At 28.4% G+C, this 144179-nt stretch overlaps 5 protein-coding genes, 1 long non-coding RNA gene, 1 other non-coding gene and 1 pseudogene across 12 annotated transcripts in view; 2 read left to right on the top strand and 6 right to left on the bottom strand.

Moving 5' to 3' along the window:
- Window positions 1-23080: 23080 nt before the first annotated feature.
- Window positions 23081-56643, bottom strand: LOC112594035 (hexosaminidase D). The gene is made up of 6 exons (XM_025338631.1): window positions 56282-56643; window positions 25367-26102; window positions 25041-25289; window positions 24717-24958; window positions 24347-24592; window positions 23081-24256 (listed from the first exon to the last, which is right to left on the bottom strand). The coding sequence occupies exons 1-6, from the start codon at window positions 56287-56289 to the stop codon at window positions 23848-23850; spliced, it is 1890 nt and encodes a 629-aa protein (XP_025194416.1). The 5' UTR covers window positions 56290-56643; the 3' UTR covers window positions 23081-23847.
- A 10317-nt stretch (window positions 56644-66960) lies between these two features.
- Window positions 66961-77451, top strand: LOC112594003 (annotated as a pseudogene).
- A 290-nt stretch (window positions 77452-77741) lies between these two features.
- Window positions 77742-88532, bottom strand: LOC112594055. 2 transcript variants are annotated; one of them, XM_025338665.1, is made up of 3 exons: window positions 88364-88532; window positions 78229-78353; window positions 77742-78122 (listed from the first exon to the last, which is right to left on the bottom strand). In XM_025338665.1, the coding sequence occupies exons 2-3, from the start codon at window positions 78244-78246 to the stop codon at window positions 77784-77786; spliced, it is 357 nt and encodes a 118-aa protein (XP_025194450.1). In that variant the 5' UTR covers window positions 78247-78353; window positions 88364-88532; the 3' UTR covers window positions 77742-77783. The 2 variants fall into 2 exon arrangements, with proteins under 2 accessions (XP_025194450.1, XP_025194451.1); XM_025338666.1 differs by having other exon boundaries at window positions 78229-78329.
- A 1611-nt stretch (window positions 88533-90143) lies between these two features.
- Window positions 90144-90215, bottom strand: Trnah-gug. The gene has a single exon. It is a non-coding gene; the product is annotated as a tRNA-His (tRNA).
- A 4762-nt stretch (window positions 90216-94977) lies between these two features.
- LOC112594042 (hypertrehalosaemic prohormone-like) lies at window positions 94978-98162 on the bottom strand. The gene is made up of 2 exons (XM_025338644.1): window positions 97609-98162; window positions 94978-95332 (listed from the first exon to the last, which is right to left on the bottom strand). Exons 1-2 carry the CDS (start codon window positions 97768-97770, stop codon window positions 95282-95284), a joined length of 213 nt encoding a protein of 70 aa, XP_025194429.1. The 5' UTR covers window positions 97771-98162; the 3' UTR covers window positions 94978-95281.
- A 1190-nt stretch (window positions 98163-99352) lies between these two features.
- On the top strand, window positions 99353-102906 carry LOC112594033 (E3 SUMO-protein ligase KIAA1586-like). Of its 4 annotated transcripts, none has more exons than XM_025338630.1 (5): window positions 99353-99719; window positions 99851-99972; window positions 100241-100322; window positions 100374-100496; window positions 100577-102906. In XM_025338630.1, exons 3-5 carry the CDS (start codon window positions 100277-100279, stop codon window positions 102715-102717), a joined length of 2310 nt encoding a protein of 769 aa, XP_025194415.1. In that variant the 5' UTR covers window positions 99353-99719; window positions 99851-99972; window positions 100241-100276; the 3' UTR covers window positions 102718-102906. The 4 variants fall into 4 exon arrangements, with proteins under 4 accessions (XP_025194415.1, XP_025194414.1, XP_025194412.1 ...); XM_025338629.1 differs by having other exon boundaries at window positions 99851-99984; window positions 100386-100496; XM_025338627.1 differs by having other exon boundaries at window positions 99851-99984; window positions 100383-100496.
- A 4525-nt stretch (window positions 102907-107431) lies between these two features.
- Window positions 107432-111253, bottom strand: LOC112594034. Its single transcript, XR_003114628.1, has 3 exons — window positions 111001-111253; window positions 107825-107908; window positions 107432-107749 (listed from the first exon to the last, which is right to left on the bottom strand). It is a non-coding gene; the product is annotated as an uncharacterized LOC112594034 (long non-coding RNA).
- A 9325-nt stretch (window positions 111254-120578) lies between these two features.
- Window positions 120579-144179, bottom strand: part of LOC112594088 (DE-cadherin) — a 94641-nt gene continuing 71040 nt past the window's right edge. The window contains exons 2-23 of one of the 2 annotated variants that reach the window (XM_025338709.1): window positions 140916-141028; window positions 134193-134327; window positions 130993-131118; window positions 130275-130424; window positions 129941-129964; window positions 129307-129495; window positions 128996-129201; window positions 128678-128852; window positions 127075-127423; window positions 126071-126333; window positions 125820-125978; window positions 125443-125721; window positions 124928-125081; window positions 124336-124856; window positions 124046-124249; window positions 123729-123970; window positions 123429-123637; window positions 123226-123365; window positions 122800-123151; window positions 122517-122729; window positions 121841-121993; window positions 120579-121757 (exon numbers count right to left, since the gene is read on the bottom strand). In XM_025338709.1, coding sequence (XP_025194494.1) covers window positions 121615-121757; window positions 121841-121993; window positions 122517-122729; window positions 122800-123151; window positions 123226-123365; window positions 123429-123637; window positions 123729-123970; window positions 124046-124249; window positions 124336-124856; window positions 124928-125081; window positions 125443-125721; window positions 125820-125978; window positions 126071-126333; window positions 127075-127423; window positions 128678-128852; window positions 128996-129201; window positions 129307-129495; window positions 129941-129964; window positions 130275-130424; window positions 130993-131118; window positions 134193-134327; window positions 140916-141028 — 4499 coding nt within the window. In that variant the 3' untranslated portion in view covers window positions 120579-121614. The remainder of the gene's footprint in view (window positions 121758-121840; window positions 121994-122516; window positions 122730-122799; window positions 123152-123225; window positions 123366-123428; window positions 123638-123728; window positions 123971-124045; window positions 124250-124335; window positions 124857-124927; window positions 125082-125442; window positions 125722-125819; window positions 125979-126070; window positions 126334-127074; window positions 127424-128677; window positions 128853-128995; window positions 129202-129306; window positions 129496-129940; window positions 129965-130274; window positions 130425-130992; window positions 131119-134192; window positions 134328-140915; window positions 141029-144179) is intronic. The other variant, XM_025338710.1, reaches the window with a different exon arrangement.

Here is a 144179-nt window from a genome sequence, read left to right as displayed (position 1 = left end):
CAAGTTTCTGGACTTCTGGTATCAATTCCCTATAGAATAAGCACCTGATATTTAACCATTCTTGTACATATTTTGCAAGAAAAAGATTGTATCATTAATTTCAAGTGCTACTTTATTTTTTATGACGAAAACTTTATCACTGGGAACAGGTAAATTGTGTATGTATTATTGACTTTAAATATTCAGTATACTTGTGTGATTACTGAATTAAATATTTGTCTTATATTTCTTAGTTTACGTTTGTCTATTTTTTTTGTTTTTTTTTTATTGCAACGATTTGTTTATACCTTGTTTATACACAATTCCAAAACCAAAATGATAAGAAGTCATAACGTCTCTAAATCATAAGAATTTGGCCATTAATTAAGGCATGAATTACAAACAAATGTGGAGCTCATGCTTGTAACTAAGTGTTTTAATAAGACTGTTTAGATAGGACAAGCAAACTTTAGTCTTTAAGCAAAGTTGACTTCGATTCGCCAAAAGGCACGTTCACCGAAATAAAAACTCGAAATTCGCTATCATAATCACAAAGTGATCACAATTTTTAAAATTTGTTAAAAAACGATTAGAAGTGATCAATACAATTCAGACGTATGTTATTAGTTATACATATATATCTTATTATTATATTCTGAACCTGAGTAAAAGCTTACAATATTCTTTATTTTTTCTTAATATAATAGTTAGTATGGTGGACGAAAAGACATAATATATATTCTAAAGATATTTTTTAAATTGTAGGTGGAGAGGGTACTTTAAGAAGACAATATAAATAAAATGTAATAATATTAAAAAAACAAATGCATTATTAGCATAGAATAACAAATGTATTTGCAAGGATGGGCAATTTATAATTTAAAAATTAGGTACTCAAAATATCAGTATTTAATTAAAAATTACTAATTACATGATTTTTTTGATATTTTTAAAAAAGTACTATTCATGGTATTTTTAACTTTTATTATACATGTACACTATTAATAATACAAAAAATCGTTTATTTTATATTAAATACATTTTTTAGGAGTATGTTTGATAATTGTATATTTATGGTATACCTGTTTAAAAAAATGGGTCCAAGAGATCATACGTAGTAGCAGCATAATTATTTTTCTGTTGGGTTGTAACGCAGGATTAACTATTTCCAATTCACAAATCGGTCTTGAAAATCGGATTGTTGAATCGATACAATTAAAGTTTTCTAAGTTATATTTTACAGGTCCTAGAAACTTATAACCTCTGTTCATATACTAACACAATAGAACCGATATAGCAATGTGTGCAAGGTTTATTATATGATTAAATATTAATTATGTTATACCGTACACTATCACCTGAGTAGCCTTAAGGTATTATATTAAAATATATCACAGGTTTAATGGAGTACGAGTTGAAGCAATTGAAATATTATGTTTTATCTATAAGGTAGGTTATTATACGTATAATATATCAATTTAATAAATGTTACTTAAAAAAAATATAGATATGACTGTTATCTTTACTTTGCGATTTGAACTCGACTGATTGGCTAAAACAATAATTTATATTGTCATACTCTACGTTCCTGTGTTCTTCTTCCATAAGCAAATTCGCAAAGCACGACATAAATGACCCGTCAGTAATCAGTAAATCGTTAAAAACTATAACTTAGCTACCATCTTCGCATAAGGCATATGAATTTATAGGCATCAGATCTAAAATTCTGATAAATATAATTTGATTTAACAAAAAAAAATAAATAATATTATTTATAACTTAGATTGTTAATTGATATCATCAGAATGTAATGAAAATATACACTGTATTATCTTATTATAATTTAGATCTATTACCAAGCGAAAAGTGAACAAAACTTTTTCTAATGAAAAATTAATAACTTTAATCTTCTTCTCCTTATCATTTATATATATATCTAAAGCTATTGTTCGGTATCCTAGAATATTCTAATATCAGGAAGAGACCACTGTACTGTTTCTATAAGTATGTACCAATAGAAATATTTATAGCTAATAATAATTTTTAAACGACGTGGGATTTTTATAAACAGTTACATTTTCAAAATATTTAGATTAAATCAAAAACATATATACCATGAATATAATATTATACATCACATCGTTCAACGTCATTATTGGCATAAAATCATTTATGAACTAGTTATATCAGAATAATTTATAATTTATACATAATTATAAATATAAATATGTATTTAGTTTTTAGGAAAAGTCAGTTAGGCCTACTGTATTTTTAACAATGATATATAACTATGTATTATAAAAATCTTTAGAAATATGCGTTTTTATACTGTTCTGTTAAAAGTCTTTGTTTCTGGGTAGAATTTTTTAATATTGGATTCAAATTCAACCAATGAAATGACCAACTAAATAACGATAGATACATTTAACACGACGAGCATTATATATATATGTAATTCTCATACTGAATACTCTCTCAATATTTGAATCCGCCATTTTAGCATTAACTAAATTTTTATCTGAACCGTATAAAAAATAATCAAGTTCTTAGGTATTTAAAATAAAATAATTGCTATAATATATATTATTTTAAAAATGAAAAACAATGAAAATAGAATAAATATGGCGTAGGACCAATACCAGTGAACTTAATTATTAATCATTATTTTATAGTTGAAGAAGGTGTAAATAATTTGCTTTTCGCGTATTCACACCACAGTAAGTATTTATTATGTGTTTAATGTTTAATGTCAATTTTAGAGTTAAATAATGTTATGGTTTATTTTAAAACAGCTATTTTTTGATAATCTCTTATGATAAATATTTGTAGCAATAATAAGTGCATTGTATTTTAAATATTTAAAAAGTGTATATTTTATAATTGTATCCTTTACTTTATTATTTTTATGAAGTTTTTCATAAATTTCTAGATATACTGAAATATTTTGAATTTAATCATATGAGTTAATCCATTAATGTACATAGATGAAAATATAATAATTGTTACTAGGTCATGAAAGGTGAATCACCATATACGAGTAGATAAACAATGGAATAAGTGATACAATTTTCAACTTGACTGATATTTATACCACAGCAATTTATACTTAGTCTATACTTGTTCTATTAAAATAAATCTTAAAAGTTTTTAATTAAGTATACCTGTGAATCCCTTCCTTCGTAGCACATCTATAAAATATTAAATAAAGTTTTGTTAATACATAACGAATGGACACAATCCAATTCGAATAACATTTTATAATATTATGTTTTTTTTATTTTTACACTAAAAACAAATTAAAAAATTATTATTTTGTATTACATTTTTATTAATAATTGTAAAAACTTAAAAATGTAGATTTGAATATTATCTATATTAATGTTACTAGTTAAAATTTGATTTTGCTAGTTTAAAATTATTGTTAAATATATAGTTTACTTTATTATGTTTATTATCTACGACCTATATTGTAAGTTCCTAATTTTTTTTTAAGTATTTTCATTAGCATTTAAAATTTGTTTTTAAAAATATTATTTTTTAGCTATTTTTATGTTTACATCTAGCTTTCTCTATTTTTATACATATTTTGTAGATAATTGTATTTAGATTTACCTAAAAACTAAAACTTAAAAAGAAATTGTGAAATTTTGCTGTTTGGACGGGCACTTATTAAAGTAGTATTATTTAAGTAAATTACTTAAATGTTATGAGGTATTATTTATATAATCATACAAATTATGAAAAACATTATTGTAAATAGGAAACTTTAGTGACTTAATTACAAAAAATTAAATTTACTTAAACGTGTTTAATATTGTAGAAACAACATACATCATTAAGAATAAAATATAAAATAAAAAATGAAATCATTTTGAAATACTATTGAAATATTATTATCATATTTGACCAATCATTATCCCTATTAAAGTATTTTATATACAATTTTAAAATTTAACCATATAAAAGACAAGTATATGAAATTCTACAACACATAAAAAAATTTTGTATAAAAATCTTTTGTGTCTAATGATATCATTAAAATTTTCTACTAAATAGAATTAATTTCTACCAATTAGAAAGTAGAACAGAATATAATTTAAATATCATAATTCAAACTTAACGTTTAACTTATATTAAAAATATTATATCCAATCAAATTGTATAATAGAATAAACTGTAACAAATTAAATAAAATATTTTGAATAATACTATAAAAAACCCAACAGTCATATAAATACTTACCGTTACAAACTAAAATTTAAAAATAATTGATAATGAAATAGAATATACTGTTAATTTTTCAGATGTTAATAAATATTATTAAACAGCTTAATTTACGCTCAAAAACAATACTAAAATTTAAATTTTAATGCGAAACAATTTGAATTGAATAAAAATAATTAATGAAATACTTTGATCATCATCTATTAGGATGGTTTGGGGTAAAAAATTAGATCTAGATTATATTTTAGGGGTTCAAAATTAAAAATATTCTCTATTTTTTACATTAACTGAGATCAACAAATATAGTTGAAGATACAAAACTTAATTTTAAAAATGTTTCTAATCTTTTTAACTATTTTTGGGCAGTAAGATTTCCTAATTTTCTTGAAATTTCTTGTTTATGAATACTGATAAAAACTGTTTTGAAATAAAATATTTTGGAAAACATAAATCCTCTGCCATTTAGGTGAACAGGAAAAATGTCCCATCTTGTTCATGCTTAACGTTAAAATGATTTATACGTTAAAAAAATCTTTATTTATATTTTTAAATACGATGAAATTAACACTCACTTTTAATAAGCTTGTTTTCAATATGACGTTTACGATCATCTGGTAAAGCTAAATAAAATTGTGATCAAGTTAACGTTGATAAATTTAGAATAGAATTAAAATAGAGATAAGATATAATAAGCATACACCTAATAGGTATCGATGAATTATTAAGTTTCTTCAAATCTACGTTTATTACTTATGATTGATATAGTATTTAAATAAAAAATTTTAATTTTTGATTGAATGACGTAAATTTAATAAGGTACTTTAATATTTTACTATTTTACTAAGGTACAACTAAATTTTTGAGATTTGTAATAAATTCTTGAACTGAGAATAGAATAAAATGTAAAGAATAAAAAAATGTTCATATATTTTCAAATATATCAACAAAATGAAATCTTTCTTACTTACTTTCAGAAAATGTAACACTGGTATTTTTTTATTTTTTTTCAATGAATCTGGATTAATATGAATTAAGTTAATGATAATTGAATCGTAATAAGATTAGATAAATATTAGATATTGATATAAACTATTAAATTTCCAAATGTATTACTTCGGATCTTATTGAAGTATTAATATATTAAATAAATTTTAACATAAAAAAATATCAAATTACATAACCTACAATTATTGGCGAATTCATAAAATATAAATATTGGTGACATTGTCAATCGTACTTTTTTGGTCAAGATAAAATAATTTTCTATTCCAGTGACTCCACAGTCATTATTAATTTAACCTGATACATGATTCTTCCTTTATATTTTCTTTGTTGATTAATATTCTTCGTAAATTTACGAGAAATTTCAAAAAAAATATTACCTAATTAACCTATAGAAAATATAAGCATAAATCGTTTAAAAAAAAAAATCTTTACTATATTCGAGTGAGTAAACACCAAAGTTTTGTTTTAAACTCATGAACATACAACTTTGTTCAATTTATTTGATCTGTCTAACTTTTTTTTAATTAAATGATCTTCAACACAACTAAATTCAGATGAAGTATTCCAATAATCATGAACGTAATGAAAAATATTTAGGCTAATCGACATTTATTTCGGAAAAATAATTTTGAAAAACTTCAAATGACTATATCATGTTTAATGTTTATATCGAAAATATATCATAAGATTTTAGTTTAAAATGTTAATATTTATTAAAATTAAATATAAATGTTTATTAATCATCTATTCATGTTGCAAATTATAAATATAAAAATCTTAGCATGCATAGTATAATATTCAACATTTTAATCTTATTGTATTTTCATACCTAAATAACTGTGTATAATACTTAAATATTATAAATTTAGCAATATCAGTATTATAGGTGTATTATTTTATATTACATATATTATTTTTCATAATATTTATAGGTGGCCTTCTTATGATAATATTTTAAAATATATATGCTATTCCTTTTTTTCAGTTTATTTACCCAAATATGAAAAATATCTTGAGGACACCGTTAAAAAAGGTATGTTTTAGTTTCACGAAAGTGTTAAACCTAAATTTAAAATTCAAGATCAGCTCTTTCATTCAGTTAATTCTTATTTAGTTATCATGCACTAGTGAGAATTTAAAATATGTACAATATTACTAGGAGAGGATGGAGAATTAAAACAACAATCTCATCTAATTTTTTTCAGCTCATCGGTAGAATATAATAACATTTTTAAGAGATTTAGTGCGAGTCATTTTGTCGAATTTTTATCTTGATTTAATTATTTAGCATAATAACCATTCCATCATATCTTAGTTCTAGGTACAAACAATTTTATATTATATTAATTTTCATCAATGGTATATTGGTCTATGACCTATGATATAGTTAGTAAACAATTTGAATAAAATTACAAAAACACTTACACTATGTCATGGAAATAAATAATCAGAGTTTGAATTTAATTATTGTTTATTATCAGAAGATCAATTTCAAAAAGTATATTTTGACATCAAAAATAAGTTTCATCAGTCATATACACTTTATAGGCGCACTTTCACGATATAAGTACTTTTAATTTTCCAAAATTCTGGTATTAAGTACCTAAAGAATAATTTGAGCTTTTTTTTTTTTAGTGAAAAAAACTTTACCACAGGGCACAGTGGATTTCTGTATGTATACTTATCATTGACTATAAAGCACAATAAATAAATGTATGCGATATATAGAACATTCAACATAGTACTTAATTATAGGCTTACCTTAAGTTATAAAATATAATTTATTATTTTTATTTAAAATAAGAGATTAAGCATTTAAACTTGTATGGTTTTTGTAAGACGCGTATGTTCACACGTGTGCACGGCGGATTTATACGTATCTAGAGGACGACAATATGACTAAACCGAGTAGGAACGACAGACGACCCCAATACATCCAATATTTGAATAGATTATAAAATTATTATAACAATGAATAAGTAATATTAATACAAATAATTACACACGAAAAGATCAATACAAATAATATCCTTAAGAGGTCGACGTTCTCTATAATAATACAATAGTGATCTTACATACTAAATATTAATCTGTATACAATAACATAAGAAGCTACCTACGCAATAAATATATATGTCTGACCTGATCACCAACAGGAAAGGTCCACTGCAATATGGATTAATTTGAAGTACTATTTAACCGACGAACATGTGAAAAAAAAATGATAATAATAATAACGCAAGCCCGAATACGTTAAGGCTACACACCGCGTGTAATAATATAACACTGAACCGTAAAATAGTATCAACCGACTACCGAAACCATGTTTTACATTAAAAAATATTAACATACAGTACACACCGTTTGTACCTAAAAATAATAAAAAACGTTAAACACCAAAAAGAAAATAATGCACACCACATGCAATACTATAAAAAAAGGCATTGCTCCGACGACAATGACAATGCAAGACGGAATCACCGATGACCCACACATGAATCGGAATATAATGGCAGGTGGATGGCGACGGCACTAGACAGATGCCGATACCACTGTCCCATTACAATTAAATGATAACGCATTATGATAACTAGTATCAAATAGTTTTTTTTTCTTTGAGTTTTCATTTTTTGATCTTAATATGATATATACCATGAACGAAAATACGTAATATCACTAATATCTATGTTCTAAATTTTTTTTTAATTTTAGGTGAACACAATGTTTAATGGTGATAATACAAAATACCTAAATAACAATTAATATAATAAAATTACAAACATAGATATTATAAGCATAGAAGAATAATTATATCTGTGTGCATGTTTTTACAGAATAGCAATACAATAAACCATCAGATTATAAAATATTAATTCTATAAAATTCTTCAATTTATATAAATAACCTTCCTTTTCTTTATGTTTTATAATAATATTATTTATTACAATGGTATGTAATAATATTTATTGTTTATATTTAATTTAAAGTATATATTTTTGATAAGTCAATGTTTAAAACAACAAATAAAAATTCAATAAAATTATTTAACATGAATCGTTGTGATAATTTTTTTTCTTCCTATCCTTTTGGCATATAATCCAGAATTTCAACTATTTAAATATTGATAATTAAAAACAACAAAAGAAACTACATCTATAACAATTTATATTTCTGTAGTTATTACTTGTTACTTTGTATGAAAAATAAAAAAAAAATATTCCCTTACTTGACGTTTGAATAATTTTTAATTTTTGTGTGAAATATTAATTTTTTGGATAAATCATGTTATGCAGTGAGATGTCATAACTACAGAAATAGAAAAAAAAATTATATGTTTATAACGTATAAATTGTAGATATGACTGACAAATAAATAATTTTTAATAGAAAAAAATAACGTAACTTTGATCTTTTGGCATATTTGGTTGTAGAGGAATCACAAATACCAGGTTAAAAATTAACAAGATTTGAACACTAAATATTTAGACAAATCTCAAAAAATAGTAAATAGTGTAGAATAACGTACATGTTATAAGTACATTTTTTTAAAATTAAATTTGACTTTTTTTAAAATATTACGTCAATGAAAACTGCATATGTGTGTAAATAAAATTGTGGAGGTGGTTTTAAATCACCAGGAATAAAAATCACGACATCGAAGGTTATATTAGTATAACAACTAGCGTTGAAGTTAATTTTTCTTGTAGCGTTGCAAATATCCAATCGATAAAAGTTCTTTCAATTTTTCGGACAACTTTTAAAATATTTTCTTTGTGTAAAACCCTAATATGGAGTATTACGAACACTAAATAAAATAAAATGAGCCCCATCGGTAAATCATTTTTTCAATTATTCGCCATAAACACACACACACATATATATATATTTCAAAACTTTAGAGTTTAGTGCAAAATAATTGTTTTATGTACTTTTAAGGTTTGTCTAATGTTCGTAGACAAATTTTAGTTAAAATATTTTGATTTTTTGAGCTATACATAAATAATATAAAGTATAGGTAATTATTTGGAAATTTTGATAATTTAGTTTTTTTTTTGTATAAATTTTAGTAAACAATATATTTCTTTTTTTATAGTTAACTTGTAAATTAAATACAAGTTTTATCAGACTGTTTAATATAATTATTCAAAAATATCAATAACACATAGACATGGTTTATTTTTATAAGCATTTGAAGATCATATTCGAAATGTTCGAACCTAACCTGAAGACTGGCCGTGTTCAGAATTGTTTTCCATCGTGTAGAATGATTCAATGTTAAATTGAAAAATTAATAATTTTGTGTGACCTATTCAATACACAATAATAAGATGCATTCTATATAATATTATTCTATTTAACATGACGAAATAAATATGGTGCTGTATTATTGTAATTGAAGGATCCTTTATCCGTTTTAAGTTAGCAGTTAAATATGTACAGCAGAGTGAGTTTTCTATGGTTTTAAATATTATATATTTTAAAATAGTTAAATTTAAACACAACGCATACATTCATTTCACAGCTGAGTAAACTTGTTTTGTCTTAAATCTTAATATATAATAATGTACAGAATATTATTAACGTATATTATTAGGACAAAACAAGTTTAATCAGTTGTTTTTTGAACGAATACAAATATAAAATGGTAACAGTGCAGTTATCTACAACCTACTACGAGTCATAAAAACTCATATTATAACTTAATTTTCTAATTGGTAGTAATTTTTAGTAACATACCTCTATTAAAATTTAAGAGCCTATATAACATTAGAATATTGATATGAATTTGTATAAAATTAGATTAATACTAATAACAATAAGCGTTTTGGTAAATCTAGAAAATAACCATGCTAGTAAATATACTTATACTTACATTAAATTTATTAATAAATATTACATTATTAAATGTTTTTATGTAAATTGTGCCATTATTATTATTTTAGTTATTTTTCAATATAATGTTATAAATTATTTCTTTACAGAATCCCCCCAAAAAAGTACGTATTATACTGTTTATACATTTGTTAATTAATATTTTATTTGATAATTTTATTAAGTGGTTATCAAAATAAAAATTTTAAATCATGAACATGTAAAAACTTTACAAGCATAAATTTTTATGATATATAATAGCAATTACTGTATCCATTTCATAATTTATTCATTTATCATCAAAACAATTTTCAAACATGAAAATGCAACGAATGCATTGTATGATAATGTACTTCTTATTTTTTATTTTTTTTTTTTGTGGATAAGTACATGATGAGTTGTTGATAATAAGATGAGCGTGGTTTTGCTTATCAATTTGAAACAGGTTTATTCTTTAAAAAGGCCAAAATTAAAAATTCCTAAAAAGTTCTAAAATACAATAATCAAAATTATACAGCTAAAAATGAATTAAGTGTTTATTTGAAGAAAAAAAAGATGTATTAAATAAATAAATTATAAGCGATTTCCCTTCAAAATTTCAAAATGTTAAAATCATAAATGTTTTTTACAGCTTAGAGAAGATTTTTGATACTTTCCTCTCGTTAACGTTTAGACTTTTCAAACTTTTATGGAAATCTGTTTTGATTAAACTGTAATCACGATTATCCGATATATTTGGAGTCATTAAAATGAAGATTACAAACACACACACACACACACACACACACACACACACACACACACACACACAAATATAAATATAGGATGTTGGAGCAAAAAATACCACAATTGAGATAAGTGTAACTTTGGGAGGGTATATTGCTCAATATATCTAAACCTCCTGTCACTTACTAAACGATGAGAAATTCAGCAATAATGTGCGATATTCCTTCCCAAAGTTACCAAAGTTAAGTACGCTTATCTCAAATGTGGTCGTATTTGCTACGCCAATTTGTACATTTATATATAACTAGTTAATCAAGCGATCATAAAAGTATATATATTTCGATTATCTGATATTGAATACTTGTAATCATGTTCAAATAGAAAAATATAATACTAATTGAAAACAAGTCCATTCGATCAGATTTCTTTGAACACACTACATTCGAAAACTACTCATTCAAACACTAAATTAGTGCCCCTCCTTTTTTAGCGATTTACTCAACACCCAATGTTAAATAGAGCAGTAACCATACTTACCTAACTTTTCTTTATTTCAGAATATGCGGGTAAGGATTATGTTAAAATTTATAAATAATTAACGACTACCTGTTATACACGCTATAATTTAATTTATGAGATCATACAAATTTATGATACTATTTTAGTGTGATAGACATTAGAATACATATTACAAACTATCATAATCAAATTTATACAACTAAATATGAATTAAGTGTTTATTTCTTGTTGTTGTTTGGACTTTTCGAACTTTTTTGGAAATCTGTTTTGAATGAACTGTAATCTAGATTATCCGATATCTTTGGATTCTTTGAAATGATAATTACACTCACACATATTTATATTTATTCAGTAGAACATTAACCATTCTTACCTAACTGTTTTTTGTTTCAGAATGAATAAGTAAGGTTTATGTTAAACTTTTTAAATCATTAGCGACTATCTGCCGTAATACATATGCAATTTTTTCACAGAAAGTCTAAACACAATGGGATACGACGGTAAGTAGTTTTAGATTATATTCAATATTGCTACAACTAGTTTAAGATTTAAAATCTATACTTTACTAAAAAGGCTGCTTTAATAGCCGTTCATAGATTTATAATTTGACATATGTATTTAAATTTATGATAAAAATAAACAATGATTTTATTTTGATAAAAAAAATAAATGTTTAAAATTTAAATACCCAAAGTTAAAGCTTTTTTATTCATATAAATGCAAAATAATAAGAGTTTTTTAAATTCAGGTATAATTAAAATAAAAAAAAAATGTATGTAATTGTTCAAATTTTTTTTATTCTAGCTGAATATTATGTTTTAGTGAATGTTTATGAATTTGTAGGTAGAATTAGTAAGTATAACATAACTACAAAATAAAATTACTTAAATTTAAAAAAATATATAATTCACAGTTCTTTCAGAATACATTATTATTTGATTGCCAGCCGTAAACCAATTTTTTGAATTCCTAAATAATTTTTTTTTTCATTTGATAAATTAAATACATTCTTTAGACGTATGAACTCACTCCACCAGATTTAAGTATAAAACTATAGGTTGCGGAGTCCATAGATTATTTTTAGATTACATGTACTGACTACTGGGAAAATGGAAAGGTCTAATCCACTATACATCCTACTTGTTCAATAAATGGTTAACATTCACATTATAAAAATCGTTCTTTTTAACATTGAAAGCTCTTTTTTTATTAATCTCTAATGAAACTGTGTCTTTATATGGGCATTAAAAACTGTGTGCTACGTTTTCCTTGGTTTTCAAATATTTTTCAACAAATTTTACCATAACAATCATTTTTTGAATTCTTTGTAACATGAGTAGCTATGTATAAAATTCAAGATGTGTGAGATATATTATCGAGTATAATTTTATTATTTAGTAGGTATATAAAGGTTTAGGATTCTAGTAACAGAATATACAAGATTTCTAAATTATTTTAAAATAAAATTTAAAATAATTGTATTTATTTTTTTTTTAGCATATTTAAATGATGGTTTCGACAATTTTGAAAGTATAATTAATGAAAAACGTAAGTAAATTATTCTTTAAATTCAATAAACAATTCAATACCCTAAAGTCACAACCATTTTGTAAATCAAACGATTTAAATAAAGATTTTATTGAATTTACGTGATGTGTAAAACATTTATATTGAGGTTATTTGATTGAGTTAGATTTCGTGATCTGTTAGTATGTTAAAATAGTATTAAAAGTTGATAATATTTTTAATATTCTGTGTGATTCATGTGTCCGTTATAATTGCAATCCATCTCATAATTTTAATTATATTCTTTTCTAGGAAATTATTGTTCATCTAATCAATTAACAGATAAATGTAAGATTTTTTTTTTTCTGAAAATAATACAGTATGTTGAATTAATTTTTGCTTAAATATATTAATGATGTTAATTAATTTTAAAATTAATACGCGATTTTATTTATTAACTGAGTAGAATTAAGTCTTGTAAGATGTATAAAATAAAATAAATAAACAATTGCTATCTTCTGGAAAGGCAGTTGTAGTCCTCGGTTCTGATAAGTAACTAAGCTTATATTATGAAGAATATACCTGAATGATGTACAACTATTTCTACGCAAAACTACAAACAACGTAAAATTTAAGTGCACAACTGTAGTTTAGGGACTATGTGTAGAAAATTATTATTTAAATCAGTTTTAGTGGAATATTTATAGTCTTTTTGATTTGTATTTTTTTTAAATGCTTTCAAAACAAGAAATATAAGAAAATGTATGTAATATGTTAATCAAATTATGTATGTTGAAATATCATTAATTGGGTTAAATTTTGAAACCTAATACTTCACTTGAATCTGATTTCAAATTTTATAATTATTTTTAATATCTATTCTCGCTTTTTATCAGCTCGAGCATTGTCAGGAATTGAAAGCAAGTTATTTTATTTTTTATTAATAATTAACTAAGTTAATTTTACTATTGCCATAAAATTACATAAAATGTATTAAATAAAAATGATTAACATATAATAAAATTTATGTCATATTACATGACATAAGTATATAAGTAATTTAATTGTTCTATTATAGTTTTAATACTATTGACTCTACTGTAAAATTCGTACCAAAATCGATTCAATATAGAAAACACTTCAATTGGTTTAAATGGTGTGCCTGGAATATTTAGGTTTTATATTATTATTTTTTTTTTTAATTACAAAAAAATAATTAATAAGTTAATTTATTTATTATATTAGATTAGCATTGGTACATTTACTACAAGTTATATCGTCAAAGTTGTTTTAATTGGGTTTGCTTTTAAAAAAAAAATAAATTGGTTTAGATTTATAATTTGATAATTTTTTTGAAAATAATCAATATTAATGATACGTTATTATATTATATTAATTTTTCTCGTTTTTTCCAGTGCAAAGAGGTTTATTTTTTGAATTAAATAACAGTAAGTTTATTTATTTTTCTATTAATAATACAGTAAGTTTAACAATAGTGGAAAGTTTTAAATATACAATTAATATTATTTTCAATTGCAATTATATCTTAGATTATGCATACAAGTACGAGTGTTCCTTTTTAACATCATTATATGAAAGTAAGTTTTTTATTAAAAGTAAAAACAATAAATTAGTTGAATATTATCCTGGTTATTCGTGGAGTCATTGTTCAATAATTTGCCGATATAACTGCTTACTCTTTTTATTTAAAGAAAATTACGTTTAATGAATATTTTCAATAAATAATATCGATAGGTTAAAAACATGAAAAATTGATAGTGATACAGTTGTGAAGAAAAGATCTCTCAATAAACAGCCTGTACAAGATTTTAGAAAAATAAAAACAATCATAAAGTGTTGAGAAGATCTCTTGATCAGTTCGAGTCAATACTTCTGGTTGAGTTAACTATCTATATACTTCTGGTAAATGAGTGATTATTGAAGAAGAGTTACTTTCTTTCTTTTTTATAGTTAGTTACTTGTTCATAGGCATACTTAGGGACGGCTATATACCAATAATACTTTTGCATAGGATAAAAATCTGTTACATAAACTAAAAAAACCTTAATTCCTCGTATCCAACACACTTTAATGTTCGATATGTATCTACGTTCTTTCATATAATTAATTTAAATATAAAATGCTCATTATAAAATATTGAGAATTTTAAATATTTTTTTTTTTCAGGGAGAAACGGATATGAAAATGTAAACATTGCTTACAAAAAGTTCTGTAAGCATAATTATTCACTACTCGTATTAGATACAAAACCGTGATTTTAGATATAATAATAATCTCGCTGTCTTTTACACTTCCCCGATCTACATTTATTCGAGGAAAATAAATATACAAATATTTCAAATAACTATATTATAATATATGGTGTTTAATGTTTATATATCATAATGTGCTTATTGGAAATATGTCAAGAATAATTAAAACTAAATACTTAATGTGAATTAATAATTGATTAAATATTCCAATTTAAAATTATAACATAAAAATCTTAATATACATAGTGTAATTTAACTTAGAATCGTTTGTATTTCTATGCCAAAATAAGCGTAAAAAATACTTAAATTATATAAATGTATCAATGTCAAGGTAATAAATGTATTTTTATATCACATAATTTTAGTTATTATAATTTGTACAGTTGGTTTTTTGTCTCCTTATGATAATATAAATTATAAATTATATATGCTATTTTTTTTTCAGATTATGTGTCCTATTATGAAAAGTATTTTTCCTACAAAAAGCATCATAATGGTAAATTTTAGTGCCATAAGTGTTAAAATTTATGATCAGCTTTTCATGAAATTTATTCACTTTTACTTACCTCGCATTCACGATAATTAAAATATGTACAATATTACAGGAGGAGATGGAAATTAAACGACAATCTTCGATTATTTTTTCTAATTTATATCTAGATTTAAATATTTAGTATAGGTAGGTAGTAGTTCATCATATCATAGTTCTTTATACAAAAATTATCAAGTCATATTAATTTTTATCATAGTTTTATTGGTATTTGACATAATTAACGAACGATTAATTATAATTTTGTACCAGGAGATCAATTCCAAAATGAATATTTTGACATCATAAATTATTTTCTTCAGTCATTTTCACGTTCTAAATACGATTTTTTTAAAATTAATTTAAAAATAGGTAGTGTTAAAATTTATAAACACTTGATCATCTGGCATCTATTTTTCTGGATTTTCGGTATCAAGTACTTATAGTATAAGTATTTGTCAACTTACAATATTTTTATATATTTATTAATAAAAAAATTGTATTATTTATTAAATTTACTTCTTTATTTTTTAGTGACAGACGCTTTACCACCGGGTATAGATCAATGGTGTATGTATTGGTACTTATCATTGACTGTAATGCACTATTAATATATAAACATATATAGATAATATGTGATATATAAAATATATAGGCTTGTATGATTATTGAATTCATTATTCATCACAGACTTTTTATTTTATGTATTTTAATAACTATTTTCGATTGCAATGCTTTTTATATATCATGTTTATATACAATATCAAAATTGGAGTGATAAGAAGTCTTAGTGTCTCTATATAATAATTATTTGGTCATTTACAACACTATTGCATAAGGAAAAAGAAGATATAGAGCTCATGTTGATTACTAAATGTGTTTATTTTGAATAAAAAAGCGGCGTTGGACAGAAGACGCAAATAAGATTATTAAGGCAGGCCAATCGTACTTTAAGCAAAGGTGAACTCGGCCATCAAAACACAAGTCTATCTGAATTACAACTCGAAATAGCTAACAAAGTCACAACTTCATCGCAGTTTTTAATAATTGATAATATAATTTGTAGGAGTATGTCGCAGAAAATGGTTTACTTTCTTGTAGAAGATGGTTAACCTAAATTATGATTAACGATATTACGACTCATATTGGATAGCGATTTAACCTGATTTATAAATACAATTATTTGTATAGCTATTTGTTTCTATTTTAAATATTTGTTTTTAATATAGTACATATAATTATAGACAAAAATACTTAATATCTATGCCCTAATGATATTTTTTTAATTTTAGGCGAACATTTAATTTAAAGGTGATAAAATAAAATAAATATAATAATATTACATAAAAACCTAGCATGTAATAATAATAAAAATTGGTGTACAGGTGTATGCAGAACAGCAATACAATAAACCATCAAATTTCATTCAATATGTCATTTCTACCTCAGTGTGATATGAAATATAAAAGATAAATATATATACTAAATATATACTTGTCTTAGTCAAAAATTATCTAAATATCTTTAACATTATATAAAACGTATACTTGTACAGTTGTACAATAAATATCTACCTTTTCTTTATATTTTATAATAATATTAATTGTTACAATGGTATGTAATAGTATATATATTATATATACTATATAGCATATATTAAACATATTTATTAGTATTTTGATGTAATATATATGCAAATAAAGTTACAAATAAGTCATACGTATATCAGACTTTGTACAACTGATAGTGGTATCAACTCTATTGTTATTTTATGTGATAACAGCCTATTCAAATAATTCAAATATTTAACGATGTGCTTTTATTTACATGAATTAATTTTTACTTAAGTATATGTTGGTAATAACTGATGCTAGACGTCACCAACATGTACTTTTCATATACTATCATTTTAAGGAACTTACTTCTTAAGATCATATAATATATGATTACAAACATACACAAAGTACTAACATGCGAGCAAATAAAAACAAGACTTCTGTCTTTATGATAACAATCACCTATCAGCCTAATTACCTTAAAATAGCATTTATTTTTTAATACTCGAAAAAAGCTCCACCAGGTTTACACTCGTTTTAAAGAAAATGTTATAAAAAACACAGTTGGCTAATCACCTTAAACGCATAAGGTACACGAATTCATGTGCGTTAGTTCTGATTTTCTGATAAATATAATTTGATTTAACAGAAAAAATTTAATATTACTCATCAATTGATATCATCAGAAAGTATACACTATAATAATACTTATGTGTATTTTATTATAATTTAGATCTGTTTGCCAAACGAAAATAGAACAACACTTTTTGTATAGAAAAATTAATAAGTCTATCCCCTCCCCATAATTATATGTACATCTTAAATTTTTGGTCGGTACCCTACAATATTGTAATATCAGCGAAATTCCAAAAATAATTATTGAAATTTAAGTTACTATTTCTTTGAATATGTATAGCAATATAATAGAAGTTTTTAAACGACATGGAATAATTAGTATTCATAGCGTAGTTAAATTTTCAAATTAACCACATTTATACATCTATAACGATATAATAATACAATTTAAATAAAATATTAACATTTCACTTAAATTTTTTTTAATTCATCATTGTTAACGTGTTAGAAAATAATAAATCGCTTTTAAATATGTCACTACATTAGATTAATTAAATTTGAATTCCATAATAAATCATTAGATACGGAAAACAGATTTGAATCCTGAGCAAAGACAGTTATTTATCAGTTTACTTCTTATAATATCGACGCACTCCAGATCTTTATGGACAGGTATACGTGGTATAATTAGCTTAATAATATTAATATTTCAATATAGCAAACAATAATTTACTCACTGGTGAAAGTTTTAGGAATGTACGTATAATATTTTACGAATTACAACAAGATTGCTAACATTTTAAAATAATTTTGTAATTAAAAATTTGTTAAATTTATAAATTTTATTATAACCAAGGCCTAAAAATGTAGTAGGACTTTCTTTCTAAATTTTCCTTACAGAAACCTAACAAATTCAAAAATGTGTATGCGCAATTTCTTATAAAATTTTAAAATAAAAATATTGACGAAATTGAGTATTTAATCAAAAATAACAATTTTAGTGATTTTGAGGTACTAAAGTACACTCATAAATAAGTATAAGAACTTGAAATTATGTACATATTATTTTTATACACCGTTAACTTTTCAAAATAATTAGATTAAATCATAAACATGTATACTACAAATATATTATAGGTACATCACTCCGTCCAACATTGTTATTGGCATAAGTTAATGTATGAAGTAGTCGTATTAGATTAATTTATAATTTATACATAAGAGTATAAAACGTAGATGGGTAACTTATATTTATACTAATTTTTTTTTTTTTAATTTTTAGTCAAGATAATATTTAAAATTTAAGTTGAGTTGACAGTTAACGAACATGAATATAACAATATTACTAAGTATAGTACGTTGTAAACCCATACATTTTTAGTGTGTTAGGTAATGTTAAAAAATTAATTATTATTAAATTAAATTGCTTTTCTTAAATCGTTTTATTATTCATTTGTTTACTTGAATTTTAATAATAACACCATACACTGTTACTTAAATAAACTTTAATTATATTGTGCGCTTGTTCCTTAATAAAATATATGTAAGTATACTAACAAAAGGACAAATAAGTCGTTTTGACATAGCATTAAATTATAAGTAATAAGGAACTAATCAATAAAGGATGCAAGTTCATGTACTTATATCTAATAAAATAAACATTCAAGTTGAAAATATAGATTGAAATGCTTTATAAATTGAAAATAACTTGTATTAGTTTGTACTGTTTGTAGTATTATTTTAAAAGACATTGAATATTAAAAGGGTACTTTTTATTTTATTTTTAGTTTAAAGTTATATTTTTTTTATTCCATTGCCCAAGTAAATTGACTTATCCGTTTTTTTTCTACATAATAAAAAAAATTCTGTTAAAACGATACATTTTCAGATAAGTAGGTAACATAAGTTTTACTCGTTATATTTATATTTCATACCAAATCTACCAAAAATTTAGGTATACATGTTGATAAACCTTAATGAATTTTAGACTTCAAAATACCATATAATAATAACACAATGAAATATTATTTGAGTATAAATGATTCATATAACTAAATTTTACGAAATATAATATTATTTCAAATGTATTAATTTGATGTGTTGATAGAAATATTTATGGTATAAGAGTATTCAGTAAAAGCTTAATAATAAGCCAATAATTATGTATGATATAATATTGTACATTTAAAAAAAAAAAAATACACGTTGTCTTGAATATTAACTAAGTTGGTAATAAAATAATTAATAAACAATCATATGTTTACATGTCTATAATATTAGGGTGATATAAGATTGCGAATGGAACGATTGCGAAAGGACCTTTTCGCGTAGTCAATTACAAGTTTTTAAACAATAATTTTTAAAATAATCCAATAATACAAGGGTTTTTGCTATTACGCCGGGTAATTGGAATACAAGATAGGTAGGTACGATGTAGAATAGATTCAAATATATTATTTATCTATAATACTATATCTATATTAATTCGACGGAAAACCAGCTCTATCGTATAGTATCGTATTTGTTTCAGTTTATAACGTATTATATATTATACAGTAAAACTTGTCTTATACGGACTCTTGATAAAACAAAACCCGTCTAACGTAAAATGGAAAGCTTTTTTTGGTTCCTTAAGTAGTCATATATACCTTTAAAAAACGGAAAAACATTTCATGAAATGAACAAAAATATTTTTGATACCCAACTCCATTTTGTTATTAAACAATTATTAAGATTAACAATATTAATACGTGTCGATAGATAACTACATTTTATCTTGAATTTATGTCATCAGTGCTCATTATTATCACGCCGTATAGTCGTAGTTTTCCTGTTTTTCGTCTCGTCTTACTTGTTATCACAGTGTCTTTAAAGATCTGTTTAAGTTTAAATAAAAAAAATGAAAGTTATTGAAGAATGTTGTTAATTGTTAAAGAAAAAACTGGACAAAAACTTTACACGAATTTTTGAATTTTTGGTTGTATTTTAATCTGCTAACTTAATTTTATTAAATTATTATTTGATCAATAGGTACCTACTAAATATTATGTTCTTCAAATTTTGGAATTGAAAATTATCATTACTTTGAAATATCTAATTAATACATATTATGTAATTATTTACTAAAAATTAAAATTTATTATAGCTTATGATATTTATTAATTTTCAACATTTTAATTTTTTAAATTGGACAAAAAATGTTATAACCTTAAATCTTTATCATGCAAAATATTGTAATATTGTAACTTTATAGTATGGAATTTTGCTTTTTATTCAGTTGCATGGAAACCTGCTTAAAACGGAAATTTTTATTAGTCCCGCGGAATTCCGCACAGGATAAGTTTTACTGTAACAATATTATTAATATTTATATGCCAAAAACTTTTTTAATTAATCAGTATTTTAAACATTAAGTATTATTTTGTATAATTTTATTTTAGTTTGTAATGTAGTTATAATGTAACATTCATAGGCGTTGTTAGGGGGAACTTAGAGGGAGCTTAGCCCCCTTCCCCCCAAATGCAAATGCAAACCTTCACAAATCGATACATGCCCTCCAAACAATTTTACAATCCTACGCCTATGCTAACATTGTATTATAAATATCGAATAGTTTTTATTTAAAAAAAAATATTTTAATTGAATTCCTGAACGAAATATATTAGGAAATTATAAACTTGGCAACGTAGTCTGTAAAAATGTTCACAATCGTTCGTTTTTCGGGTAAAAAAAAAACAAATTCTTTGATAAGCGACATTCGCTTGCAATCGTGTTAAAAAAAGGTAAAATGTTTGCAATCGTGTTACACCCAAAATACTTATGCTATTAATTTACGATAAAATTAATGGATAAAATAAAATTATAGAGAAGTTAAGGTAAGTACCAACTGTTAAAAAATATAATGCTATTATATAATAGGTACTTTACTGAAGGTAGTTAATAATTTTTTAATTTTAAATTATTAAATGTCATTTATGTTTTAAAAGCATTTGAGGTTTGAATGGGTAATGGGTATTATAAATTAGATGTATAATTTAATTTAATTTTCAAAATTAAATTCACTACTTTCTGGAGACTTAAATTTCTACATAATTATTATTCACAACTTGGTGAATATTAATTTACCATTTAAATTTTACAACAAATTACTCAACATTAATATAATATATTATTTTAATATTACAATAATTATTACAAAATTGATACAATTTCATAATTTTAATATCTTGTTAAGACTTAAATCAACAAATTTCTATAGTTATAATTATGTAAAACAAATAGTAATACTTAATTAAAATTTATTTTTATTATTGTTAAAAGTAAATATATAATACTAATAGGTGGTAAAAAATAATTTAATTAAGTCACTCAATATTTTTTAAACTTTAAATTAACATACTTTAAATAAAATTTTATGAATATTAAATATGTGAATAAGTATATAAATTAATTAATTGATGAATATTACAAAGTTTGAATAGGCTTTTTTTTTATAACACAATTGTCCGCTATATAATTACATAATCGATCTTATCATCTAAAAACATAATTAATTTAAAAATATTTGTGTGAAAACATAACAGAAATGTATGTACATAATATATTAATTACCTATGTTTTTTTCATTAGAAATATTTTTAAAAAGGAAAAATTATAATTATTATCACATTAAATACAATATTATCTCAGTTATTAACTATTTCATAAATATTTATAATTTCAATAGCAATAAATATTTTACAATGGACAAATATGTATATATTTAAAAATGAAAAACTGACAGAAATAGTGATTTTTAGTCTTTTAAAACAAAAACTTAAAGGAGTGTTGAACACAAATTATTTTGGCGTGATATTTTAGTTAAATTAATTTCATTTTAGTATTTTAACAATAAAAAATAAGATTTTTTTATTAAGTTAAAAAATTTTGTTTTAACTGATATTCATATAAGTACAGATTAGCTAGTTCAAATTCAGTCATTGTGTTATAAACTCCGCACAACCCATTTATTTTAAAAGAAACAACAATACAAAATAAATAAAACACAGCCTATGATTATGTACAAATCTTTAAATGACAAAACATAATATTTAGTATAATTATTTTCTTACGCATTATATTTAGTTAACAAAATATAAAAATAATTGATAAAGCAACCAGAACACTATAAACAATTTACACAATAGGTAATTTAATAAGAAAAAAACATTCAAGTAATACAATTATTTATTATTTAAATGTAAAATTTGAAAAATCAATAAGTATTTATAATATAAAAATTTTTAATACAGTAACACAAAAAAATTATTCAAGCTAATTTTAAAAGATCAAAATATTCAACAAGTTTTTTACCTAATAAAAATTGTAATTACATTTTTTATAAACTTAATGATTGAATAAGTATTCAGTAGATAAGTAAAAACTTTTGCATGGCACAAGATTATTGTGTAAGTTCTTGTATCAATAGAGTTATGTTTGACATAATCACATTTCTAAAAGCCATATGCACAATTCATCTATCTAACTATAAGAGTGAATTGTGATAAGATTTATTAGACCATTGTGACCCGTGGCACTCTGTGGTTTTGAGTATCACTGAGTAAAGTCTCATGGAATTAAATCCCTAACCAAGCATTAAAGCTTCATTTAATTCCCAAAGCATTTTCCTAAACTATCTGCTATCTCTAGCTTTGCGTACTCTGACCAAAGGCTAACTAGAAGCAGGTCCGGTTGTGTCATGTTTTATACATTAAGTTTATACATTTTGGTCAGTATATATTTACATAGTAGGTTTTTTTATTGGTATATTTTGTTATTTAAATAAATTGCACATATCCTACAAAGACCAAAATCCAACGCTTGGTGGCACAAACTTAATCAATCATTTTATTAAGAATCATAAGAATCACTTATATTATGATAATACCCTTTTGAAATGCAGTTCACACATAACCCTGAAACTTTGTCAACTTATACCATGTCTTAAGGTCTCAAATACACTTGTAGAAATAATTAGTTTTATCTACAAAATATATTTTTGACACTTAGTTCATAATAAACATAGTCAAATAAAAATTAAATGTTTACGTTCCGTCATTGGATGGTGTAGAAAGTTCACGTTCAGTAACTCCAATCCTTAATAATTCTTTCAACATAGGAAGTGGTCTTTTAGGCCATGTCTTTTTTGACTTAAGCTCACGTGCCTCATTGTGTATTTTTTCCATTTCTCTAATCATTGGATAAATTCTTTGTTCTATCCATTCGGATATGGTGTATTTATCAAATATCCCAGTCATCGATTCCTGAAAAGGTCTAACCAAAGATAAAAGCGATCTATAAATACGAGAATGATCATTCATTAGTTCGTCGACACGAAGCGGAGATGAAAATTCATGTTCTACGTTGTAACTAGTCATCCATCCACGATTCTTTTTGGTCACCAATATAAATTCATTGTAGTCCAATTCAATGTTGTGTAGTCTATATAGCAACCTAAAAGTTAAAATTACAAACTTTAACATTTATTATTTACGAGATTTACTAGGTTATTTAATGAACTAAACAGGTGATATTTATTATTACCGAAAAAATGTATTCCCGGGAAATGTGCATCTCGAGAACTGTTCCCAAAGATGAGGATCATTATTTAAGTTCAAAAAATCTCCGTCATATTCGTTGTTGTGGCCAAAAATACCACAATTAAGTCCTTCGTTCAAATCGGTTTGCAGCGACTGATTCATGTAGCCATTTGTAGTTGCCAAAAGATTAACGACCATCGATGGTATGGATGACGGTAATACCTCGCATAGAACAGCAAAATGATCATACCTGTTAAGTTAAAAAATCAAATAAGAATTATGAAACTATGAAAATGTATAATATAACAGGTCACTAAAAAAAAAAAGTTTCCTTCGATTAATTAATAAAATTATACATATTACAAATAATATACCTCTGCCAACCAGTGATGACAATTCCTTTAAAACCACCTGTAAACCGACTATTTTCGTTGGACATCAATTGTAACCAATTTAAATTGTTTTCCAAATGTCTCTTAACGTTTGGAACGTATAAAGTTTCACCGAATGCCCCTTTGAAAGCGCTAGCAGTCCACACATTCGGGAATACAATTTGATATTTTTCCCAAACATTCTGCATAACAAATCTATACACATCCTCGGCGTACACCCACACCTGAATATTACATTTAATTAAAATGTATTGAATAATGTTCAATTAATGTGATTTTAAAAAATAAAGATCCAAAACTGCTTACCATTGGTTCCACTAATTTTCCAATATCGTATAACTGCATTGTGGCTAAGGGCAAATGTCTCAACATGTCATCCCATATAATTGGAATTGTATTTGGAGATTTAGTGCGTACATATGTGGCCACTTGCTTGACATGCGATAAGAATAAATCTTCTCTGGCTTTCGACCTGCACCTGAAACATTCTCCCATGTGGAACACTTCGTCACAGCCAATATGTAAGTAGTTAACATTCCCATGAATCTCGAGGATCTAAAAAATCGAATAAATTTGTGTTAGGTTTTAACACAATAATCTAGAATGAATGCAATTATTAATAAAAATATTACTTGGTCAACCATTTGTTCGACAAACTTCATAGAAGCGTTAAACGATGGACAGAGTGCTTGTGGTGACTCTTGGACTTCTCTTAAATGTGCAAAATCATGTAGTTTCAATGCAAATTCCACGTGACCGAACGTTTGTATTAGCGGGATTACTTCCAATCCATTAATCGCGGCCATTTTCAATATTTCTCTAATATCTGCTTTGGAATACGCGTTACTGGCTGCTATCGGGGACAGATTTCCACTCCAAGGAAACATGTCTTCCCATTCAAGCAAAAGACCTGTCCCACCGAATCTTTTTATCAACGGGAAAAGTTGTTGAAGGTAAAGCAACTTGGGCGGCGCTCCTTTGAAATCGATGTGTACTAGTCGTTGGGGAGGCACGTAAGGTAGTGATTGTTGTAGTTCGGAATTGATCTGAATACGTCGGCTTTTACGAGCCGGCTGCTGCAGTTCTTCAATGAAATTGACGTCTTCTTCATTTTTCATTTTTCTAACTGTACCCGAAATTGGCGCAGGTGATTGGTATTTATTTGAAGGTTGTTCATCACCATCAAACTCAGACATCACTATAGTGTTTTGAATGCTTTGAATACCTATATCATTTGATGTATTGTACTGTATACACACTACAAAAAGAAGTATGCTGAGTATGAGTCCAAATAATATTGATCTTCGTCGACGTAATGAGTTAGTAAACCACCCGGCATATGAAGTTATTGTATTCTTCCATAATGTTCTGAAACATTAATTAAATAATTAAATAGTGAAACATTTAAAATATTTTTTTTTAAGTTAATAGACTATTCGTATTTGGCTATGTTATTAAATTCAACCAACGAAGATAATATAATTCAGAAATAAAAATTTAATGAGAAATTTAAATTAGGTATTTATATTAATACGAATAATATACCAGACAGACGTTATAATGATATATTTTGAGTTTAACCCAAGTTATTATGTCCCATACTGAAGTTATCAGTTCTATATTACTATTAATAGATTAACGATATTGCTTATTTGGATAAAAAACTGTTCAGCACATATTATTAAGTTTAATGAATGGATTAAGTTTACGGGCATAAATATTAGGTATTCTAACAAACACGGAGAAAAAATAAATGAAATATGCGAGATTTTTCACAACACATACTTCAATGTAGTAAATTCTACTTGTAATTTCTTATCTCACTATATAATAAATTGGCTGAATCATATCTGTCGTAGAAATATTAACGCAAGGTGAAAAGGGAGAGTAGTAAGTTACATTATGGGGCCCATCGTTAGCCAAAAAAACAATGTAGGTCCAATTGTTTTACAATATAGGAATAGATACTATATATCATACTTGTACAATTTCTAATTTCCATATTAAGTACTAGAATAAGGGCAAGAAAAAAAATTGTATATAATTGTTTATGTACCTACATTATTATTTTTAATATAGCACAATCATATACGAATAGAAGTTGACAAAATTCAACTAAGCCACTGTGATGTACACGAATTTTCACACGCCTACTTATTTACTGGTTTTATAACGTCACCTATGAAATAACGGTTAGATGAAAACCAGACAATTATACTGTAATATTACCACGTAAATAAAATAAATATAAACTCGTTGACACCAATACATTACGTTATACACGCATACATATATTTCATATGGAGGAAAGGTATTTTTTTTTTTATTACTATCGTAGACACATCGCCCACATCAACAATCATTATCAGTTTTTGAAAATTAGAAATTATTACACGGAGAACGTATATTATATTATGTTTTACATTATGAACAGATACAAAAGAAAAGGGCAGGGAAAAATACTTGGAGTAGGTACATTAGTATACGACGTCTAGATAAAAATATCATTACATTAGATTGTACTATTTTAATAATTTAAGAATTGTTTTATATTGTCTAGATCTAATGCCTATGATTCGACTTGAAGGATAAAGAGACGAAACATGCCGAAATCTAATTTACCGACACTTTCAAGTTGTTGGGATGATCAACCTACATTAGACATAAGAATAATATTATTAACGCCCCCGTTTATCGCGTTACCGCAATGTTAATAGGAGTTCGCCAAGTAAGTGGAACTGAATACATTACATTTGAACTACTTCTGCAGTAATGTATTCGTAAAACATTCTACCATTTCAATAACAATTAGCAAAGTTTGGGTTCATCCTTTTGCGGACGATTCCGTCGGCCACGCAATGCGAATAATTAGTACTTACGCACGCGATTTCCAGTCAAGTATTACCACCCATTATAATATCGATATTATTATTATTATTATTATTATTATTATTATTATTATTATAACAATCTAAACGCAAAGACAATAATGATTAAAGTTTTGAAGCATTTCTTCGATTTTTTTTTTTGTTTTTGTTTTTTAACGTAGCTACTACAATAATAAATGTGTTTTAGTCACTCAGTATTACTACTAATGAAAATTATACCTATTCTTTTGACAATTTTTTCATTCAAATTCTTCGAGTGCGGCTGTTTTCATATTCGAACAAATAACTATTGCATTATTACTAAAAATTGAAGTTAGAAAACCCAACTAACATATTATATTATAATTATTGAATCGTTAATGTTTTAAATGTTTTTTTTTTTTTTAATTTTTAAGTAATTTATCCAACGTTTTTTTGAAAGTCATTCCGATCAATGCGTGTGTGATGTACTCATGTTTATTACAGATCAATAAAGAAAATACTTATATATAACTAATAATGTACCATCTAGTCAAAAGCAAAGCCACCGGGAGGTCTTTTCATTGTGTGTATAATATGGACCATTCGAAAGGAATTCAACAATAATATTGTCATAATGGATTTTTATTATTTTTTTTATCTTATTATTACTATTATTATTTTGTTTGCAGACGCAAAAGTACAAAGATTGGAGAATTAAATAAATAAATAAACAGTTCATAGAATAATGTCCGAAATAAATAGATACATACGACAACAAACACTACTATACACTATTAGAACGCTGACGTCCTATGATGGCGGACGTATTGCTATTATAATGTATAATATCAAATTATTATCGTATGTTTAATTGACCGTGTAATTCAACGACGCGATAAAGGGATAACAACGAAATTGGAATAAATAAACAAACCTATTATCCAGGCGGCCAATGCTATTACGGGTAAATAAGTATCTACCAGGTAATTTATGACTATAATAAATCCTATAAGTTATAATGGAAAAAAAATTGACGCCATCAAATCGAAAGGAAACAAAGTCACTGCAAACACACTTTGACATACACACACACACACACACACACATTCATTCGATCACTCACGAACACGCGCACTACACACACGTATTGAACATTGTGACACGCCCGTTGGGTATATCTGTAAAGTCAAATCGGTGACACTTTTCGATTTCACCACGCTCCAAAAACTGTTATAATAATATTGATGTGTACCCCGCGTCGTTCGTATCCAATAACGATTTGTTACGAAAAATTACACTGTCTCGACATCGGCCGGTTCAGAAAAATAGGTTTTAATTCTTCCCAATGCCCGTAACTCGGTATGAAGGTAACCAAAGTAAATATCGCTACCTTCTATACTAATATGTGGATACAAATACTTCACAAAATGTAGGTACAACAGGTACATAGTTCCACTGAAGTATGTCTTATTGTCCTGTACACACTGATTGGCCGACTACAATGAGTAGTAATTAAAAAAATGTCAACTGTAGATTAAAAATTAATTAATGTTTTTTTTTTTTTTTTTTTTTTTAATTGTCGTTTTAATTTTGCATTCAACAGAATCCATTTTATACTATTATAGCTTTAATACTATAGTAAATTGCTCTATTATTTAACTTAAAATTAAGTATTTTATCAAAGCTATATCATAGGCATTTAATAATATTATAATTTTAAAGTGAGCTATGAGTATTTTAACGTTGATATAATTCACTTTAAAATAATAACATCAATAAAAGCCAATGAGATGGCCTAGATAATAGTCTCAGCTTAAAGTTTAACGATAAGTAAATTTATTTTAATATTAAAGCTAACAACATAAAATTAATTCTGCTGAACGTAAATTTGCTATGTCGTATGCAGGGCTTGAAATCATTATAGTGACGTTATGATTACAACGTTATATTTAACAAAAAACGATTGAGATTTGTAAACATAATTATAACGGAAAACAATAAGCAAAAATAATTAAATAACACAAATAAAACATAACGATTAACAAAATATATGATATACCATAAAGCAAAACGTTATATATTGTATACCATTGAAAGAAATAATTAATTTCCAATTATTTAATAGCTATAATTTATAAAATATATTAAAAATTTTAATTACGGTAAACGCAAATATTCGTATAACGTTTTAATTGTAAATAACGTAAAACAAAATTGTTTTTTTCAAATGTAAGCCCTGGTTGTACGTAAATAAGAAGAAGACGTCACGTGTGGGAGTGGCGTCCTCTTAGCGTATAATTTTTATAGGAAGTGTGTTTAAACAAGAGGAAAAAAGTATCGCTGCTTGTATACTACGGAAAAATAGTAACACAACTGTAGAACAAGTATGTACAGTTATGTACACAAAAATAGCATTGGACGGGTTTATAAAAAAATAAAGTGTGGACGCGATAATGGGCCTGTTTTTAACGATAGTTTACGAAAACTATGACGCAGTGGCGCTGAGATGGAAATCATCGTAAAATAAAACGCTATTACTTCTCGTATGATGTGAATATCTGATTTCAGATGTTTCAAAATTAGTTTTTCTCAGTATGATATTTACAGTACGTTTACGATGCTTCTAAATCGAACTAATCCAACGATACATTTTTCACCACGACCATTAACAGACATGTATTCTGGCATCAAAAAAAAAAAAAAAATAAAAAATTACAAATGAAACACAACTGGCGATATATGTAATGGACTATTATAATTTAAAAAAAAAAAAAACTATTTACAAATGTTTCATAAACAACATTAATAAGCGACGCTCGATACATGGAACGTGTTTTTATTGAAAACAAAAAAAATCCAATTCTTGTCGAATAAAATAATACAAAATTATTGAATATAATAATAACATGCTTCAATAAAAATGAACAACAGACAATTTTTTAATTTTATAAAACATAATTTTTAAACAGTAATGGAAATTGTTCGATTGATTGTTAAGCAAAAAAAAAAAAAACTTTGCTTGGTATTGTTTTAGTCAGAATTCATGGTATAGTGCATTTTAGCCACATGAACCGTTTATACTTCATTGTACGATGAATCCTGAAACGGTATGTGAACGCAGTAATCGCTTAATAAGACGAATCAACCATTGCTCAATCATTGCTGGTTAAATTTTAATCGACACAAATAATAAGGAAATAAAACTCAAACTGATGAATGTATTCATTTTTATGTGATTAAGTTAAATACAGTAATTTTGCCCGGACGGCCATGAGCAATAAGTAATAACCATCTTAACATTCTGATGTTTACAAAATAATTTTAAAACGTGTTTATAGTTATTTAGAGGATAGATTTTGATGATTTGAATAAAAATCACGGCGTTTTTTTTTTTTTTAAATATCGTTTTTTATTTCATATTTAAAATTAGATCTTCTATAGTGCATAAAACCGTGTGTAAAGTCTCGTGAAACATTTAATTTAGTATAGACATCAGGTGAGCTGTATAATTCTTTTATACGTTAATCCCCTAAATGACTATGCTAAACACAAAAATCTATTGTTGTTGGCGTTTGTTGTAGGAACAAGTCATGGTCGTAATAATACCGTCTATAAAAAAATATTATCAAACTTTGACCCCAAATCACTGTTAGGAGATTTTAATTACACGACAATAAGATATAATCTAAAACGTAAATTATCGTACAGGTTTAAATAGTATTATAAAAAATTACAATCATTTACTAAAATAATTAACTTAACCGACATACGAGTATATATTATTTCATGAAGAGTTTTCGTACCATGAAAATTAAATGGTGTTTATACGTATCAGGATTTCACAACTGTTTTTAATATTTATTACAAAATAATGTGTATACGCAGTGCCTACTACCTATTCAAGGTTCGTTACAGCCCATGCTTAAATTATCATAGTTTTTAGAATTTGTTAAATAATAATATTGATTATTAACTGCCTCTATTTCAATGATGCTTATAAAAACACGAATTATCCCGTACAGAGTTAGAGCTGGCCATGATAAACTAAGTATATTATTAAAATTTAAAACGGTGATGTATTTTAATAATAATATGACGTGTTTCATACCCACGTTATTGTTAGGAACGCAACTATTACATTGGCTTGTGCTATAACGATATTAATAATGTAGTACAGACCACCGCCAGGATATGTCCTGACTGAGAAACGATTACAATTTATCAGAAACGAGAAAATATCTAAGCATTCCGAGAAAATTTATCCGCACGATAAACACAATATTATTACTCTCGTCACCACGCATAAATATTATATTGTTAGCCAAAATGATTAACTATAATTAATATGCAAAATGATTTCATATATTGTACACAATACAGACAAATTTCACGAAAATGGTTATTATTTTATGAAACAATCAAGTGCGTTTTGGATATTTTCATTGCTACTTAATACGTACTTACAATATTATTATAACAGTACTTTATCTTACAATTTACTTGTGGTTTGATTAACATATTATTATGTTTTGGCCAAATAAACACATAATTATTATAACTGTTTACGAAAATCATCGGTTTCACCTACAAATGACAAGTTATTATACTTATTACAACTGCGAATCAGGTCGTATCTATTGAGTATCTCAACAGTTAAATAACTTCAAGTGCACAATAAACGTAAATGAATATAAATATACGATACCAGTTTTATAGATCGAGAGATGTTCAAACATTTTTCTTTTTCTACTATAATATTTTTTTTTAGTAATTGTTTATTATCATTTTTTTTTTAAACTAAACCTCATAATATGGCACTTTATCTCGTAAAATATAATGTAATGATAACCGCTAATCTTTGTAATCAATGGCTAAAAATTGTGTCATCATCAAAATCTTACTATATATGCATCTTATTGTGTATAAAGTCATACAAATTCATATATATTGTAATATAGACAAATATGGTTATATATTGTTGTTCCCTTATGTAAACAAACTATTCTATTGATTCGGATGATATCCATCGACCATCGCCGGAACTCAACAACAAACTTCTCCTTGCGTATGCCTCTGGTTTTGATCATGTGTAATAAGTTGCGTAACTCATAAATTGAGTGTAATATTTTTTATTCTTAAATAATAAAAATATTCTCTCGAGTACTTTCAATGTCTTAATTGGGTTCTTGGTTAATATTAAATCATACATATTCTTCCTCTGTAAGCCTGCAGTTGAATTAGAGTAAGTTAATTTATCATATAATTAAATCCTCATAGGTACATACAACAAGGTAGTAAACTTAAGTGCGCACATAATATATATGATGAAAAAGATAAATACATATAATATGTTCACGCTATACGAAGTTTTAAGTTTTTGAATATGAGTTAATATAAAAATGTTTAATTTCAGTAATTAGGTACTAAAATTGTTTTGTTTTTTTTATCTATAATACATTACCTAGTTTAATATTTATACTAAATATAATGAACATTATGGGGAATACTCGTTATATTCGTTTCACGATTTCATTCTTCAAATTGTTAATAATAAATAATAATACATAAATCATTAACGCAAACTTATTCGAAAGTTTCGATTGCTATTGCAAAAATTAATTTCATAACACAACTTGTCATATTATTTCTATACAATAGGTAAACTACTCGTGTATATCTGAGTGAATTCCTAAACAGAAAACCTACTCAAACTTATAAATTATTTCTCAACTTGCTGCAAGTTTAAGGAAGGCCGAGACCGCATTTTAAATTAAATTTCTTGTACATGGTTTACTTACTGTATGTCATCATGTCAAAAGCTAAATCATAATTAATTCAATACGCGTTCCTCGTAATTCATATGAGAAAAGACAAATTGGTTTATAAATATAAGCCAAAAGCGTCATAACCGCGGGAGCTATGGGGACAGCTACCGCCCACACCAAGATAATTAAGGCATAATTGATATTAGGTAATACAATGAATATTATATTTCAGTGGTATATTCAGGGGGACTAAAAGGGCTATGGCCTGTGAGAGGAAGTATGACATTGACTTGTTTTTATTGAACATAGGTATTATTCAAAACTTTATTTCCTGTTAGGATACATTAAACCTTAATTATATGTAGGTAGGTATACATAAAAGTTTGCAACGAAGTTTAAACTCTTCTACAATGTAAAATTTCTGGTTACATCTAAGTAGATTTTAAACTGTATTAAAGTATAAAATTATAATTAATATTTAATTCATAAATCTTATTTATGATTTCACTTTCACAATAATAGTTTTAACTTAATCGTACTTCTATAAAAATAAAAATAAATTAATTTAATTTAAAATATTATTTATTTTAAAAATTGATTTCTAATAATAATTATAGATTTGGTGTAATTTATTAAAGATAACATTTTAATATTTAATTACATCGATTTTATTTTTAATATTTCATATCTAATAAAGGAGCTTTTTAATAGTGAGATTAAGTTATTATACACGTTTAATTGTATTATATTTCTAAAAATATACCTACGCATTTAAGATATCAAAATAACTAGTTATTTAGATATATAGTCGTTTAGTTTTTTGTTAAAGCTAGAGTGATATCAAAATATACAATATTATGTATAGCTATAAATTAAGTGTATGGTATCATAGTATATGTTGCTGAGGCACCAGACACATAAAGAAAGACGGTATTATGATTTAAAATTATTGTTATTAACAAGTCATACCTGACCTAACCAGCCTTGAGACGAAGTATTATGGTAATATAAAATAATGACTGGTCACGAATTTAAACTACATAGAAAACAATCGTGACATAAGCCTAAAAATGTATATATATTTTTACAGACAGAAATAAAGAATACAGATATATAGGTTATATGACCACATGAGTTTTGCTTCACTACTCACCCCAGCGCAAACCAGTACTGTAACTAGAATTATTATTATACGTTTAAACACAATTAATTTCAATTCTACAGTTATCGATAAATAATCTTAGGTTTTTAAAATTTTAATAGAAAGTTTTCTCGAATTTTTAAGATCATAAAAAAATGTGAGTTAATGATTTTTAGTTATTATAAAATTCATCAAGATATTTTAAATCTTAGAATCTTATAAAATATCAATTTTATAAAAGTAACCCAACCTAAATATAAAATATTACCTTAATAATAATTTTGTAATAACATAAAAATGCATGTATACTTTAAACTTCATACTTGAAATAATTAGAGAAACATCGCATGTATTACATTGAGAAGTTTTTTAACTATATATATTTTTTTTAAACATATTTTGAAATAAGAAATGAGAATAATAAGGAAAAATTGTATTCATATATGTATTGATAATAAAATCTAAGAAAAATATAACTATATAAGTACTAAATAGAAGTAATTTTTGTCTTTTTCAAGAGTTAGTCTGAGCTGAACGAAAAACTAACAACAATCGTGATCAACAATTGTTTGAGAAATTTCAACCATTGTTCAACAATTTTTAAACTGTGTTTGTGGAACTACTCGTAATCATTTTTTGAATATGATTATTGCATTCAAATTTAACTTCACAACAATAAACACTGTTCAGCTGTACCGAGGCGTACGAAGCGAAACAAGTACCAATATGCACCAAAATCTATTTTTATTTCAGCCAATTATTTAACTTAAATTTAATTAATTGAACAATCTACGAAATTAAAAAAAAAAAATTAAAAAAAATAGTAATAATATAATTGTTACAATACTTTATAAAATAAAATATTATCTCCCCCTACAGTATATTTACATTTAATATTTATAGACACGCATAATTAATTATTACATATTATATACCGTATAATATAATACCAGGAAGTCGATATCGCATGCTTGTAGTTTATCCTAGCTTATTTCCAAATCCATTTTAATACGATTTACATTTTCTACACAAATTTTTTTTTTTTTTTATTCGTTTAGATATTACACAATACAAATTTTAATATCAGAAACATACAATTACGAATGGCCAAGAAAAAAAAAAATGAATATTTTTTCAATATTCTGTATTTGTCTATACTCAGGAAGTTACATTATAAATATTAAAACCAACCGCTATCGGGGAAAACGCAATAATGTATATCACGATGGGGTTTTTCAATATTTGAGTATATAATGTGAACTAGTAGGTAGGTATATTACACGTATTTCCGGGGCCTTTTTGCGCAGATGATACTAAATAAAACGTGATATAAAATGAAAACCGACAGAACACCGTGTGGACGGAGAAAACGAACAATAGATATATTATAATTAATGTACTTGATAGAGTGCAAAGTTGAACACACGACCGGATTTTGAAAACGTCACGTTTCTTTTGTTGAAAAAAAAAAACCACTCGGTCTGGATTTTTTAACGCTCGATGGTTACTCAAAAGAATGACGCATAACACTCGAGACTCTGCTTCGATTAAGCCCGCAGTGAAGTCAATGTCAATGTTGCAGCGCTGCAGCAAATAATATTTTACACCGTGCACAGCAATAATAATAATAATAATAATATGTTCACGTGTTATTGCTATTATATTATTATCCCGCGACTGAAATGTGCAAGTTACACGGCAAGGATCGGGTTTTTGAAAGAAAAAACAAATATGAAAATGCCGCATTCGATGTGAACACGCGGGCGATGCGTGTTTATTGTCTAAGGCGCACTGCAATAATAATAATAAAAAAAAAAAAAACAAAAAAACAAAAAACAAAAAATGCAAAATGCAAAACAAAAAATGTACACCGACTTTGCACTGCTGCACCAGTAATATAATACCGCCTCACGCCGCTCGGCAGGATGTCCGAGATTGAATCACGACGAGACGCGTTATAGTACGATATAATGTAGTATATTATAATGTTTTCGCTATGATTTATTATCCATTATTATACTGCCCAAAAAATGCAGTAACGACCACTGCCCCCGAAGACCGGTCGAATACGACGGGAACACACGCGCGGTTTTTTTTTCTTTTACCAACGCACAGGTTGTAATATTATTATGCCGTTGCGATCTCGTGCATTACAATAATAATATGTATTATTATTATTATTATTTAACTACAGCCATGTGTCGTATTTTAAAGTTTATAATGCATGTACACAGTCGGCCGGTTATTTTATGAGAAAATAAATTTCGCACAACTGGTGAGACTTGTTTTCTACAACACTGTTAGACGTAGGTACTACGTTATACATAGTAACCATTATTAATACATTTTATGTACTGCACAATTTTAAAACGATTATTATTATTATTATTATTATTGTTATTATTGTTACCTATTGTTATTGTTATTATTATTTTTATGATTATTATTATTGTAATAAAATTTCGTCCTGGAAAACCGTGACCCTTAATGTACCGGACACACTTGGTACGAGAACATTATTTTAAGGAAATGCTTATGATTTATGAAGTGCGTTAAAGCGCTAAAAGTGTTCTTAACGCGGTCTCTTTCACTTAAACCAACAACAGTAACTATTTCGCATAAAACAGTACGGCTTCTAGTATTTTTTTTTTGTTTTTTTTTTAAGTACAGAAACAAAGACTAACATTTTTGGCATTCTATACTAACCAGCAATTTGAAATTTGAAAAATATTAATTGCTATTTGAATCACACAACAAAAAATCAATAACAATATTAACACTCCTTCGGCCGTACTAGGTTAGTAATAATATACGTCTACATACTAAATTAACTACATAAATATCAAATGTTTATCGTTAATGATGAAATCCTCGTCATATTGATTAACTTGACTCGGTTATATCAAAAACGTATACCTACAACTTGGCAAGTCGTAAAAATCATTCGTTTTGGCCAACGAACGCAGCAATGCAGTAGTAAGGCGGTGTCAAACGCATATCCGGACCGCGATGTACTTAATAATATAATATTGTTATAATAACTAAAAAGTTAGTGCTGGACGAACAGCATTTCTGTTGAAGACCGCAGATACGGACCTTTACCGCTGCACAATTCTTCGGTGCATGCGCACGACAGCGGAACACGGTATAATAATATTATGCGTGCACCGTGCTTATTCAAGTGCACGCGGTGTGAACGATATTAAAATAATATCATCATTATAAAATATTGAACGGCGATGGGCAATTTCGAAACCAGATTTGGGACCGGTTGCGGGAGCTGGTCAGATACACAATGATAAAAAAACATAGGATACAACAGTATTTAATATTTATCACTTGACGTCCGTTCCGTGTCGTATATTTCATCAGTTTAGACGACGCTTTTCATAATTATTAGATTTAAGTGCGTATAGTCGCTATTGGTTGTTGCTGAGGAACCTACGTCGGGACCGATACCTCGTAGAGAATTTTTCGGTTTTCTTCGGTTCCAATTTGATTTAGCTATTTTACGTGTTCGAGTAAGTGATCATTAGTTAATTTGTTGAAAGTTGCGAGTGACGTTTTAAATGTATACATACGAGTATATTTATAACCCGTAGCCCGTCAAACCAGTCAAAACCTATTGTCATAATTATATATTATATTTGGATGTTTTAATAAGTACGCACCTCGCACCTCGCACCTGTATACATTCTTATCAGATTGTGACACGGGCTAATAATAATATACTTATTGTATTACATATACTACAATTTATAAACCTATATTTATATTTAAAAGTATATGTATATAATATATTCGCAAATATTAAATACTTGATATATATATATACATATACCAATTATACCATACAATATAATTATATTATTATACATATTATTTAATCATTTCTGAACAGTGTTTCTTTGTTTATTATAAAACTTAGGCGTAGTGGGAAATAACAAATAATTTATTCTACAGATTAATGTTCGATTATTCGTATTAACTATCATAAAATACACATCGTTTTTAATGTCATTCGAATAAAATCATCATAACATTGAAAAAAATCTTAAAATATTGCACAACATATGGTATAAATGGTAGGTATTTAACTTAATACACCTGAAGCTTACGATTTACCGATACAGGTGACATACTCACAGCCAGCGCCGCAATTAGCGGGGGTGCTGGGGGTGCACTGCACTCCCAAAGAGCCCCATTATCATATTTTGGGAGCCCTTTTCAGACATAAAGGATTTTAGTTTTTAAACCAGTTAATTGTGATACCGATGAAATAATAATAATCAATAATTAAAACGTAATGTCACAATATAGACAATATAGTGGTACGTTCAGTTTGCAAGTTAAACACTATAATAATATGTATTATTTTATATTATTACTAGCCCTCCGTGCTAGTTTTATATTTTTATATTGTATTATATTTTATACTCACTCACTGTAGGGTGACCATATTAAGAAAATAAAAAAACGGGACATCTGAAACGTATACCTCCCCCCACCCCAAAGAATGAGTTTACGGAAAGAAATTCATTGATCGAATGTCAACAGCGAACAGTGTCAACTAACAACTATTAGCGATAAACGCGTAATGCCTATAAAAGACGGAAGAAGACGGACAACGTAAAAACGATAAAGAACTTAATAGAATTAGAATAGAATAATAATAATAATAATAATCGAATCAATATAATTATAATATTCATAAGACTACAGGGTTGTCGTCCAGTTGTCGATACCGTAATACGGGTATTCGTAATAATTGAAAAACAAAAATAGCAGACGACCGTCAGCGTCTTACATAATATATGATCTAAGGTCAGCGTACACATACTTTTATATTTAAGGAATAATAATAATAATTGTGTAGCGTGTGCGTGGTTTGGTCGGTCGGTACGATAAGGCTGCGGTCACAGTGGCACAGATGTCGGCCGATTCGACCTACGACCGACGTCGGTGAAACTCGCCCGATTATTTTATGCAAAGTAAATATAATACAAGTGGTCTTAGTGCCTCCGACCGCATCGGCCGATTACGCCGACGTCGGTTATCCATCGGACGAAATTCAATTTCGTTTGTTTATATCGGCCGATTCAGTCGACGTAATCAGTTGAAACACAAATATTATTTAAAAATATTATATTTTTATATAGTAAAAAGTTGATTTAATCATTCTCATATAACTGAAAAAATCTTCCTCCTGTTCCAATAGTTGGTGAAACAATGTATGGAATTCTCCATATTTTTCCCTATCCTTAAAAATGTCATTCGTGTGATACTTTCGCTTTTTTAACAAAAAATATTTAATAGCAGGACTTGTTTCCAAACACAAAAATGAGGGGACATCCATTTTATAAATTATAACCTGCACTCATTGCATTGAAATGAACGACTGTCGGTCAATTCTATCGGCCGACGTCTGATGCACTATGACCATCCTATCGGCCGACGTCGGAAGAAAAGAATCGGCTGGCCGACATCGGTGCCACTGTGACCGCAGCCTAAGACGACGACGACCGAAATAATCGCACAGCTGACCATGGTGTCTGTTATTTATAAATTTGGTTTCTAATTTTAATCATACATACGAGTAAAACTGTTTTATATTAATTGTTTCATAAATCGATATTTTTTTTTCACAAACATAATATAATAATATTGAAATAACGGGATTAAAACAGGACCATCTTCTAAAAACGGGATAAAAAGCGTCCCGTTCGAAGTTTGTCGGGACAACGGGACATGATGACCAAAAACGGGACAATCCCGTTTTAAACGGGACGTCTGGTCACCAGTTATACGCCTTATACAGTATCATTACTAAATATTTTGTAATATTATGTATAATTGTAAATACTCATTACTGTTAACGTTCTAAGAATAACAACTCAATAGATCAGGGACGGTCAAACTTTTTTCGGCCGCGATCTACTAAAAATATACTTTACCTTTGAGGATCGACTTCGATAAAAAAGTTTTTATTATTATAAAGTTACTATACCACCATAATTAATTTTCGTGAGCGCAGCCTAAAAATAAATTCTAGCACGATCGACTTTAAAATCGTTGCGATCGACTGTTTGGCCGCCCCTGCAATAGATGATGGAGTCATACAGATTTGTGAAGGCGGGGGTCAATATTAAATTTATTTCCTATGTTACGCATAAATAGTATTAATATTTATTTATAGAAATCAAAAAACACTGGCTATTAAAATAGAAATAATGATACGTTTATCGCCGTCCGTCGATGGTCTATGATACTGTTAACAATATATAAATATACTGGGTTTCTTACAGACTACGATCCTATGAAGTTATTTTTAAATTCCATGTAAAATTAATTAGTAATAACTAATAAGTATGTTATGAACTATGATATACAATGATTCGTCTGTTATAATCTGTTATAAACGTGAAGTACCGATATTAGTCGTTGTGCAATATCTGCCGCACGAGGTACATCGATATACAATACTATTTTGTTAATTGTTTTAAATTTTTAGAATAATTAAATTTAATATCTATATGCTATATCATGCCATCAAAAAGTGGTTCTCAAAAAAGAAAAGAACGAGCTCAAAAAGATGCCGAGTTGAAAAAATTACGAGGTTCTTTCGATAGATTTCTACCAAGCAAAAATGGTAATAGTATTAAATCATATGAAAGTAATTAGTTAACTAATTTTAGATATTATAATTTTCAACTGTCAAAATATGAACTAGATACTTACTAAATAAATAAATGAGGTTTGAAGGAACGAAGACAATATGCAATAATTTTGAATTTTTAACTCCTGGTATGATACTAAATTCTAAAGAATCAGAATTAACAAAAAATGCATATGACTTTGTTCAATTTTATCAAAACGACATAAGATCTGATTTCCCTCGACAACTGTTATCACTTAAAGAAAATTTAAAAAATATGAAGTTGAAGACCATAAGAGATCTAAGTGATTTTTTTTTAGAAAATGATCTTTGTTCAGTTTATAGTGACATTATGACTGCATGCATTATTTTTTTAACACTACCAGTGATTGTAGCTTCTGCAGCGCGCTCTTTTTCAAAATTAAAACTTATAAAAAATTACTTGAAGAATTCTACTAGCCAAGAACGTTTATCACACATTGCTGTACTGAACATTGAAAAAAAGAAAACACAAGAATTAAATATTGAAAAAATAATTAATGATTTTGTTCATAATAAAGCTAGGAAAAAGAATTTTTTTAAATGATTAAAAAAATATTTGTACTTATTTTTATTTTCTATTTCAGTAAGTAAATAATCTAATTAATATTTTATTCATTTAATATTAGTAATATAATATGAATGCTATTGTAATAAACTTTATTAAGGTACCTAATTTTTTTATAAGGTTTTATTTATACAAATTAAAAAATATCAACCGAGATAAAAACACATTAGATTTACATTTAAAAGGAAGCCTATATGTATAAATTATTTAATCTATTTTTGTATGTAAAATTATTTCAAAAACAGGAACTTCTTATTTCAAATAAAGTGATAAAAATTGTTTTGCTTTTTAAAATTGTACTTATAATGCAATATGTATAGGTATTATTTGGAGAGCTAAAATAAAAAATGTTTAGCTCCCTAGCTGAGACAGGAAACTATGTGTTTTTATTATTTTCAGGGTTTTTTGTTATCAGGAAGTTGTAAGCCTACCCATAATCGCGCTTTTGGTGCTATGCAATTTTATAAGAAAAAGTTTGAAATTGGGGGCCCCAAAATTTGACTTGCACCTGGGCCCTTTTATCACTAGTTGCGGCACTGCTCACAGCTACAAAGTAAGTTAATCAAAACACCATAGAGGCTGTATAATACAATGGATAATAAATTATACTTATTTTAAGTTCCTTTAACCCATTAAAACAGCTATTATTTTTATCTCGTCGTTTATGATATATATATATATATAATATGACGTTTATATTTGTTTTTTTTATCTTTAAAAAAAATTATACCTTAAAGGTATAATACCGATATTTACCGGCACCGAAAAAGTCATTAAGGTTCCAAGCCCTGCAGATTACGACGACACACAACAGATTAAACAGATTAACTCGTGATGGCCAACCGTTTTAATTTGGCATAGGTATAGGTTAATACGATAATAATATATTATATAGGTACACGGTTTTCTCTCGTTTTCCGTGACGAGCGCGGCGTTCGTAATGTCGTTCTCTCGATCTCTCGGATTAATCATCTCACTCGCGCGTAAATTTTTTGTCGTCACAGGTACCTCTACATAATATATAATTGCACGTACACACACTAGACGGACGCGCGCGCGCGCAATCAGCTCACCCGACCGTTGGCGACGGCGGGCGGTGACGAGGACGACGTCGGATTACGTATTATAGCTACGCAGTTTTTCGGGACGACGTTTCACATAATTCTTCACTCACACGACAATACCGAGAAGAGGCGTTTTCAAGTCTCCATAAAAAAATATTTTGCCGACGACGAAATTGGATTCCGGCTGACACGCCGATACGCCTATACCTGTGTATAGTGTATATATATATATAGTGTGTATGCGATATACACGAAATATATTATGTTCTAAGGACTACGGGGACACGTGTAGGGGCTGCGTGCCTTTACACACTATACTCGGTGTATATTATTATATAATAATAATAACACGCGTGCATTTTGTAACGTATAATAATATTATATGTGTACCGCAGCTGCGACGGTTTACACTCCGCGACACGCGAGACGACAAAATCCTGGTTTTATGACCTCCGGAATCGGCGATCGGCGTGGGCTGTTGTGGCGGCGTCGGGGAGGTGAGGTGGGTACGACACGCACGCACAGAGGTCCGAACGCCGTTTTTCATAGTCCCCGCGCGAAAACTCACTCTTGAAATCTAAACCGTTTCCGAGTGCTATAAATTCGATCAAGTGTCGCCGCCATCGCTTGCAATACATCACACGCCGCGAGGAAATCGTCCGACAGAGCTTTCTGCAAGCGATATATTACATTATTGTCGCATTATTATTACAAAGCGAATATCATATTATTATCTACCGTAAAATATATCAACGACCAGACATCAACGATATCGCTTCTTTTAGCAGTAATATTCCTATGGTATTATTGGACTGCGGGCGCGTACGTTCTATTATTTACGTAGGTGTACACGTCTCGACAAATGAATTGTCTTGTTCAATATTGTCGTACGATAAGTTATTAATTATCAATGGTCAATGGACAATGATCGACTCGGCCGAGTGTGTTTAATAACGTGAACAATCGTTCGATTGTTTTATTATACAAAACATCCCGCGCCGCATTATTGCATTAACTATAGCGATCCAAACGGAGCAAATTAAATTTATTAAAATCGATTCCGGAGCATTCGGTTGGTGTTTTAAACGAGACGAGGGTCCGATTTTCGTTAAACAGCCATTAGACAGGCGAGACGGCAATGCGTTGAAATAAAAACAGCGAAGTGTTCCTTGTAAATTGATTCGGGTAATAAATATAAGCTTCTTGCGATTTATTGGAAATAAATTGTAATTGTACATAATATAACGGTCTAATGTTTTAACCGCCGGCGTTGGTAGAATCTAGTAGGAATAGTGTATACACTATACATACAGCATTCATAAATCGTTGCTTTTATGGTGTACTAATGACTATACGATTATATAACAATTTATCATACTGCTACGATGCAGCTCGGTCCGACTGCAATAATTGCTATAGAAGAGTAAAGACTACACATATGTCTATAGATCATAGTCAGACTCTACATCTGAACACGGTATTAACAATATTTGAACCAAATCGACAATAATTTAAAATTCGCGGACATTTTTCTTTCTCCTAGTAACTATCAATTTTGACATTCAACCGTCTGAAGCTCGAACTATCTACATGGAAACACGGTCGTATAAATAACAAAACGCTTTTCTAGAAATTTATGGACCGTGAATATGTTTATAAGTCTTAAAAATAGCAGATTCACCACGCGATAATGACGGAATTTATTTTCATCGGTTCGGTGACAACCAACCAGTCGGGGTATACTTATAATACCAGCCAAAAACATTATTACAACCGTAAAATATGGTTATGATGTCGGTGCAGTATGGATGATTTATTCGGAACTATTTTCACTAGTTTTCAGTTGCGCCGAAAATAATATCGTCGTTAATGTGAACAATGAATAATATCACTAAATACTAATATCATTGCGTTACATATCTGTATGTTTCGTGCGGTGAACAGTTCGCGTCATTCATCAGTTGTACAGTTTATATCATATAATTATCAAACAGGTTGAAGCCAAATAGGTGACACACATCATCTCGTCCATACGAACAATTACATCAATCAACGGTCACAGTTTTTATGTAATTAAAATTTACTTAATTTTAATGATATACGCGACGCCGGATGATGACCATTGTAAACGCACGCTAGTGCATCCTAATAATTACATGTATCGGAGAAAATAATAAAAGACAGATCGAATGTATTCCGTGTTAAAAACCGTTTTGTTGAAGTTTCTGACCGTTATTAGGTAACGCATATTTGAATCGTGTGCGGTTAGTATTTTGTTTTAAGCTTGGCCATCGGGTACAATATTTTAATGATAATAATAGAAACCAAAGAGATATATTTTAAATGTATCCCCCGTGTCAATGTCGAGTTTTAGCGTAGATCAAAATTATTTAATAAACGTCCGCCAAACGGCGTGTACGCTCTTCGCTCATATGTCTGCAATAACCCAGTTAAAACGTGATGGCGTCGAGTCGTCGTGAATAGAAAATTAAACCGTGTCATTAACATTTTTTTTTTTTTTTATATATAACATGTTGACATATATATTTAATATATATATATATATATATATATATATATATATTATTATTATATCAAACACGTGTACGAGGGGAAGAAGGAGAACACAAATAAACGAAATACGAATATTACTACCTATTATTTTGGTTTCCGCACTGGAATTACCGTCTTCTTTCTCGCACACTGTATTATATTATATATGGTCGGCAGTCGAAATCGTCTGCTTGCTGCAAATATCGAAACGAAACACATCAGTCACGGGCTATTGTGCTCTACCCTTTGTTGTCGTCGAGATTTAGCAGCGCAAAATTTCGTTCCGGTGTGCCGCGCATACCGGTCAGTGTCAGTCGGTTAAACTGCAGTCAGTGCGCGCGCGACCCGACTGTTTGTTGTGTTTGTGTACGATATAATAATATTATACCTAATGAGTAATGGTATTATATATATTATTAAATATGCGACACGCATGCGCGTGATGAATTACATTGTGTTGGAAATTTTTCTTTTTAGTCCAACTGAAATGTATCGAAATACTGAAATAGGTATCAAAAACGTCATAAAAAAAAAATACACGTACACACGCACACGCACATAAAAACCGTGTAAATTCTCAATCCATACTCCGGAATCGAGATTTTGCAGTGTCGACCGACCGACTTTTTTTTCTTTCGAGTAAACACCGAAAGTCTGGGAAATATACGTCAAACAGTAAATTGGATGTTTATCGACATCGAACGAAATCCTATATGTATTTTTATTTTTTATTTTTTTTTAACGAGATCGTTTGTATGCGGTGATGCGGTAGAGGATAACTGTCTTTGATATAACACCTGCGCCACTGTATATTTTAGACACAACTGGCGCATTCAGACTAAACGGAAAAAAATCTTTTATTCTTTGTTTGTTTTATAACGCCACTCAACACCGCCGTTATACTTGCCAGCGCTTCTAAATATTTGAACATGATTGTAAATTGTAATAGTTAAATTAAAGTTCCACGCCATTTTGGCACTCGTCTTTCGGTCAATTTCGTTGATACTGCAGTTGGCGTGTGCCGATGGTTGTTTTTTGAATTCTGAACGGCGCGTAAAATCTGTAGATAATTATTTTCTTTTAAATATTTTAGATATTTGTACTGTGTAGTAGTAGTTTTTCGAAGTTTTATTTGACCCCTTTAATCTTCGCGGATAAGAAATTCGTCATAAATTAACGACACTTCAAAAACATTAAAACGTTTTAATACCATCTAGTTTTTTATTTCAGTTCGAATTCAAAAACAAAGATTGACATTTGAAATTATTTTTAATCAAAGTCAGTTTTCTGAATAAAATTCAAATCATACTATATTATTCATAAACATAACAAGATAATCCTAAATAGCACACACTGTGGGGGAGGGGGTTGTTAAGGGGTCATAATATCATCTCCCAGAAATGTCTTCCTTTATGAAAATATATTTCTATGACATACCCTCTCCGGTAACAGTGGTATGTTATTTCGTAAACATTATTATTAGTACACCCCTTTCGAAAAATCATTCAGGGCGCGCTATTGAACCAATAATCGTTGTTTCAATTCGAATATGAAATTTGATCAATCACTCTAGTCTTATGGTAGCCATCAAAGGTTGGAGTTCACAACCCAAAAACATTCAACTGATTCAGTATGTAACTAACTAGGTAATTAAACTCAGTACCTACATAGTTACTTGAAAATTGAAAACGTCACAAAATTAATTAAAACCCATCTCTAAGTTCGCTTCCATACAAAATTCAACTCAAATATAAATCCCTTTATAAGAACATGGTTAGAGCTTATACCTAATAAGCCTTCACACAGGTATAAACGTAATTGAAATCGTGATTTATCATTGTAAATCTATGTGAAAACCATTTGGAGGGTGTTACTAAAGAGTGGCTCACTCAATCATGCTGATTTGTGTTATATTTTGTATTATAATTACTTAGTGCTCAAAATCACAGTACACATTATTTTAAACTTAAATTAAAAGTAAAATGTAATGATTTATAACTATTAATTAAACTTTGTGAGCGTTTGCCCAATACATATTCAATAACCTCTGTATCTTGCTTGTTTATTATTTTTATTTGTATCTTAATAAGTTTTTAATCAAAATATTTGATATAATCCGCGACTTAAGAATAAAATACAAATTGTATTTCTTTGATACCAACTAATTTTAATATCACAGAAAAGACTATATACAAACATAGAAAATTTTATATTTTTAATGTAGTATATATACGTAAACACCGTAATTATTTACGCAAAACTTGATAAAATAACGTCCTTCCATAATCAGCTAATTATCGAAAAACTCGTAGCCTTATTATTTTTATTTTTTCAAGTACACTCATATTAAATTATTAAACATTGTACGAATTTCTTTAATGTTTTTGTTATATTTAAGATTCTGAGCGTATGACGATGAATGTAATGATTTTAAAACGAAATGTTTTTTATTTATTTAAGTTTTAGCAGAAAAGTGAATCTTGTTTATATTTTTGAGAAGTTGAAATAAAAAATTGTTAATACTTTTTAAAATAATTGGGGGAAAAAAATATAAACATTTGTAAAATATATAATTATTAAGACAATTGCTAAGTGTAACCTTGGATATACAAAAAATAATGATTTTCATTTTTTTTTTTTTTTTTATACACAACACATACTGTATATCAACATTCAATACTAGCTGTTACCTGTTTACCCTCACTTTTATTTTTATACATATTATATAAGTATTAACTAAATTTTAAACATCAAAAATCCTATGAAATGACAGATAATATTTTTATGCTTAAATTGTGAGTATAGTTATAGTACATACATTTTCAAGGATGTATTTATTTTTTTTTTTAACTAAATACCTACATTATGTCTATAATTACAAATTTCAATTATATAAACTGGACTATATATTTACAATAACATAATAGCTTATTGATTGTAAAGGGTTGCGTGTTATTTTATGTTAATGTTACGTACATGAAAGTTTGTTGAGTATGAATTTGTTTGTAATTTGGTTACCATAATATTAAACATTCGTTATCGTTTACTTATACATCTTAATAAAATGTAAATAGCTTTTGCATATTTTTTCTAATCAAATTACAACAGTTTGTAAAAAATATATGTCAAACAGCTTTCTTTGTTGCTACAACACGTAAATGTGTATTTATTGTAAGTATTATATACTATACACATGATTTATTATATAATATTATATATTTATATAAAATAGGAGAGTGCACTTCAACAGTACATTTACCATCTTGCTAAGATATTTCATAGACTTATATTAAAATTTAATTATTTTAGTCTATACACAATAATATGTATAATATTTCTTGTATTTTAGTAGGTAGTGGATAGGTATATACATACATAATGAAAATTTGATTTGATATCAAACACAGGTTTTAATTAAACTGTTACTGAAAATCAACAATGGTACAATGCAGAATAATATACCGAGAATATTCGCAATCTACATAATGTATTAACATCAAATTAAAAATAGACCGCACATCGTTTGTAGGTAATAGTGTTTGATGCACATACCACCGTGAATATATTACGCTGAAAATGCCTTTAAACTATACGATCGTTCAAGTTGAAATTTATTAATTTTAAAGGTATAATATTTCACAAATATAATACATCATTGAGTGAATGATATAAAAATATACGGTACGATAAAATGTGAAGGTACCTTAACCTTAAAGGTATTTTGACATACGTTTATTAGTATTATTTTGACTAGGTATCGGTTTACTAATCTAGATTATAAATCTAATTAAGAATCATGTTATATAAGACAGGTTTATATAAAGTAAGACAAAAGCTTTTTATAAAACCAAAGTGTAATATAATACTCAGTTATTCTTTATACGTTTAAATTTTTTTTCTACTATGGTACTCACTGCTTACATACTAATAAACAATTTTTTTCACTGAAATACATTTCAGTTACCTTGACATGTAAGTAAAACACGTCGTTATGGTCATAATTTTCATAATATGTACCTACGTCGTCAACCAGTTTAATTCTTTACGATAATTATTATTACATTTAGATATCATCCATCATAATAAAAACCTAGATGAACTTTAGCATAAAACAATATAATATATTAAAGCAACTATAAACCAGAAAAAATTAATAATATATTTTAAAAATTCAAAAATTATTTTCTCATCTATTTTACGATGAAATAATTACAATACAGACTCGTGTATCTTAGGCTCGTATTTTAAATAATAATAATGCCTAATAATTGTGTACCACTCTGCAAGACGTGCTAATAATTTCAATTTTATTTAACAATAATATTATTACTTTGACAGTAATAAATAGTAATACTGAACATTATTATTTTAATAAAAACATATGATTAATTCAGATATTAAAATAGTATTGTAACTTTTTAAATATTTATTATTTAAATAATAAATGTTTTAATCTGATATCACTTCACAAATAACAATACAATATTATACCATTAAATTAAAAAACTAAAAACGTAATTGATTATGCTTAAATATTTTTTGTTCCAATTTTAACGCATTTGATTTAGTATTCAATAGAATAAATTAAAGTCATTTACAGACTACTTTTTATATATTTGACTCAATAATAAAATTAGGAATACGTTAATAATTATTTATTGGTCATGTTTTGTTTCTCAAAAAAATATTCGATTTGCAATACAATTGTTATTTTATTCAATAGTTAACCATTTTACCAAATAATAGTAAACGTCAATATTTATAATCACATGCGATGTAACTAAAAATAACAATTATTTTATACCAATATCGAAATCCTAAAATATAGGCTATATAATATTATGTTAGTATTTAAGATAAGTACTCTATCAATGATGTCCATTTAAGATAAGATCGATGTGATCATAAAGAATTATTATTATTTTGTTTTCTCGAAGCTAGAATTAAACCTAGTGAAGAATAAATAGAATATATAAAAGAAGTGGGCGTTTATATAAAAGGGGCAATTAAGGACAACAATTGAAAATTATTAAAATATAATATTAAATAAACCGAGATCTAGCAAATATACTCGTACATAACCGTCATAAACATTTGACAGAAAACCTCAATAAATTACTGAAAATGACTTAAAAGAATCTCATAGAATATAATCTCTAATATTGCTTATCAAAACATTGTACCTACCTACCTATATTTGCATAGCATAATAATCACAATATTATAATAAGCTTATTTGTTAATAAAGATTACAAGTTTTACAGGTAATTTAACTTTATTTAAAAATACAAAATCCGTATAGTGTTTTAAATATGTAACCTACCCAATATTAGCTATTGTCTATTACTAATGACAACAATACTATTTAAGTTATACCTATAATATGTAACAATATGTAACAAATAAGTATGCGTAATACTGTGTAGAGTAATTTATGTAAAATAAGAAGAAATAACTAAAATTGAGTTTAATCGGGAATTTTAAGCATAGAAAAATATACTACATAGTGGATGTCACATAGATGATATAAGGATTATATATTTATAATATTTAATGGAAAGTGAAATGGCGATTTTGATAAAAAGAAAATGTAAATATTTTAATCTGTGGGAAAATTGAGTAATAAATAACGTATATCAAGAACGTTTGTCTCATTTTTTTTTATTCAAAATTTATATACTCTTTTGTCCGAACAAAGTTTTGTTGACTTATTGTCATTGTTTTATGGTTAATTACAGCATGACATCCACAAATAAATATGTCATATACAAAAGCTATAAGGTGTGGGTTAAGCGTACATTTGATAAAATAACTGTAATTTTACATTTTGACCAATTAGGAACATTATAGGAAGTATTTTACAATGTTAATTATCTATGAATAGAGCCCGAGAGTAAAATAATTGAAACGGTAATCATGTAAATTTATGATGCTATGCTATATAGTGACGTTTTACGTATTAGACATTACACATGCAATAGTAATTTCGCTATGCCTTTGTGTGTACATCAAAATTCAAATAATTATACAAATATTATATCATTTTATTATTTCCTTCGAAAATATTGTTTCATGTTTTTTTTTTTTTTTTAAACCAAATGTACAACGAAAAAGTCGAAAAACTCATCATGATACAATACATTGTTCAACATATAATACAATATGTACCTTTGTGTAAATAAATTTAATAATAATAACTTATAGTTTATTTGATATAATATGATATACCAATACCACAGTAGTCTATCTGCTTGTACTTGTAATATAATAATACAATACCATGGTTAAAGTCACATTTAAATACCTATAATTTAGGTAAATATTATTCAAAAAATTATATGATAAATCAAAATATTTATTTAAAATATATTTATATTATATTTTATGCATAATATAGGAAATCTAAGCATAAATAACAATTAATGTTTTGAAAATGTAGAATTACTTAGTCTGTTGATTTCATTCTTATTATTTAATTAATCAGCCAACTACATTGTTACTACATAGCAATATACATATAATAATAGAACTAAGTAAGTACCTATGGTATAACTATAATAATAAATTTATAATGTTAATTTATGCTATAGTATAAAAGTGTTTGTGCTAAATTAAGAGTTTTTTTTTATATATATATTGCATTAACTACCTATAATAAATAATATTTTTTTAATAAAAATATTTATTTAAATTTAAAGAATTTTCTTGTAGGTGATGCGGGTATGTTAATTACAATTTTGATTTACTTCAACACAATTTAAAATAATAAATATTTCGGGTTCAGAAATTAGAGGATCTGAAAAAAGCAAAATACGCACGAAAAGTTGTAAAATATGCACTCGAATATGCATGAAAAATGTCAAATATGCATGAAAAATGTATTCAAAATTTCAAGAAAAAAATAACATCTAGGTAATGTTGTTATTTTGTTAATAATATACACAAAAACAAATGTAAAATATGACGAAAAACTAGTTGATATTTTGACATGTTATTAAATTATAAAAATTAAACTTTGCTAAAGAATAATAATAAATTAAGTTGTATATCGATAAGTTATCGACTATAAGATAGAAGATAGTATTTTAGTATATTAGCATAATAATCATATAAACATCGTACCGTTGTCATTAAATTAATATTCGATTACAACAATGACAAATGACAATAAGTACTTATGTTAAATAAAATGAAATTTTTATTAAGTATTTATTATTATGTAAAATACCTAGGCTAAAAAGAAAAAATTGCATTTTCTAATCAATATTTAAACAGCATAATTTGGGTGTAAAAACCAATAAAATATTTACCTTTTCCCTAAAATTTACGAAATATACAAAATGTGATGTTTGTTTTTTTAATTTTTAAACTCGAATTATATATAACTCAGATTTCTAGCGTGGTCTACCTATACTATAAATTGAGAAAATATAGAATAATACGCAATTTCTACAACTTCCAAACCCTAATAGTAATATTCAGAACACTGTTACTTTTAAAATAATATCATGATTTTACACATATTTCTAAAATTACTAATTCATTAAAAGTAATCTATTATGATATTATTTAAAAGCAAATATATGTTTAAGACTTTTACATAATAATTATATATTAGAGAATTACAGAAATAAATTTTCCTTATCTCATACTGTGTCAATTAAAATAAATATCATAATTCATAACACGAGTTAGAGACATAAAATCATTTACCTACTATGTAAAAATATTAACTAAAATATTAAAATATAAATACAAATTACATATACTTTGCATGAGTATATAATCTAAATATATACACAGGCTTAATGATTCTTTTTTCAAACTCATTTCAAACATTAAAAAAAAAAAACACAATATTTACCAGCTCTATTATTTATTGATGTAGATTTAATACAACACTGTTAACCAATTTATTGTAATCAATTATTTCAATTTTCAGTAAATAATAAATAAAATCATGAATTATGAGTTTTTTTAAATACTATAAATCATAATATAAACTAAAATATTAGACGCCTTTTAATTGCTATTGAACGCTTTATATCACTTAGAGCAATCAAACTATATTTAAACTATTTATAAATAGTTTCGATTTAAGACTTGTTGAAATTTTGGACGTTTAGATAATTTATGACAATAATACACATTCCAATGAGAAAACGTGCAGTTTGATGACACATACTTCATAGTAAGTAATTTCTCCAATAATACCATTTAGTTTGCACAATTTCTATACGAAGTTTTTAGATCATCATATAGCAAACAAAATAGCTAAAAAGTATAAATTATATATCATTATTCATTTGCACGTTTTTATGACTCCATTTATTTATAATAATATCGTACACACACTTTATATTTCGTAATCGAATTTTGATCCGTCACGTTTTCAATAAATATCGGGATATCTCTAAGGATATACAAATTGAATAAGCTAATAATATCATTATAACTTAAACTACTTTCTGTTAGTAGAACTTTCTTTTTATAAACAATATACATTTCTGCAATAATCTCTACGGATAGTAATACAAATTCAAATAAAAAATTGTTAAAATTTGTTAACACAAAAAATTATTTCATAGGTGTGGAGAGAGTGTTAAAAAATGTCACCTGTGGGATTGACTTTTTATAATTGGTCGTGTCTTTTTGTTTTGTTTTTATGTTATTATACAATAAACATATTGTGCTTTAAGGTACAGAATGTAAATTTTCTGAATAAAAATGTTTAAAAAAAAACATAATAATCATAAATGTAAACGCTTACACACGGCTTAGAAAAGATAAAGTGTTTAAAATCAAGAAAAAATACATTCATCATAATGAGATGAAACATTGAATCGAAATCAGCAGACTTCTAAGCTATACGAAATAACAATAATCACAAACTAATAGTACTATAATTCAAAAATAAATTGATATCGTACAAATCGGAAAGTGCAGTTCAATAGATAGTTGGCGTTTACTATAAGGGCATTAACCTCGACAACTTTTTTCAGCTATTGGCTAACTGTCAAAAATCCAAATCAAATAAAGACGACACCCAAGCATTATTGTCAATGCCAGTTCAAAGGGACATGCTTTTGTTCTTTGCAAAAATGGTACGGTTTTTTATTTACCGATCTAAAACAATAGATACGTAAGTGACAACATAATATACATGTAGATAATGGGAACATTTGAAACGCGTCTAGTGTATAATACTTTTGTATTAAATATTTATTTAAGTTTCTTTTACGTATCCAGGCATTTAATTATTACTTATTGGTCACCACTATCTATGGACGGTAGTGCAGGAGGCACACATTTAGTGTAAAACAATTGCACGGATTTCTATATATAATCGAAAGAAGTTATGAGTACAGTTAAGTTATAACTAATAAAAATTAAAAGCCTTTAATTAGGTTATCATACCAATATTACGACAAATAAAAGTTCAAAAACAAATAAGAAGTATCAACATTGGTTAAGTGGCTTTTTGGTGGAGCAATTCAATGTACTTGACTCATTAATCTGAAATAATCTCATACTCTCGTATGTACCCGCAGGTGCCAGGATATAATATATTACATTTAAAGTTTAAGAAAAATAAAAGCGCATTGAAGCTTAGTGAGTTCTAACTATGTAACTCACTACATTTATCGTAACGAGCACGATATTTTAAGCTCCGCCACAGTCACAGTTTACGACGTTTAAAATGGTAAAAGATAATTTATTACGCCACGTACAACCTGTACAGATATACATATATAGATTCATATCACTCTGGGTGTATATCTCCTGTACGCGGAGGCGGTACATTCATAGTTATAGCAAGAGTCGTAGTAAGAAACATAATAATAAATACTAAACAGGATTCCCACACAGATATATAATGAGGTTAGGCCAAAGACGGGTACATTTGTTTTCGTTATTCTATTCAAGCATCCGCGATTCGTAAACGTGAACCATGTCCTTTGTGAGTCGGTCGAATGTAGCGAGTTAAACGACGCATTATCGTCGGACGACGAGCGACGAGAAAACGCGCGAAGTGAAATGAACGAGCAGAACACTATAACATAGATAGGTACAACTGTAACAACACCGGTCCGCGCGCGCTACTTTCACGGCGGCCACCGATTACGAAAAAATCGAATCGGTGGTGTACGTTTTTTTTTTTTTATTATTATTATTCATCGTTTGGACTGCCACACGAAAATAACGATATGATTATTATAATCCGTAAACGCGGCACTGACGTCGTGGACCGTGAACCGCCGACCCGAATAGGATTACCCGGAGGGTGTATACAAAAAAAAAAAAAAAAATCATATAAATACGGACACGACCAAACTGGATGGTACCTGCAGTGCCTATAATATCACACAATAAGAGAGTCGTAGTGGGCATAGCAGAATGTGGAATGTCGTCGAAACGGCGGGGTAATTCGCGAAACCCGTGATTGACGGACCCGACAACCCCTCCGTCACACCCCCTCACCGCGTATCAAGAATCGTTATTATCAGCGACCGCATTATATATATTATTATACCGTCTTCGGACCGCGATTTCGGCATCGTCGTTTACAGACATCTCATATTATCGGCGGGTTTGTAACGGGTGGATGATGCGTGATGGCGAAAGGGTGGTAACAGGCACCTGTCCGCCGAAAACCGACCGAATACCCACGAAACACAATTAATAATAATAATGCGGAATACCTATCGCACGCACTGCGCGCCAACACACACACACACACACACATGGTTTGCGTATTTTTTGTATTTTTTTTCAGTCGGGGTAAACAGGTGGGCGAGAGCGGCGACCCGCTGCTCTCGGGGCGACGATATCAATCCGAACATTCCGAACGGCACCAGCCCCGTACGGTGTACGGGACGCCTGTGCGGCGAAAAACGTCTCACTGAAATTACCTGTCCATATCGGCAGATGATGTCCGTTGCGATTTCGGCACGGCGCGTCAGCCCATCCGCGCCGCCGGGGCGCGATCGGACCGTTTTTCGAAAAAGATCTGACGACGGCGGCGGTGGCGTCCGAGAAGAACCGCTGCGTGGACGACGAGTAGAGACGACTACGCGTCCGCCGGGAACCGCAGACGACGTGGATCCGGACCCGAGTCAACGACGGATGTATTGCGAAGCGGACGACCTGGCGCGCGCACACTGCGACACACAAGACTGACACACACAGCACTGACCGCGACGCGCGACGGGGACGAACGACAGACGTCCGACAATGTAGAACGGCGACTGTCGGACGGGCGGCGGCGGCGGCGGCGTCGTCTACTACTACTACCATTGCTACGGCGGCGGCGGCGGCAGCGACGACGACGTACCTCACCGCGCGCCCCACCCGGAGACGATAAAAAAACATATCCTGTCCACGCGCGGGCCACTGACCACCACCCGGCAAACGACCGAACGCGATCGCCGACTGTTCTTCGCGCGGATCACGCGTGGGCCGCTGGCCGATCAAAATATTACATTAATATTATATTAATATTGTTATCGGTGTTTTTTTTTTTTTTTTTTTCATTTCGCGGGCGGCGGCTGGTCGTCTTTTCCGCGCAGCATACCGCTGATACCGCGTTCTTCTATCGATTTACCGGCGGACGGGTATCGGCGAGGCCATCTGGTAGTCTGTGCCCCGAACTAAAAACGCGCCGGAGACGAGACTCGGACGAGACCAAGCCTGCGGCGCGGACACGACGCGCGCGCTCTCTCCGCGTCCTCCGCTTATCTCGGTATCCGTCGTCTCGTCCGCGGCGCGCGCGTGCGTGCCGCCGCCGCCGCCGCCGCCGCTGTGACCGCGTACCGGGTAACCGTGTGCGCGGGTGACGGCTGACGACGTCCCTGGAAATAAACGTATCCCGAACAATAATAATAATATGTCACGCTGCGATGTGCCCGGTACAAACGGGGTCTGAACGAATACCTACGTACGACTTCATAGGGTATGGATATTGTGAAATACGGTTATTTTGGCGAAGCCATAATAATGTGATAAACTCCAGTGTAGTACGAACGGATGTATTACAAAAGGTTCCCGGAAAATTATAAACGTCAAAAGCCCGTGTTTGGAAAGGTCTCTCTTCTTTTTTTTTTTCCAGTGCCTGACGCGAATGCGAATATTTGATATGTTTGATATTAGTTGGTATTAATTAATGTCATAAAAATATAATTAATAACGATCCTGCTGCAGGTTTAACTGTTAACGATTAACGTTTTGCTACTCGTATGACGGCTTATAGGTAACATATATTATTATTGTCGAAAATCGGTGTCCACCTAGCCGATGTCCTGCAATAACTTCGATTTTCCAAAAAATTAGTTGTAGACATACTTACTATATACTGTGATTTATTATCGTATAATACTTACATAGAGTGCTGCGCGGGCGAAAATCAATTACGATTTCATTGTGGGAGTTATAATACGTATTTTCAGCATTCGTGTGAGAGACGTGTAGTAAACCCAAATCCCATATAATTATTCTAGTTATTAATTATTATAATAGAATATAATATAATAAATTATTCATAGAGTATAATTTATGCTGATAACTAATATAAGTATTAATGTTCGTTCGTGGTGAATAGGTAAAGCCTAGATCAGGGGTGTCCAACCTTTTGTGAAGTCTGGGCCACGTCATATGGATAGAAGCGTTATTGCGGCCTACGGGCCGCATAGTTTTTAATAATAATAGTTAATACATACAGTGTTTTATTTTTATTTGTTAATAAATGACACCAATAATAAAATATTTTATCAAAATCGGCTCGAGTTGATCCTCTAGTCACTCGTATAATAATTAATGTGTGCCCGTGCTATTATGCTAAGATAAAAGTATTAAACACGATTAAAGTTTATTTGATGTTTAATATTATGTAGTTTTATATTCTTATGATAAATTTGTTCTCGTAATATTAATATATTATATACAATTAATTAATAGTTTTTAAATTGAAGTGAGGGCCGCATCAATATCTACATGGGCCCCGGGTTGGACACCCTAGATCAAAGGTACATAAAAATACATAGTAGATATTAACAAGATGTAAAATTAAAATATAGAATAATCACGCTACAATACGTCATTGATAGGACCCATAAATACGGGTAGAGCACCTAGCATTAGTAGAGAAGGTAGTTAACTGTAGACTTACGCACAACGAGCTTACGACAGCGAGTTTTAGATTATTTTTAAAATGTTATAAAGTTATACAAATAAAATATTTATTTTCATGCGTAAATTATGAAGTGAAGTGTTCATTTATTTCAATATACCTACCTTCCTCAACACGTCTCAAGACTTCGTCGAACGTGCTACCTCGTTTAAATAATAATCGTGGTACAAAATATCGCAGTGTCCTGCACAGTGATCACTACAGACGCGAGGACGTCCTTCACGTGACACCACAGTTTTTTTTTTCTACCGACCACCATCGCAAACCCGAAAAAATGTTCGATTTTTTTGTTTCGTATCAAGTCTATAAGTTTATTTTATCGCCTGTTACACTGTGACCGTCATTCCATTTTATCGTAGTTGATCCTTTTCCTTGACTATTTTCTTTGCGACCGCTTCGACTTAAGATTTGCCTCGTCAGATGTCTCCCACATATTCTAGCTAACACTTTACTTGTCTGAACGTCATGGCGTTTGACACTTTGTAAATCCCTGTACTTGCGCTGAAAAAAATACCATTTCAGTCGGAATTACGACAAGTTGTTCTCCACGTCTACGTTGTGCCCTACATTTCCCGTTAACTATCTATAAGTAGTGTCGTATTAAGACACCAAATCCCTCGTCGTATACTATTGTATAAACAATGTACTTATATGAAGGCACTACATATACTGTTGTATAAACAATGTACTTATATGTAGGCACTACATAATACATTAATACCTGTTATTAATGGTATTATCATTAATTAAAACACAATGTTATACTCCCACTGTTCCACCGTATATTGTTTTGTCGAAATCTATAGACTTTTATATTCGAGGCCGTATGCATAAGATAATATTATAACATAAGTTATTTGATGACAACCGATTCGTTATTCCTTTGGATTAAGACGGAACACTAATAAATAATATATTAATATTAGTAAAATACACTGTCGTCACTCGCCAGTCACATATATAATAATCGGAGCCGACATAAGATAAATTCGTTTAATGAACACTGTATTTATAATCTGTTAAGGTAATATGACAATACTACTCGTATACAAGTAAATTTGATAAATTAAATGATATATTACAGTTTATACAATGAAATCTGTATTCGATAGTATATATTAATTAATAATTATATTATATATAACGATAATACACTTCGTTTTTAGTGTTTCTAAAGCCACATTACGATGAAATCATTGTGTATTGTACTTACCCGTTGAGGATTTATATACTTATTAACAGTAAGTACACATATAAATTTATAAAACCGTATTAATTTAATTATTTTTGTATACATTTAATATTATGACTACAACACAAAGTCTAATTTTCTGTTTTTTAAACAAAGTTCATCAATGATCTCTTCTGATGAAATCTCAGTATTTCGATGGCACGACTATAGTGCTAATCCATTAATGTCTACTTAATTAATAAAATTAATGTAACTATAGTGTTTATAGCGAATTTTTATTTGAGAAATAACTAAATAACATATTATATTCTTTTGTTTTGTAGCTTTATTATTCATCATAATATATTTTTTATAAAACGGAGAAAACCATAAAAGTATGATAATTAGTATTGATAAATATGCAAATTTATGTTTAGAACGAAAACAGTCAAAAATAGTGCATTAGCGTGAATGTGCGACCAGGGCTGGATTAGAATGAAAATTTTTGGGTATCTATTTGTATTTTATGTTGCGTCATTAATTTTATAGTTAACAGACATTCACTGCTGTACAAAAACTAGTAGCCGATTCCGTCGCCGTTAACCACTATGGAATAATTGGATACAGATATGAATATTTATTTATTAGTATTTGTTAATTAAAAAATAATGCTTTAAAGCTGTATGAAGTATTGTGAGTGGGACTATTATTGTATAGGCGAGCACGGTAATAATTTAAATTAAAAATCATGAAATACCAATATGACGTAACAATGCATTCGGTCATTATTTATAATTTTACAAAATAAATTTTATTTTACCACTTATTTTGATCATCATTGTTATTCTCTATACTACCTACTAGTGAATGGTGGTCGATTACGGACTAATAAATTTAAATGACGCAATATGTAAGTAATTATTTTAATACAATTTTATTTTTTTATCATTATTTTATAAACTTATTGCTTTTTTAAAATCATGTACCCGCGTTAGTTACTTTACTTGGAAGCATATTTGTGTATTTACCATATTATGTATGTCCACCATATTATATGTATACTATGTTTTATGCAGTGGCGTAGCGTAGGTTTAAACTTAACGTATGCGTTGAAAATGATAATTTAATGTATTCCTTATTTTTAAACTTTAATATGTTCTTACTGTTTACTCTAAATCATAATTAATTAATTTTTATGAATAATAACTTAATATAACAAATGACATAATAAATTACATAATAAAATAACTTATTAAATTAAATTAAATTAACTTCTTGTTGTCACAAGCCATAAATTAAAATAACTTATTTTAATACCCTATGTCAGAGGTTCCCAAACTATGGGCCGCGTTTTATTTTTAAATAATACATTTTTTTAGACATGTGCTACTTCTTATTAAATAACTAAAAAAAAGATTATTTGACATTACTGCGAGTCGTCAAAATTTAATAATTTCCAAAATGGGTCATATCATAAAAAGTTTGGGAACCTCTGCCCTATGTGTTATGGTTAAAAAAGATATAAGTTTATTTAGCGGACATATTTTAGAAATAATAATACATACTTATAAAATAAATACTAATAGTTACAAATATTCTTATAATTCATTATAATTTTACTTTGACTTTAAATTCGAATTTTGTAATTAAAAATAAATGTTATAAATTTAAATGAATATCATTTATAGACAACGTTAGATTTTAACTATTTTTAATACCTAATTATTTTTATTGTTTCAAATTACCTATAAAAATGTATGGTATCCATATTATCTTCTGCCCGTTACCATTATCAGTTGTTGCCACAAAATCAAAATTATTAATTAATAATTAATATTTTAGAGTTATTTTTATTTTTTAGAGTTATAGTTAGAATTTAAATACAATGTCAGACACACTATCTCAAAATCAAACCGATTATTCTTTTCTTCTCTCTCTCTCTCATATATCTTTGGATGAGATATGAACTATCTTATAAAATATAAGTTATATTTTAAGTTGAACCAAATCACACACAATATGAACAAAAACATTTGTATAGTTTTAGTTTTGAAGCGCATTGCACGTAAACCCGTTTCATGCTTAGTCTTTTTAATGTATAAAGTTATATTATTATTAAGATATAAAATGAGTAAGTACTTATAGTTTTATTATTTGGTTAATTGGATATGAATAAACTATAATATAATAACAAACGATTCAGAAAATAGACATACAACCCACAGAGATAAAAATGCAGCTGAAACATGTATATTTATTTTATAAATTTTATTAATTATTAATTTAGTTATGTCATGACTATATTGTGTTATATATAGTATAGTTTTTTTTAATTCAATTTATTTTTACAATACAATGAAACCTCTGAGTAGCAGACACTCTCAGTCACCGAATTTGTGTCCTTTATTCAGAGAGGATCAATGGCGTAATTAGGAATTTGTCTTAGGGGAGGATAGATATATTATTACACACAAAATACTTAGATTTTTAAGTACAGTTATAATTGGTAACTGAGAATACTATTTAATCAAAAATCCATAAACTAATTTATAGGTACACAAAATATATTAATAAATGTTACTTTAAAATTTTACAAAATTTAATACCTAACAATATTATGATAAATTCTTCAAAATATAAATATTGAATATATTAAAATTAAATTTTACTTTTAAATTAAACAATAATTATTAAAATATTAAATTTATTTTGTTTGTAATATAATATAATATATATATAGCTCTTTTTTGTATTGTTTATAAAATAATTTCTAATTTTCTTGCCTGTTAAGCCAACTCGTAAAACACATCATCAGGATCTAGTAAAATTAATTTATGAATTAATTTAATATATGGAATTTCTATTTAATATATTTTGTTATGATGTCAGCACGACAAAACACATAATTCCAGTATATGTATATGTTGTATAATATTATTATTTATTACAAATTATTACATTTTTACATTTTTACATTTTTGCAAATTATTATCAATTACATATTATTATTTAATCATATTTTTACAGTCAATAATTACAAATGTATTTTTTTAATGAAGTACAAGTATTTTTTAAATTATTTTTGTGAGAAATATTCGGTGAGCTTTGTCTGTTTACACAGTCCTTGTGCAATCTCAATAGTAATATAATTCGCTAAAGTTACAACAGAAGTGAAAATAGTACTGCTTTTTTACCTTTATCGATGAAATGACTCATGTTCTTTACAGCAAACAAAAAGTCCTGTAAACTTGTTATTTGATAGAGAAACCATCACCATGACTATTTCACTGATAACTGAATTCGTCATAAATTTATCGTCCTATAACGAATTTTTTTTTTATAATTACATTATTACGAGAGTTCGTACGAATGTGAATACCTACGTATTATTTTCAAATAAAGATGAAAATAATGTTTGTTATTCTGAGAGTCCGCTATTCGGAGGTTTTTCCATTGAAAATTAATGAAAATGTCCCCGTTCCCATAAAAACGTCCGCTATTGGAAGGTGTCCGTAAGTGGAGGTTTCACTGTATTAGTAAATTATTTTGTTATAATAACACAATACTATTTTTCATAGACGCCCTCAAGGAAGTGGAAATAGTATCATTACCGCCATGTGATTTTTTTTAAATTGTTTAATATATTTCATAATATTACACATATTACATATGGAAAATATTCATACAATTTACAAAATATTTCTAGAACAAATATTTTTCAAGCAAAGCGATAAAATATAAAGATAAAAGTTGATATATCCGTAGGTGGAATATTGTATCCTGCAGGCACTTTTACTTTTTTCTGATGATCATTCATAAAAAGTTATTATTGTAAGATAGTGTACATTTAAAAATGTACTCAGTAAAATGTTTTCATTCTATGGATCGAATAAAATGTATATTCACTATGTTATGATCAAATCCATAAAATAAGTATCTATTTCACGAAAAGTTCAATAAAATTATGCGGATGTAACATGCTAACAGTGTCACAGTTTATCACATGGATACATTATTATCCTTGTATAATAGTAGATTTTCAACTCGAAATATATATCTATTAATTATACAGGAAATGTTTGGCAAATATTTATAAGTATTTGAGGCAATAGTAAAGTAAGAAATTTAAAACTGGTTTAGTTATTTTTTTTATTTTTTGACGTGTTTAAAGTTCTAAAATATTTTGTGATTCATTTTCATGAATATTAATTCAACATTCTTCAACAATCGATATGCTATATTATACTTGCGTGTCGGTGGATCTTTCACGCCTATACGTCCGATTATTATTTAAAATATAATACCGAAAACTATATGAAAATTCAGCATAATTAAATAAGTTATTATTTTAAAAATTAACCAAATCATGAGTATAGGCAGTATAGCTATCGATTTTTTTCTTAATTTAATAATGTTTTATTCAATATGTGTAGTAAAACATAAAATTCTATTTAAATTTCGATATTTCAAGCTTTCATTAAATTCAAGAACTGATTACATTGCAAGTTTTTCAAATAATACCAAAAAAATTAATTCACAGTATTTTATAGATTTTGTTAATAAAATTTCAGCATATTGAGATATTTTTTAAAAATAATTGGAATTTTGGAGAAAAAAAAGTTTAATCGAAATTTACATTTTATACTGATTTGTGATTGTGCTTCGCTGTTATTTGTACATGAATATTAACAACTATCAAGTATTTGATCACACAATATAATGATGTTAATTGAAATCGGTAGGTATATATATTACACACGAGTACTATATATAGCTTCCTTTATTCGATTCTGAATCTATAAAATACATTTTTTATAATAAAAAAATATATGAAAATATATCAGAAATATGTATGTCTCTATTTTAACAACAAGAAAAATAAATTATTATATTTCAAAACAAATAAGTACCAAAAAGTATGAATATTATAAAATCAATATAGTACAGAATGAGACATAAAATATTAAGATATACATCGGTTTTGAATGGCTATAGAATACAAAATATTGAACTTACAGAAATAAGGAGTTTATTTTTCAATTCAGTAGTGTATTTAGTTTTTTACATTAAATTTTAAAGATTATATCTCTAATTCCAATGACAAAACTGCGACAAATGTTCCCAGAATGCCTGGTCTCTTTGAGGGATGACGCGGAGTGGCCTGTGGTGCTCACCTGATTTGAGCATTTGTAGTTTTTTTTTTCTTTGGGATACCTAAAGGATAAAGTATCGTTCTCACGCCAGAGAAGAACTTAAATAGAGAACCAGGGAGTAAGTTATAGTTATACCAATCCGAATGTGCCGATAAGCGGTTGAAAACTACCGTAATCGCCTACAGATGTATCGCTACTGAATACTGACGGCCGCCATCTTAGAGATGTAATCTTTAAAACCAAATGTAAAAAACTAGATACATTACTGAACCAAAAAACATAAACCTTATTTCTGTAAGTTCAATAGATTTTATTCTACAGCCTTTCAAAACCCAAGCCTATATTATGACCCACTATATTCTATATATTATGCAGTATGTATATACACTAGCTGATTCACGCGATCGAATTTAATAAATTATACCGAATGGCTGTAGGTCGCGTGGACTATAATAGTGTATAATATTATAATAATAAATTATTTATTGGTGATGTATGGGTAACCTTCAATTTTTAATAATGTTTATTGTTTATTCATTTTTATTATACACTGATTTATCATTTATGAGCCGTAAATAACTGTTTTGGAATATTTAAGTAATTTTGTACTGGCTGCATACACCAGGTGCTCCAAGTGTTATACTAAAATATAAATCCAAGCTTAAGTTATTTAAGGTATTTTATAAACTACTATGTTTTCGCCATACATTATAGTTATTTGGCATAGCGTTAAAATTATTATTAAATTAAACTATTTTAATGTTGAATTTTTCGAATTGTTTGATCGTCCAACGTTCTACCTAATAATATATACATAGTCGAATAAAGTTTGAAATGCATGTCATTGTTTGTATAATACTGCGGCAATATCTTGTATTATATTGTTTTTACAGCACAAAAAAAACGTTCGTTTAAATACGGTTAGCTTAATTTGACTATATAGCATAGCTTAGCCGGGTTATTAGACTATCGATTAAATTTCATAGAACGAAGGTTACGAACTATAGTTGTCCACATGGTTTCTATTGGCAACATAAGCTTATAAACAGAAACCCAGAAATATTTTCAGCATTTTCATAAATATGTTCCGACACATAATATGCATTTTGGTGCATTATCACGCGAATCAACCATATGGAATTGAATTACTGCAACGGGAACAATTCTAATTAAGTAAAGTAAGTCAAGTAATTTTTTATTATTTTTGAGTAGTATATATTATCTATTTACATATTCATAGTATATACTATACTATGATTTCCAAAGATAATATAAAATCATTAATATCCTTGTTTTGATAAATGAGTCATTAAATATATATTATATATGTGTAATATTATTTATTACCGTACATTATAAAACTACATATTTAATAATTAATCTAATAAATCTTTTACTACATAATATAGATTAGTAACAACAAGAATAATAAATATAATAATGTTTAATTTAATCTATGATATTTGTAATAATTAATCTTATTATTTTATAATATAAATTTTAATTATGTGCTTCATTTGTAAATAATCATTGACCATACATTTATTTTATTTTATTTTATTTTTTTATTTTAGTATAGGAACTTAATGTTTATTGAACAACTAAATGTATTTTACTAAATATTTCAATATTTTACTTTTTCATATTTTATATTATACTTACATTATCTTTGATATATTGTTATTATTATACCAACAGGTATAGATAACACGTATGGAAAATAAAAAAATTTATATACACTATAAATTATTAATTTAAAAATTTAATTATTATGCAAAAAAAAAAAAAATTGAGAATTTGTAGATAAGAGTTCTGAGAAAACGGAGTCTAAAAATCTCCATACAGTGAATTACATGAGAATTTTATCTAGGTTTAACATCGATTTTATAAATTTGCCTACGCAACCTCATCTAGGTCACTCATATTACAATACTATAAATACAATAAATTCATAATAATGCCACTATAAAAATCGTTGACACGTATGAAAAACTATATGTCTATATATTCCTATATAAGATAACATAAATATGATGAATACCATTGAATAATATAAATTATATGCGCGCGTCTTACTTTAATATGTCGTCCTTGTGTCCTTTGGAAATTGTTTTTTATTGGGTCAAAATTGATGGAGCTATTGTTTGTTATAGGTTTAATGTGATATTCATATTATAAACACTATTACATTGTAATAATATACTGATGATAATTGAGAACGGCCACATTTTCCATTTAAAGTGACCGACGACGGGAAATATGGCGATTACTCACTCGTCGGTTTGCACAGTAATTTTTGTTAGTCAGTCTCCGTATCTGCACGTCATCCAAATCGTCCGATTCTCAACGACTTTCGATCGAATCATTTTTGCGTCGCCGTTATCGAGTGCACTAAGTAATGTGTAGTGTGACAACATATTTTAGATGTAACGCGTCGCCCGTTTGAAGATAATTACAAGACAATATTAGCACCAAATGCAAGACACGAGTTAGATTTACTTAGAGTCCTTAGACAATCACCTATTTATGTTATTTAATGCCTTACATTACGCCTAGGATTCTTAGATTCTCACTCACACTATAGCTTGTAAAAACTGAAAATTTTAAATTTACTATAGTTATTTACACGACCCAACCGATAACTACTGAAAACAATCAAATAAACATCTCTTACCACAGCTTTAATCGCGAGCAACACTTGATTCATTATTACCTGCAAAATGAGTGTTATAAAAATTTACCGTTTTGTGAAGGAATGAAAAAAAAACGATATTCTATGAATCCTTTTTCGTATTTTTTAACAAATGTATAGTGTATAATGTTTATTTGTACCAAAATTCAAAATAAAACTAAAATTTACTTAAAATCATAATTAAACTTGAAATATGAATCACAATCCAATATTGTATTGACGTTTGAAACAAAAATATTGTATCATACATATAATGATAAATTTTAAACTGCATAAATAAAAATGTTTATATTCATTGTGAATTGCAACTATACCTTTTATATGTTTTATACAATTTTATTGTTATCCATTAAAGATGAGACTAAATAGCTACTAAATATAATTATTTTAAAACTGTTATATAGTTAAATATATTTTATATTTATTCTTAGTAACTTAATTCAGTTTTTCAAAAGAATGCGAAAGATTATTTTCTGAAAGTAAAAGATTGTATAAACAAAACGCCCTAAAAAATATTCTTTAGTCTTTCACAACCAAAAATATTTAAAAAATTTTAGTAAGATATTCGCTTAAATTTTAAACATACTATTTTAAGAAATATGTACGATAATTAATAAGAAAAAAACCAAAGTGAAAATCAAATATGTATTATTTATTTAATCGATATTTACTTTACCGATTGAATAAAACAATAAGACTTAAAAAAATAGTTTAAAGTTTAAGCTATATTATTAACGTAATAAAAATTAAATTAATAATGAATAATTTTTTTTTTAATTTTAATTTTTTTATGACTTAATGCAAAAACTGTGTTCAAATAAAGAACGTATAATGTATTGAATTTATGAACACAATGTTTATAATAAATAATTACCTATATATAAATATTTTGAAAAATAAAATCGTGTTTTAATATTACTTTAAGTCTTAACAGTTTTTTTCCGTCAATAAAGAAATTTATAACATTCGATATTTTTCTTAGTATTTATTCCCACCATCATATCAGTACGGTTTTATTAAGCACGAAATATAATAATATATTAACCGGAAATTATTCAGTATCTTTATATTTAATGATATCTTTATTCGTTTTCCAAATATTATTATTATCAGTATTTTTCACGCTATTATAATATTGTATACAGCATTCACAGAGGTACAGCATTATGATATTTTTCAATTATTCTCGGTCAAGCCATAACCTCGGTGTTACACCTGCACCAGTAAATGTTTGAAAAGGTGAAAATATTTTACACACAAACGATCTTAACTGGCTAGAATGTATATATGGATGGCTACAGATTATGTTTATTTATACCTGTAAATGTGACTGAAAATGTTTTTAGGGTTTACGGTTTACTTTTATGGCGACTGCATATTATATAGGTAGTTCAAGGTAAAATATTATAATAAAACTAGAGGGTAAAAACCTAACGTAGATGAGATTAGAGATTCAATGAATACGAAAACATGCCGTTTCTCTACTCCATTACGCCTATTCCTTATTAAAAAAATTTATAAATCATTATCTTCATGTGACGTAAAAATGTTTTGTCGCATATTTCGTTCTTGTACCTACTGTCTTTGTAATATACTCGTAATATTAAACAAGAGAAATAGATAACCACTTTTCGAGATTCGCGGGGTTGGATGCAGATAAAATACGAGTATTATCCTTGCACAACAAATAATATAATTTGCTTGTGAAACGGAAATATTTATGTAATATAGTAATATTACTATATACGAATAAAAAACATTTAATTTAAAATTAAAAATTCTATGCAATTATGATAAATATTTGACTTAGGTGCCTTAGGACCTATAAGGTTTACTGACCATGTAAATTTTACCATTATCCCTATCCTTTTATGCACATCAAAAATAAACAATAATTTCGATGCTTACTTTTGCGTATCTTGTACAATATTTAAACACTTTTAGTCGTTGCTAAAATATATGCCGCGATGACAATGGTCGGATGGTATCATGCTAGTTTCTTTAAATTATAATTGTATAAACTCTACAGATGTTGGTTTTACTTGTAGTTATTCAGTTTTTTATTTGTAAGTCCTCACAAATAGCATTAATTTGCATATATTTATATGTCAGTTAACAAACATAAGTATGCTAGTGTATGCATAGAAAACTAAATTTATTGGAGTAAACTTTAAAGAACTCCCTTTTAAAGAAGACTGTTTAAAGTTGTTATAAAAGTATCGGCATTGTTGTCATATGTTTGATGAAAACTAAAAGAACGAGAAAAGTCTTTTGACCTTTACCATAAGTCTGTTAACTGTTGTCGTTTTTCTTTATACGCATTTGTTTAACTTAAATATAAAGTGTAATACTATAAGTTACGAATACAAATGTTGATTCTTAGTTTTTTGAATTACAAAATATTCTTATACGGTATTGAATTGCGTTGCTAGTAATAATTTTTTTTTTTATTTGGGAAGGTATTTATATTATTATTATATCGAGTATCTATATGCATTATATTTTTAGTTATTAAAATGTGGTTATAACTCATTAATAAATATTTAAAAATAGACTAAAAAAATACTATAATTTTAAATATTTACCAAATATTATATCAACATTATTTAATAAACATAATCTAAATTTCAAAATGTAATTTTGCTCTTTTCCAACTAATTATAAGTTATAATAATTTTAATATTTGATTTTTGTTTTTTTTTTCTTGATAAAAATATTTTTCTAAGTAAAAAAACTGAAAAATGAACAATAATACACGGCTTATTTTATGTCATAAATTGTTCTTAAAGCAATTAAAAATATAGTATTCAAATATAATTATAATTTTTATAATGTTGTGTTATAGTAGGTAATTCAGACATTGACAAAATCTCAAAAATATTATATGGTTAATATTACCAGTATAAAAATTATTAAAATATTAATTGTTAAAAAGATAAAATTTATGGCCAACTCCTACAAGAATAACTTTTTTATATTTTTATCTGAAAATTAAAAATACTGTAATTTTTTACATAGAAATTTTTACCTAAAAAAATAGGATAATATTATTTAAATTAATGATTTTGGAGTTGAAAAGCTCAAAAAGTTAAAAATGATCATAACTTGAAAATAATAAATATATAAAACACAAACACTTGAATAGAGCGTATTTATACGCTGTATGATGATTCTTGAAGGCTAATTTATATCTATGTTATATACTATAATATTATATGTTCATAAAATTCATTATTATATTTTTCCACACTATCACTCACAGGATTTGCTCGGCGACTCTGCAGTCAACTTCCTGTTGAGTGCTATTTTTACATTAATTTTGCTATCTTACAGAAGTACGAGCGGTATTCTTTTTTATCATCTTTTATAGGAGTTAACATTATCTTTTATAGGAGTTAATACTATCTTTTGTATGAGTTAACACTATGTCTTTGTAGGGGATAACATTACATTTGTAGGAGTTTATCATTCCCCAAATTTATTGGTCCATAAAAATTTGTTAAATTCATCAAACGCATATAATACCTGAATGTTGAAAACTTCCGATGTAAATAATGTTATAGTTTTCATTACCGTGATTAGGGTAAAATACATTATCCATATAAAATATACAATTATTAATGACCAGTGTTGGGAATAGATAATTAATAATTTATCTAGATAATGATAAAGATGACTGTACTAATTTTTATCTAGATAAACATCAGATAATTTCATTAATTTTGCAAATACTCAGTGATATATGTACAGGTATTAGATAAAAAAATATATCATTTAAAACATTTTAAAATATTAATATAAAATTAAATAGTTTATTTATTAAAACATGTGAAGTATATTTTTGAATAAACTTCATTAGAAAGATAACAAATCAATCTCTGAGTTAATAAAACAAAAAATATTTACATATGAATAAAATAATATTTTTAATTCTATTTTTTTTTTAGTCCATAAAAATAAATTATCTAGATAGGTACTCATGGATAACTAGAATTTTATCTAGATGAAGATAAATATAAATGAGTTGAGAATTATTTAGATAAGATAAAAGATAAATCATCTATCCAGATAATTTATCTAGATATTTTCCAACACTGAATGACAGTCAACAAATCAAAAATAGTTTACTTCATTATAAAATAATAGTATATTAAAGGCCAAAGGGTCACTGCCTATTGGCTTGGTATTGACTTTTAAATTAAAAGCTCTTCATGTATATCGCCTTTAATCTTTTAAAAACGCTATATTTAATCTAATATATTAACATACAAACATTAAAGTACGGTAGGTTACCGAGACCCAATATCGGATGTGCAACCTACAGTATTCACAATCCATTTTAACTTATTAAAATTCTTTACAGTTAAGCAATTGGAATTATGACCTTAAATAATATTTATTTTTTTAAATGCTAACGCTTTGTCACACAATTAATTAAAAATAATAATCGTACTTTGTAGAGAAATTAAAAAAAAAATATTTATGTATTTTTTTCATACAACAGAAATAATTTTCCGAGTTATATTAAAACATGACCCGGTGATATAAATAAAAAAAAGTTCACAAATTAAAAGCATTCATAATACAGAATATTAATAAACGTCCCGATCCAATAGCCATAATAATAATGGTCTCCGCAGTGATTTTTGTACGTTAAAAATGTTGAAATTTAATGACTTTAAAATATTCAAAAAAAAAAAAAAAAACAACACAGAGATGAAAATAATAACGAAAATAATGTTTACGTGTCGAAAATAATGATTATTATAATCAAATACAATATCGAATGTGAAACGAAATCTCGACATCACCTGCACTACGAGACAAAATACGTATCTTATACTTGTCCTTTAATAATAATTCAATCACGTACTGTTACCACGAGATTTCCGTACGTCCCGTGCTCGTGTTTCTCGTGAATGTATAATATAAATAATAGGTACGCTAATAACAAACCGTAATCAAACGTCGGCTTTGAAAAACCCAAAAATAAAAATAAAAACGCGTAGAACCGTGGTGCCCACGGACTTGAAAACCGCCCGTCGAACTCGTTACTGAGGAATTAATTTATTTTTATTTTTATTTTTCATTTTTGATTTCCGTGCACGCGTGTGGTGCGGCGCAGACCGCCGACGCCGCGGACACATGTTCGACGACAAGCGGAGACGACGACGACGACGACGGCGGCGGCGGCGGCGGCGGTCACGTCATGGACGTCAAGTGGTGTACGCCAACCCGAACGGGACGCTGTCCATACTGCCGGACGCGGCGCCGGCGTGTCGGCGTGGCGCGTCGTCCGTGTCGTCGGCCGCGGCGTACCTGACGCTGTCGTCCGCGGCCATCGCGTCCAACGTCGTCGTGTCCGGCATCGTCACCGCGGACAGGCTGCGGTCGCCGTACGCCGTGCTCGTGTCCGCGCTGTGCCTGCAGTGCGCCATCGACGCCGCGGTCGGCCTGCGCGGCCACCAGGGAGCTGTTGGTCGGCGGCGGCGGCGAGGCCACCGTGTGCCGCGGCGTGGCCACCGTCGGCCGCCCTGTCGGCCGTCGAGCTGGTCACGTTCGCCGCGCTGGCGTGTCTCAACGCGTTCGTCCGGCCCGACTACGCTGAGCTGCCCCTGCCCGCCGCCGCCACCCTGTGGGCCGCCCTTCCATGTACGTACGTCATACTCACTCCGACGTTGCTGTTCGCCACCGAATTTCCCGTCCAGGTACGTACGCGTTTACGTCACGGATGGGGGTTTACACGGGGAGGACTTGACGGTTTGCCCGCCACCGCCACCCCTCCCCGTGCCGAATAAAAATTTGTCGCCCACGTCCCAGCAAAATCACCTTTGTACAACAGAATTCCCTCGTAGCATAATAACGTTTTCTACGTATTACACGTATATGCGATTCGTTTTTCGTTTGACTAAAGTTTAAACGTAAAAACGTTTCGATTCAAACGACGCAATATATTTTCTCTCCGTTTTTATATTATGCTAAAAATTTGAACGAGAAAAAAAATAATTATAATACGTTTTATATCAGCTATACCCAACTACGTCGCGTAAGAGTGTACGGCACGTTTTTCACGACACGATCGAATAAAACGACAGACATATTATAGTACCTATACCTACCCTTCTCGATTAGCGTAAATAAGCAATTGACACGTATTGTTGCTCGCAATGGTTGTGTCAGACCACTCTGAACTTCATACAATTATTATATACGATAAAATATTCGTTTAAATTATTGCGAATGTATTATCTACGTGTATGGTATGAATTCAAAGCTGCGTGCACGGTTTTATAAGCGTTATATTATATAATACGACGCATATCGATGACAGTATAACGACACCTGTTGATGATAATAATAACAATAATAATAATGCGATAAATAATAAGACTAGGTCATTGCCTATTGTGAAGTTACGAGAGTTTAAAAGGTGATTGCCAACACGAACCGTGAACTTGGACCGAACACTCGTATCACGAATATTTGACCAGGGTTAAAGTTTACAACCGTCCTCAGCATTGCGGAAAAAATTGACTTCGAGATCGTTTCAATGGAACTATTTTACGAAACGTGCAATTTTTTATCGATCGATAAGTTTTTTGCAAACGTAAGCGAGATAATTCCTACTTTATATAATATAATATATTACCTATGGTAGATAGTGACAATCACGTGAAAATAATAATTCACAAATATTTGGTTTAAATTTGGGCAACGTCATTCGAAATATTCTACGGTCAATCGTTTTTTACCGACATTACGTGTAATGAAATGTTTAGATAAGAGTGATGCGACTACACGTCGCCGTCGGTGATAAATATTTTGTCAGTCTATACGTGGTTGGAGTGACAGTTTTTTGTTTATGAACTTGTAATTTTTTGACACCGACTGACAAGATTAAACGGACATTTTTTAAAACACTAAGTCATCCATCAATGATAATAATAATATTATTCGACTTCGTTTTCTGGTTTTTATTAACATAACACATTATACATCATAATATAGATACAAGTATTATATAGATGCAATAAAGTTAATATGACTTCAATTATTTTTATAAATATAATATTATATAGGTAATGTATAAAAAAATTGTTGAACTCTCTTGAACATAATATTATGTTTGTAATAAGAGAATATAATATAAATATAATAATAAGAGAGTATGTATGGTTTTACTTTTTGAAAGTGGAGGAGGTAATAATACTATATTGTTTTCTTTAGATGCAATAAACTGAATAGACCCAAACAGGCCACTGATTTTATTACCCAGTAAAGTATATAATATGACTTACTGCCAACTACTCTTTTTTTTAAAGTAATTTTGAAAAATTATTAACGCGATGGAAACAATAAGGCGTAACAATTATTATATTTCGTGTAATACTTAGTTCTTACTGCCTTACACAAACTAAATTTTCTATTTATGATTTTTATGAAAATCTATAGTGGTTATAACTTATGAAAATATTTTCAAAATCCAATAACCCTTAGTTGAATGTTCAATAAAAAATAAGTTTTAAAATTTAGTCGGGAGACGGGTAGAACGATACTTTTTTAAATTATAGTATTTATACAGAGAACAAACACGGTGAAACACTTTGTATAATATTGATGCGATAATTTATATACGAGTACGAGCATATTAGCGCGAATAAACGATAGAAGACAAAAATACTTAGAAATGTCGATATTTTTTTATTTTATAGCTGTTTGCAGAGTAAATTCTATAAAATATGAATTGTTATAATAATAAAATAATAATACAGGGTTTCAATCTATACATAATGTAAATGTAAATAGTAAGAATAAACAAAATTGTAATTATGCGTTGGAATGTATCATCGAATCATATGAATATAATTTTTTATTGTTATAAATAGTATATAGTTATCTACTTTATGCTATCACTAAACGCTTAAAATAAATATAACACAAACATTTTGTTGTATGGAAAAATTTTTAAAATTTATTTCTTAACGCTTTTGATCTTGTAATTCACAACAGTTTGAACATATTCATATATTATTATATTATTTACTAGCCAATTTATTTTTGTACCGAAAAAGCATAACATTATAATACTGCATAATATGGTTCGATAGCTATACTTAAACATCATAAATGGATAATGGTACTGGTAACATTAAAAATTGCTCACTGCATATTTTAAATTTTCAATATATGCACTACTTCTTTACTACAGTTTTAATAATTATTCATTTTTCATACTTGGTGATTTACATAACAATACACATATAATATCTACTTATAGTTGATAAAATATTAATTACCAAAACCACAAATGGCAATTATACAACTTACATAACGTGAAAAAAATGCTTTTGTTTTGTCACGTATTTTAATTTATAATTTTTAAACATATTACGAATTAGAAAATTCTGTAGTGACGAATTATTTTCCCAATTATTTTATGAAAATTTGTTGTATATAATATAAGAACTAAAGGTAAAATGTTAAAAAAAAGTTGAATAACCATCGATTTTGTGATATTCTTACATTGAAATCGATAATTTTAAATGATATAAAATAATTAAATATATGCCTTACCTACTTGAATCAAAAAAATTATTGTAAACAAAAGTAATATAAACGCAAATGTTTTAATTTTTTTCAGAGGTCGTTGTGGTTTCATTGCAAATACTACTGGATGGTTTTACCCAACTTTATTGATTGTTTTCAGTTTTATGATACCGTGGTCAATATCATTTTATTTTGTATTTGTATCCCGCCCTTCAACGACCACCGAATCTGCGAATGTCATAGTGACACCTATCCAAACAAAAAACCAAATCGACCTTGTACCGTCCAAATTAATTTTTGCATCTTATACAATTCTTGTAACACCAAGTCTTATTTCGTCTTATGTTTATCTTTATAACAATCCAGATGTTAACCCTTGGGCAGAAAACGAAGCACCAGAAGACATATTGGATGGTTACTTGTCAAAATTGCCAATCCTGTTTGACGTGTTTGTTCCGCTAGTCCTCATATACTACCATAAAGTTTTCAGAAAAAAATGCAGGGAATTATATTTGCACGGGTTCCGAAATTCCGTCTCAGATGACCGTCAAATCACTGTTGAAAGACTGAGACGATCTAAAAAAAACGAACGTTTAGCAGACGACGCACCCGTATTATTTCTTGAAAAGTCGGGCACGATAAGCGTCAGATTTCCAAGTGAAGACGGCTTCATTATTAAGGTATGCGATTTGAGTGAAAAAGAAAACGATTCAAATGGGAAAAAAGAAGTTCGTTTTTCGAGAAAAATTAGTGAAGCACCCTATGAAAATTATAGCAAAAGAAAATCAAGAGACGAAGAATCGAGCCTTTGAAGGAAAAACAAAAAAGAAATAAAAAAAAAAAAGGAAATATTTAAAAAAGTAAGGAATAGCATAAGACCTTACTAGTCTATTTTGTATGAGATTAGGTGTTGTCAGATTTAGAGGGTTCAATCGAGAAAAAAATAATCATCGTACTTATTATTAATGTAAAAATGTTTGTATAATATATTTTTAATTTATAATTTGTAAATAAACCAGTTTATCTGACGACAAATTAAGAACTAACAAATGACTAAAGTATTAAAGTGCATTTTAGTATGATTTTATCGAATATATTGTTAGTTTTCAATCAAATTATCTTTTAAAAGAAATAATAAAAATAAAAATAAATTAAAACCTATATTGTATTAATGAAGTCGAATTATTCTTCATGTAGGAGAAAGATAAAAAAAAAAGTGTCAGATAACTGAAGTTGTCGGACCTAATCTAACCGTGTTGGATTATTGAGATCTTACTGTATTAATTATTATTATATTCCATAATTTGAATTATGTATGTATAATATATAAGTAGATTCTTATGTAATATAAAAGAAGTATCATAGTATATGAGATAGAAAAAATTATAAAATTACATTTAATTATTACTAGTTCTTTGCATTTAACATACAATAAAGTTAATATCGAAATATGAAATCAAAATTAAATTATGAAAAAAAAAAAAATGTCATGTGTTGTATTAGATTTGTTACGATTATTTTAAACAATTAAAATACTATAAATTATTTTATTATAATTATTATTTATTATAAACAATCTTAAATAAAAGTGTTTCTACATTTTTATAAAATCTTAAATACCTATCTGATTAAAATTGTATTTTTACAAAAATTAAATAATTTTAATTTATAACCTATATCGTTGATGACTACCAATGAAATTTACTGGTTGCTGCACACCGAATAGTTGACCATCTGCAAGTCTTATGCCTCCATTGTATCCTTGGTTTTGATGTTCATATCCTAGTTTTTGATATGGATTGAAACTGTTTCCTCCTTGGTATCCGCTCCATCCTAAATTGTAACCCTGACCATTTATTTGGGAATACGGGAGGACATGACCCAAATATTTTCCTTGATCGAATCCGTCAAATTCGTGAGCAACACCCCTTTGCATGTATCTGTTTCCATATTGACCGTATGATCTGAGCGCCATGAGAACAACATAGACAGTGGTAAGCAGAATCTATTTATTTTTATATTTTTAAAACGATTTAGTATAACGAAATAACGACTATTTTATAGTGAAAAAAATTACGACACAGGTATAAAAAAGTAAGTATAAGATTTACCTTGACGATTGAATCCATTATTATGTTCGTACTAAATTGAACGTGGGCAGATGATTACTGGATGCTAACTCGAAACCGACTGAAGACCAAAACGACTGATACTGCGAAAAGGATCCAAACCGAGTCTACTTATATAGGGAAGTCGTTTACAAAAAAAAAAAAAAATGTGTAATAACTACCTGTTGGATAACAAATAACAAAACAAACTTTCCAATTTAGATCGATCGTATTAATTTTAGACTATTTCAATACTATTCATCGCATTGTATAATAGTTGAACGCCATAAAATCGGGTTTAGCACGTTATGCTTCAAAAATAACATTTTAAACTAAGGACGTATTTTATTTGCTAGTTCATTACATTTTTAATGGAATCTAGTTCCTTATATCATTTTGTTCGTTCACAATTTAAATAAATCGTGTATCTAATATTTAATACGATACTTATTAATTATTAATACCTATACACATATTATAAATATCGTTATAATATTTGAATATATAAAATTACTACTTCCTATGTCCAAATAATAACATTTATAACCGTTTGATTCGATTCGCGTGACCGCGGCACATCGATTTTTGTCGAAGAACAATATTGGCTACTATAAACTATGACCATACTATTATCATTTATCATATGGAGAATAATAAACGTATAAAATGAGTAATGGGCATCTACCTACGAACAGACTATACGTACAGGTACAATTGCGGATCGCAGCGGGCTAACCACAAGTAAAGTGCTGTTGAAGAGTTTCGACGTAAACATAATTAGAACGTCAACGTAGAATCGATATAGTGTGTTTAGCGTAACAAAAAATAAAGTGAACACTGTGTGACGACACTCGCAACGGTAATATTGAAAATCGTCATTTACGGTGTAGGGGGATGTCTGCGGTTACCGCATTTCCTGATGCTGCGGAACAATACAAAAATCAAAATAATGTACACTGTACAGCACAATATCATTTCTCCTATGGCTGTCGACTGTCGTGATCGCAATCGAATTTCACTCGTATCACACATTCAGACCAGTGCACGTCTCCGCGTGTGAAGTTAATACGATAATATTGTATTTATTTCGAGAAATTTAAAATTTGTACATGCAAAAAAACGCGATAAAATATACAAAAAAAAATATTATTATTTATTAAACAAATGCTTTAAATCTAAATTGAATATAAAATGTTAATAACTTTTAAAAAAAAAAACAAAAAAAAAAAAAAAAAATGATAAGATTAAATGAAAATTTAAAAATACAAAAATATTTTAAAAAAATTCTAAAATCAACAAAATATTGTTATAACTATAATAAACGTTATTCAAATGTATCACAATGAAATTATTGTATCGCGGGGTCTTCAATTTTTAAAAATAAAGTACATATTTTCAGATAGATCATAATATGTTTTTAATTTCTATGCTTACTAAAACAGCGTGTGACAATCTCATGATGTCATTTTTACGTATCGACACTTTTAATTTCCTTAATTTTCCCAAGAGTTAAATCGTAATTCGTAAGGGAAATCTAAAAGAGGTAATTGTTACCTAATTATTTTTATATTATACTATCATCATTCATCATAATGATGAACAAACGTTATTTCCTCTTGACTGTAATGTACATAATAATAATAATAATAATAATATAATGCAACAGTGCACTCACGAAAAAAAGAAGAGATAAATATCAAGATTGAGTATTTTGTTAATATAATATCGATAAATAATTATGAGTTATGACGATGATAAATTAAAAAATGATTTTGCAACGACACTACGCTACGAAACAGATTACACTCATCCCTTCTTTTGGACAAACTGATAACCTAAGCGTCTGATGTTATGCACACTACCGCTAGATCACGCCATAATGATGGTATACGTACATTCATATTATTCAAAATAATATAATAAATTAATAATCCAACAAAGTAATAATATTGTACAATACTCGACAACATTAGAATATCGTATAATAATATTATCGTTTCATATTATTTATTAATTTTTCCTGACGATATCATAGCTTGCACGCTGCAGATAAGAGTAAAATGACAAATGGGCCCTAAAATGATATTATTACGCACGCAATAAAAATTGCTTTCATTCTATCAAAAAAAAAAAATAATAATATTGGTTTTGCATAAGCTATAACTTTAATCGGTTTTTTTACTATTTTAATTATTTATAACGAATATTATTATATATCTACAGTATAATGGCATAGTAAAATATAAAAATCAAAAAAAAAATCGTGTTATTAAAATATTTTATTTTTTTAGATTACAGAATCATGAGAAATTTTTATAATTAACTTTTTGTTGTTGTTGTTGTTGAAGAAACCGCAGTAGAATACTTAATAGTCGGTAGATAGAATCACTCGAACAAAGAATATTCTGATTACGTGACTTATTGGACTGAATAACAATGTAAAAACAAAATATATATAAAAAAAACTCTAAAAAATATAACTTAATGAATTGTATCCACCGTCTGTTATTATTATCTACGTGTAGGAAATAAAGGAAATTATAATATAACATGAAATTATCAGGAAGTATTTTATCATTTTTAAGTAATTACGTTTAACAAATTGAATGGACAAGAGTTTCGCGGTTTCGCACTATTAACCGAATTAATTTGATAATTTTATGTCATACTTGAAAACCAAACGTCCAAAGGAGATAACTGATGACTGAAATAAAATTTAAATTTTATTAAAATAAAAAAAAACTTATACCTATGGACCATGGTGATAAATTCTTTTAAATATTCTACTGTAAATAGTATTGTAATATGTCAATGTATCGTCATACTCATACATCATATTGATATTGTGTATGAAAAAAAAAAAAAAGCCTATTGCGTGTGATAAATTTTTGAAAGATAATATTAAAGAATTAACTATCGAACTATTAATATCAGTTTTGGAATTAATTTATTTTTGCTTTTACAAAGATTAAAACAAATCATGGACTTAATAGTATTATGCATTCGTATTTTTACGATTTCAGGGTTTTACATGTAAAAGAAAGACTGAAAACCTATCGCATAGAAACACAATGATTCGAGTAAGAAGTTAACTTACTTATATAATTTATTATTATTTTTAATTTAACGTAATTTTACAGAACCCTCACAACGATGCGACAATATTGTCTATCGTCCGATAAGAAGTGTTTCTTGAAACCAGAAAAGTTTTTTTCATCTCAAAAATGAAGAAATATTAATTTAATAGCTCATACATTTATAAATTATCGTTAATTTTTTAAACAAGAAGTATCATAATAAAATAATATTCATTAATTTTTAATGTATATCATTTAATTACTATGCAGGAAGAAGACGAAGAATTTTTAACTTTGCGTTTATACTCAAGAATTTATCTATCAGTACACCGGATCATATATTTTTATTTTATGCATTATGTAATTGCAAGAAACGCTGAATACTGAAGAGGAAGTATAAATTAGGTGGATTTTATTAAGCTCTATCCCCCTATTTAAAATGCTTATACCTATGATAGCCTAAACAGCTGGGACCATAAAACTGCACCGACTCTTGAAATTGGTAATTTATGCTCCGGCACATATTTCGTGACCGGTAGCTATTCAGTCTAAATTCTTCGAATCTATTCAAGACGTCAAGCCATTTCGTGGCGATTAACTAATTCCATTTTCAACCCACCCGGCTTATTTCTTGTAGTTTACATCCTATGCTTGAACGTTTTTATTTTCATCTTATTACAATATTACGATTTACGACACGTATGTTCCTACATATTGTGACGCACATACCTTTAGATGTATAGTATAATAATAATATTGCGTATCTCGTGATCATCACGAATTTTTTTTCCATACACAATAATGACGGCTGTGTCCATTCAACATTTACATTACATGTCAAGTATTTGTGTGGCTAACCTTTTTGATAATTTATTATTAATGTTATATATCGCCTGATAAAAATATCTATAAAATCGTATGCCCGTCACCCGTCATTGAGGCGCCAAAGGAGTGATTAAAATCTAAATATGCCATAATTGAATAGGCCCAGTCAAAATAAATATTTTGCGCGTTTCACCGGTATTCAACCAGCAAGCCAATCATCTGACATATCACCCTTTATGGCCTCGACAATCGGCTTTCGTCGTTTTTAAAAACATTTTTTTTTTCGCATTAGCTCAGAACGTATAATCTCTTTTCTGCTATCTATAATATGGGTGGTATACGATTGCGAATGAACTTTTTTCCGTAACACGATTGCGAACGTTTTTATCTGCCTTTAATCGCGCGTCGTTGCCAGATTCAGTGTTAGTTAATTACAAATTTTTAAATAATAGTTTTTAAAATAATTAAATAGTTTAAGGGATTTTCTGCTATTTCACCGCGTGATAAAATAAGTAGGTACGATGTACATTTTTTAACGTGTTATACATTATGTGTAGCATTATTATTAATATTTATACTCCGAAATTATTTTAATTAATCAACATTTTAAACACTTCATATTTTTTTATATAATTTTATTTTAGTTTATAACATAGTTATAATATAACATGGTGTTATTAATATGGAATAGTTTTTACTTAAAAAAAATGTTTTAAATGAATTCCCGAACAAAATAAAACATATTCAGAAATTATAAGCTTGGCAACGTAGCTTTTAAAAACGTTCGCAATCGTTCGTTTTTCGGCAAAAAAAAAAAAAAAAAAGGAATTCTCTGATAAGCGACATTCGTTCGCATTTGTGTTATAAAAAAGGTAAAACGTTCGTAATCGTGTTGCACCGCCATAGGCTATAATATTACTTACAATGCTTGTAGGCCGTTGTTCAAACTTTTCAAATCTAAAATTACGATATTGGTCCTGATTAAAAGTAATTAAAAGTAATTATTGCTTTCCAGATGAGTTTAGTCGGTTGTTGGCGTTCGTATTTTTGTATATATGATTATTATATGACCACAGTATTTATCTAATTTATCTACAGGAACGATGTGAAACGTTATTCAGGAATTTAAACGCTTCACATAGGTAAGTAATGTGACACTGCGGTCATTAATATTAGAAAAATGTATGTGCTTCAAATATATTGTGTATGTGTGAGTTCTCTGTACGTGTTAAGTGAATGTGCCTAAATGATATTTAATATTGCAAAGCGTGTAAAAATGATATCTCCGAACAAGACGTGCATTATAATATTATTTACATTTGTTACGTACACACGTAGGTATAGTATAATCATCGTTTTTCAATACAAAGAATACGGTATAATCGCGCTCTCATAATATTTTTACCGCTATAATCAAATGTATTTTTTTATCATCACAATGCAGTATATACCCATAATTTCATCATTAAGTCAATTCGATAACGACTCTCGTATTTTTTCATTCATAATTTTAAATATTAAAAAATCGGTGTTATTCGTGCAGGTAATTAATTTGTAAATTACCGTGAATTTTTACAATACAAATTGTCGATGCATTATAATATATTAATATGTAAGTTTTATGTGCTCGAATCGGGATATTAATTTGATTAGGAGACGGTGAATTCAAACTTCTTTTTAGAATCCTTATCAAATCACTTTTATAAATTATCACATGAATCAAATGCATCAATATAAACCGTTGGATGCCTACGTATTGAAAGCACAAGTTTTTAGATTACGTACCTATATATCCCATAAAAAAGGCTCTATTTCTAGGTGATTATAAACTCTCCCGAATTGCATGATAATACTATAAATTGCAATCCTGGATAGACTTCTGTTATACCTAAATGGTATATTATGTTAAATACAATCTATCAGAGCCATTTTTACCCTTGAAGTATAATATGTAAATTTGACAGTCTTAAAAATATATCATCTACAGCCACGCCAACGGTAACTGTTATACAATGATATGCTGATTTTAATTCATTTATTTAAAAAAATCAAAAATGCGTCTTAACGTGTACCTATAAAAATTAAGAACAAAATTTAAAAACTAGTTAAAAAAAAAAAAATCTAATAAAAACTATAAACATACTACATACATAATAAAGATTCGCATCAATTGTCAATGTTATTAATTCAATTGTTATAACTTAATCTATGAAAAATACTATTCGTAGATATTGAATATTTTAATTTATTATAATATAATATTCAAAATAAAATAAATCTCGTCAACACTTAAAGAAACAACCTAGGAGATATTATATACTTAGTAAGACAACACGTTGACCCAATAGACTTAACATATTATAAAATATATTAATACTATACTCTTCAGAGTTCAGGTATCGAACTGAAGACGACCCAGGAAAGTCGTAACCTTAGGGTAGATTGTTATGCGATTACATAACAATCGACAAGTTTAACCAACCTCATAATCCCTCTGGTCAAATCTCATTATAATTATCTTTAGCACGTTCTTTAAAAATATGAAATTAATTAAAATTTATAATCATGAACGATACGATGGGATTTTAATTTTTAAGTATTTTATTCTTTCGTCATCTTAAATCGAAGTCAATGTTGAATTGTTGCGTGCACAGTCGACGAGTCTTAACGTTCAAAATTTAATATTAATAAAATTATAATCAATGTATATTTGTGACGCCTGTGACCTAATTCAAAACTATTGTTTTATGTCTAATGACTAATACGATGTTATACAACATACGCGTATAAATATTTAATTTGTGTTGAACACTACGCAAATATAATAATAATTTGAAAAAAAAAATGATGATTACAAAAATCGATAATATGGCAGTGATAATTTTACAAAATTGAAAGTATCAATCAGCTAAATTAACAAATTGGTAAAACCTAATGACTAATAAAAACGATAACAATCAGTGAAAATAGAACATAAATAATTTTGAAATCTGTGTTACAACTTACAACTTATCAAATCATCGTCATAAATTTATAACTAATTAATACTGTAAAATTATTTAAAACTAATAAAGTAATAAGTTATTAATTTTATCTCTTATTTATTTAAACATAATGTTGATGCGAGATTAAAAAAAATATATATTTATCTTAAATTATTCAAACGATAAATAATGAAGTTTATTATTTTATCATAATTTAAAAGCATTATTCATCAAAACTTAGAATTTCCACGTATATTATATATTAATTATAAACTTAACTATACTACGTATAATTTTTGATTTATTTTAAGAAAAAATGTATGTGTATTATGAATCTATAATTACTATTATATACGGTAGTTACAAAAACATTAAATACAATTGAAAAATTAAATTTCAAGTTATATAAATGTTTATAATTATAATAATTAAATACTACATCATCCAAGAAAAAATTATATTAACTTACCTTAATTATAAAAATAAAATAAATTATTTAAATTATTAAATTCAAAAAGAAACATATCACAAAATATGTTTAGTAATAGCATAGGCTGAAAAACCATTTCCGCTAAAAATTATTTTTTTGTATACCTAAAATGATGTTCATTTTTAACGCTATCCATATAGTGATCTAATCCGAACTGCACCCATACTTGTCTACATTTTATTTAATTAAATTTTTAGTTGTTTATTTTAATTGTGGTCTAATAACAGCCTATGAGTAATGATATTATACATAATATGTTATACTTTTATCCTGGTAGAGTAATATTAGTTTTAGGTATGTTTTAAGTTTAAAAGTTTTAATAACAGTCTAACAGTGAGAAACAATTAAGTACACTCATACTATTATTATAACGATTACAATATTGAAAAAAGTCAACAAATCTTTATTATTATGTGTTTAATATATTGTTTTAAAATCAATACAATTCTTCAACTTACAACTAGAACAACCGTTCAATCATTTATTCCTCTTTCTATCACTAACTACATGTGCAATATACCCAATTGGTGGTCAATGTCTTGCCGCCAACGATGATTTTATTTTTGAAACTCAATAATTCTTTATAATTCGTTTATTTCATAAGTGTTATTAATAAAATTTCTAGTTTGTAATTTTATTTAAATCTAACCTGTAAAATGTATATTTATATAAAAAAGTCCATATGCCTGTATATTCAGTAAATAAATAAATAAATACTTTACATCAATACAACATAGTTATAACACTTATAACGTCAAAGTTTTAAATAAATAGGTTCGTTATTATGGATTATAGGTACTCAGGAAACTATTATATGAATGCGTTTCACGGTATTTACCGGTCTGTATTTTGATCGTAAATATTGATCTACACGGCAAGCCAAGTAAATTCCACAGAACAACTCAAAAGTGATTAATATTGTGAAAAAGACCGGAAGCAGAATTAAGTATACGGCGTTGGAACTATAAAGATACTAACTTATCGTGTAGGTAACTCATAAGAGGTCAATATTCAATAATAAAATAAACATGATATGAATAATTGTGATAAATAACGCATTTTAAATAAAGCAAACCAAATTATACACGATTCGTACAAACTGTATAGATTGTAAATACAATAAACGCTCTTCTTTCTTAAAAATATCTATATATCTCGAAAATTGAAACAACAAAACGCTTATAGGTGAAATTATGTAATAATATGTATTTCATAAAGTCAATAAATAATTACATGAATGGAACATGTAACAAATAATAAATATTATAAATATGTTCTAATAACATATAAATATATTAAATGATCCACATAATATTACCTATCTCAACGATTTAAAATACTGCACTAAAAGATTCGGTAATTTCTGTTAATATATTATAAACATTAATTCCTGGTCATTTTATTATATTTTAAAGAATAAGTGAATTCAGATATCATTAGATCTTTAAATAGAATAATAAATGTCATATTTTGTTATTGATATTTGCTCATATATTTTAATCAAATCATCAATTTAGTTTTAAAGCAATTAAAAAAATATCTGACTAGTGTCACAAGTCTTAAAATAACAAAGAATATTTTTTTCTAATTGTGAAACACAAGTATACTGCTCGACATATCACATATACAAAATCAATAATCTAATCTATCTTTGTATTTTATCAGTTATAGCAATAAAAAAAATGTGTTCAAATCAATAGTTATTTATATTAGGTATACAGGTATACTCATTGAAAAAACAAGCATTTACTATTTTGACATTTAATTTCTTTTATTTATCTTTCACCGTTCATAAATTTTACAGTAAGTTTTCAAATTTATTCTTCCCATCCCCGAGTATAGCTACGTAGGAAACATATAACTACATTTTATTGCTGAGTAAATGGTTAAGCTAATTTTATTCGGACATTGTATACGATTAAACATTTACATATTTTATTTGAATGTAATGAACGACAATCAGCCAGCTGGTAAATAACGACGTTTTTAAATTTTTCCAAAACCATTAAATATTAATAAAAAAAAAAAAAAAATATAAATACACTTTATCTCGGCGACGATACAATTAACTATATTATGATGTATTATATTGCGGTGGAAGGTTTATAATAATTTACATCCTTCCTCCATACGAGCACCGAATTAACCATACAATTTGAAACTCTATATACTTTATAAATAATAATAATATAATAGTATGAACTTTCATTTTCAATTGTAATAATGTGTGCATCCATATTGTTTTTGAAGATGAAAGATCCACGAAACCGAAAAGTTAGATTAAGTAATTGTGATGTAGATAATATTTGATCTCACGTTTCCATTGTACAGGTAATAATTCGTTTTATTGTAAATGAATATTATTTGTATTTCACTTACGAACATCTCTCATGATAATCTGAATCGGCAATTTTATTGTCAATTATTGTCAATAAAATTATAATATATTATTTAAATATTCTGTGTATACACCGCAAATATAATTTAATAATTGTAAATAAATTGAGAAAAAATATGCCAAAAATAAAACAGACTTAATTTATCATTATTAAATTTAAAAAAAAACTTTCAAAAATATACACTATTCAGTAACATAACAGTAAATAGCTTATTAAATTAGAAACAATCATAGAATATTTACATATGCATTACAAAAAAAAAAAAAAACATTACTATACAAAATACAGTCAACGGTTTTTAAAACCAAATCAAAACAAAGTACCTATACCTATATTACATATTTTTCTAATATTGTGACTTACGGTTGTCAAACAATTTTATTTATCGATTTTGTCCACTTTGGAAGCGATTCAATGGGGTACCTAAGGACCACCCTCGAAATCCCATATTTCTTAAAAAATTGTATCACGTTGATGATTAGTCGATTTCATTATTTTTTCAAAAAGATCACCATTAAAACGGCACTTTATTCATTACTGCTATAGCAGTACTGACCTCCGACAGAGCATATTCCTATGGCGGCCGTAATTAATTCGTAATAAATAATCAACAAAATAAATCGTAATAAATATTACGTATTGACGTATTATGTTGGATTTATCGATAGCGAAAATAGTAACAGTTATCACTAAATAAATTATAACTAATCAACAAAAGAATAAAAATGGAAAATACGTGTGTATAATTTTTTTTTTTATTTACTTATCATAATTAAAATGTTTCAGCACATTAAATGCTGTTACAAGTACAGTAAGTTATAATTACAATTTAAAATTTAATATCAATATTAAATTAATATTATTAATATATTTTTTTTTTTTTTTGTGTGTGGGAGTGTACAATTTTAAAGATGTGTATAAGCAGATTAAAAATAGAGTGCCCAATGGTCCATGAGATGTCCTGGGTCAGAACAACTTATACTCTTACATAAGAGACCATTGAAAATATCACTGCTATAGCAGTAATATTTAAAAATGACCCCTGACGTCAACTATTCGTATTACTGCTATACCAGTAATATTTGGCAACTGTACATCAACGTTAAAAACAATAATAATGCAAAAAAAAAAAGAAATGTATTATACCATTAACTGTTATAAAACACTACAACTGTGTAGTTATAGGGGTATGTCGTATGTACCTATTAGTATAAAGTATAAATAAATTATGGTAATATAAAATATACTATGATGTAATATTATTATGAATATTATGACTTAGTTACCCCAACCAAGTCTCTGGAACTGCCACAAATATTAATATTTCACATATGCACTACAAGTATTAATAGTATAGCACTATTATACGCTAATAAAAAATGTTTGCTTCATTTATTCAAGGGAAGCGCGGTTGAATTTTTTATTTTTGAGGATTTGTGAACCAAAAAAGTTTGGGAACCACTGGTGTAAATATAACAATATAATAAATATATCGGTATTCTTTATGGGATCTTTTGCTTCCCATAATCTTTTTTTTTTTTTTGCAGACCTCCTCAGGCTTAAATTTAAGGCACTGCAAACTATACAGCTACATAAGGCGCCAAAATTGTATTTAATATTTATTTTGTTTTTATGTGCCTAATGAACTTACATAATTTTAAATTTATTTATTTTTTTTTTTTTAATTTATCTTATTTAGGTTCGGCAACTGAGGTCATTAGCTATGGATAGGAACAATAGGTGTTTTGTGTAAGGTATTTGTTTGTAAAGTTTTAGGTTAGTACGGCGGTTGGAACCACGATGTGTATGTGAGTGCGCCATGAATCCGTCACTCTGGTGGTCACCCATCCGAGAACTAGTGACGCCGGCTGATGCTTGACCTCAGAATACATTAGTGGCTGAGGCCAACCACCGCGTCACACCAGGTCACCAAAATTTATTTTACATCGCCCAGTGAGCAGAAATTGTATTTTGTGAAATGTTTGCCAATTATAATAAGAAATAATATATTTCAAATATTAATATTACGGAGAAGAAAAAATTGAAAGGATTAAATTATTTATAAAGAAAAATATGACATGAAAAAGTATAAAAATAAATATACAATATATAATTACGTGAAAAAAAACTGCAAAATATAGTGTGCCGTGACCAGGATTCGAACCTGGGTTATTGCGGCCACAACGCAAGGTCCTAACCACTAGACGATCACGGCAGATAACAAAATTGTTCGAATTAATTATATTTAACTTTAAATACCATTTATAAATTTTATTATTTGTAATACACTGATAAACTTATTCTTAAAAAGATGAAAATAATATATTTATAATGTTATATCTTATTTAATTATATCCAATAATTCCGCAACAAGCGACATTATTCAGAGATAAACATGACTGTATTTTCTTACTGAATAAAAAATATCTATGTTTATAAAAAAATAAATAAATAAAATAAAAAATTAAGAATACAATTGTTTTTACTTGTAAAAAAAAAAAAAAAAATGTATTCTTAATAAGGTTGCGACGAATCAGGTCAAAAAGATCGCAAACGGTAAAATGTAAATACCTATGTAAATATCGTTTAAAATTCGAGAAAAATCGCTGGACAGTAGGTAACAAAAATACCTAATAATACTATGATTCCAACAATAACAAGAATTGTATGAACACGAACGGTTATAATAGAAAATAATTTTTACAACTAGTAGGACAGTTATATTATTACAGTTATACACTTACCTATACTATAAAAGTTTAGCTATGAACAAATCAAAAACTATAAAGAAGCTAACCGCATTGTTAAAAGCATCAATGGGGTGTTGCACGGGGGCGGCACCCGTCGAAAGGCCAAGCCTGCCAAAAATGCTGGATCGGCTGAGCGTATTATTTAACAACAGCAAGAATAGCAGAAGCTCGAGCACGCACAGCACGACTATGGGGGTAAAAAGTGTCAGATCCGGAACGGAAGATCTGAACAGCAGCGGCGGCGATGTCGACCGCGTCGCCATTGTCAGCTATGAATTGATCCGGAAGTACTCCGCGGCACTGTACAACGCGCCGGAACGTGCCCCCCCTCCCACCAAAGAAATTCTTGAAAATTTCTATTCAAATATTTTTGTACGTAATTTGTATGAATTTGTTTGACGGTTCTCAGAAATTGTACGACACCAGTATTCGAGCAATATCGAAAATACAGAAGAGGGACTGACGACATATGTTTTCAACTCCCCCTCTCCAAATATAAATCATTTAGCATTCGTATATTTTGTAATCAGCGTTTCAAGAAATCAATTTATACGAATTTGTTTGACCATGTTTGAAATTTGTATGAAACCTATCCAGCGTAATAATCGAAATACCCATTTTCCTGTTTAAGTTATTTGCTTATATACCTAGGTACTGTTATATTCAGTGCATTTTTAAAACAGTTTGGAGAAAACCTTTAATTGAGCCTAATGAAGTTGTTGCAGCTGTAATGCATTTCAAAGAGAGAGTGAGATGAAAATGATGAATAACTATGGTGAAAACAGTATAGTAAGTACTAAGTAGGTACTTTTATAATCAGGGCCGTCCTGAAATACAAACTTCCATATAATACTTTTTACAGCCACTCGTATTCGATTTTGATATTACAAATTAACAGCATTAATAATATACTTCAAATTTCAATACTTCTTACAAGTTACAAGTTATAATTGTAAAACAAAAATTTTAACACTAACGTCACCAACCACTGTTATTTCGTTATTGTGACTTCAACTTAAAACTGTTCAAGAAAGTAAAATAAAAAAAATTAATTAAATTTGTTTGGGTAATGAATAATGAGTAATAAATAATAACTAGGCATACATTTTACGATCAAAATTCAAAAGTAGTTTTATAGCTTTATTTATAGAGTATCTGAGTATAGACTACTTAGTACCTAGTTCCCAGTGACTACTAACAATCTTTCAATCATAGCGAAGTCGTAATCGACGGTATTCGTCATTCGGGTATTCTTAAAAATCCCATTTCTTTGCCATGATCACACACCTAAAAATAAACTATAGTGTCGATATTTCGATAGCATAATAAATTATAATAATAACATATCCATTATCGATATAATATGACCTATAGGAAATATCAATGCGTTTTATCCGAATATTCCTAATTTAATAATAATAAAAAAAAAACCATATTATTCGCCATAAATTATTTTAATTTAATACAATATTTGTATTTTGTAAAATATATTATGTCATAATAATATAAAGAAAATAAATACCTCTCTCTCTTTCTTTCCCTATCTCTCTCTTTTTGAACCTTTCTGGCACTCAGAATCTTTAGTGTCATCGTCTCACAAATAATCAATCGCGTCAGCTTGTGTTTACATGTATATTATAATATACTGTTATGGAACGCATAATATAATACCTGTTTCTGGACAACGTAGTTGTCCGTGTTATTCAAATTTTCACAGGGCGTAAAACACGTAAAATATAATATAGTCAATGCTGGTCGCTGGAAAGGATAACATTGAATTGAGTCCCGTAAATACTTTTGGGTTGTAGGAGTTAAATCCGACCAATATTGTTAGGTTATTCGAGTTGATTCGTCCCTTTCTTTAATTGTAATAATAAGTATAAAGAATCAGTTAACTAAAAAATATTAAAAATAATAATAAATAAAGATAATTTTTTCCTAGAGAATAATTTTTTAACAACAGTTATAAAAAAATTGAAAACTTGTTATACTTATAAATATTTCAATAAATAGTTAAAATTTGTTGAAAATTTTATCATAATAAAGATATGGAAAATAATAATTTGGAAATTGCAAATACGTGCTATTATCTTATTATTTTTGGAAGTATAACATAGTACTTATTAAAAATTGTTTGAGGAAAAATAATTATATTTAACGGGTGAATATCTAAACGTACACTCCACTTTTCACTCGTAATAATTTAGTAATTAAGTGAGTATTAACTAATTGTGCGTCACCGACTATACATATAGGTAATTATGACATTTTATCTGTATGGACTCAATTCAGAGATATTGATATAATAATAGCTGGACTCAGTTCAAACACATAAAAGTAGCGTGGACTCAATTCAATATCACCGGCTGTAAATACGTTTAGAAGTTTTCCTTTGTGCTAAATACAGGTAGGATATAATCATATAATAATTATAATTAAATTTGGGTCAGGGTATTACAAGATATAGACGCCTATATTATACAACATCATATTGGCTACCTACAATTTATATATACATACAATAAATAAAGTACGATAGTGTTACTACAGCACTAGAGGGCAACACAGCGACTGAGATTATGATAATATAGTATAACAGTACCTAAATATTGAATGTACACGGTACACAAGAAATGTTTTTGGTATTCTGTGAACATATATTTCACTAGTCTTAACCATGAATGTTGTTAAAGTGTAAAATGTATTATTTATCACAACATCCAAGTTAAGTCAATCATGTAGTCTTGTATAACAAATTATCAGCCTCCCCCTAGAGAAAAATCGTCCCGGCTAGACTAGTGTAATATTTATAGAGTTCAATGCGATCTAAATAAAATCTTACTTTTTCAAAAACAAAAAACAATAGAAAAAACAATTTAAATCTGACAATTTTATTAGACGTGATCTGTTTTTTCGCGTATTCGTTTTTCATTGTTGAAATCATTTGATTTCATATTTTCCATTATCATGACTCAACTTGTAAAATTGAATTTTGATTTTTGACCACCATAAAATTTAACCAGAAATTACCAGAATTTCACCGCTTAATTAATAACATACACTCTAAGGCCTCAGTGGTTCTTGTAATTTTTTCGACAAAAACAAAATTTTACTGTGACAAAATTTTATGACTTCTGCTGGTCCTATTTTAATATTTTAATAACCTTAAGATTGACGTAAAAAAGACAATTTTTGAATTATGAATTTCAACGTAGGATAAACGCTTTCAAAATATAGACATTTTGTTTGACCATACCAAAGTTAGAAAATAATAATTTCGAAATCACTTTGATTAAGTTTCACAGATAATATGTTAAAGAATTAAATTCTCATAAGTTAACATAAGATCAACAAAAGTTTCAATATTTTGTCACAGTGAAATGTCTAAAAAGTACGTAGGTACCTTTATTATCGATTGACAAAAACCTCCTTACTAGAGAATATGCATTTTACTCGTAACCTAGCAATTGTTATTATTTTTTAAATTTACAACCCATTGAATTTTAAATATCATTGAAACGACTACCACTGAAGCAAATCGTAATAGAATAAATTACAATGTAGTTATATATATATTATGTTGTCAATTCTTTGTGACCAAGAATTGTTTCGATGATAATACTATTTACATCAAATATACAACAATACTAATAATTTGTGAAATATTAAAGCAATGACATGTGTGTATATCAAACTCGTATAATGTTTATTATAAATATTTAATTTCAGGCTGGTATTTTAATGCATTTCAATTTTTACTTTTTGCTTAAACAAATAAGCGGAAAATATGTTTAAGGTTGAACTTATTTGTTTTTATCACCAACTTATGGCACTTTATTTTTTGAGGTTTTTCAGTCAATTATACTATTTTTTTTTTTTATTATTATATATATTTGAATATTGCAATTATTATAGTATAAAATACTTTCAATGCATATATAATTATAATGCATATTTTTAATTTTACTGAGTTTTCAGGACATAAAAATCTTAATTTCCATAATAAATACATGCCATACCTATGCACACGATATAATAATATATTTATATATATATATATATATATATATATATATCAAGATCAGAAATCCATATAATTATTAAGGTTTTTAAATAATTGACAATACTGTTATTACGTCGTATACCAATAATAACACATTTGTCAACTTTTTAGTCCAACATTTCCAGTGTAATGAATGAAAACACAGAATATAAAAACGTATGACGTGAGTTTGGTGGTTTTTTTAATATAGAAAGCAATGCACTTTGAATAAATCTTTGACAATAAAACTAAAATATTGTCTAAAATATATCGAAAAAACAAAACAGTGGTTGATGGGTAATAATAAGTTTGGTAGATATAATAATTGCAAATTGTAGAATTTTATGTTATTATTATCACCATCTTAATAATGTGACTAGAAGTAAAAATGTAATTTTGTAGCTGACGGAGTATCATAAGTCCCGTTGTTAGTGATCTATGGCTGGCGTATGGTAAGTGGCGATGGTCATATTCTGCAAAAGTGGTTGTTCAAGACGTGATTGACATTCGTTCACACATTGCGATCCGCTGCGCTTCGTTCTACGGAAATAAACATTAATAGTCAATAATTGGTTTTGTTTAAATGGTTTAACATTCTAAAAAAAAATAAATTATAATATATGAACTCAATAGATTCTCAGTAAAGTTGTACTCAAAACATGATTATAAGTTTATGTACTTTTAATTAATATTCAACTCGATCCTAACCTTATGGATGAAAAATGTTTTTTGGTTATCAGATTAATACTCGTTTGTGTATAAAATTTCCATAATAACACTTTGTTTCATTTAATTCCGTGAGTTTTTTTTATTCTCGCCGTCGTATTATGACACATCGATTATAATAATAATTAACGATTCATTTAACAATATTAGCGTTTTCCAAAAAAGTCTAAATTAACGGATTAAAAATTATGTTAATGCGTTTAAGAGCCACGCAATCTTGTCTATGATTGTTTGTTTTCGTGAAGCTAATCGCGATATAACTAATGAAAAAAAAAATAAACAGTAATGCTACGCCGAACGAATATAATATCTTTCGAAATAATTAGTCAGTCATGCGTCAGATTATTATTAATTTAATTTAATTTTTATTATTATTTTTCGACAAAATATTTTTTCAAACGGTTTGTGCACAATTGATATACATAGTATTTAATTAATATCAAACTTTTAGTGAAAAATTACTGATGTAAACGTAAACACATCCCTATTCCCAATCGACGTTCTTCAGATGAGTGCTGAGTGGTTATTTTTTATGGTGATCTCAAAGGACAAGGGACAGCATTTTTATTTTATAATAAATTATTTATGGACATCGAACATGCCATATAACAAACATTTCTTCAGTGACGTATTTAGTACATAATAATATTTCATTAAATATATGATTGTAAGTTGTAACCTCTCGAATAGACATATGTTACTCGCACAATACATTAACTATTAAGAATAACGTCGAACAATAGTTTTATTATTAAAAATAGGTACCTAACACAATAACATTTTAATATTGTATTTTATGCTTCGGCAATAATATTAAATTGAAACAATAACATCGAACGTATGATTATGCCATAAAAAGGATCAGGAACGTTTTATTTTTGAACTATAGATATGTCTTGATGTTTATCATATTTTTTTAGACTGCAAGAGAATAATAATAAACATATTACAGAGTACGGTATTAAAGCAGTTGTCCACTGATAAAAAATGAGCGAAAGGGGTATATTTTTTTTTTAAACATTTGGCTAATAAAACCAATGACGGAATAAATTTACATAATATATATACGTCGTGTATAATAATGACAAACAATATGTTCTTTGTTGGAAAAAAGTGCAATCCTCACGACTTGGTCGTACACAATGTCATAGTAATTTAATGCCGCTGCGAGCGTGATTTATCATACGAGCACTCGCATAGGTTAAATATCAGGTATAGCATTTAAGCAACAGGCTGGGCGGTATTATAAAATAGTATACAGACATACCTATGATAAATATACTCGAACAACCTTATATTGCGTACAACCTACTTGAAATCATCATGGTTGGGATTTTATATCATTTGCATATCTCTTATATGAGATGGTTAAAAAATAGCATGGTAAGTTAGTAATGTCATCGTGCTTTTATGCGATTTTATTGTTTTTAGTGCTTTTTTGAACTTTTTGAGATTTTTTTGCATTTTTACCTGTTTTTGAATCAAAATCGGTCATATTTTAAGAAATCATATTTTAGCAGAACGTGTTTTTAGATTTTTATCAATCAAATTATCAAGTGAATTGTGTTAATGTATAGATTAAGTAAATAGGCCGATTACGCTGATATAACGCCGTACAATTAAAGCGATAATATATATAGGTATAATATAATATTACGATAAATTTGAATTAGGTACTTGGTTCTAATTTTTGTTATCTGCTGATTTTTTTGGGTTTTTTTGTCGATTTCTACCGTAAGATTTTCTTTTTTTGCATATTTTTAGCGAATATTTAGCGATATTTAAGGTAATATTATAGGGCATACCTATATATGCAGTTTCAAGTGCTATGAAATCCCAACTCTGGAAATCATTACAATTATCAATGAAAATGAGAACGAAGTCGTCCGATCTGTTTACATGCGGCGCTATAAACTATCGCGTGATGCACGTAAGTTATGGACATAGCGTATACCTATATAGAATACATTCATTTTTGTATTGCCTAACCGTATATCTTACAGCCATCAGTGTGACAACAACGATACCCTAGATTATGAAGAAAATGTATAAAATAAAATTAAAAAATGAATTAAAAACGTTGTTTATACCTGAACCAGCTTGTATATGTAGATGAGCGTGTCCATGGACTTGCACTCGTCCGACGCGGGCGCGTTTCTCTTGCCCTGGCCCCACGTCGGCGTGAAGTTCACTTGACCGACGGCGATGCACGCGCATAACATGAACACGACCAACAACAACAGGGTGCGCATGGTGGTGATGGACGTGGCGACGAAGTAAAATATTACTTATAAATAATTATTTGCAGAAGTGACCGTCGAGCGGTTTGCAAACGATCGTGCAATAATACGTACGTACAATGTGATACGGATTATTATGTGCGGCTGATGACGTTGAAATCGTCGGCAAAGGTGTTCGGACTCTGACACGAACGACTTGATGGATGATTCAAAATTGATAATTGGCTGTCTGGACGTGAGCGGCGTCTAATGCTCTGTGCGGTTGCCGGGCGTTTCGGTGCGAATATATTATAATATAATAATATTGTACTCGTGTTTAGTTATGCACGGGTGGTTGCAGCGTGCGTAAATGCGACGTGGTGTAACCGCGAAATGCCGAGAGTCGAAAGTGATGGCCAACACCCTCAAAGTCTCCGGCTTATATACCTACCCTTGGACGCCTACGCCCCCGAAGAAACCCAACGACGACTTACGCACTCGGAGCGCACCCTACAACACTGTTTATGGTGTGTGTGTGTGTGTGTGCATTTCACTCGATTCGTCTGTCGCACACACACAGCTTCTTTTGATTACGAATAATAATAATAACAATTGCACATGACGTATAATTGATAATTATTATGTGTTTTGTGTGCGTATATTTCGCAATTCGTTTTTAAATGTCTTGTAAGGAGAGTTCCAATGCTGCACATCTAATGTATTACAAACAAGTTGTTATTTAAATAACTTTACAAAAATTGTAATTAAATAGTACATAAACAGTTCATGACAATGTTTTTATACGATAGTACCTGTATAATATACATTATTATATTAGGTGAAGTAGGTAAGCGAGACTGGAGTACCAGGATTCAAACCTTAATTGTTTTATGACATTTTTAATTAGTTAAATGAAATAATACCTTAATAGCTTAATAAATAAATGGGAATTAGTCGTTAAATTTTAACTTTCAAAAATTGTTTAACAAACACGAATTAAAAAAAAAAAAAAACTGTATTATTACATCAAATCTATCATTTGACTTTCAAATCAATATAATATTAATTGATTAAAAAACTGTTTTTACATCAATAGTTAACTAACACCTTTTAGATAGAAACTATGTAATTAATTTAATGTTACAATTTGTTCCCCGATCAATTGTTATACAGTAAAACCTCTGAACAGCGGACACTCACGGGACCGACCAAATTGTCCGCTATTGAGAGGTGTCCGCTATTGGGAAAAATTGATAAAATAATATGTATGTAACGGGATTATGCCGGGACCGGAAATTTTGTCCGTTATTGAGAGGTGTCCGTTAAGAGAGGTTTCACTGTAGTAGCTGTCCACATTAAATTTGTTTGGAAATAATCAAACATTTAAAACATATTATTTACTAGACAAAGCTCCGAGAGAAGTTTTTGAGAACAAAACTACTTCAAAGATTACTATTTTTTGTTCTTATATTACACATAAAAATGTCAAATAAAGAATTAAAACAATATCGTGTAACAAGAAAAAAATTTCGTTTTTGTTTTTACTATTCGTTGTCATAAACATATTTTATATATCGTTTATATTTGTTTTAGTATACTGTGATACCAGAGCTTGCGCTAATGGGTAGTTCTAACCAATGTGGGTAGTTCTAAATTGAAATGGGCAACTCTAAAAACCAATTTGGTCAGTACCAAAAATCGTGAATTTTCTGTATTATTGGAATATGTAATATTGTTTAATTTAAGTAGGTATGTATTTTATTTAATATTTTTTACACAAATGTTATCAATCCATTCCATAACATTTATTATCATATACACATAGAAGATTGTGTAATCTATATGATAACACGATGCAATACAGAAAGTGATAATAATGTGACCATTAAATTCGTCATGTTTTATGTTTATTTTACTAATTACTTAGACGAAGAAGTGACCAAGTGAAAGTGACGTGCGTAGCGAACATGGATTTAAAAAAGGTAAAACACTAATACAGTAATACTAACTTACTATATAGTATACCTACCTATTTAATTATTTAAATGGTACATACTAACATATTATAATTTATAAATATAAAGTAAACACATTTTTTTTTATTCTTATCCAGCAAATGTCACCATATTATTACTATTACAAGGATATAATTTGACATGTGGACCGTCACCAAAGGCTTCAATATTATTTATCATATTTAAATAATATTGAAGAATAAAGTACTTCCTACATTCAGTATGTACTATGGTATATATGTATCCATAGCACCCAATTTAAGCTTGCATTATCTTAGTTTGCTTATATAAGTTGATTAAATAGCTTAATTATTTATATAATTATTTCTTCTCTGCTTTTATTGTTAAATATTGGCATATTTTTTCGGTTCAAGTTTAAATGATGCTGTTTGCATGAATGGCTGTTATTAAAATTAAGCGCACAATTTTATTTAAATGTTTTAATGTTTTATTATAAATTAATCAATATTTCAAAACTTGAATTTTAGAATAAAAAATTAGCCCCAAAAAGCAGTTCTGGTCTTATGAAAAAATGGCTTTATAAAAGTAAAAATACTGATCTTAACATAGGTATGTTAAATTAAAATGTTAAATAAATAATAGATTTTTACCTGATAATAGATAATTTAGTAGATAACTTAATTAACACCACAAGCGGCAATAGCACTTCAGTAAACAGCTTGGATAACACCATAAATACTGAGATTAGTGAGATTCAACAAAAGAACACAACTTTAGTGAATGGTAAATATTGTTTAGAATGTTTTTATAATATTTTAAATGTATTTAATAACCAAAACTAATAAAAGTAATACTTATTTCAGACAGTAGTTGCATTAAACATTTTCATTTTAAAGGAAAACATTTGATTCGTTGTGAGCCATGTTATGCAGAACAAGACATAGTAAAGCGATATAGTAATAATAAATCTAAAGTTCCTGCAATCGCTCAAGAGTATGGAACTAAATATCTTCTGAAAGTATTAAATGACCATCTGTCTACCACATATCACATAGAAGCGATTAAGGTACATAAGTATAAAACTTTAAATACTTCTGAAAAAATGGCCATAACTCCAATGGGAAAAGCAGTCAATCAAGCAAATGACAAATTGGCGAGGAAAATTGGCTGTCTTATGATTCATGTTTATAATGATGCTAAGAAACTTACACTATCTGCTTATTCTTTTCCCAGCCGGGTTATTGTATCACAAAAAGCAAATTTGTTTCAATTAAATGGTGAAGTATCAAATAATATTGATGATAGTGAACTTCAGTATCTAACACCACACACTCATAAAGACCTTCTAGAATGTATTGTAGAAACTCATCAGTCATCTTTTGTGGAAGATATTCTTAATAATTCACTCGCATTGTCTTTGCGCTGTGATGGAAGTGTTGACCGAACTCAAATCGATAAAATGTATGTGTTGATGAAATCTATTACACTAGAAGGAGAAGAAAAACTTTATTTTCTTGGTGCTGAAGAACCTGTTGAAAGGGGTGCGAAAGGTATGTGTGATGCTTTAAAAACAGCATGTGTTAAAAGACTTGGAAATGAAAATTTCAACAATATTTTGAAAAAAACATCTTCTCTAGTTACTGATGGAGCGAGTTCGAATGTAGGACAAAAATCTGGCTTGTGGACCTTATTAACAAATTTGAAAAAAACTGCATGTGGAACTGAAGTTATGAGCCCATTAATTACTTTATGGTGTGCAGCACACCGTTCAAATCTAGCATGGGAGTCAGTGAGTGAATCGGTTCCTGAAGTTAGTTTACTTTTTCAAAAACTTGTTGGTTTAACTACATTTTTTCGAAGATCTGGTTTGAGGACACGAGAATTGAAAAATATTGCTCTTGAGTATAACCTCAAATTGCTTCAACTTCCAAAAGTTTTTGAAGTTAGATGGTCTCAGTTTTCATATACGCTTCTTAATAATGTGCTGGTTTCATGGTCTTGTTTAGTCAATTATTTTAAAAATTCTTCAGATAAAGTTCATGTGGGCCATTTCAAGTTTCTTACTCATGAGTACAACATTCGCCTTATGGCAGTTCTGGCTGATGTTTTATACATTTTTTCAAGGTATCAACAACAATTGCAATCTGATGATTTGAATGTTATTTCAATGGATGAAAAAACTATGTACATCATTAATAAAATTGAAATGTTAAAGTCTACCCCACTTATAGGAGGTTGGGTTGAGGCTTTAGACAAACAAGTAGTTATCAATAAAGATGGTTCACTTACATTAAATTCAATAACTATAAAAAGTATAGAAATTCCACGTCATAAATCCCATCATAAGTTTGTTACACAAAATAGATGTCTTGCAGCAGTTAAACAAGAAATTGTATGTTCTCTTCAAGAATTTTTAAAACAAAGATTTTCTATTGATAAAAATTTACTGTCAATTATAAAACCATTTGTTGTACTATCTTCTGTAGCATGCATCAAAGATATTCATAATTTAATTGGCGCAGACATAGATTTAAAAGAATTTTCATTGGAGTATGATGAATTGATATCAATGGAAAATATATCTGAATTACGAAAAATGAACCTTATTAAATTAGTAAAAACATTATGTGGCTCAAAATATTTTCCAAATGTTTGTACAATGTTGGCAAGAGTGGCAGCTGCTAAACCTCATAGTGCTGATGTTGAACGTTTGATAAGTGCCAGCAACTTATTAAAATCACCATTACGCTCAACTATGAATATTGAGACAGAAAACTTGAGCTTATATATAAATTATAATATGCCACCATTATACGGTTGGGATCCTAGGGACACAGTTTACCATTGGATGTCTAAAAAGAAACATCGAGTCCTCAAAAGAAGAAAAGGAAAGGAACAAAGTTATTTTAGTGGAGTTTTCTTTGAAGCATCTGGTAAAAACAAAATTATCAATAGTGACGATAGTGGCGAAGACACTGAAGATAAAAAAAAAAAAAAATTTTAATTTGTTATTATTATTAATAAATTATAATAAATAAAGTAATGTATAAAGTGTTTACATGTGTGGTCAATATATAGTTTGGTAAATAGTGGTAATTAAGCGAATTTAGCGAGCGACAAATTTACTTAATCTGCATCTACAAAAATATTAAAATGTTGGGCAGTTCTAAAATTTTCTTAGCGCAAGCTCTGTGTGATACAATCAAAGCATTTTTTTTTTTTTAATTTATATTTTGTATAGTGGTAAAATATTGACTGTTATACAATTATTGTTCCGTACGACAATTGTATCCAGTCTCTTCTAATAAGTTCATCTACGTACAATTCGACTACTTTTCGTTAATTCATAAAGTTACTTTATTTTTTGTTTTTTTTTTTATCGTTTATAAAAAACTACTAATTATTATCAACGGTTATAAAATATGTATTTCTAATAATCTAAAATATTAACATAGGTATTGCACATTAATAGATGTGTTGCCCGATCGAAAAAAAACATAATAAACAAATAACAAAAAAAAAAAAAAAAAAATAATAATTTTATTTGAAATCATTTGTAATCACGAAACAAAAATGTATATGCCATCATAAAATCTGCTAAACCGTTTTTTTTTTTCGATAAGGCGTTTATCGCTGATGTATGACATGGTTTATATTAGATGCGATCTTCGATGCAAAATGGTTGTACATCAACTCGAACGTTTACTACCAACATTTATTATTGCATTTATAATCGTGAAATAAAAATATAAACACCATTCTAAACCTTCCAATTTCAAATTCGTTTTTTTGAAAGGAAGGTACTAATGGTACTATATAATATAACAGACCTCACAACAATTATGTAGCGACGACGTGTATACAATATATGACGTAGGTAAATCCTAAGGATTATTTAGTTTAGTTCACAATACGAACTGGATGAATGCGGTAAGTCAGAAAAAAATAACCATTTTATAGGCATACTTACATAACGATTATATATAAAAAAAAAAAAGTAACTATATAATATTTAGAAAAAATATATAGGTACATTAGTACACCTACATTCATAATCTGTTTTATTTAAACGGACGTACGATTATTTGTAAACATCTTAATAATTAACAATATATTTATCAAATCGATTGATACAGCGCATTAGTTTTTACTTTTTACATACATCATACATCTTATTATCCGTACACACTACACATGATAAATAACATAGTTCAAACACATACTTTAAGTAAAGTGTTCGTCGCACATATTTAAAAATATCATGACTGTCGATATATTTATTTTATCATAATATATAATCGTCGATATAATATTTTATCGTCTAAGCCCGACATAATATGTATACCAGTTATTCTTCCGTTTAGCTTGGGAAATTTTCACCGCACAACACCGTATACTGAGTGATTTATTTAAATAAATCATTTTTTAAAAAATACTATAAAGGGTTTTTAAATTCTTTACGTCATTTTAAGCTGTTAAAAAACATTACATAAAATAAAATATTTTATATGATTATAATTTTTATTTATTTATAAACTTTTTTTTAATATCAACAAACATTTTAAATTTATTACCTATTCTAAAGGAAAATATTTATCCACGTTTATTAAAATTGAATTTTGAATGAGCAGTGTATGGGTAATAATTATTTAAAGTTTTGATGATTGGAGTGATGTCGTACAAGAGTGGCACAGGACAAAGAACTCTGTAAACCGTTAGCCAACTAATCCATTCATCTAAACTTAAAATACTTAATGCAATTATAAGTTTATAACTATTGAAAAATTTGTCTTAAATTTGATTTTTCGAAACACTGAATAATATTCTGCTTCGGAATAATGTAAGATAAAAAATGTATGATGTCGCTTAAAAAATTAAAATTAAAGAATTGATAACGATATAAATATTGTTTTGTAATTGCTTAATATTACATGCAACAGAAATAATTTTAAAAACGTTGCTGTTTTTTGAAATAATGATAGTCTTATGTTAAATAAATTACCATGCATATAAAATTATAAATGCATGTAGGTACATTGCGTATATTATATTTTACAAAAATATGACATAAATGTATCTAAAACATTTACTTATTCAATGTCTTCCGTTTATAGAAAATAATAATTGATAAAATATATAAGTAAAAACTACTTAACTATCGAATTTTAAATTCAATTTAATTCATTGACCTGCGCCTAGTCAAAATGTTTTTATTTATAAACATACATTTTTTTAAATTTTTTGACAATAAAAAATTATTTATGAGGTCAAAATTCTTTAAAAAGTAATTTAATATCTAATAACTATGTATATAAAAAGATAATTAATAGGCACAATTTTAGCACATTTGTTTGAAGTTCAAATATTTACAAAATTAGTCAAAATCACAATAACTTACAAACTATAAGTATTTAATTATAAAGTCTTTAACTTTTCTAGAAAAGTTATGAACATTTAAAACAAAATTTCTCATAAATGATTTATACTAGAACTAAAAAATAAAAAAAAAAAATTGAAAACAAATAATACATTTATAAACTGAAATTTCCATAAATAACAAGTAAAATTATTTATTTGTACTTGATAAGAGGCACAAGAAAATTTAGAAGTTATTTTTATAACATATTTAAGTAAGTTTGATAGCCCAAACAAAATAAACAAAAATTAGCGATCAGAGAATCAGACAAGATTCACTATATAAAATTATGTAAAACATCTTGTATTTAAGAATGACACTACGAGTTGATAATTTTGTTGAAAAAATAGTAATTATTGTAAGAGTAATTGTTTTTTCATACAATCAAAAAAAAATATATTTTCATAAAATGTATGATGAAACTTACACAAATTTACACAAATGTATACACTCATTACAAATTATATAACTGAAATCGACGTAGTTTCATATATTACCGAAGGGCGAAGACACATATAGTGATAAGAATATAAAAGGACCAAAACAAATTTTCTATGTGGTACAATAGAATCACATACATAAGTAACTACAAAAGAAAATTGGGAAAATAAAGAATTGAAAATAAAGTCTCGTTGTGAAAATAATTTTTGAAAAAGCAAACTAAATTTAAGAATATTAAATTGAATGAAAGAGAACACCTATACGCGAAATAGTGTTATTAAAAAATGGTTCTAGCTTTCTTAAATCTTTATTCGTACTAGGCCATGATAAAATTTTATTAAGTAATACATGTTCTATGGATTCGTTATTATCTGTATAATGCTGAGACAAAGAAAAGTAAAACTGCTATAAATTTTTATCCAAGACTAATACACAATAAATAAAACACCTTAATTTGTATTATAAATGATAAGTAATAGACTCACTAAAAAGATCTATAAAAATAGAAGTTATTTGTTGGCTTTTCAGTTTACTTTTCACAAATTGAACAAAACATTTGATTGAAGATATTATTTTGTTTAATATAGAAACAGCAACTTCATTGTGTTTCTTATGTTTTAATCAGGAAATAAAATCTAAAAGAACCGTAATTGTATTTATTTTTATAGTTTTATTGATTTACAACATGAAATATACATTTATTTTAAGGTCTTCAACAAATTTATATGTATTTATGAATTTTAACCATACATAAGAAGACTTAAAATAATTAATCATTTAGTTGTAGAACTGTTATCAATGACCTAAAAGTAAATAATTGACTACAAAATATATGAACTGCATACATTCAGTTTATGAATAAACTATAGTATTATTAATCCAAGCCATTTAATAAATTTATGTTTTAAAAGTGTTGTCATACTTATTATTATAGAAACTTAAATCAAGTATTTAATTTAAATGTTTTTCTATTTATTTTTATACAAGTACTAACACGAATGTTCGAAAGTTATGTGTACGAATGAAAAGTATTCGAATGTTATCTGTTAGAAAGTTTAAATGTTCAAATATTTTTTTCGATTATTCGAACTTTTATAGTGGAATTAGCAAAATTTAATTTTTCTAAACTGACTGTTGAAGCAATCGGTTTATCTCATAGATAAAATGCCAGACTCGGATTATGTATATATTATTTTATTATGATATATGTTATAATACTCTACACAATCGGTGTACAATTAAATATGAATTCTATGTTTATTTGAAGAAAAATAAATGTATTAAAAAGATAAATTATAGGCAATTTCTTTTAAAAATTATAAAATCAGCTTTACTCAACTCGGAACAAGATTTTTAATACGTTCTTCTCTTTGTTGTTTGGACTCGGAATTTTTTTGGATATCTGTTTTGAATCAAATCAACTGTTTGATCGAACTTTCTGTCTCGTTCTGAATGTGCTGACCTAACCTAACCTCGTTGGAATCATTGGAATAATGATTACAAATTTATATACACATTTATTTATGACCGGTTTGTCACGCGATTATAAAAGTATACGTACCTATTTCGATTATTATCCGATATCGCAAACTCGTGAATTATATGTTCAAATAGGAAAATATAGCATTTGTAAATAATACTACTCAAACACGGGTCAATTCGAACAGATTTTTTGAACTCTTCATTCGAACACTCGACTGGTTCCCATACATGACTATAAAGTGTATAAACACACATATTGTTTCCAGATCTTACGACATCGACTAGTTTTGATAAAAAAAATCTTCATTTTGCGCCCAAGCGTATTACGCACAAGCGCAAACTATAGATAGAAATAATTGTAATAATTATATAGAAAAGATTTATTTTTAAATAAAACCTTCAGTGTAGGTTGGAGGGTATAGAAATGAATGAACAAGAGTAATCGCTAATAGTAGTCACTGATGTTATTTTAATCGACGTAACTTACAGCATAATATGATATAAAATACAGATGAAACAAAATATTAATTACCTATTAATTACACTGTTTAGCACAAATATCCCGCCATTCTCGGGACCACCTGGTATATTAGTTGTCAATCATGCACTAAAACAATACAATTTAATTTAATACAATATTACAGTGTTTAAAAATTTAAAACGCCAATCAACGAGCCGTCGTGACATCTCTGGAAGCCTGGAATGTTTAAATATTAATAATATAAAATAATATAAAATAAAAAAATAAATATATTAATAATTTAATATTTACTACCGAGCGACGACCGAACTAATCTCGACGCCGCGATATTATCATAATAAATTAATTAATAACAATAATTTTGGTCATCCACCACTGAAAAAAAAAATACACAGAACTTTAGCATATCAAAAACTTTTTCCGATAAAATATTATATAAATATAAGTACGTAATAAAAAAACTAAAATCAATGACATTTTTGTGAAATATGTCGTTTTACACTCGGGACAAATTACAATACGTGTTACTCGTATTTAAAATATTTGTGTCTTACTTTTAGTTTGTTCTTAAAATTATATAAATTATAATTATTATTACGTTATTCAATAGGATTATTACATCATTTAAGTTTTACAAGAACTTTTCCTGGGGTCCCGCCGTAATGAATGAAACAGTTAAAAAACCTTAAAATTTTTAAATGACGAATGTTGTTACCAAAGCAATAATTGAAGTATACTTAATGGTGTAACTTTAAATCAATAAAATAATATTATTTTTTTATAAATCGCTCGACTATTTTCCTTAATCTAAAATAAACGCACTTTGATGAAGTTACACTTGTTTTTTATCACGATAATTAAATAGGTAACGAATGTTTCACTGTATTGCTTATAATTCTTTAAACGGTTTAAACAAAAAAACACTTAAAATATTAGATCGATGATTTTATTAAGCCAGGTGTAATTTTATCAAACTAATTTCGGGTTAACCCACATATATGATTGCTTATGATCATGGTGTACTTTGAGTTTATTTTGGTCCACGAATACATGCGAATTGAGATATTCCACACACAAACTTCAAAGACTTTAAAGGCTTTTGAAATCCACATGTCGTCGTTGTTATAGACTAAATTTAGAACCAGTGATAGTGACTATTCTAATCAAAACATGAAATACCTAATAATAACCTTTGAAAGCGATTAAGCTTAAATCAGAAAGCGACTAATGTAAACACGTGTAACGTATACCACGCGTATATACGATTTGAATTCAAGTCTTCGTTTAGAGTTTAGCCCCTTGTAAATAATATTTACAGTAGACACATTTAAGCATATAACTAAACTGTATCAAGTAGGAAGATGAGATATGCAACAAATTAAATCAATAATAAATATTTATTCAAATTCACGTATAGAAACAGTTATGATGATAATAATAATAATAATAATAATAATAATCTTAATTCACAGAAATAAATAATAGTTACATGACAAATAAAATAATTGACAGTGTATATGTAAATTATTATGTAATAATTGATATCTATGAATATTAAATGTCACATAAAACTAACTATTAAATTAAAAACATAAAATACTAAATACATTTAGGAAATTTAAACACCGTTTGTTTAAATAAACATTCGAAACTCGAAGTCACATCATAAGATTAGTGTTTGTCACCCAACCCCCACGCTTGGATCTGAGCATGCCTTTGACGCCATTTTAATGTGTGTTTGTTGATAGTTCTTAAATCAGATATCGTCTAGTCATAGTTCAAATAAGTTTACTCGATAAGTGACGTTGTGTAATAATATTTCGCAAAAGCGAAGAAAAACACTCGATGGCCCATAATTAGTGGGCCCCTTACATTAAGAAATTAAATAATTAAATAATAAATTACGTAGTGATATTGGGAAATTTATTTAGTGTTTTAAATCAAATTACACTCAATAAAGATGTAATTAAAATTAAAAAAATATATCGATTTAAGATGAGAATTATTGCGCTAAACCGATTTTTGATTAAATAGTTTAATCAGATATTAAAAAATTATTATTATTTTTATTTGGTTATAATTCAAAACTAAATAACTAAAAGAAACTTGAAATTTTTACTAAATTTTTAAATTTTCATTTTTATATGGTTATAATTTTCAAAATATTTTAATTCTTTGAGAGCTTTTGATCTAGACAAATGAAATTTTTGATTATTTTCAGTTTTTTTTTTTTTATAGATAACAGTAAATTATTGATGAATGGGTAAAATTGTTTGAAAATGTAATAAGTACTAGTTTTTTAATAAGCTGTTAATTTCTTGATTAAACAATTGGTCAAAATCTCGAAAAATATAAAATAATTTATAGTTAAAAATGAAAAAAATGTCTGTTTAGGTATACCTAAAATTAGTAAATTTTCTAAAACAATGTTTGTTTTTTTTGCTGTAAATTAAAAAAATTTAATCGTAGATAATTAAAATACTCACAAGATTGTGTACTTTAACAATAAACAAAGATGTTAATTATTTTGTTATTAATCAAAAAAATATTCGTGGGGACTTAAAACTGACGTGTATATTATGCATACTATTATGTATTTTATTATACGCAATGACATTTTTCATTTATTTAAATATATTATCTATTAATACGATGAACCTATTTTTTACTGTTTTACAAGTACATAAAGTTATTTATAGAAATACGTTATTAAATTTTAAGTTACGAGTATTTAAATTCATGTTGTATCTAATATTTGTAAGTATAAAAATAAAATGCTATAAATGCATAGTTTGAAAACAAATAGTCTGATTGAACTAATTTTATTTTTTAAATATTCGTAATAGACTGAATACGATTTTTACGGAAAAAATAAATTGAAAATTAAAAAATTAAGAAAATTTCAAAGTGTTTTTTTTCTTGATGGAATGTTTTTTCAAGCTTGTGGCCAAAACCATATGTATTTAACTGCAATTTTACATAATTGCACGTATAGTGCTAACGATAAAAATAGCTTTTCGAAAATCATACGATGAAATATAATTAGTAATAATATACTGACTAACTGTTTCCACTCAAAATCGTTTTTCATATTATACAATGATATTATATCATTGAATTTAAATTGAACACCTCCATAACAGTGATCCACTCGACATTTAATGTATAGTAGAGTGGTACCTTTTTCAATGAAATTATGAAGATCTCGTGGCCCCCAAGTTAGGCATGCTTTGTATGTGTGGGGGGTCACCACTGCTGATGTGGTTAAGTGATGAAATGTTTAAGGTGTCAATACAAATAGCTTTAAAGAAAAAAAGTAAAAATACTTTCGAGAATATATGAATAAAATAAAATGCTCATATTTTTTTTTTTACTTTTTACTTTTTAGTGCTAAATGTTTGTTGACAAACGTTTTTAATACAAAACATAATGTATTGTTAAAATAAAGAATACTTAAAAAATCTTACCCATGTGGATACATTTTATTTTATTCCATTTGTTTACAATTTCTCAACAAATTGACAATGACTCCAGGCTGTACTTGATTATAGTTTGTATAGGTGCACTTATAGCTTTTGCTCTTGGAGGGTTTCATATAGTGAAAACAATCATTGATACAAAAAACAAAAATAGGAAAAATGTCTAACGCTTTATATTATATATTATTCTGCCAACCGCGATTTCGTGTAAAACCAAACTATTAAACCTATCATTTGAATTGTAAATATAAGACTATAATTGACAATAATTTGACACAGTTTAATTATTGGTAAGAACGGTAACTTTTTTTTTTATATATAAAACGATGACTCTTATATTATTTGATGATATACGAGTAAAATGTAATAATTGGTATTACAGTATTATATTATTAATTATAATTTATAATATTGCAAAAGAAAAATTATTCATGAGTAGCAATAGAAAATTGGTTATTAGTAGAGATATTAATATTTCAAAAGAAAATGTACACGTATAAAGGTAATTTAATAATAATTGAAAGAATATATTATTTTATAATGCGAAATAAAAGTTTTCTGTAAGGCCAAACGTGAATACGTAAACGTAACCATGAAGCATTTCGTAAACACGTGTCTCCGGAATTGATGATTTGCAAAAATGGAACATGAATACCCAATGATTTAAAATGCGTTAAAAGTTCAAACTTTATTTTATTGATTAAAGGGCATAAAAATGATTAAGGGTTATAAAAAATAGCAGATTATTTATTATCTCTACAGTTGCTCATTAGTCATTAATTATCGGGCAGTACTGAGTACTTACTTACAGTTTCATTTTAAATCGTATGATCGCTATATTTTAATGGTCAGTTATGGACTTTCGATGAGTGCACAACGCGCGGACATGATCATAAAAACTCGAATTATATCGATAAAAATGAATGTAAAAAACAATAATATTTAATAAGGATCAATATACAATTATCGTCTACGTCGTCATTTTAATGCCATTTTGTGTAATAAGCAATTTACAATGTAATAGTGTATATTGTATCAATTTTTTTTTTTAAATACAAATTTTCATACATATTATGTATCACACCTACGACCTACGCTTCAAATTGTACAAGTTTCAATATATATATATATAATATGTATATATTATACCGCCATAGTTCTATTTATTTATACAAACGCCTACACAAATGTGTAAGACGTGAGATTACATTATGGCTGCACAAAAATCACCAGCATTTCTAGTTAAACGACTACGATTGGATTATATTATTACGCAATGATATAAAATATATTAAAATGTGACGTGCATTTGGCTAAAAGTATGTAATGTCGTTCGAAATAGCCTCAATTATTTTATTATTATCTGATGTCGTTATATCTCGTCGTTAAACGATTTCTTCACATGAATTCGGCCAAATAAAAATCTATGAGTTAATGGTCAGCCCCTCGGCGATCATTGGCATTTGACCGCAATAATGGTCAAATACTTGACAATAATAACATCTAATATAATGCGTTTTGTTTATTAGAGTAAAATAATATGATAATATAACGCATGATGCGTGGGAATAAGGCAAATTTAATGGTGAGATAAGAGACGTCATTTTTCGTTTGTAATCTGTGTCTCTAAGTTTTTACCGGCACTAGTGTTATTATGGCGTATTATTGAATTACATTTATGAATTAATTTTAAAAATGTTTATAATTTGTATTATTAAAATATCTCATTAATAGTACATTTATTAATTTGTATTGTATATTATCGTTAAATATTTTTTTATTTTACAATAGGGGAGGAGGAGGAGGAGAACACGTCTTAGATTCAGCATCTACAATATATCACCAGTACGACTGTTGAATATTAAAAGTGCACCAATAGTGTGCACGTCCTCTGACTTTCTGACACGATGAATAGGTAATAACAATAACGGTCGGTTTACCTACTGGCTTTTGGTCGATTTATCTATTTAAAAAAAGATAGAGCAAGTTCCGGGGGTAGCCTCATGTAGGTTTCCAGTAAGAAAGAATATAATATACACAGTATTCATCACGAATGTCTATAATAATATAATTAATAATAAAAAATGAAAATAATATATATTATCTGTATAAGGCACCAATATATATATATATATAAAAAGAAAAAAACATAAACATAATGTACAATTGTAAAATACAATTCAATAATAATTTGTTTTTACTTTTAAGACAGACTTGGTCCTAGGATAGGTCTGTTACTTATTACAATTGCAAATTTCCTATAATGATCAAAATAGTTTGATATACAAATTATTATAAAATATGATTATAAATAGTTCAAATTGTACAATAACAAGTTATTAATAATAATTCAATTTTCAAGTACCTATATTAATTCATCGTTACTTTAAATTAATATTTTATGCTTAAATGATGTAAGGCGAATGTTTATGTTCTTGTAATCATTTTTTAAACACTTAAATATTATACAATGTATTTATTATGTAATTCACGAAGAAAAAAACAATATTTTTCAATACCAGCTGCTGCATAAAGAAGGTGTTTCTGCAAATTGCCGTATAATAATATATTAGGTATGTTAATTCTGATGTTCTCATGATTATTTGTAAATAAATGAATACTACCTATGATAAATAATAATAATATATTATATATTATATCCCGTTTTTAGAATAGGAGTTTCATTAAATAGTTATTATTTACTCACATTTTTAATATAACGAGTGTTTTACACAAGCTATATGTAGGCTCATGTCTAGCACGCCATAATTATGTTATACTGCTTATAGTGACGCTGACAATTCATTTTGGTGTGAATACTTTTGTGGTTTCTTTGAAATTGATAGAATAAAAATAAAACACAATAATTATACTTTTAAATTGCAAATTGATCAGTTTTCTATTGTAATGAATAATTTTTGCGTGAATAAGTTAAAAACAATGTAACGAATAAGGGACAATAATTTGCACTTCTACACGAGCAATAGCCACACATACATAATAATATATTATTATTCGATACACCTTCAGGAGGTCTATTTTTATGTATTTTTATTTAGTTTTTATAACAATAAACAAACACGTTAAGAAATTAGCCTTTTTTTCATTTAAATTGAGATGATCAAACGTACTTGCGTTGTTTAGCTTTTACAGTCATACGTACAATTGTTTGCACTTTAAAATAATTTAAATATAATTGTATTTATATATTTTTTGTTGAAAAAAATTGGTTAGGTATTATGGTTTTAAGTTTTTACTATATCTAATAAGTATTTACAGCTATAAAGAGAACGCCTAAGTCCTAAGCTCATTAAATATTAATCAAAGATTAAAACAAAAAAAAAAAATAAAAATGTTTAATCTTTCATGAGGTAAATTGTTATAAACACTTTCATACATTAGACGTTTCTTACGTCGTTAGTTATTACTAACCATAACGAATTCCGTATCAGAAGACTTACATACAAAAATGATAAACTATATATACTAGATTATAAATGTATAAGTATAAAGAGTCATAAATTCAATCGGGTGCGTAATGATATAAATGGGGAAGAATAATAATTATTTTGACTACCTATACCAATTTACTTATATTAACAAGTATTAAGCCATGCACTAGATTGCATTTTTTATTAAATTTAAATTGTTATCATTATATCTGCTAAGAAAATCTATAGGAAATGTATTTTACCTTAAAGCGATGTGACTATTATTTTTCTACATACAGTCAAAGCATATAAAAAATGAAGTAATAATATACCTACATGATAATATGATTTAATAATGTAAGTATAAGTAAATATTTCTCGTACGTTCTTGTAATCATATATGTAATTTACGCCTCAATAAATATCTAATTGGCGGGAGGAGGGATAAACGCTTATTGATTAAGTCATGCGTATAGACAAGGGAGGGAAAACTTGATATTGGATTATGTAACGTCTAATGTTTAGTAATAATTTATGAATATTATGATAAAAATAAGAAAATATGAAAATATGATTGTTTAATTGTTGTTTGTTAGCACTTATACCTCGCCCATTATTATTTACTTAATACTTAAGTTATAAAATATTAAATAATATAAATATCACATAAACACGGTAGAATGGTTTAAGCTCCTGTCTAGGCCCAGATCACTAACCCCGTTGACTACGCTACTGTCATCAGCCATCGGTGATTCAAAACTATTTGAAATATTCAGGTTATAATTTTATGAGAGCATCCTTGCAACCACCTTATCACTTTTGATACTCACCTCCAAAATTCAGACCGTCTTATACCTACTAGTGTAAGAAATTCAAAAATATTCGTAAAGCAATTAAATTATTTACAATAGTATATTAGATTTTAAACTTTGCATGTACCTATAATCTATATTAATGTAAAGTTGATATATCGTGTCTTAACACTGTCGATCATCAAAACAAAAAAGAGACAATCCGTATATCCAGAATTATTAAATGTATAATTTTTGTATGAATTATAATTATGAAAATATGTAGATACATTTATATTTTAATTAAATTATGCGTTAGTCGGTTTTGTAATTTCATCACGATTTCAACAAGCATTTATATTATAAAATTTACTTCAAAAGACATTTCGTTTTTGCAAAATACAATACCTAAAGCGAATACATAATTGCGAATAATCACTACTTTAATGTCTAAAAATTATTTAAGATTCAATTGAGTGCTATTTTTTACAGGTTAATATTTTATACTGTGATTTATATCGTAGGTAGTAAAAATATTTAAAAAAAAAAAAAAAAAAAATTCCCACTAGTAGTTATGCGTTCGTTTTAGCTCATAACAATAGACGTATAAAAAATTATATTTTAAGACGATATCGTGACAATTTCAAGGTCTATGAAGTTAGTAGTCTACATTTAAAATTGTTGATTCAAGTTTTATCAATAATTATAATACGTTACTTGTTAGTATTTATAACCATAAATAGTTAATTTGTAAGTTCGGTTATTTATTACTTGTCTGCAAAAATTTGAATCGGAGCTAACTTTTTCGAGAACAGATCAATTTTTTGTTTTTTAAAGTTGTGGGATATGCTAAAATATTACACGAACTTTTAAAGTATTTATAGGCACAAATTAAAATTGTGTAAGCTATTTATTCTTTGATTACACAGATAGTAATAATGATTCATAGAGCTTTTAAATCTACGACAAGCGTGTAAAAGTTTAATGAGCTGTATGAAGCTTGACATAGTATAATTACTATCACTACTGAAAATCAATCTTTTTACAGTAATTTATCGTTAAATTTAAATACTAACACATCCATGGTAGGTAATGGTTGAATGCCCTATACAATAACGATCGAGGTACATATGAAAGTTCACATACCTACTCATACGTACATACAGCAAGATTATTTAGGTATACTTGTTTAAGCACTTGAGTCTGTGGTCCTGAGTTTCACTAACAGATACGATTGAAATCGTAATTACAACTAAAAATAATTAACAGATACAGTTATTTATATTTTTTTTAATAAAAATTATAGTTTAGTGAATTTTAAATACTTAGTTTAGTTAAAAAGTCACTTTTTTAAAGAAGAAGTGAACATTGCATATTTAAAAAAAAATAAATCCTAATCACAATTCACTATAGTTGTGCTTATGTACCTGTGTAAATATAGACTAATCACACGCAGTACCTACCTAAGTAAACTAGGATATCAGGTTTTCGGTTCACTGAAACATTGTGAACACGATATCGTCCAGTTTTTTGTAAATTTGTTGAAAATTATTCAGTGTACAGCAAAAGACCATACATCGTTTTCTTTTTTTAGACCTATTAGACCTCAAAATTTTTCCGTTATCGCTATTTTCAAACTTGTCTGGACATATTATGTCACCATAATATATTTGCAGGCATGGATCCAAAGCAAAGATCTGGGGAAGAGCAAACAATTTTTTTATAGGTACTTAGTTCATAATTTAAAATTTTTTTCGTAATAATAGTTATATAGGTAATCAATTAATTAATTAATGATTATTCAATATTAAATAATATTTATAAATTAAATAATAAAATCTAAACGTCTACCTACCTATTTATATTTTCGATTTTTCCAATATATATCCACTTTGTATAATATTATAATATATTATCAGACGTATATGTAATTTCAAATATATAGTAATATCAAGATCTATAGAATTATAAAAAAAAAATTGAGGAATAATATGTCTAAGACTCTAGACCCCCTGGATCCCTCCCTGCAACAGTGCCACATAAGTAGATTGAATTTGTTATCTTAATCTTCTCGTAAGGATTATTGAGATTAATGAATACAATGTTCTCTCCCGTGTTCAAGTTATACCTAGTAAAGCTTCTATATATATATAACGGAACGGGTATTTTAATTTTAGTGACCAGGTAAATTGGCGTCAAATCGCCCTCGCAGTCAGGAAGCATGCACGACATTTACGGACCAATAACAATGATAATGCGTTCGTTCAGTTTTTTTTCCGTTCAACTAGTTTTGGATTTCGTCTTCCACGTTGCGCCGAACACTCGAGTTAAGCCCCCTCCCATTGTGGTATCATGTTTTCATTATAAGACCTAAACATGTTATATACCTAATGTAGATAAGTACAAAAAAACATATATGATTAATAAGATGCACAATAAATTGTTTAATAATTTATCTAGGTACTTGAATTTGAAATTAGTTAATAATTAATTTAGGTGTACAATGTCAAATCTACCAGAGCGATATAGCCAAAGTAATTAAAATTTTTTTTACAAAAGAAAAATCTAAAATATTTAATAATATATAGTGTATACATTGCACAGGTACGTAGGTATAAGCAACTGGTTTGTTGGAAATAAATTAAAAAAAAAATAAATATTAAATCGATGAATTTCATTGGTAGGTAACCAATTTGATATTTTTAAAAACAAAATGGATTCTATACATGAAATTAGTTTAAAAAAAGCTTAAAAGCTGAAAATAAAAATACACAACTACACTATCCTATACAAGTCTTTTAAATATTAGATCGGTTGATTAGGCAAGTTTTTGCAAGAGTAGTTTGACAGGATTTTTTTATCTTTTCCATATTTTTACGCACTGATATATTTACTTACACACATTATTGAAATTAAAAGTTAATAAGCTGGAACAATTATTCAACTTGTATAATACATTTTTTAGCGAATGTTGATGGGTTTGAGTCATTTTATTCCGTCGTATATCAGATTATATTCTCTTAAAATATTTCTCTGTCACCATATTCCAAGAAGTTATTTCAACCATATGATGTTTCCTGTCTAAAAAATGTTATAAAAAAAATAAATAAATAAATAAATACCAATATACCTACCTTAAACAATTATAATTTATTAGAATATAAACACAAGTGTTAATTAAAAATGTCAGCGAGTCAATTTAGTGCACAACTTGCAGTTGAAGTTGGAATGGTCGTGAATATATCAAAATGGATCAATGCCTTATTTTACCAAAAATTGTATTAAATATTTATTCTTCAACTTGTAGATATTCGATTTCATAAAAATCATAAATATTGTTTCGTAAAAAATTTGACGTATTGCTAACAATTATTTTCTTTTATAAATATTTAGTATGTAGAATTTCACATGCTTTTGGTTTAGACATTGAAATCAAAAATAAGAAGAGCGAGGCTAAAAAAACATCATGTCCTATCTCACACATATTAAAAAAAATTTTCCCGATTATTTTGAATAGTTTTTCATAGGTCATTCAAATACGAATAATAGTAGATACTTGACACTAATTTTTATCAAAATAAATGTTAATATCAGAATTTTATAAACAAAATTCATTTTTAATTTTTTGAAAAAAAAAAAACGCTACGTCAAATACTATGAAAGTTAAATACACATGATTTATTCACATGTCAATTAGAAATTACAGAAAAAACAGAGTTATAATAAATTATTGGGGCGCAATACAAAAATAATATATTTGGCGTGTCGTACGTGTAGTTTATGAATGATTATAATAGACATATAAAATGGAATTTCAAAAATAAAAAAAGACGCGTTTCTTTGTTTTTGAATGGCAATTTTTTGAAACCGTAACAACTATACTTCTTAATGAATTTTGATAGATTTTTTTCTGAAAATATTGATGTCAAAATTATTAATTTAGATTAATTAGTTTGTTGTCTACAGCACTCTAAGTTTAGCGAAATCGTGAAAGCTTTAATTAAAATAAACTTCCTTAAAATTAAAACCAAATAATTTTTTTTTTTTAGCTGTTCTTAATACAATTTAATATCTTTATATAGTCTTAAATCAGCCACCTAATGACACAAATACAGACTCATAAAATTAATTTAATTTGATAAATTAATAATTTATGAGAAGCCATGTAATACATTTACAGTTGTTATTACTCAGCAAATAATATTTTATCAATATTTAAAAGAAACTTTAAATGTCTATAAATAACTCAAAGTGAAATCATTTTCAAAAAAATACAAGTATTTATATTTACTTGTTTTTGAATTATTATAAACAATAAGAAACAAAAATTGTTAGAGGATAAATAGTGATTGTTTCTTTGCATAAGTACCTTTAGGGATTTAGGATGTTCAACCTTCTTCACATCTTAATTTTCAAATCCAAATATATAATATATTAACGTAACTCTTTCAATTGGAAATTTCAGTATTCTAACTACTGCTAAAATATCATATTTTTTATTCTAGATTAAGAATCAGTTTTAGTTAATTTAACAACCTGACAAAATATAGTTATCTATTGTGAAAAAAAAAAAATGTTGGAACATAACAGTTAACAGAAGACAAAAGTGATACATTTAATTAGACATGTCTATTGTTATTATTAGCTTCATATCCAAAATGTATTAGCTTAGGAAAATCCAATTAGCACAATGTATTGTAGATTTAGTTTATTAATTACACTTTACATGTAAAATATAAAAAAAAGGAATTAGTTAAACTTAGGCAAAATACATTTATTAAAGAAATAATACAGTAGGCACTAAAATGCAGTTCTTGATCAATTTAATTTATAAATGTATAGGTGTATAAATAATACATGACGGTAGGTACAAAAAAGGGTGATTAAATTATAAGTATTTAATTTGTTTAACCCTAAATGTACACTTTAATTAATACAACTTAACAAATAAGATGTATAGCTTATATAAGACATAATATGATAAAATTAATAAAAAAATTCTTAGTTTAAAACTAAAATTAGCTTAAGTTTTCAGTCGTTTGTAAGCACAGATATGCGCATCAACAACATTATTTTCAAATGGAATGTTTTTTCTTTTTTTGTTTAAATATAATATAAATAAAATGTTTGTCTATCATTTACAAAGTTTTCAAAATAATAAAGTACATATCACAAATGGCAACAATACAAAATAATAATTCATACAAACTAACAAATATTTTTAGAGGAAAAAAAAATTAATTTTAATGAACTTACTACATACCTTCTAAAATCAGGATAAAATAAAATACATTCTTATAGTATATAAATAAAAAATAATAATATAGTTATTTGTTGAGGATACAAACACAAAAAAAAAAAAAAAATCAACAAAATCTTTGATTTAACGAAGTAATAATCTACAATAATGATAATAAAACTAATTTAATTTTGTAAATATTAACACGTGGGTATCTCCTAAATTTTTTATGTAGTATAGTTGAATGTTGTAATAATAATATTTTATCAAGTATTACAGTGTTCAAGCAAAAAGTATGGTAGTAAAATATAAACTATGATTAAAATAATATGGAATGGATTTAAAAATATTTTGATTTTTAAACATAATATTTTACGGTTATCTCTTAGTAAATTGAATTCTGTATGCCAATCTGTGCATAATAATTAACCCTGATTGATTTTTCATATATTTACAAATAAGTACAATGCATTTAAAAAGTTGACAGTTCAAAATGATCCAATGGCAGTATACAAATATTATTAAAACATTTAAGTATCTAAAAAAATAAACATCGATCGCCAATAACACAGTTGCGTAACATTTATGAATCAAATTTATTGAAACCGCGTTCAAGGGGGAAAAAACCCTTTCCCCGGAAAATTAAAAAAAAAAAAAAAATGAGAATTTCATGAAATTCTATAGAAAAATATGCAAGTAATTATTGGGAAGCGATTTAACTTAAATTATAAACATTGCGTAAGCGAAACAAATTTTATACATAGTTTAATGTTGACGCCTACAAAGATTTGTGATTTTGTTACAAAAAAAAAAAAAAAAATGAAAATAATATAATTAGACTAAAGCAGTCTGTTTTTGAGATCACGAATCAATTTTTTGAATTCATATACAAAAATTTGACTTCGTTACTGTCAATAATACACAAAACAATTAATAGTTGAAATGAAAATAAAAATATTTTTAATAAATATTGTTATTAGATAATCGTCATTAGAGTACACAGTCAACTCTCTGTACAAATGATTCGTTTTTAATATTTAATGTAGTCGGTAGTAAAAGTCTAGGTATGTACTCGCTATATAACCTTACAGATAACATATGCACCGGTAACTGATTATTTAGAGCGAATTTCAAATGAGTGTTAGCACCACGACTCGGGATGAGTATTACGGTACGTTTCACTTTCTTCATCGCTTGGATCTTCTCCGTACATGTCCGCCAGTTTGCGGAATCGTGGTCCAAAGTTAGAAAGGTAATCAAAGTTTAAGTCCCCATCGTCCGTACCTGTAAACGCATCATAGTGAGTAAATAAAATTAAATATTGAAAGAACAAAAATTCTTTTGAATGATAAAAAAATCAAACTAACCTGAAGCTAATGATGAAAGTGATCCAACTGAATTGCCTTCTCCTTCATACATATAATTACGGACGTCGTCATATGGACCTAAATCTGGATCGTTATCTACAGAGTTCAACTTGTCGCCAAGGAAGCCACAAATATCAGGAACTTCATCTGGAGCTGAAAAGTAAAATAGTTATGATGAATATTAAATATCATAAATAACAGTATATGAAGAGTATAAAATATTATGATACTGTATACAACGAAAATTATGTTGAAAATCAAAATTATTGTTCGTAAAATGCAAAAATATATTAGAATTAGAGGATTGTTCTATTAGTACTTATTTGAATCATTTACTAGTGAAGCATTAACTACTCTAGTAATTAAATATTTAGAGACATTAAAGCATATTATGCACATGAAAACTTCAACAGTTAGGTTTATGCAGTTTAAATATTAAAATGAGTATATTAGCGGTTTAGCGTAAAATTAATAAATGTATAATTTTGAAGTTAATTCTAAGCATATAAATTATCTTTTGAACAAAGAGATAAATTGGTTTTACAATGCATTTTTAATTTAAGTATTTATGTTTACGGATTGAACAAGTAATGTTAATCCTAGCGTTATTTTTGCACAAACATAATTTTCCAATTTCAATGTATTACTATTAAACATGAATATCACAAAGGCATACCACGTTTTTGTAATAGATTTCCAGCATCATCAAATCCTTGTACAGGTTCCGAGCCATCGTACATAAGCCGCAAAACGTTCAAATCATAGCCGGTCATATCTCCTTCGCCGCCACCTTCATCTTCGTAGTTAATTATGTTTTCTCTAATATCATCAGTGTCTTTGTACAAATCATCAGACTTTCTTCTATGTACCACTACTGCTAACAGCAATACTAAACGAGTACAAAGTTTTATTATTTTAGTAATGTCGAAGATTAGTGTTTTTGATGAGTATAAACTTACTCAATAAGACAGCTAGGCACACAAAAATAGCTATCAGGAAGCTAGCGTCAATACCAAATGACACAGCGACTGCTGTACCGTGGGTACATGAAAAATCAACATTGCGAGACATACTAGGGGCGCCCAAGTTGTATAGATGGCCGTTGAAAGTTAAATTACGTATACAACCATTGAATCCGTTGGAAAACGGTTTATGGGTCCAATTCCGCGTGGATGCTATTGCTCTTAGGTCGACAAACGATCCACCGAGCTGTAATGGTCCATTGACGTTCAAATACTCGTTAATTCCTATTGGAGGGCTAAGGCTCAAGCAAGACGGAAGATTGCAGCTGTCTACTTTCATTTCAATGCTCTGAAATGGATCAACAATTATAGTTTGTGATAAAAATAAATAATTATGTTAGTATAATAATGAATTATAAGTACAGTTTTAGTCCAAATAATCTCTATGCGATGTGGTTCTCCGTCAGAAATTTTGATTTGTTTTTGTCCTATTTTTAGTGTTCCCGAACCATAGTCTACCAAAAGTACGGGAAAACCGTCTTTGAGCTCCAGTGACATGAAATCTATAAGGATATAATCATGTTTAATAAAAGACATTTTGAGTTGACTTGATTAGTTCCAAATACCTTGAACAGACAGTGGAGAAGGTTTAACACTGCTGGGCCCGGCATAAAACAACAGACCATTGTCAGCAGAGGTGCGTACTTCCAGTGACATGTGAGACTCCATGCACGATTGTAGGGACGGATATAAGGCATAACCATCGCCGTAAAAACCAATGCTGAGGATTTCACATCGAGGTCCTTCAAAACCAGCCGGACACTGACATCCAGAGCTTAAAAGTATAGAAAAAAAAAAAAAAAAAAAAAAGGTATCACCAACCGAACTATTTAAATACAAATGTAAATCGTATGTGAAAAACTTACCCATCCGATGTTGGACTACCACCGTTGTGACACGTGATTTTAGTAGTAGCTCTCTGTTCACACTGGCAAAATGGATCTATCACGGCTCGTATCCCGACAAAAGAAGTGGTATTTGTATAAACAGCAGCTGGTTCGTTGCTTTTATTTAAGAAATTCGTACAGGATGATTCACAATAGAGTTTCTCGACGAGACATTCATCAATATTGACCATGAGGAAAGTGACGCCCAACTCTTTTTCGAGCTATAAAACATATTACAAAAACAACAATCACGTAATAAGCCCAAATAAATAGGTAAAACAATTTATGATCCTTACCTCTGCTTGGTGTTTATCGATAGCAGCATTGATTCTCTCAGGTTGATAATACGGGGAACCGTGAGCGGAAAAACGAACATCCAGTTGTGTGGTATTGGGGTTGTGAGGGGAATGTAGAATAGTGAACACGTCGACATTTTCAACGGTGGCGTTTAAAATCGAAGCCAACCGTTTTTTTAAAATAGTCGCCTTACTCACGTTGTCCTAAATTAACGTAAAAAAGTAACATAGAAATATTATAAATTGCTTAGATGGATAACGATAATGGGTTTTACTAAAACCATACATACCGGACCGGGGGTAATAAACTCTTCAGCTGAAATTCCCGCTAATCTAACTGATCCCGACTTATCAACAGCTTCTTCGGGTATTTCTTTAACAGTGACAACGACAGTTGAATTCACCGTGTGTTTGGCAATCTTTGTTCCCTGTTCCGTGATTTCAAACTCTAGGACAAAAGTCTGTTCTTTGGTGTTTTGAAGCATGGTGATCATTCCAGTTTCTGATTTAAGGTCGAAACGTTCGTGTGGCCCATGCAACCACTTGAACTTTTTGTCGGGCAAGTCCCAGTCGTCCAAGTCGTCAACGTAGACACGTCCAATTTCCATGTCTGGAGATTCGCCTTTATATGTGTACACAAATATAGAGCTCCTACCAGGCTTCATGGGATTGTCATTCTCATCGCCAATTACTACTTGGAGAGTACTTGTCCCAGTCAAACTAGGTATTCCACTATCAGTTATTGTAATAGGTATATTATAGAATTTTTTCTCTTCACGATCAAACGTGGTTAGTGCCTGAAGTTCAACCCCTGAAAATGATATAGAGCACGTTAGTAAAATTTTAAAAAAGGTTAATTTATTAACCTATATATTAACAAACCGGAAATTCCAAATTTTGTTTTGATTTCATAGGAGGCATCAGATGAGATGAAAAATTCAAATGGTGCACCGTTTTCAGGCCCATCATTGTCTTTGGCGGATAATCGTGTTATTGTTCCGGATAATTGATTCTCACGCCAAACAACAGGTTGAGGCTGAAAACAACAACAAATAAATGAATTACAAAAACTGGTTACTTATCATAACTAAGCGGTATTTTACAAAAATTTTATTTTTTTAATTAATAAATGTAATATATTTTTTAAGTTATAGTATGATATCTTTTATGAAATAATTCAATCAAAGGTTCCATTCATGGACTATCGAGATCAATTTTACTTTATTGCCAGGTAAACCGATCAATCGGTCTTAAAAGTGTACCACAAAACTAATTAAAATAAATTTAATAAAATAAAAAATGGTATTTATTTTGAGTGCATAACGCGCAGTCATCTTAAACAAGAAAAACAAATATACTCAATTCAATTATTATTATAATTATTATTGATAACTTACCATGTCTAAATACGGTGCATTGTCGTTGATGTCTCTGAGTGCAATGATCACTTCTGTGGTCTGTTGCAAGCTCTTTGGGCCACCACCTTCGTCGCTTGCTTGTATGATCACTTGCCACGTAGCATAACCGTTTGGTGGATCGCGGTCGAGGGGTTTTATGAGCGATAAACATCCGTTTTTGTTGATGGTCATTAACTTCCGTTGATCGTCCTTCACCACAGAGTAAACGATACGCTGGTCCATAGATCGGTCCTGAATATCCGGATCGTATGCTTCCAACTACAGGAGGGGGGAACAGATATTTTAGACGTCGCGAAAAAATTCTACTCAAACAAAATGCGCGCGCACACACGAAATACTATTTCGAAATCGCTTACCGTTGTAATGCAGCCCGGTACGAGTTCCTCTTCCGTGATCGTTATGTTCCCTTCGTACGGTTGGAATACTGGCGGGTTGTCGTTGACGTTGGATATTTTTATCTCGACGGTGCAATAGTCCTCGTACGCTCCGTCGAACGCTCTCACTTTCAACACATACTGTGGGATTTCATACGATAAACATAATTATAGTTATTGCACAGACTTTGGCAAAAACAACGCTTGTGCGATAATAAGTGGGCGGCACTCACGTCGGTGATGTTTTCGTAATCCAGCTGACTGTTGACTTTGATTTTTCCGGTTGTGTTTTCGATCAGGAACGCGTTGTAGATGTTGCCGTCCACGATGCTGTACGTGACCGGGGACGCGGTGTCGTCGTCCAGGGCCTTCACTTCCGTGACCAGAGCGTTCAAGTTGGCGTCTTCCGGTATCTCTTCCGCTTCGTAGACCGACTGGGTGAAATGAGGGGGATGGTCGTTTTTGTCGGCGATTTCGATCCGGAACACTTGCTCGCCTGCACAACGACATTTATACACATATAAATAAACGTACAACACCGCTATGAATATAGTCGTGGAGCTTAAGTAACGGCGTGGGCGTGACGGTAAGATTTGTTTATTTGGTCGAACGTCTGCGAGGAGGGTTGATAATTATTGTTTTAATATTACGAGTCTACGTTTATAACAGTTAAATTCAGCCAGTGGCCTTAATTAGAAATTCGTTTCAGGGAGGGATTATATCTGCATTGTTTTTCTACGAACATATTATTATCATACATTCGCGACCCTATTTCATCATTTAGTTTGGGCATCCAAATAGTTTAAAATACAACATTCACAGTATGCAAAACTAGCGTATGGTATAATGTAAGTTATAATCTAGTTGTTATTTTATTTATTTTTTTTAAAGACTCTTCAAAAAACTTTAATTTTTTCCGACAAATGTAGTTATAAAATAAACACGATAATTTCTGTGTTTCTCTAACTATAAAAACAATACGATAATAGGCGAATGATTTATTTTTAAACCAGTCAATTTGTTATTGTTTACTTCAATTATTGTAAAGGATATAACTTTGGAAACTTTAAGTCAAAATATTAGGAGGTGTCTTTGTACTTTGTTAGGTAGTTACCAATATTATTATCGACCAGAACCTAGTCACCTACAACCCCGTTACCGGCAGTTTATTACATAGGTACTTGGTTAGCATTCTATCGAAAGACAAACGTCTTCCTTCGCGCCCTAGTGTACTCACCCTTGTTGTGTTCACCAGTCGAGTACAGGGCCGACGGCGCGTTGTCCGTAGCGATCACCTTTACATTGTACACGTCCTGTTTCTCACGGTCAAACATCACTAACGTGGTAATGTTACCGGTGTAAGGGTCAATGGCGAAGTACTCGCGGTTGTCGGCCAACTCATACGTGACGCGGTTGTTGGCCATGCTTGAGTCAGCGTCGATCGCTCGGACCTGCATTACGGCTGTGCCGGCCGGTTCGTTCTCCAGCACGGAACCGGATACGACTTCGGTGAACACCGGTATGTTGTCGTTAACGTCTTCCACTTGGATATTCAACTGGTGTTCTGCTGCCAGGTTGTGTTTGTTCTGTTTACACACACAAAAAAAAAGCACATGTATTATGTGTGTACACCTCGTACAATAATTTATAGCGTTTATCTATATTAGCTCTAAGCGGACGACGTTTGTCGACTTTCAGATTTAATCAAGAAATGAATTTTATAAGAATTGTAGAAAACATAATAATATGTACATGCTTGGCTTTGCGCAGTAAACGTCCACCTTTAGACAGGTCTTTTAGCGGGAGTCTTGAAAAAAAAAGTTATCAATTTTTGAATTTTGTATAATTTTATTAAATTATCTGACTATGAAAAATGAAAAACCCATTACAGTCTACACAGAAATGAGACTTACTTTAATTTATTTTTTTACCCACTCACTACCATAATATTATGTATTCATAACATGATTAGAAGTTCCAAACTTTTATTATAAACCATGGGTCAGGTATCCGGGAAATGGCACATATAATTTTTCAATAAAACGCAATATAATTGTTTCTTATAGTTATGTAAAAGAACAGATTGTATAGGTCTTGCATTATTTTTTTTTAATGAAACGATAAAAAAAAAGTTAATATTAGTTTTCGGGTTATTTTTCAATCTGAAATAATAGCCGGTGGTTTACGGGGCAATTTAATTTAAGACGATAATATTTTTAAAGTGAAATTATAAATTTTAATTAACAATAGTCGGTAATTAAAATAGTTGAGGTTCAGCACAAAGACAAATGAGACTCCGGAATGTATACCCGCATAATGTATTTGTTTCAATCTTACTAACGTTACAACTCATTAAATGTACGTTCTAAAAAAGTTCATTTTTTGTTGTTTGCTTAAATATTATAGTGAATTAGTTTATAATTATTAAATTTAAAGTAAACATAATTTATATAATGTTGGAATCTTTACAAGCTTTTAATAGTTTTTGCTTTTAATTTTTTATAACATGTCAATTAACCCTTCAATTTAAAATTAACGTTACAGGATTTTGTAGAACACAAATTTGTTATGTCGTAGGGTTATAAAACTGAGACAGACAACAAATAGATGTGATGTGTGAAACGTCTTCATAAAATATTTCGAAGACAGCAGTCAGGGCTGTAGTATAATACACCCATACATTAAAATCTTTTGTTGTATATTATTCTTACAATAATATACTACACACTCACGGATTGTCTTGACAGTTGTCGGGTATATTTACACTAATATTATAATATAACGTATATAATATTATATGCGGCGGAATATAATATTATGTAAATAACACAACATTTTACCTGTATTCGAATGTTAAGAATATACTCGGATATCGATTCGTAGTCCATATGTCTCGACAATCTGATATGAGCGGTGTTTCCTTCGGATTCCAATCGGAAAGTGTTCAATTTGTTTGATTGTTCCGTCCGGCCTGGCACCAATTCGAAAACCGGAGATTTTTCATCCGTGTTCGATCTACATAATACATGTTTAAAGAGGCCGGGCCAAACCCGATAATAAATTATAACAGTGTTTTGCAAGCGCGGGAATTGTTTTTTGGGAGTTGGCGGTTTATATAGTTATAAATTATTGCAGGGGTGTGAAACACCACAACTTACGCCGCGATGATGGTGGCGATGTCAAAACTGAAATTAGTCAGGTTTTCCGGCAGATAGATGGTTTCATCGGGCTGGACGGATATGAACGTCGGTGCTTTTTTGTGTGATTCGACCACTAAGATCTCTAGATCCATTGTAGCCGACTTTGGAACCACGCCTTGATCGGTGGCAGTAGCTCGCATTTTGAACTTATAGCCGGGATCTCGCTAATAAAAAAAAAAAAAAAAAATTATAATAATTTATACATTGGTTTTAAGGGGAAAAATTAATTTATATAAAATATAATCGATTTAATTACGATATATACATACATCGATTGTGCGATCTAAGTAAATGACGCCTGTGTTTTGATCGATACGGAAATAATTCGAGTCCTGCGGCATTCTGGGCGACAGATCGTATTGTATAGCACTGTTTATACCGTCGTCAATATCCGTGGCCGATATTCTCATCACTTCGCTTTTGGACAGTAAGTCTTGGGGTACAGATTCAACGTAGTTCTTAAAAAATAAAATAAAATAATAAACATCTGCACATAAATTACAACTGTTACAATCGCTTAAAAGCAATACGAATTGATAATACAAAAATATCATAAAAACAAAATAACATGCGGCATGCATTTCAAACGTTTTTTTTTCTTACATAATTTTGTGTTAAATGACGACTTGTTAAGTTATATAAAAAAAAAGTCAATTTTGAACAATCGAAACGATAAGAAATAAAATGTTTTCATGAAAAAAAAAAGAAAAGACAAACACATACATATAAAACATATATATATATATATATAATATAATATAATATAATATAATATAATAAATAACAAAAGTCCGTCTGAACGGAATTCATGCGAATAAAAATAACAAAACACGTCGAATTAATACATCATAAAATAAATATGTATCAAATTCGGCGGGACACATGCAGAAACACACGTTGTACCTTGTAGTTGAATCCTCGATAGACCTGGATTCGATATAATATGTACACAACACAGGTAATAAGTAAAAAACAGTAAAAATAGTAGCGATAACAATATTATTATATCGTGTTGACAATTTCGTTTGTATGCAATAAAGATGCAGTTAGTGGACTGCAACCGGACGGTATTAATGCAGATGCGCATACGGTTTGTGGTTGCGGCGAGTGACGAGCGGACGGTCAGAGAGTTGTTACGTTTATCGTGCCAATTACACCGCACCACCCGTCGCACGATCGCAGAGGAATGTATACAACCACACGATATCACATGATTATATACGAATAATAAACTCACCACTTTGTCAAAAACTGGCGAGTTGTCGTTCTCGTCCTGGATGGTCACTTTGATAGTGCACACGTCGTCCAGATGCGGTTTTCCGTTATCTGTGGCCCTCACCGACAGGTACACTTCTTTTTCGCGGGTCGGTTCGTCCCGGTCGAACATCTGCGAACAGTAACAAACGGCGAAGAGGTATTAGATTTAGGAACCGGCTCGGCGATAACACGACCAATCTCTCTCGCAACAGACGATCACTTAGCGATTTTCTACGTTCCTTTTATGTTTTTTTAAAAGAATTTTTTTTTTTTTTTTTTGTGAGACAACCAAAAACATTTTAAATGATTAAACTTACGCGTGGATGTGTTTAAAATTATTTGTGTTTATTATTATCATGATTTCATTCAGGCATGACTACATATCCCACGTTAGGTTTAAAATCGATTTATTATTGTTTGATAATTATAAAATACCCCTTTACAAATTAGTTTAATTATAAATAAACGACCATCCCAAGTCTTCCCATATTCCCGTCCTCTATTATCGCAGCGCTGTAGATCTCCAGAACGGGAATAGCGCGTGTATATATTGGGGTATTTATAGTTTAGTTGGAACGGAGATGGAATTTTAAAAATTAAACCACTTCTTTTCCCCTACATCTCTCTCTATAAACAAACGTTGACAGTACACCACCGATCGTCTGTATATAAACACATAATGCTAATGTTATACTTACGTGTCGGGTGGTAATCTCTCCAGTCTGCGCATCAATGGAAAACTTTGGACGTTCGCCGGGCGCGCTGACAAATGTGTACGTGATTGTACCTCCATTGTCCGGTGGGTCCTTGTCGAACGCTTTGACCTGACAATGATAAGACACGTGTGAGATTTATCGGAGCGTAAACGTACATTGTTATTATTATCGTCGACATCATCATCATCATGGTTATTATTTTAGTAAACTGTTTTTTTTTTTTTTTTTATTTTACGGTCTATGCCGATTTTTGGAGATTATTATCAATATAATTCGTGAGAATAATCATTGTACAAGCATAACTCATTGGGAAGGGCGTATCAAACAAAATGGTTACCTAATCGAAATCGATTTGGGTATAATATAATATATTGTTATTATTATATATAAGTGTACACTCGATAAGGACGGAAAAATTAAATATATTTTTTTATATACATATATATAATACAGTGTATATTTTGCAAATTTTAAATGCACGCTTGAGCGCACATGAGTTTCAACTTTTTAAAGTTAAAGTTAAGTTAATTTTTGAACTTTATTGATTTTTAGCAATAATGCATATTGCATATATTATAATAATAGGTAATTAATAATTTATTTTGATTACCGCTAAATAACGGTTAATGTATATAGTTTATCAACTATGCCGTAGGACAGGGTTTATAACATAGCATTTATATTATAAATATATATATATAATATTTTTCGATTTCACATGGTTTAACAATGTCATATATATATATAATAAATTTAAGTATTGACAGTTACCGGGTTTTCACCGCATTAAGCTGACTTTATGCAACGTACAACAATCGTAGTATGGTATAATATGTACAGTAATTCAATTTAACAATGATTATGATATGTTTACCCACGATGTCGGTCACGAGATGTTTTGAACCTTTTAAATTAATTTGCCGTTATAGTGGTGATAATACATAATAGCAGTAGTGTAGGTCGTAATGGCGGTTGTGTGGTAGTACCTATATAAACCACAACAGACGTTGCGAAATATTTTAAAACCGTTTGTTTAATGTATAAATGGTAGACGTACAGGGTGTCCGTTTAATTATTAACGTAGGATTGTTCTCTATTATTGACATAACTAGTTAATTTTTAATCCTTCACTTTAATATTCTCGTGTGTATCGATATATACACATATGTGTATGTATAAATAAATATGGTTCAAATTACGATTCGTTTTAATTATATATGGATGAACGAAGAGATGAAACGGTGTACATTTTTAGAGTACATTTCTGATTTGTATATATATATTAGTGTCATAATTACAATAGAAAGATTGTTAATAGTATATTAATTACTATAATTTTAACAATATTGAACGAATGGTTTTTTTTTTTCTATGTGTGTCATATTGTAATTATAATAATATTATATTCTAAGGCTATAATGGTAGTTCAATTATTTACCCGCCAGTTAAATTAGTAATCTTTTCAAATTTTCTTACGGTGTGAAAGGACGTCTAGTAAATATAAAATTAATTTAAATTTCAAAAGTGTTGATTATTTTAAATCGTGAACATATATAGTTTTAAGGGGAGTAATTACAAAAATGTACAAAAACAAATTCCTTAAAGGATTTTATTAATTTTGCCTTGTCTGTTCCGAAAAAAATATTTATTTTTAATTAACAATATCAAAATTTAAATACTTACAATAGATTAGGGAACAATGAATTATTGTTGAGACTAAGCGTTGGTTAAGTAAGTGATATTTTAATTATATATAAACATTGTTTCGTTGTAAAAATAATTAGGTTTTTACATAATATAAAAATTATTTTTTAATTTTAAGACATTAGATAAGACACGGAGTAAGTGTTAAGAAGTATTTTAATACGATTACACTGGTAGTGTTCTAGTTCATTAATTGTTTTTAGTATTTCGTAATTTTATTCTTATCCTAGTGTTATTATGTGTTTCAATAATACAATATTATGACAGCGCGGCGTTTTGGATAGGCAATTTAGCTACTATACTACGGTTGTACTATATAGTGAATCATTTTGTGTGTGTGTATCAATTTATTATACGTATGTATATCAAATATTGAAAAATCGAAGACAAGTTTACTCGAAAAGCTAGTAGAATAATTAGTGTGTAGGTATAATAAAGTAAGAACAACATTTTTTTCAGTCATTATTAATATTTTCAGATACAGAGTTGAATGGTTATACTTCAATGAGAATCTGTCTCAACTGTCTTCTATCTTTATTATAATACAACACGATTATGATAGAATTATAACTAATAATAATATGTATAATGGACTCAAGAAAATGAACTCATCTATTAAATTATTATAATGAAGTGGGAATTGGATATTTATTTTTACAACGAATTTAAATCTAAGAGAAACACGTCACGAAAATATCTCGAAAAGTTAATTGTTAATTAATTGCAATGTAATAGACTTTAAAGTCTATAACAATAGGGTTACTTTCTAAAGGTTTAATTGTTATATTTTGAGTAGAGTTATGTAATAATTTACTCGGCAAATATGGTATACCTACACATTTATTATGCAACTGCGACGTCAATACCGGGTTACACACGACACGATTGTATTATATTATACGTTCACAAATTGTTCGGGTAAATATTTTATTCAGTACGGTTTTGTACTTTACAAGTAGTTTTCGAAATTGCAGATGTAGGACGTAAGTATAGCGAGAAAGGGAATTCGATATAATAATGTATATGTTAGTAAGGTAGATCTGATGGGAATGATATGTGCACATAAGTAGTAAGTTGATTAGCCAGTGTAGAGAAATCTGTGGATATAATACTATACAATTGACATAGCGAGGACTTTTAAACAAAAGACTAACCAGAGGCTATCAGTGATATATATATATATGCTATTAGTTGAAATTTCTAATAAGTTTTCATAAATAAAATCATCGTTTGTGTTAGATATGACGATGTTTGCTGTTATCCATTCCAATATATATATATTTGTTTAAATTTTTGATATTTCTCAGCACAGCACTAATGTGAACAAGAAATAAAACCTTATACACCTAAATTATATAATATGCTAAATGTGCGGTTAAAATTTGTGATATTTTATACAATGATAAAATTCGCGCAGTACCCATATCTGCCAAATAAATAAATAAACTAAAAGAAAACGTATTATAAAAAAAACTTACAGTAAATACATAAGTGTTGGTCGGCTGTTCTTCCTTGACGCTAGGCTGATAATTTAAACAATTCGTAAATACAGGCTTGTGGTTGTCCTGCACCGTCAATCCAAGTTTTGGGCCAGATCCTCTGTTGTCCTGGAACTGTAATACGAAAAATAATTATTATATTATAGGATGACGACAAATCATGGAGGAGGGGATATATGCGTTATATTATATAGACGGTTCAGATTTCTAGTGCACTGCGCAGCAGCGAATTAAACCTCAATAGACAACAATACATAGGTAGATACTTGTTTAAACGCGCAATTATATGTTTGCACACACACCACACCCCTCGGCACGTGCTTTTATCGAAAATTTGCTGATATCAATTACACGAATGAGCTTTTGAATATTATGAACACATTGCGTGTAGGACGACCTCGACTGACGATCCGGATGTAGTATCTACTATCTATATATACACAGATAGGTACAGATAGTCGGCTAAATCCATGAGAACGTTCATCATGGCCCAGGCTTACACGTTAAATAATGATATATATATATCATATAATAAACAATGCATGATAAATATTACGAGGACCTTAGTATAGCAAGCGTGTGAAAAATTAATGGAAGGCGGACCGCAACGACGTTCCAAACAGGAGAGCAAAGCGAGTCGAGCGGATAGGATTTGCTACAGGAATCAGTAATCCATGAACTCTTTTATAGATCGATTATTATAATGAGATGTCTGTTTTGGACCTTCAGATACTGATAGACGGAAATTACGTGTAACATACATATTTATTTTTCGACGGATGCGGACAAATCGACAAAAATCTTCGAACACAGCGATTTTCGTCGAATTGTAATTAAATATTCACTAATACCACTGTAATAGTCACGCCGTACGAATTAAAAGTAATAATAACGAATAAATAATAGTAGTGTCCCGAGGTGTGAATAAGAAGCGAAAAAAGTCTTCTAAAGCAATTAGTCATCTGTCGGGAAAGTCGGTGGAAAGAATATTAAAGCGGCCGACTGTCTACCGATTTTAAACGATTTTTAATGAGTGTTTTTTTTTTTTTTTTAATACACTATTATAATATATACCAAGTGCATTTTAAATGTACGACTTGGGTTTAAAAGGGATTTTAAGTCCTAAATGGAATTTTAATGGTTGACCGGTCTTTAAGAATTAATACAATAGACGAAAAATTACACAATAACCGCTTTCGGTTAAAATTTTAAACCGCTATTATGATGTATAACTCTATGTATTTAATTACACACAAAGGTTAATTATTACTATATATTTTCTTCATATTGTATATTATAATAAACAATTCGTATATACTCATTAAATTTAACGTTTTTTTGTAACTCTGGATTTGTATTATTCATTTAAATTTTAAAAATCGTATTTACATGCGGTTTTATAGTTATTAATATTATTGCATGGACGATATTGTTAAATTATATTATAAGAATATTGAAATTGTGAACTATATTCAACCGACATTGACTGTAAAAAAATAATCAATAATTACCACACCCGAGTTCACGATCAAATGTCATAACCTAACCTGGTTTGGTTATGTTAGATCGTATCTGGGAAATCGGATAGCATATTTTCTTTGGAATTTTATTTTGTGACTAACATTAGTTTTGTACACGATACAATATCATATATAGTTTTCTTTTCTCGATATATCGATTGTGAATGACGAATATCGTATCCCTCCCCCCCCTCCCACATACGTTGCACAATAAATATTGATAAATAAATTCCATCAACAATGTTTACACGACGGATATACAACGACGCAGTGTGTATATTTTATATAACAACAAAACTCCAGCGGAGATAGACATTTTGACAGGTTATAAAGCAGCTGATTAAACGAGTAATCCTTGAACCCGCGAGTCAAACGTGCGCGCCGGAAAAAGAACGTAACGAACTGGAACGAACCTCTGCCCGCTCTTATACATATTATATATATATATACATACGCATCCACGCCGAAACGGTGGATGAACTGCTCAGCATCCGATCGATTCCGAATCTTTCTTGATGAATGTTGTACAGACAATACATCATAAACAATAACACATGAAATAACAAGAAGACTACTGTAAGAAAACACGTCTTTGTCAATACATTATGTTATTGTTTCGAAAATGTCCTTAACGCGTGCCGTAAAACATAAAAAAATTCAATGAGACGAACGCCCTTCGATGGCACCACACGTATTATTATCGTAAATCCACCTATTTATTAAGTACGCAGGACGAATCAAATATTGTTCAGACTTTCTAAGCCGAGGGCCAAATTCTGATCCACTTGCAGCTGATCGTGTTATATTGTTATATTCCGTTCATCCAACGGATTTATTTATAGTTTATAATTTTCGACTAAATTGTTTTTTAAAACGCCACGTTGTTATTCGCGAAAAAAAGACGTCATAAAATTATTTATTTTATGGCACGCTATCTTTTGGACTAACGTACGACCGTATACGCTATAAACACGTATCTGAGTAGAATAATAATAATAATAGAAATTCAACACCGATACAAGACATTAAGAAAGCAAGATTATATAACCATCAAGTGAAGGAGCGTTAGGTCGCAGGGATATGGCATTTTTCAGTAGATTTATAAAAGCTATTTGAAAATCATTGCCTTAATGATATCATCGTTAGGAAAAATTGTATAATAGTAGATTACAACATGCTTAACGATCTTTTTACAGTACGTTCACTATAAAATGTTTAGATCATTTAGATCGTAAAGAGTTCTTAAAAATTTATGTTTTGTATTTATCGACTCTGATAAACCGAGTAGAAGATTCTGGTACTAGCTATAAATTAAAAAAAAAAAAAAGTAAAAATAGTAAAATCGTTATTCAAAATACGTAATATTATTAGGCCACTTAAAACGTTGTAAACGTCTGCAGCATCAAATTAAATTATATTACACCGAGTTATACATAGGTGCGATACAGCAGTAGAGATGTCTTTCGAATGTCATGACTCATGACTCATTTAAGGTTTGTATATTACAAGATTGCCGATGAAATGAGCTACATGAGAACTAATGATGTTTAATTTAAATTCTTTTCATGCCGACAGTCGTCGTAATAATGTCGACAATTGTAGTGATTGATTCGATAGGGCGCCAAGCGACACAAAAGCAACAACTTATAATATTAAAACAACAATTGACAAGAAAATACACGAGCGATACAAAAACATTGATAACTCCATAATATGGTACCATTAAAATCGTTTTATTAGTATTCCATCACTTTCGCGAGCGCTCGCGCATAATATTACACTCTTGTTGTCATTTATTATTATTTTAATTAAATCCGTCACCAAACAGGTAGGTACACGAAGGTATGCATTATATTATGCGTGGTGGCGATGAGATTGTAACGTGTTATTATTTTGATTTGGTTTACATAAATTGTGTAACAACGTACAACCACGACGACATATATATATATATAATAACAAAAGTGACACGCAATCATCTGGGTAATTTTCGTAATTAATACGGTCATTTTAGGCTAACAGAATGTACTTAGAGCAAAAAAAAAAAAAAAATTACTAAAAAAATCATAAAATGAATACACCACATCATATTGTGTATTATTATATAGGTATTAAATACATACCTAGATATTATATTGTACAGGGGGGAAACTAAAATAGAAATAGAAAACGGTTTAGTCGGTCACGCGAAAAAAGAAAATACGTATATACCTGTATATGAGACCGTGTATACTGTATAGTGTATATGCGTGCTATATACGCAGTAGATGGGTACTTCTGCCATCATTTGCAGAACACGGATAATCAACTCCTATTTATTTATAAATAAATGTATTTTTTTAATTCCTATTCCGCGAACGCGCTACTACCGCAGACAGTATACGCACATAAAAAGTTTCGGCTTTCACTGTCTGTCTCTCCTCGTCGCCATCTCTATATCCGTCTATATATATTTGTCCACCGCAAATCCTATTATGAACGTAAAACGATATCCGTAAAGCGTGCCACGGCGGTACTGGTGCACGCGCTTTGCAGTAAATCGAATAAGGGAAAAAACTTCTGTTCAACTCGTACGGCACCACGCTGCTGCCGTCATCCGTATACACAGTATTAAACATAAGTATACTATCCGTCCTATAGTATCATATTATATACAAAACAAACCCAAACAGAAAATACACACGCACGCTCGTATAATAAATATATATAATATACACCCGTCTGTCGAGTAAAAAATAAAATAAAAAAAGAAATGATATATTCGCACACAACGGGCGTACTTACGTCCTATATATATATATATTATATATACGATACTGTATTACACTACTCGAAATGCATTCTCACATAGTAATAATAATAATAATAATAATAATAAAAATATATATTTTTACCAATGGAAATGTGTTGAATCGATGGCGAACGAGGAAGATGTGCCGCCTTGGCAATGTTTTTCAATTTAAAAAAGCCACGGTACACATAGTTTTATTATCGTACACTGAAGCTATAATAATGCACATATAATATACTGCAGCAGACCATTATATGCAGAGATAATATCGTCGAAATCGAAACAAATTTATTCGAAATGATACGAATTTTTCGAACGTATAATTAAATATCTGGTACAGTCCCACCACTCTCGTTGGTTATTATATTTTGTAATAATACCTGCTTTTTATATTTCCGACAATATTTTTTATATCGGCGGCCAACGTGTACAAAATTGGTTATGAATTTGTAGAACGATATAATTTTTAAACCATAATTTAGCACGATAGCAGCATGTTACCATAACTCCAGCAAAAATACGACAATGATAATTTGAAGCTGAGTATTTGTAACGATTTTTATAAGTGCATTTTAGTACTTTATTGTATACTAAATTGTTTCCAAGTATCATTTATATTATTGTTCCTCGGGACTCGGGGTACAGTATACATTCTTGGATTACAATAGAAATGTGTATGCATAACACGTTTGATAAAAATAAAATTCAACAAGGTCTGTTGTTTCGAAATCAAATCAAATCAAAATCCGTCTTTTGTTTTTGAACGGAATTAAACACTATTCAAAACATAACATGCATCATTGTGCGGCAAGTCATAACATCAAATTAATTGATATGTATACGTTAAGGTTTTTAGTAGCATTTTACACAAGCACAATAATAATAATAATAATAATTTAACATGGAGTGCACGGACGGTAGAATTATTTCAAAAATATATAAATAAAGATGAACAATATTTTTAGTGCGATAGTTTGTGTTCATACATTATTTGAATATTACCAATTTATAAAGGTAGGTACACACTTCTGGGATTTTAATTAACCGATTTTCCGAACTATACATGAATTTATTTGAATGAAAATAATAACATTATACCAATGATAAATAACCGTTTCAAAATTTGAATAATTCACATTGTGCATCAAGTCCGAATTTGTCGTTAGAAATGTTAATTTTTGCCATCTACAATACGGTCGACTTGGTAATAATCCAAACACACGATAAACAAAAATATTATTATGTTTTGTTAATTTTGTAAGTAAGATATATGGTTTTGGTTTTTGGAAGAAATAAACAAACAGCCGATACTGTTTTAAATAAATTTATATGTCGCTAAATTTTAAATGAGTTTAGTTTTAATTCAGCAGAAGCGACGAGCACATTTATTATATTAATACAAATATAGGTTTCTATTGTTGTTAGTATCGAATAAAAATCAAAAAATACCATTTTTCATCTCTTTTTTTATCGGTGAAAACGATAACATTAAATTTCTGGAATGAGCACAAAACATACGCAAAAATATAATGGTAGTAACAGATACCCAGGCCCGCATTTAAAGGAGGGCTTGAAGGAGCTATTGTCCCTGGAAGCAATATTAAAATTAGTTTTAGGGGCGGCAAAATATTGAAATGGTTTAAAATGTAAAATTGATTTACAGCTCATTTTACCTAATAAGTATAATAATACAAAAATATAGTACAAAATATAATGATATAACATAATTGGTATAAAGAAAAAAATAACTATAATAATATAATTACACCAAAATAGATTTTGAATGTACTTAATAAAGTTTTTATTCGTTGTAAACTCGAATGTAACTTACTACTACAATTGTGTAATATCAATTAATTAAAATGTTTTTTCTTTTCTTTTTGTGAGGAAGAGGGTTGGGAGGGCGAATTGTATGTTGCCTCTGGCGGTAATTTTTGTAAATACAGGTCTGCATACACCAAGAATAAACTGAGAATTATATCAAGTTCCCGAAATTAATCAACAATCGGAACAATAAACGAATAACGCAATGTATAATATATTTAAATGCACGTTCGACGAACGAATTTAAATGTAAGTTTATGATTAAAATGTCATATATCTACGAGTCGATGTTTAAAATTGAACAATTATATATTACTAGTCGACCCTTCCCGGATTCGTCCATGATTGGTTGATTTTTTGCCTTCGGAAGATGATATGTAGAATTTTTTTATTAATAATACTATCCACATATACAGTTGTTACTTATCACATAGCAGAAAACTGCGAGATTATGAGTTACTGGATGTCACGGATTGTATTACGGTATAATAATTTATCCAAGACTTGTTTCTAACATATTTATTCGATTTCGAGATTAAAAGTAACGCAAAAGATTCGCACACTCACCGGATTCGTGGTATAATCATTGGATATGTATGGTTCTGCGAGTGGTGTCTTGTCCAACAGATGTCTTTGGTGTCTTAGTCTTGCGCTCCACAAGTTATTGGCCGGAACTATACCTGTAGACAAACAAAAAATCGAAACGCACATGAGTATAACAATATAATACCATGTAAGTATAGGTAAAAACAACAGACGTAGGTGAAACGCAGCGAGACATAATAGTTGTAATATGTCATACGACAGTGCAACACGTTTGTAAACCGGCGGTTAGGTATCATAAAATAATATATATTATTATAGTAACACGAGGGAATTTTCGAGGAAATAAACATATGTAAAAAAAATAAAATAAACAACTGTAGAACAACTTGGCCTCGCTTACATATACGTAAACTACGCGTCTACGTGCTTACATATATACCTATATAAAAAAAAAAATTCTTTCTCACCGATTTAATTACTATGCAGTATAATCAATAATCATCGTTAATATTATAATATTATGTATGGATATACACATTATAACATACGTGAGCGTTGTACATAGGCGTATAGATGATTAATCGTTGCCATAAAAAATACGTTTTCGCCACTAAATTCTCGTAATGCCGTTATAGGCTATCTACGATTACAGTTAGATATTATAAATACGGCATAATATATATATAGTGTTTGGGTCATATGTCCCTTTTCCTAATATTAAACGCGGAGAGAGACCTCTTCCACGGCGGCTTATAATATTATACAACGGTCGAATTAAACAAAATTATACGGGCGGCAGAAAACGGTCAGGAACGTGCAATCGTCCACATTCGCTACTGATGGCCTACGACAGAATTACACAATGCGTATGTTTGTATCGTTTTACTGAATAAAATAAATAATTCTTATATTACTGTTGTTGTACACTAAAAACGCAACAGATTTTTTTTTTTTTTTTTTTAGCAGGGCAGACGATAATAAGTCTCCCAGAACATAATTATTGAAGTAAAAACGAAATTTATATACTTTGTATATTTTATGAAATAATAGACGTTCATTTTGTATAACTCGATTTGTCATATTTTTTGAGGCTATGAAAATACAAGGTTATTGGGTTTATTTTTTAGATTGCGACTTGATAGAGGATTAGCTCTTGGGGAGTTAAACAAACGCTATCGTATCTGTAGCGTGTCAATTGGAATCACGTCCTCGCATTTAACTTCAACGTAAAATGTATATCCAGTTTGATAGTGATACATTCTTGATATAATACAATTGATGATTTACTATTTATACGCACAACATATCTAACGGTTAAAAAAGTTATAAGACTCGACAAATATTATGATAATTTTATTTAATTATTTTTTTTATATTGAAATATGATAATCATCAAGCGGTATTTTACCAACGTAAGTAAAAAACGTACACCCACTTTCTTCGGCTCATAACGACATAAAAATGAGGCAGCGGTGTGTAATTATGATGTACTTTAATTACTCAAACAATTTAAAAGGATATGGTGTCCAAATGTGATGTCTTCGTTACACAAAAGCATAACATCAGTTATACTAAAGCATAACATCAAACTCGATTTTCAAGTTCAGAATAATCCATTTTTTACTTTTATTATTTTTAACAGTTAGATTTAGTAAACTATTAACCTATTATAAAATTGATGTGTAATGATATGTATGGTATGTCCTACTAGGCTTTAATTTTTAATTTTTTCGTATTTTAACTTTGAAGTTATGAGCGTTATACGATTTCCAATTGTAAAATGGATTATTCTGACATAAATATTAGTAGATAATATTATGTTAAGTTACAGTATCCTACTTAAAGCGCTATAGCGTTAACTATGCCGCTGTTGGGCGAATACAAAACATGCGGGTGCCGATGTCTTTTTTAACAGGACGAGTGAAACACGTGTCGTATCATTTACAGCGAACGTCATTCTATGAACGGTCATGGAAAATAATAAACGTCACACCCCTTAAACAAACAGAGTCACGGACGATTCTCTCTCACAAGCAAATTTTTATAAGTAAGTAAATCCAATTTTGGCGCAGCGGTTTTGAGTACCTATAGTAAAATCAAAAATGAGACGTAAATACCGCCGCCGCAACATAATAAGTCGTCCAACGTTACGGAGTTATAGGTGTATTAAATAGTACGAACGATATTAAAGTCAATATACAAAATACGTATTTGCGTGCAATTAATAATAATAATAATAATAGTTATTATTATTATTATTATTATTACTAACTCTTGATATAAGTGCAAAATAATGTTATACAGAAATTTATAAGCTTTGTGGTGACACGTTTGCGTGACAGTATTGTTCTTACATCATGGCATACACAATCATTACGTTTCTTTTCTCGCAGCGGTGAAACTGTATTTGTCTTGACGTTGAAGCCGACATTTAAGACATAGACAGTTCTCAATTTAATAGAAATAAATTAAATTCTAAACAGTAGTCATTATAATGTTACATTGTTTACAGGTAAACTTAACTATTAAAAAAAAAATCGTTAAAACGCTTATAATATATCATAGTTTTACATCGATTTTAGTTGTAATCAAACAAAACAGTAGAGTCGAAATAACTTTGAACAAAATATAATACTTAATAGGTTTACTGCTTGAATCCGAATGAAACTATCAAATCCAGTATTACACGTAGGTCCGTTTTTCCAGACTCATCGTGACATTATAAATACGCGATATTATTACATAAAGCACAATTCAATAAAAATAGATCATTTAAATTTATGACGGTTACATACTTGTATGCAAAGGATGAGTATCCCGCAGCGTTTACCATTGTTAATATATTTTTTTTTCTTCTTTCGTTTTTCAAAATTAACAATTGTGAACTTCTATCTATTCAATCGTCCATTGCAGCCGTAAACATTTTTGCCCAAAAAAATTGGATTTATAAAACAAAGAGCCAGGGAAATGATATTTTCACGGACGGTTAGCCATTATATTGCCCTGATCTGTGTTTAATAAACTACAAACATTTACATGTTACCATCATCGTAAAGATGAATGTAAAGATGAATCGAAAACGAAATTATTTTTAAAAAAAAATACCTCTCGGACGTCACATTCCTCGAAACGAGTGCGAATCGCCAACAAAATATTTTGTTCCATAGCTATACGCCACACTTTCTACGATATAATAATTAATTGTTGTCGAATTTATTATTATTTTATTAGTTATACACGATACCGCGTTATAATAACGTGTACATAACTTTACTGTGCTTTTTC

This window comes from Melanaphis sacchari, unplaced genomic scaffold, assembly GCF_002803265.2.
Source record: "Melanaphis sacchari strain LSU unplaced genomic scaffold, SCAv2.0 Contig21_pilon_pilon, whole genome shotgun sequence".
NCBI lineage: Eukaryota > Metazoa > Arthropoda > Insecta > Hemiptera > Aphididae > Melanaphis > Melanaphis sacchari.
Note: the sequence above shows the minus strand (reverse complement) of the source record. Positions and strands in the feature narration are given on the sequence as shown.

Excerpts from the sequence above, each read along its gene's own strand:
- LOC112594033 (XM_025338626.1), top strand. Across the intron at positions 100,323-100,373 it reads AAATACTGATCTTAACATAG|ATAATTTAGTAGATAACTTA; the intron begins GTATGTTAAATT and ends ACCTGATAATAG. Across the intron at positions 100,497-100,576 it reads GAACACAACTTTAGTGAATG|ACAGTAGTTGCATTAAACAT; the intron begins GTAAATATTGTT and ends TACTTATTTCAG.
- LOC112594042 (XM_025338644.1), bottom strand. The coding sequence starts at position 97,770 with ATGCGCACCCTGTTGTTGTTGGTCGTGTTCATGTTATGCGCGTGCATC. Across the intron at positions 95,333-97,608 it reads ACATATACAAGCTGGTTCAG|AACGAAGCGCAGCGGATCGC; the intron begins GTATAAACAACG and ends TTATTTCCGTAG.
- LOC112594035 (XM_025338631.1), bottom strand. Across the intron at positions 25,290-25,366 it reads TCGAACAAATGGTTGACCAA|ATCCTCGAGATTCATGGGAA; the intron begins GTAATATTTTTA and ends TCGATTTTTTAG. Across the intron at positions 24,959-25,040 it reads GAAAATTAGTGGAACCAATG|GTGTGGGTGTACGCCGAGGA; the intron begins GTAAGCAGTTTT and ends TGTAATATTCAG.